The 144,179-nt window shown below is 50.0% G+C and overlaps 3 protein-coding genes across 24 annotated transcripts; 2 read left to right on the forward strand and 1 right to left on the reverse strand.

Annotated features, from left to right (window-relative positions):
• The first annotated feature begins 35,112 nt into the window (after positions 1 to 35,112).
• LOC123733097 (uncharacterized) lies at positions 35,113 to 37,457 on the forward strand. Of its 20 annotated transcripts, none has more exons than XM_045712436.1 (4): positions 35,126 to 35,915; positions 36,018 to 36,632; positions 36,830 to 37,056; positions 37,155 to 37,457. In XM_045712436.1, the coding sequence occupies exons 1-4, from the start codon at positions 35,892 to 35,894 to the stop codon at positions 37,267 to 37,269; spliced, it is 981 nt and encodes a 326-aa protein (XP_045568392.1). In that variant the 5' UTR covers positions 35,126 to 35,891; the 3' UTR covers positions 37,270 to 37,457. The 20 variants fall into 20 exon arrangements, 1 of the variants encoding a protein (XP_045568392.1); XR_006763586.1 differs by lacking the exon at positions 35,126 to 35,915 and adding an exon at positions 36,667 to 36,717 and having other exon boundaries at positions 35,968 to 36,632; positions 36,762 to 37,056; positions 37,106 to 37,457; XR_006763593.1 differs by having other exon boundaries at positions 35,113 to 35,915; positions 36,594 to 37,056; positions 37,106 to 37,457.
• A 3,058-nt stretch (positions 37,458 to 40,515) lies between these two features.
• On the reverse strand, positions 40,516 to 91,403 carry LOC106595188 (heat shock 70 kDa protein 14). Its single transcript, XM_045712443.1, is given in 14 exon segments — positions 40,516 to 40,660; positions 41,049 to 41,116; positions 41,834 to 41,995; positions 42,077 to 42,289; positions 59,095 to 59,197; positions 59,513 to 59,668; positions 78,043 to 78,204; positions 80,935 to 80,969; positions 80,971 to 81,131; positions 83,982 to 84,084; positions 85,268 to 85,316; positions 87,901 to 87,983; positions 90,482 to 90,562; positions 91,277 to 91,403. Coding segments are annotated over 14 exon segments (1,545 nt in total). The 5' UTR covers positions 91,367 to 91,403; the 3' UTR covers positions 40,516 to 40,581.
• Positions 91,404 to 108,595: 17,192 nt separating this feature from the next.
• On the forward strand, positions 108,596 to 133,125 carry LOC106593782 (uncharacterized). 3 transcript variants are annotated; one of them, XM_045712442.1, is made up of 5 exons: positions 108,596 to 108,867; positions 127,246 to 127,408; positions 127,545 to 127,649; positions 132,681 to 132,806; positions 132,886 to 133,125. In XM_045712442.1, exons 2-5 carry the CDS (start codon positions 127,253 to 127,255, stop codon positions 133,018 to 133,020), a joined length of 522 nt encoding a protein of 173 aa, XP_045568398.1. In that variant the 5' UTR covers positions 108,596 to 108,867; positions 127,246 to 127,252; the 3' UTR covers positions 133,021 to 133,125. The 3 variants fall into 3 exon arrangements, with proteins under 3 accessions (XP_045568398.1, XP_045568396.1, XP_045568397.1); XM_045712440.1 differs by lacking the exon at positions 108,596 to 108,867 and adding an exon at positions 115,586 to 115,736; XM_045712441.1 differs by lacking the exon at positions 108,596 to 108,867 and adding an exon at positions 115,592 to 115,736 and having other exon boundaries at positions 127,548 to 127,649.
• The last annotated feature ends 11,054 nt before the right edge of the window (positions 133,126 to 144,179 follow it).

The following is a 144,179-nucleotide window of genomic DNA, read 5'->3' on the forward strand; positions in this document are numbered from 1 at the left end:
CCTGAACAAGGAAGTTAACCCCACTGTTCCCTGATAGGCCGTCATTGTAAATAAGTTGTTCTTAACTGACTTGCCTCGTTAAATAAAAGTGAGAAAAAAAAGAAAAATAATCACGTAGTCTTGCAGTCTCCTCTGAACAGTTGATGTTGAGATGTGTCTGTTACTTGAACTCTGTGAAGCATTTATTTGGGCTGCAATCTGAGGTGCAGTTAACTACAATGAACTTGTTCTCTGCAGCAGAGGTAACTCTGGGTCTTCCTTTCCTGTGGCGGTCCTCATGAGAGCCAGTTTCATCATAGCGCTTGAGGGTTTTTTGCGACTGCACTTGAAAAATGTTCAAAGTTCTTTACATTTTTTGGATTGACTGACCTTCATGTCTTAAAGTAATGTTGATCGTTTCTCTTTGCTCATTTGAAATGTCCTTGCCATAATATGGACTTGATCTTTTACCAAATAGGGCTATCTTCTGTATACCACCCCTACCTTTTCACAACACAACTGGTTGGCTCAAATGCATTAATTCACTTTTAACAAGGCACACCTGTTAATTGAAATGGATTCCAGGTGACTACCTCATGAAGCTGGTTGAGAGAATACCAAGAGTGTGCAATGCTGTCATCAAGGCAAAGGGTGGCTACTTTTTGAAGAATCTCAAATATAATTTAACACATTTTTGGTTACTACATGATTCCATATGTGTTATTTCATAGTTTTGATGTCTTCACTATTATTCTACAATGTATAAAATAGTAAAAATTAAGAAAAAGCCTTGAATGAGTAGGTGTCCAAACTTTTTCCTGGGACTGAGATATATATATATATATTCATACCGTATACCCCGTTATGGTACAGGAACGATATGAAGGAAACCTGGATATCTCCCAACCCTAGTGTGTGTGTGTGTGTGTGTGTAGGTTCTTGGTAGAGGGGGCCCAGGGTGCGGTGTTGTACACAGGAGACTTCCGACTGGCGAAGGGGAGACGCCTCCAGGATAGAACTCCTCCACTCTGGGAGCAGGTAAACACACACACACACACACACTAAAACACACACACACACACATACACACACACACACACACACACACACACACACACACACACACCCTCCACTCTGGGAGCAGGTACACACACACACACACACCCTCCACTCTGGGAGCAGGTACACACACACACACACCCTCCACTCTGGGAGCAGGTACACACACACACACACACACTACACACACACACACACACACACACACACACACACACCCCTCCACTCTGGGAGCAGGTACACACACACACACACACACACACACACCCTCAACTCTGGGAGCAGGTAAACACACACACACACACACACACACACCCTCAACTCTGGGAGCAGGTAAACACACACACACACCCTCCACTCTGGGAGCAGGTACACACACACACACACACACACACACACACACACACACCCTCCACTCTGGGAGCAGGTACACACACACACACACACACACACTACCTACAGTATATACAGACAGAATGACTACCAAATACTAGCTAGAAGTTGATCATATCAGAGCTGTGAAGCAGAGCATGCTGGGTGATCTCCAGCTGAGAGGAGTCTAGTGACAGTTCCATCCATCCTGTGTTTCCCCTCCAGTTAGCTCTCGTTGTGTTAGCCAAGGCCAGTGTTTCCCCTCCAGTTAGCTCTCGTTGTGTTAGCCAAGGCCAGTGTTTCCCCTCCAGTTAGCTCTCGTTGTGTTAGCCAAGGCCAGTGTTTCCCCTCCAGTTAGCTCTCGTTGTGTTAGCCAAGGCCAGTGTTTCCCCTCCAGTTAGCTCTCGTTGTGTTAGCCAAGGCCAGTGTTTCCCCTCCAGTTAGCTCTCGTTGTGTTAGCCAAGGCCAGTGTTTCCCTCCAGTTAGCTCTCGGTAGCCAAGGCCAGCGTTTCCCCTCCAGTTAGCTCTCGTTGTGTTAGCCAAGGCCAGTGTTTCCCCTCCAGTTAGCTCTCGTTGTGTTAGCCAAGGCCAGTGTTTCCCCTCCAGTTAGCTCTCGTTGTGTTAGCCAAGGCCAGTGTGCGTCCTTGCTGATGTGGAAGTGTTTATGCGCTTGCCTACCTTATTGTCATGTTTTGTGGTTCTGCTAATGAAGTGTTTAGCGTGAGCTACCGTGAGCTAGCTACTGCGGGCTTGCTAGATCAGTTTTCACTGTCATGTTATTTTGACATTTAGCCCTGTGTTTGTATAGGATAATGTCCCTCACTACTTTGTTTATATACCCTGTAATTATATAGATGTACTTTATATGGATATTTCATTCCAAACTGTTTAGAAGTTTACATTTCAAGATCATTCAGTTGTGTGAGGCTCCCCTTTAATTAGTCACGTTGTTTAGCCTAGCGCTGCTGTTTAGCCTAGCGCTGCTGTTTAGCCTAGCGCTGCTGTTTAGCCTAGCGCTGCTGTTTAGCCTAGCGCTGCTGTTTAGCCTAGCGCTGCTGTTTAGCCTAGCGGTTGTTTTAGCCAGCGCCGGTGTTAGCCTAGCGGTTGTTTAGCCTAGCGCTGCTGTTTAGCCTTGTAGAGCATTAAGCCATTACAGCCATGCTATTGAAGTCACGCTGTAGAGCATTAAGCCATTACAGCCATGCTATTGAAGTCACGCTGTAGAGCATTAAGCCATTACAGCCATGCTATTGAAGTCACATTGTAGAGCATTAAGCCATTACAGCCATGCTATTGAAGTCGAATAGCATCAAATAGCCAACACGATATTCAACTTTTCAGGGAAGTTAGGAACCAGTATTAACAGGCAGTTAGGAAAGCTAAGGCTAGCTTTTTCAAACAGAAATTTGCATCCTGTAGCACAAACTCCAAAAAGTTCTGGGACACTGTAAAGTCCATGGAGAATAAGAGCACCTCCTCCCAGCTGCCCACTGCACTGAGGCTAGGAAACACTGTCACCACCGATAATTGAGAATTTCTAGAAGCATTTATCTGCGGCTGGCCATGCTTTCCACCTGGCTACCCTGACCCCGGTCAACAGCCCTGCACCCCCCCACAGCAACTTGCCCAAACCTCCCCCATTTCTCCTTCACCCAAATCCAGATAGCTGATGTTCTTAAAGAGTTGCAAAATCTGGACCCCTACAAATCATCTAGATCCTCTCTTTCTAAAATTATTCGCTGCAATTGTTGCAACCCCTATTACTAGCCTGTTCAACCTCTCTCTCGTATCGTCTGAGATCCCCAAAGATTGGAAAGCAGCTGCTGTCATCCCCCTCTTCAAAGGGGGAGACACTAGACCCAAACTGTTACATACCTATATCCATCCTACCCTGCCTTTCTAAGGTCTTCGAAAAGCCAAGTTAACAAACAGATCACCGACCATTTCGAATCCCACCGTACCTTCTCCGCTATGCAATCTGGTTTCAGAGCTGGTCATGGGTGCACCTCAGCCACGCTCAAGGTCCTAAACGATATCATAACCGCCATCGATAAGAGACATTACTGTGCAGCCGTATTCATCGACCTGGCCAAGGCTTTCAACTCTGTCAATCACCACATTCTTATCGGCAGACTCAACAGCCTTGGTTTCTCTAATGACTGCCTCGCCTGGTTCACCAACTACTTCTCAGACTGAGTTCAGTGTGTCAAATCGGAGGGCCTGTTGTCCGGACCTCTGGCAGTCTCTATGGGGGTGCCACAGGGTTCAATTCTCGGGCCGAATCTTTTCTCTTTATACATCAATGATGTCGCTCTTGCTGCTGGTGATTCTCTGATCCACCTCTACGCAGACGACACCATTCTGTATACTTCTGGCCCTTCTTTGGACACTGTGTTAACTAACCTCCAGACGAGCTTCAATGCCATACAACTCTCCTTCCGTGGCCTTCAACTGCTCTTAAACGCTAGTAAAACTAAATGCATGCTCTTCAACCGATCGCTGCCCGCACCTGCCCGCCCGTCCAGCATCACTACTCTGGACGGTTCTGACTTAGAATATGTGGACAACTACAAATACCTAGGTGTCTGGTTAGACTGTAAACTCTCCTTCCAGACTCACATTAAACATCTCCAATCCAAAATTAAATCTAGAATTGGCTTCCTATTTCACAACAAGCATCCTTCCCTCATGCTGCCAAACATACCCTCGTAAAACTGACTATCCTACTGATCCTTGACTTCAGCGATGTCATTTACAAAATAGCCTCCAACACTCTACTCAACAAGCTGGATGCAGTCTATCACAGTGCCATCCGTTTTGTCACCAAAGCCCCATATACTACCCACCACTGCGACCTGTACGCTCTCGTTGGCTGGCCCTCGCTTCATAATCGTCGCCAGACCCACTGGCTCCAGGTCATCTATAAGTCTCTGCTAGGTAAAGCCCCGCCTTATCTCAGCTCACTGGTCACCATAGCAACACCCACCTGTATCACGCTCTCCAGCAGGTATATCTCACTGGTCACCCCCAAAGCCTATTCCTCCTTTGGCCGCCTTTCCTTCCAGTTCTCTGCTGCCAATGACTGGAACGAACTGCAAAAATCATTGAAGCTGGAGACTCATATCTCCCTCACTAGCTTTAAGCACCAGCTGTCAGAGCAGCTCACAGATTACTGCACCTGTACATAGCCCATCAGTAAACAGCCCATCCAACTACCTCATCCCCATATTGTTATTTATTTTGCTCCTTTGCCCCCCAGTATCTCTACTTGCACATCTATCACTCCAGTGTTTAATTGCTAAATTGTAATTACTTCGCCACTATGGCCTATTTATTGCCTTACCTCCCTAATCTTACCCCATTTGCACACACTGTATATAGATTTTTTTTCTATTGTGTTATTGACTGTATGTTTGTTTATTCCATGTGTAACTCTGTGTTGTTGTATGTTGTCGAACTGCTTTGCTTTATCTTGGCCAGGTCACAGTTGTAAATGAGAACTTGTTCTCGCCACAAGGACTTGTTCTCAACTAGCCTAACCTGGTTAAATAAAGGACTTGTTCTCAACTAGCCTAACCTGGTTAAATAAAGGACTTGTTCTCAACTAGCCTAACCTGGTTAAATAAAGGACTTGTTCTCAACTGGCCTACCTGGTTAAATAAAGGACTTGTTCTCAACTAGCCTACCTGGTTAAATAAAGGACTTGTTCACTACTACCTTGGCATGGACCAACACAGTGCCTGAGGAAAGTATTCAGACCTCTTCACTTTTTCCACATTTTGTTACATTATTCTAAAATGGATTAGATACATTTTTCCTCTCATTAATCGATACACAATACCCCGTGACGACATCACAATACCCCGTGACGACATCACAATACCCCATAACGACCAACCCTAACGACATCACAATACCCGTAACAATACCCCGTGACGACATCACAATACCCCGTACGATACCCGTGCGACATCACAATACCCCGTGACGACATCACAATACCCCGCCAACACAAGTAACGACATCACAATACCCCATGACGACATCACAATACCCGTAACGACATCACAATACCCCGTAACGACAAAGCGAAAAGTTTTGTTAATTATAGCAAATGTATTAAAAGTAAAGAAATACCTTATTTACGTAAGTATTCAGACGCTTTGCTCTGAGACTCAAAAATACTGTAGAGCTCAGGTGCATCCTGTTTCCATTGATCATCCTTGATGTTTATACAACTTGATTGGAGTCCACCGGTGGTAAATTCAATTGATAGGACATGATTTGGAAAGGCACACACCTGTTTATATAAGGTCCCACAGTTGACAGGTAGAGCAGAAACCAAGCCATGAGGTCGAAGGAATCCTCCGTGAGAGCTCCGAGACAGGATTGTGTCAAGGCACAGATCTGGGGAAGGGTACCAAAACATTTCTGCAGTATTGAAGATCCCCAAGAACACAGTGGTCTCAATCATTCTCCAATAGAAGAAGTTTGGAACCACTAAGTCTCTGCCTAGAGCTGGCCGCCCGGCCAAACTGAGCAATCGGGGGAGAAGGGCCTTGGTCAGAGAGGTGACCAAGAACCCGATGGTCACTCTAACAGAGCTCCAGAGTTCCTCTGTGGAGATGGGAGAACCTTTCAGAAGGACAACCATCTCTGCAGCACTCCACCAATCAGGCCTTTATGGTAGAGTGGCCAGACGGAAGCCACTCCTCAGTAAAAGGCACATGACAGCCCGCTTGGAGTTTACCTAAAGGACTCTCAGACCATGAGAAACAAGATTGATCTCTTTGGCCTGAATGCCAAGCGTTACGTCTGGAGGAAACCTGCCACCATCCCTACGGTGAAGCATGGTGGCGGCGTCACGTCTGGAGGAAACCTGTCACCATCCCTACGGTGAGGCATGGTGGTGGCAGCGTCAAGTCTGGAGGAAACCTGCCACCATCCCTACGGTGAGGCGTGGTGGTGGCAGCGTCACGTCTGGAGGAGACCTGCCACCATCCCTACGGTGAGGCATGGTGGTGGCAGCGTCACGTCTGGAGGAAACCTGCCACCTTCCCTACGGTGAGGCATGGTGGTGGCAGCGTCACGTCTGGAGGTGACCTGCCACCATCCCTACGGTGAGGCTGGTGGTGGTAGCGTCACGTCTGGAGGTGAGGCATGGTGGTGGCAGCGTCACGTCTGGAGGAGACCTGCCACCATCCCTACGGTGAGGCATGGTGGTGGCAGCGTCACGTCTGGAGGAAACCTGCCACCTTCCCTACGGTGAGGCATGGTGGTGGCAGCGTCACGTCTGGAGGAGACCTGCCACCATCACTACGGTGATGGGCGGTGGTAGCGTCACGTCTGGAGGTGAGGCATGGTGGTGGCAGCGTCACGTCTGGAGGAGACCTGCCACCATCCCCTACGGTGAGGCATGGTGGTGGCAGCGTCACGTCTGGAGGAGACCTGCCACCATCCCTACGGTGAGGCATGGTGGTGGCAGCGTCACGTCTGGAGGAGACCTGCCACCATCCCTACGGTGAGGCTTGGTGGTGGCAGCGTCACGTCTGGAGGAGACCTGCCACCATCCCTACGGTGAGGCTTGGTGGTGGCAGCGTCACGTCTGGAGGAGACCTGCCACCATCCCTACGGTGAGGCTTGGTGGTGGCAGCGTCACGTCTGGAGGAGACCTGCCACCATCCCTACGGTGATGCATGGTGGTGGCAGCGTCACGTCTGGAGGAGACCTGCCACCATCCCTACGGTGAGGCATGGTGGTGGCAGCGTCACGTCTGGAGGAAACCTGCCACCATCCCTACGGTGAGGCTTGGTGGTGGCAGCGTCACGTCTGGAGGAGACCTGCCACCATCCCTACGGTGAGGCTTGGTGGTGGCAGCGTCACGTCTGGAGGAGACCTGCCACCATCCCTACGGTGAGGCTTGGTGGTGGCAGCGTCACGTCTGGAGGAAACCTGCCACCATCCCTACGGTGAGGCATGGTGGTGGCAGCGTCACGTCTGGAGGAAACCTGCCACCATCCCTACGGTGAGGCATGGTGGTGGCAGCGTCACGTCTGGAGGAAACCTGCCACCATCCCTACGGTGAAGCATGGTGGTGGCAGCATCATGCTGTGGGGATGTTTTTCAGTAGCAGGGAGTCAGGAGAAAAGGGAAAAAAGAGCAAAGACAGAGATCCTTGATGAAAACCTGCTTCAGAGCACTCAGGACCTCAGACTGGGGTGAAGGTTCACCTTCTAACAGGACAACGACCCTAAGCACAGAGCCAAGACAACCCAGGAGTGGCTTCGGGACAAGTCTCTGGATGTCCTTGAGTGGCCCAGGCAGAGCACGGGAATTTAACCCGATTGAACATCTCTGGAGAGACCTGAAAATAGCTGTGCAGCAACGCTCCCCATCCAACCTGACAGAGCTTGAGAGGATCTGCAGAGAAGAATGGGAGATCCTTCCCAAATACAGGTGTGCCAAGCTTGTAGCGTCATACCCAAGAAGACTCAAGGCTGTAATCTCTGACAAAGGTGCTTCAACAAAGTACTAAGTAAAGGGTCTGAATTCTTATGTAAACATATTTTTAAAAAGTAAAAAAATGTTTTTGATTTGTCATTATGGGGTATTGTGATGTCATTATGGGGTATTGTGATGTCATTGTGATGTCATTATGGGGTATTGTGATGTCATTATGGGGTATTGTGATGTCATTATGGGGTATTGTGATGTCATTGTGATGTCATTATGGGGTATTGTGATGTCATTATGGGGTATTGTGATGTCATTATGGGGTATTGGGTGTAGACTGATGAGGGGAAAAAACAACTTCCTCAATTTTAGAATGAGGCTGTAACAAAACAAAATGTCAAATTCAAGGGGTCTTAATACTCTGAACGCACTGTAGGAGCTCAAACCAGGAAAAACATTAATGATGGAGCTGTTATACAATACACAGCCAACCACATATTACACATGGCAGAAAAACAAACAGATTTAAGATGTTTTTGGTACATAACTGGTAATAGTCTAAATTAAACAAATTCAGATTTAGACTACAATTATAGTGAATTTGTATTTGATTCTGAATAGTTTAGTGTATTATGGTCGAGATGGTTTAATGATGCTGGAGATTCCCAGTACGGGCCGGAGATTCCCAGTACGGGCCGGAGATTCCCAGTACGGGCCGGAGGTTCCCAGTACGGGCCGGAGGTTCCCAGTACGGGCCGGAGGTTCCCAGTACGGGCCGGAGGTTCCCAGTACGGGCCGGAGATTCAGTGTACGGGCCGGAGATTCCCAGTACGGGCCCAGATGGGATTGGAGCATCTACATTTAGAAAAGTTGACCATAATCCACTGTGATGTTCTGTGCCCATATTGTGAATCAGCATCATTAAACCTCCTCGACCCTAAAAACTGTCTTGGTAAAACCTGGACAATATACAGTCACCCTAACCAGCACACACCAGGTAAAACCTGGACAATATACAGTCACCCTAACCAGCACACACCAGGTAAAACCTGGACAATATACAGTCACCTAACCAGCACACACCAGGTAAAACCTGGACAATATACAGTCACCCTAACCAGCACACACCAGGTAAAACCTGGACAATATACAGTCACCCTAACCAGCACACACCAGGTAAAACCTGGACAATATACAGTCACCCTAACCAGCACACACCAGGTAAAACCTGGACAATATACAGTCACCCTAACCAGCACACACCAGGTAAAACCTGGACAATATACAGTCACCCTAACCAGCACACACCAGGTAAAACCTGGACAATATACAGTCACCCTAACCAGCACACACCAGGTAAAACCTGGACAATATACAGTCACCCTAACCCAGAACACACCAGGTAAAACCTGGACAATATACAGTCACCCTAACCAGCACACACCAGGTAAAACCTGGACAATATACAGTCACCTAACCAGCACACACCAGGTAAAACCTGGACAATATACAGTCACCCTAACCAGCACACACCAGGTAAAACCTGGACAATATACAGTCACCCTAACCAGCACACACCAGGTAAAACCTGGACAATATACAGTCACCCTAACCAGCACACACCAGGTAAAACCTGGACAATATACAGTCACCCTAACCAGCACACACCAGGTAAAACCTGGACAATATACAGTCACCCTAACCAGCACACACCAGGTAAAACCTGGACAATATACAGTCACCCTAACCAGCACACACCAGGTAAAACCTGGACAATATACAGTCACCCTAACCAGCACACAGTAAAACCTGGACAATATACCCGTAGTAACCCTAACCAGCACACACCAGGTAAAACCTGGCAATATACAGTCACCCTAACCAGCACACCCCAGGTAAAACCTGGACAATATACAGTCACCCTAACCAGCACACACCAGGTAAAACCTGGACAAGTATACAGTCACCCTAACCTAACATAGTAACCCTATAATAACCCTGTAGTAACCCCTATAATAACCCTATAGTAACCCTATAATAACCCTATAGTAACCCTATAGTAACCCTATAATAACCCTATAGTAACCCTATAGTAACCCTATAGTAACCCTATAGTAACCCTATAGTAACCCTATAGTAACCCCTATAGTAACTGCCTATAGTAACCCCTATAGTAACCCTATAGTAACCCCTATAGTAACCCTGTAGTAACCCCTATAGTAACCCTATAGTAACCCTATAATAACCCCTATAGTAACCCCTATAGTAACCCTATAATAACCCTATAGTAACCCCTATAATAACCCTATAGTAACCCTATAATAACCCTATAGTAACCCCTATAGTAACCCTATAATAACCCTATAGTAACCCTATAGCGAACCCTATAATGAACCCTATAGTAACCCTATAGTAACCCTATAGTAAACCCTATAGTAAGACCTATAATAACCCTATAGTAACCCTATAATAACCCCTGTAGTAACCCTATAGTAACCCTATAATAACCCTATAGTAACCCTGTAGTAACCCTGTAATAACCCTGTAGTAACCCTATAGTAACCCTGTAGTGACCCTATAGTAACCCCGTAGTAACCCTATAATAACCCTGTAGTAACCCTATAGTAACCCTATATGGTAACCCTATAGTAACCCCATAGTAACCCTATAGTAACCCTATAATAACCCCTGTAGTAACCCTATAATAACCCTATAGTAACCCTATAGTAACCCTATAATAACCCTGTAGTAACCCTATAGTAACCCTATAATAACCCTATAATAACCCTATAGTAACCCTATAGTAACCCTGTAGTAACCCTATAGTAACCCCTATAATAACCCTGTAGTAACCCTATAATAACCCTATAGTAACCCCATAGTAACCCTATAATAACCCTATAGTAACCCTATAGTAACCCTATAGTAACCCTATAATAACCCTATAGTAACCCTATAATAACCCTATAGTAACCCTATAATAACCCTATAGTAACCCTATAGTAACCCTGTGCTGTGTTGTTTCAGGGTGAAAGACATCAAGAGTGTGTATCTGGACTCCACCTTTTACGACCCTCGCTTCTACCAGATCCCCAGCAGGGTGAGTGTGTGGGATTCTGAGAGAGCTACAGAGAGAGAGAGAGAGAGAGAGAGAGAGAGAGAGAGGGGGGAGAGAGAGCTACAGCGAGAGAGAGAGAGAGGGGGAGAGCTAGAGAGAGGGGAGGAGAGAGAGCTACAGAGAGAGAGAGAGGGGGAGAGAGAGAGGAGAGGGGGAGAGAGAGAGAGCTACAGAGAGACAGAGCGAGAGCTAGAGAGAGAGAGGGGGAGGGGGAGAGCTTGAGAGAGAGCTACAGAGAGAGAGAGAGAGGGGGGAGAGAGAGCTAGAGAGAGAGAGAGAGAGAGTGTGTGTGTGTAGGAGACGTGTCTACATGCTATCCAGGGCCTGGTACAGGACTGAGTCATTAGGAGTGTGTGTGTGTGTGTGTGTGTGTGTGTGTGTGTGTGTGTGTGTGTGTGTGTGTGTGTGTGTGTGTGTGTGTGTGTGTGTGTGTGTGTGTGTGTGGAGACCTGTCTACATGCTATCCAGGACCTGGTACAGGACTGGATCAGTAGGAGTGTGCGCCACACAGTGTGGCTGAACTGTAAGGCTGCGTATGGATATGAATACCTCTTCACTAACCTGGCGAACGAGTTTCACACACAGGTCGGTGACCAACACTTAATAAGGATCGGACCCTTTTTTTCCATTTCTGCCTAAAATGACAAATCCAAATCTAACTGCCTGAAGCGAGGATATGCATATTATTGGTACCATTTGAAAGGAAACACTTTGAAGTTTGTGGAAATGTGAAAGGAATGTAGGAGAATATAACACAATAGATCTGGTAAATGAAAAAACAAACCGTTTTTTTGTTCCGTCATCTTTGAAATGCAAGAGAAAGGCCATAATGTATTATTCCAGCCCAGGTGCCACTAGATGGCAGCAGTACAACGTTTTAGACTGATCCAATGAACCATTGCATTTTGTTCAAAATGTATCAAGACTGCCCAATTGGTTTATTAATAACTTTAAGTTCATAACTGTGCACTCTCCTCAAACAATAGCATGGTATTCTTTCACTGTAATAGCTACTGGTAATTGGACAGTGCAGTTAGATTAACAAGAATTTAAGCTTTCTGCCAATATCAGATATGTCTATGTCCTGGGAAATGTTCCTGTTACTTACAACCTCATGCTAATCCCATTAGCCTACGTTAGCTTAACCGACCCGTGGATGGGACACCGATCCCGATGAAGTTTTAAACACACACTTTGTTAAGCAGGAGAAATAATGCCACATGGTGTGTTGTAGATTCATGTCAACAACCTGGACATGTTTAAGAAGATGCCAGAGATTCTGAGTCATGTGACCACGGATCGAGCCACTCAGATCCATGCCTGCCGTCACCCCAAGGTAACGCTGCTACACGCCCACTTTCTCTTAGCAACCCCTAACCAATAGGAACATGGTGTGGTGAGGAGTCCTAACCAATAGGAACATGGTGTGTAGGGGGAGGAGTCCTAACCAATAGAAACATGGTGTTTAGGGGGAGGAGTCCTAACCAATAGAAACATGGTGTGTAGGGGAGGGAGTCCTAACCAATAGAAACATGGTGTGTTTAGGGGGAGGAGTCCTAACCAATAGGAACATGGTGTTTAGGGGGAGGAGTCCTAACCAATAGGAACATGGTGTTTAGGGGGAGGAATCCTAACCAATAGGAACATGGTGTGTGTAGGGGGAGGAGTCCTAACCAATAGGAACATGGTGTTTAGGGGGGGAGGGAGTCCTAACCAATAGAAACATGGTGTTTAGGGGGAGGAGTCCTAACCAATAGGAACATGGTGTTTAGGGGGAGGAGTCCTAACCAATAGGAACATGGTGTGGTGAGGAGTCCTAACCAATAGGAACATGGTGTGGTGAGGACTCCTAACCAATAGGAACATGGTGTTTAGGGGGAGGAGTCCTAACCAATAGGAACATGGTGTTTAGGGGAGGAGTCCTAACCAATAGGAACATGGTGTTTAGGGGGAGGAGTCCTAACCAATAGGAACATGGTGTGGTGAGGAGTCCTAACCAATAGAAACATGGTGTTTAGGGGGGAGGAGTCCTAACCAATAGGAACATGGTGTTTAGGGGAGGAGTCCTAACCAATAGGAACATGGTGTGGTGAGGAGTCCTAACCAATAGAAACATGGTGTTTAGGGGAGGAGTCCTAACCAATAGGAACATGGTGTTTAGGGGGAGGAGTCCTAACCAATAGGAACATGGTGTTTAGGGGGAGGAGTCCTAACCAATAGGAACATGGTGTTTAGGGGGAGGAGTCCTAACCAATAGGAACATGGTGTTTAGGGGGGAGGAGTCCTAACCAATAGGAACTTGGTGTGGTGAGGAGTCCTAACCAATAGGAACATGGTGTTTAGGGGGAGGAGTCCCAACCAATAGGAACATGATGTGGTGAGGAGTCCTAACCAATAGGAACATGGTGTGTGTAGGGGGAGGAGTCCTAACCAATAGGAACATGGTGTTTAGGGGGAGGAGTCCTAACCAATAGGAACATGGTGTGGTGAGGAGTCCTAACCAATAGGAACATGGTGTTTAGGGGGAGGAGTCCTAACCAATAGGAACATGGTGTTTAGGGGGAGGAGTCCTAACCAATAGGAACTTGGTGTGGTGAGGAGTCCTAACCAATAGGAACATGATGTTTAGGGGGAGGAGTCCTAACCAATAGGAACATGGTGTTTAGGGGAGGAGTCCTAACCAATAGGAACATGGTGTGGTGAGGAGTCCTAACCAATAGGAACATGGTGTTTAGGGGGAGGAGTCCTAACCAATAGGAACATGGTGTTTAGGGGAGGAGTCCTAACCAATAGGAACATGGTGTTTAGGGGGAGGAGTCCTAACCAATAGGAACATGGTGTTTAGGGGGAGGAGTCCTAACCAATAGGAACATGGTGTTTAGGGGGAGGAGTCCTAACCAATAGGAACATGGTGTTTAGGGGGAGGAGTCCTAACCAATAGGAACATGATGTTTAGGGGGAGGAGTCCTAACCAATAGGAACATGGTGTTTAGGGGGAGGAGTCCTAACCAATAGGAACATGGTGTGGTGAGGAGTCCTAACCAATAGGAACATGGTGTTTAGGGGAGGAGTCCTAACCAATAGGAACATGGTGTTTAGGGGGAAGAGTCCTAACCAATAGGAACATGATGGGGTGAGGAGTCCTAACCAATAGGAACATGGTGTGTGTAGGGGGAGGAGTCCTAACCAATAGGAACATGGTGTTTAGGGGGAGGAGTCCTAACCAATAGGAACTTGGTGTGGTGAGGAGTCCTAACCAATAGGAACATGGTGTTTAGGGGGAGGAGTCCTAACCAATAGGAACATGATGTGGTGAGGAGTCCTAACCAATAGGAACATGGTGTGTGTAGGGGGAGGAGTCCTAACCAATAGGAACATGGTGTTTAGGGGGAGGAGTCCTAACCAATAGGAACATGGTGTTTAGGGGGAGGAGTCCTAACCAATAGGAACTTGGTGTGGTGAGGAGTCCTAACCAATAGGAACATGGTGTTTAGGGGGAGGAGTCCTAACCAATAGGAACATGGTGTTGAGGGGGAGGAGTCCTAACCAATAGGAACATGGTGTTGAGGGGGAGGAGTCCTAACCAATAGGAACATGGTGTTTAGGGGGAGGAGTCCTAACCAATAGGAACATGGTGTTTAGGGGGAGGAGTCCTAACCAATAGGAACATGGTGTTTAGGGGGAGGAGTCCTAACCAATAGGAACATGGTGTTTAGGGGAGGAGTCCTAACCAATAGAAACATGGTGTTTAGGGGGAGGAGTCCTAACCAATAGGAACATGGTGTTTAGGGGGAGGAGTCCTAACCAATAGGAACATGGTGTTTAGGGGGAGGAGTCCTAACCAATAGGAACATGGTGTTTAGGGGGGAGGAGTCCTAACCAATAGGAACATGGTGTTTAGGGGGAGGAGTCCTAACCAATAGGAACATGGTGTTTAGGGGAGGAGTCCTAACCAATAGGAACATGGTGTTTAGGGGGAGGAGTCCTAACCAATAGGAACATGGTGTTTAGGGGGAGGAGTCCTAACCAATAGGAACATGGTGTTTAGGGGGAGGAGTCCTAACCAATAGAAACATGGTGTTTAGGGGGAGGAGTCCTAACCAATAGGAACATGGTGTTTAGGGGGAGGAGTCCTAACCAATAGGAACATGGTGTTTAGGGGGAGGAGTCCTAACCAATAGGAACATGGTGTTTAGGGGGAGGAGTCCTAACCAATAGGAACATGGTGTTTAGGGGGAGGAGTCCTAACCAATAGGAACATGGTGTTTAGGGGGAGGAGTCCTAACCAATAGGAACATGGTGTTTAGGGGAGGAGTCCTAACCAATAGGAACATGGTGTTTAGGGGGAGGAGTCCTAACCAATAGGAACATGGTGTTTAGGGGAGGAGTCCTAACCAATAGAAACATGGTGTGGTGAGGAGTCCTAACCAATAGGAACATGGTGTTTAGGGGGAGGAGTCCTAACCAATAGGAACATGGTGTTTAGGGGGAGGAGTCCTAACCAATAGGAACATGGTGTGGTGAGGAGTCCTAACCAATAGAAACATGGTGTTTAGGGGGAGGAGTCCTAACCAATAGGAACATGGTGTTTAGGGGGAGGAGTCCTAACCAATAGGAACATGGTGTTTAGGGGGAGGAGTCCTAACCAATAGGAACATGGTGTTTAGGGGGAGGAGTCCTAACCAATAGGAACATGGTGTTTAGGGGGAGGAGTCCTAACCAATAGGAACTTGGTGTGGTGAGGAGTCCTAACCAATAGGAACATGGTGTTTAGGGGGAGGAGTCCTAACCAATAGGAACATGATGTGGTGAGGAGTCCTAACCAATAGGAACATGGTGTGTGTAGGGGGAGGAGTCCTAACCAATAGGAACATGGTGTTTAGGGGGAGGAGTCCTAACCAATAGGAACATGGTGTGGTGAGGAGTCCTAACCAATAGGAACATGGTGTTTAGGGGAGGAGTCCTAACCAATAGGAACATGGTGTTTAGGGGAGGAGTCCTAACCAATAGGAACTTGGTGTGGTGAGGAGTCCTAACCAATAGGAACATGATGTTTAGGGGGAGGAGTCCTAACCAATAGGAACATGGTGTTTAGGGGGAGGAGTCCTAACCAATAGGAACATGGTGTGGTGAGGAGTCCTAACCAATAGGAACATGGTGTTTAGGGGGAGGAGTCCTAACCAATAGGAACATGGTGTTTAGGGGGGAGGAGTCCTAACCAATAGGAACATGGTGTTTAGGGGAGGAGTCCTAACCAATAGGAACATGGTGTTTAGGGGGAGGAGTCCTAACCAATAGGAACATGGTGTTTAGGGGAGGAGTCCTAACCAATAGGAACATGGTGTTTAGGGGAGGAGTCCTAACCAATAGGAACATGATGTTTAGGGGGAGGAGTCCTAACCAATAGGAACATGGTGTTTAGGGGGAGGAGTCCTAACCAATAGGAACATGGTGTGGTGAGGAGTCCTAACCAATAGGAACATGGTGTTTAGGGGGAGGAGTCCTAACCAATAGGAACATGGTGTTTAGGGGGAAGAGTCCTAACCAATAGGAACATGATGGGGTGAGGAGTCCTAACCAATAGGAACATGGTGTGTGTAGGGGGAGGAGTCCTAACCAATAGGAACATGGTGTTTAGGGGGAGGAGTCCTAACCAATAGGAACTTGGTGTGGTGAGGAGTCCTAACCAATAGGAACATGGTGTTTAGGGGAGGAGTCCTAACCAATAGGAACATGATGTGGTGAGGAGTCCTAACCAATAGGAACATGGTGTGTGTAGGGGAGGAGTCCTAACCAATAGGAACATGGTGTTTAGGGGAGGAGTCCTAACCAATAGGAACATGGTGTTTAGGGGAGGAGTCCTAACCAATAGGAACTTGGTGTGGTGAGGAGTCCTAACCAATAGGAACATGGTGTTTAGGGGAGGAGTCCTAACCAATAGGAACATGGTGTTGAGGGGGAGGAGTCCTAACCAATAGGAACATGGTGTTTAGGGGAGGAGTCCTAACCAATAGGAACATGGTGTTTAGGGGAGGAGTCCTAACCAATAGGAACATGGTGTTTAGGGGGAGGAGTCCTAACCAATAGGAACATGGTGTTTAGGGGGAGGAGTCCTAACCAATAGGAACATGGTGTTTAGGGGGAGGAGTCCTAACCAATAGGAACATGGTGTTTAGGGGGAGGAGTCCTAACCAATAGAAACATGGTGTTTAGGGGGAGGGAGTCCTAACCAATAGGAACATGGTGTTTAGGGGGAGGAGTCCTAACCAATAGGAACATGGTGTTTAGGGGAGGAGTCCCAACCAATAGGAACATGGTGTTTAGGGGAGGAGTCCTAACCAATAGGAACATGGTGTTTAGGGGGAGGAGTCCTAACCAATAGGAACATGGTGTTTAGGGGAGGAGTCCTAACCAATAGGAACATGGTGTTTAGGGGGAGGAGTCCTAACCAATAGGAACATGGTGTTTAGGGGGAGGAGTCCTAACCAATAGGAACATGGTGTTTAGGGGAGGAGTCCTAACCAATAGGAACATGGTGTTTAGGGGGAGGAGTCCTAACCAATAGGAACATGGTGTTTAGGGGGGAGGAGTCCTAACCAATAGGAACATGGTGTTTAGGGGGAGGAGTCCTAACCAATAGGAACATGGTGTTTAGGGGGAGGAGTCCTAACCAATAGGAACATGGTGTTTAGGGGGAGGAGTCCTAACCAATAGGAACATGGTGTTTAGGGGAGGAGTCCTAACCAATAGGAACATGGTGTTTAGGGGGAGGAGTCCTAACCAATAGGAACATGGTGTTTAGGGGAGGAGTCCTAACCAATAGAAACATGGTGTGGTGAGGAGTCCTAACCAATAGGAACATGGTGTTTAGGGGAGGAGTCCTAACCAATAGGAACATGGTGTGGTGAGGAGTCCTAACCAATAGGAACATGGTGTTTAGGGGAGGAGTCCTAACCAATAGAAACATGGTGTTTAGGGGAGGAGTCCTAACCAATAGGAACATGGTGTTTAGGGGGAGGAGTCCTAACCAATAGGAACATGGTGTTTAGGGGGAGGAGTCCTAACCAATAGGAACATGGTGTTTAGGGGAGGAGTCCTAACCAATAGGAACTTGGTGTGGTGAGGAGTCCTAACCAATAGGAACATGGTGTTTAGGGGGAGGAGTCCTAACCAATAGGAACATGGTGTTTAGGGGGAGGAGTCCTAACCAATAGGAACATGGTGTTTAGGGGGAGGAGTCCTAACCAATAGGAACATGGTGTTTAGGGGGAGGAGTCCTAACCAATAGGAACATGGTGTTTAGGGGGAGGAGTCCTAAGCAATAGGAACATGGTGTTTAGGGGAGGAGTCCTAACCAATAGGAACATGGTGTTTAGGGTGAGGAGTCCTAACCAATAGAAACATGGTTTTTAGGGGGAGGAGTCCTAACCAATAGGAACATGGTGTGGTGAGGAGTCCTAACCAATAGGAACATGGTGTTTAGGGGGAGGAGTCCTAACCAATAGGAACATGGTGTGGTGAGGAGTCCTAACCAATAGGAACATGGTGTTTAGGGGGAGGAGTCCTAACCAATAGGAACATGGTGTTTAGGGGGAGGAGTCCTAACCAATAGGAACATGGTGTGGTGAGGAGTCCTAACCAATAGGAACATGGTGTTTAGGGGGAGGAGTCCTAACCAATAGGAACATGGTGTTTAGGGGAGGAGTCCTAACCAATAGGAACATGGTGTTTAGGGGAGGAGTCCTAACCAATAGGAACTTGGTGTGGTGAGGAGTCCTAACCAATAGGAACATGGTGTGGTGAGGAGTCCTAACCAATAGGAACATGATGTTTAGGGGAGGAGTCCTAACCAATAGGAACATGGTGTTTAGGGGGAGGAGTCCTAACCAATAGGAACATGGTGTTTAGGGGGAGGAGTCCTAACCAATAGAAACATGGTGTTTAGGGGAGGAGTCCTAACCAATAGGAACATGGTGTGGTGAGGAGTCCTAACCAATAGGAACATGGTGTTTAGGGGAGGAGTCCTAACCAATAGGAACATGGTGTGGTGAGGAGTCCTAACCAATAGGAACATGGTGTTTAGGGGGAGGAGTCCTAACCAATAGGAACATGGTGTGGTGAGGAGTCCTAACCAATAGGAACATGGTGTTTAGGGGGAGGAGTCCTAACCAATAGGAACATGGTGTTTAGGGGGAGGAGTCCTAACCAATAGGAACATGGTGTTTAGGGGAGGAGTCCTAACCAATAGGAACATGGTGTGGTGAGGAGTCCTAACCAATAGGAACATGGTGTTTAGGGGGGAAGAGTCCTAACCAATAGAAACATGGTGTGTGTAGGGGAGGAGTCCTAACCAATAGGAACATGGTGTTTAGGGGGAGGAGTCCTAACCAATAGGAACATGGTGTTTAGGGGAGGAGTCCTAACCAATAGGAACATGGTGTGGTGAGGAGTCCTAACCAATAGGAACATGGTGTTTAGGGGGAGGAGTCCTAACCAATAGGAACATGGTGTTTAGGGGAGGAGTCCTAACCAATAGGAACATGGTGTTTAGGGGGAGGAGTCCTAACCAATAGGAACATGGTGTTTAGGGGGAGGAGTCCTAACCAATAGAAACATGGTGTTTAGGGGAGGAGTCCTAACCAATAGGAACATGGTGTTTAGGGGAGGAGTCCTAACCAATAGGAACATGGTGTTTAGGGGGAGGAGTCCTAACCAATAGGAACATGGTGTTTAGGGGGAGGAGTCCTAACCAATAGGAACATGGTGTTTAGGGGGAGGAGTCCTAACCAATAGGAACATGGTGTTTAGGGGAGGAGTCCTAACCAATAGGAACATGGTGTGGTGAGGAGTCCTAACCAATAGGAACATGGTGTTTAGGGGGAGGAGTCCTAACCAATAGGAACATGGTGTTTAGGGGAGGAGTCCTAACCAATAGGAACATGGTGTTTAGGGGGAGGAGTCCTAACCAATAGGAACATGGTGTGGTGAGGAGTCCAAACCAATAGGAACATGGTGTTTAGGGGGAAGAGTCCTAACCAATAGAAACATGGTGTGTGTAGGGGGAGGAGTCCTAACCAATAGGAACATGGTGTTTAGGGGGAGGAGTCCTAACCAATAGGAACATGGTGTTTAGGGGGAGGAGTCCTAACCAATAGGAACATGGTGTGGTGAGGAGTCCTAACCAATAGGAACATGGTGTTTAGGGGAGGAGTCCTAACCAATAGGAACATGGTGTTTAGGGGGAGGAGTCCCAACCAATAGGAACATGGTGTTTAGGGGGGAGGAGTCCTAACCAATAGGAACATGGTGTTTAGGGGGAGGAGTCCTAACCAATAGAAACATGGTGTTTAGGGGAGGAGTCCTAACCAATAGGAACATGGTGTTTAGGGGAGGAGTCCTAACCAATAGGAACATGGTGTTTAGGGGGAGGAGTCCTAACCAATAGGAACATGGTGTTTAGGGGAGGAGTCCTAACCAATAGGAACATGGTGTTTAGGGGAGGAGTCCTAACCAATAGGAACATGGTGTTTAGGGGGAGGAGTCCTAACCAATAGGAACATGGTGTTTAGGGGGAGGAGTCCTAACCAATAGGAACATGGTGTTTAGGGGAGGAGTCCTAACCAATAGGAACATGGTGTTTAGGGGGAGGAGTCCTAACCAATAGAAACATGGTGTGGTGAGGAGTCCTAACCAATAGGAACATGGTGTTTAGGGGAGGAGTCCTAACCAATAGGAACATGGTGTGGTGAGGAGTCCTAACCAATAGGAACATGGTGTTTAGGGGGAGGAGTCCTAACCAATAGAAACATGGTGTTTAGGGGGGAGGAGTCCTAACCAATAGGAACATGGTGTTTAGGGGGAGGAGTCCTAACCAATAGGAACATGGTGTTTAGGGGGGAGGAGTCCTAACCAATAGGAACATGGTGTTTAGGGGAGGAGTCCTAACCAATAGGAACTTGGTGTGGTGAGGAGTCCTAACCAATAGGAACATGGTGTTTAGGGGGAGGAGTCCTAACCAATAGGAACATGGTGTTTAGGGGGAGGAGTCCTAACCAATAGGAACATGGTGTTTAGGGGAGGAGTCCTAACCAATAGGAACATGGTGTTTAGGGGGAGGAGTCCTAACCAATAGGAACATGGTGTTTAGGGGGAGGAGTCCTAACCAATAGGAACATGGTGTTTAGGGGGAGGAGTCCTAACCAATAGGAACATGGTGTTTAGGGTGAGGAGTCCTAACCAATAGAAACATGGTTTTTAGGGGGAGGAGTCCTAACCAATAGGAACATGGTGTGGTGAGGAGTCCTAACCAATAGGAACATGGTGTTTAGGGGGAGGAGTCCTAACCAATAGGAACATGGTGTGGTGAGGAGTCCTAACCAATAGGAACATGGTGTTTAGGGGGAGGAGTCCTAACCAATAGGAACATGGTGTTTAGGGGGAGGAGTCCTAACCAATAGGAACATGGTGTGGTGAGGAGTCCTAACCAATAGGAACATGGTGTTTAGGGGGAGGAGTCCTAACCAATAGGAACATGGTGTTTAGGGGGAGGAGTCCTAACCAATAGGAACATGGTGTTTAGGGGGAGGAGTCCTAACCAATAGGAACTTGGTGTGGTGAGGAGTCCTAACCAATAGGAACATGGTGTGGTGAGGAGTCCTAACCAATAGGAACATGATGTTTAGGGGGAGGAGTCCTAACCAATAGGAACATGGTGTTTAGGGGGAGGAGTCCTAACCAATAGGAACATGGTGTTTAGGGGGAGGAGTCCTAACCAATAGAAACATGGTGTTTAGGGGGAGGAGTCCTAACCAATAGGAACATGGTGTGGTGAGGAGTCCTAACCAATAGGAACATGGTGTTTAGGGGGAGGAGTCCTAACCAATAGGAACATGGTGTGGTGAGGAGTCCTAACCAATAGGAACATGGTGTTTAGGGGGAGGAGTCCTAACCAATAGGAACATGGTGTGGTGAGGAGTCCTAACCAATAGGAACATGGTGTTTAGGGGGAGGAGTCCTAACCAATAGGAACATGGTGTTTAGGGGGAGGAGTCCTAACCAATAGGAACATGGTGTTTAGGGGGAGGAGTCCTAACCAATAGGAACATGGTGTGGTGAGGAGTCCTAACCAATAGGAACATGGTGTTTAGGGGGAAGAGTCCTAACCAATAGAAACATGGTGTGTGTAGGGGGAGGAGTCCTAACCAATAGGAACATGGTGTTTAGGGGGAGGAGTCCTAACCAATAGGAACATGGTGTTTAGGGGGAGGAGTCCTAACCAATAGGAACATGGTGTGGTGAGGAGTCCTAACCAATAGGAACATGGTGTTTAGGGGGAGGAGTCCTAACCAATAGGAACATGGTGTTTAGGGGGAGGAGTCCTAACCAATAGAAACATGGTGTTTAGGGGGGAGGAGTCCTAACCAATAGGAACATGGTGTTTAGGGGGAGGAGTCCTAACCAATAGGAACATGGTGTTTAGGGGGAGGAGTCCTAACCAATAGGAACATGGTGTTTAGGGGGAGGAGTCCTAACCAATAGGAACATGGTGTTTAGGGGGAGGAGTCCTAACCAATAGGAACATGGTGTTTAGGGGGAGGAGTCCTAACCAATAGGAACATGGTGTTTAGGGGGAGGAGTCCTAACCAATAGGAACATGGTGTTTAGGGGGAGGAGTCCTAACCAATAGGAACATGGTGTTTAGGGGGAGGAGTCCTAACCAATAGGAACATGGTGTTTAGGGGGAGGAGTCCTAACCAATAGGAACATGGTGTTTAGGGGGAGGAGTCCTAACCAATAGGAACATGGTGTTTAGGGGGGAGGAGTCCTAACCAATAGGAACATGGTGTGGTGAGGAGTCCTAACCAATAGGAACATGGTGTGGTGAGGAGTCCTAACCAATAGGAACATGGTGTTTAGGGGAGGAGTCCTAACCAATAGGAACATGGTGTTTAGGGGGAGGAGTCCTAACCAATAGGAACATGGTGTTTAGGGGGAGGAGTCCTAACCAATAGGAACATGGTGTTTAGGGGGAGGAGTCCTAACCAATAGGAACATGGTGTGGTGAGGAGTCCTAACCAATAGGAACATGGTGTGGTGAGGAGTCCTAACCAATAGGAACATGGTGTTTAGGGGGAGGAGTCCTAACCAATAGGAACTTGGTGTGGTGAGGAGTCCTAACCAATAGGAACATGGTGTTTAGGGGGAGGAGTCCTAACCAATAGGAACATGGTGTTTAGGGGGAGGAGTCCTAACCAATAGGAACATGGTGTGGTGAGGAGTCCTAACCAATAGGAACATGGTTTTTAGGGGGAGGAGTCCTAACCAATAGGAACATGGTGTTTAGGGGGAGGAGTCCTAACCAATAGGAACATGGTGTTTAGGGGGAGGAGTCCTAACCAATAGGAACATGGTGTTTAGGGGGAGGAGTCCTAACCAATAGGAACATGGTGTGGTGAGGAGTCCTAACCAATAGGAACGTGGTGTTTAGGGGGAGGACTTCCTGGCTACCAGGTTGCCATGCGGCGGCTCCTCTACTCCTCTCAACATCATCAGCATCAAACCCTCCACCATGTGGTTTGGAGAGAGAACACAGAGGACCAAGGTTATCGTCAGGTACACACACACACACACACACACAGACACACAGACACACACACACACACACACACACACACACACACACACACACACACACACACACACACACACACACACACACACACACACACACACACACACAGAGAAACACACACACACACTCAGAGAAACACACACACACACACACACACACACACACACACACACACACACACACACACACACACACACACACAGAGAAACAATCTTACCCAGATGTGGAATGTTTCCAGGACAGGTGCCAGTTCCTACAGAGCCTGCTTTTCCTTCCACTCCTCCTACTCTGAGGTGAGACACCTGTCTGTCTGTCTGCCTGTCTGTCTGCCTGTCTGTCTGTCTGTCTGTCTGCCTGTCTGTCTGTCCAGAGCCTGCTTTTCCTTCCACTCCTCCTACTCTGAGGTGAGACACCTGTCTGTCTGTCTGTCTGTCTGCCTGCCTGCCTGTCTGTCTGTCTGCCTGCCTGCCTGCCTGTCTGCCTGTCTGTCTGTCTGTCTGTCCAGAGCCTGCTTTTCCTTCCACTCCTCCTACTCTGAGGTGAGACGTCTGTCTGTCTGCCTGTCTGCCTGTCTGTCTGTCTGCCTGCCTGTCTGTCTGTCTCTGTGTGTGATACTCTTCTCTTCTTCCTGTTTTCAGATCAAAGACTTCCTGTCTTATCTCCAGCCCATCAACATCTACCCCAGTGTCGTTCCTATTGGCCGAACCCACGCTGATGTCACAGAGCTGTGAGCCAGTCATCCTCTATACACTGAATGTCTTCTCTACACCCCAAATCCCCCTACACCCCTAATACCCCTACACCCTAATACCCCAACCCCCTAATACCCCTACACCCTAATACCCCAACCCCCTAATACCCCAACCCCCTAATACCCCAACCCCCCCTACACCCTAATACCCCTACACCCCCTAATACCCCTACACCCTAATACCCCAACCCCCCAATACCCCAACCCCCCCTACACCCTAATACCCCAACCCCCCTACACCCTAATACCCCAACCCCTTATACCCCACCCCTAATACCCTAATACCCCAACCCCCCTACACCCTAATACCCCAACCCCTTATACCCCACCCCCTAATACCCTAATACCCCAACCCCTAATACCCCAACCCCTAATACCCTAATACCCCAACCCCCTAATACCCCAACCCCTTACACCCTAATACCCCAACCCCTAACACCCAACCCCTAATACCCCAACCCCTTACACCCTTATACCCAACCCCTAATACCCCAACCCCTAATACCCTAATACCCCAACCCCTTACACCCCCTAATACCCCAACCCCTAATACCCCAACCCCCTTACCCCCTTACACCCCAACACCCTTATACCCCAACCCCCTTACACCCCCTAATACCCCAACCCCCTTACACCCCCCTTACACCCCAACACCCTTACACCCCAACACCCTTATACCCTAATACCCCAACCCCCTAATACCCCAACACCCTAATACCCCAACACCCTTACACCCTAAAGGTGTCGGCATGCTTCAGTTCGTTTTAGCTGAACAACACGTGCTCCATAAATCCCTTAAAAGACCTTCGCTTGAAAGATGAGAAAAAACATCAATAGTACGGTTTGTCCATTGAGATGCCGTAGCCATTATACACTTCCTCAAAATAATCACAATTAACCCGGCTAGCTGAACCCTGGCTAGCTGAACCCCGGCTCGCTGAACCCCGGCTAGCTGAACCCCGGCTGGCTGAACCCCGGCTAGCTGAACCCCGGCTAGCTGAACCCCGGCTCGCTGAACCCCGGCTGGCTGAACCCCGGCTAGCTGAACCCCGGCTGGCTGAACCCCGGCTGGCTGAACCCCGGCTAGCTGAACCCCGGCTAGCTGAACCCCGGCTAGCTGAACCCCGGCTAGCTGAACCCCGGCTAGCTGAACCCCGGCTAGCTGAACCCCGGCTAGCTGAACCGTAGCCATTATACACTTCCTCAAAATAATCACAATTAACCCGGCTAGCTGAACCCCGGCTGGCTGAACCCCGGCTAGCTGAACCCCGGCTAGCTGAACCCCGGCTAGCTGAACCCCGGCTAGCTGAACCGTAGCCATTATACACTTCCTCAAAATAATCACAATTAACCCGGCTAGCTGAACCCCGGCTAGCTGAACCCAGCTAGCTGAACCCCGGCTAGCTGAACCCCGGCTAGCTGAACCCCGGCTAGCTGAACCGTAGCCATTATACACTTCCTCAAAATAATCACAATTAATTAACCCGGCTAGGTGAACCCGGCTAGCTGAACCCCGGCTAGCTGAACCCCGGCTAGCTGAACCCCGGCTAGCTGAACCGTAGCCATTATACACTTCCTCAAAATAATCACAATTAATTAACCCGGCTAGGTGAACCCAGCTAGCTGAACCCCGGCTAGCTGAACCCTGGCTAGCTGAACCCCGGCTAGCTGAACCCCGGCCATTATACACTTCCTCAAAATAATCACAATTAATTAACCCGGCTAGCTGAACCCCGGCTAGCTGAACCCCGGCTAGCTGAACTGTAGCCATTATACACTTCCTCAAAATAATCACAATTAATTAACCCGGCTAGCTGAACCCAGCTAGCTGAACCCCGGCTAGCTGAACCCCGGCTAGTTGAACCCCGGCTAGCTGAACCGTAGCCATTATACACTTCCTCAAAATAATCACAATTAATTAACCCGGCTAGGTGAACCCAGCTAGCTGAACCCCGGCTAGCTGAACCCCGGCTAGCTGAACTGTAGCCATTATACACTTCCTCAAAATAATCACAATTAATTAACCCGGCTAGCTGAACCCAGCTAGCTGAACCCCGGCTAGCTGAACCCCGGCTAGCTGAACCCCGGCTAGTTGAACCCCGGCTAGCTGAACCGTAGCCATTATACACTTCCTCAAAATAATCACAATTAATTAACCCGGCTAGGTGAACCCAGCTAGCTGAACCCCGGCTAGCTGAACCCCGGCTAGCTGAACCCCGGCTAGCTGAACCCCGGCTAGCTGAACCGTAGCCATTATACACTTCCTCAAAATAATCACAATTAATTAACCCGGCTAGCTGAACCCCGGCTAGCTGAACCGTAGCCATTATACACCTCAAAATAATCACAATGAATTGAAGACAACTCAACATTCAAGTTTTTGTCAAAATTAGTCGCACAATTTCACATCTAACTAAGATGTTTGGTGCAGTATTTCTCTATGGAAAAAAATGTGCATGAAAACGAGTTCTCTCGTTGAATGACAACAAAGACTTTATTGAAGAATCCCAGCTGTTGACGTAGGGGCTGAGACTTCGGCTCAGAACTTCGACTTGCCTCCAGAAAGACATTTAGTACCTGAGCAGCCCGGAAAACCCCTCTCCGAAGTCCAAAACGAACAAAAATGTCCCAAAATGTCAACATAACACACCGAACAACAATATAAACACAACCATTAGTTCATATGAGGAAACCAGTCAATGGAAATGCATTCATTAGGCCCTAATCTATGGAGGTCACATGACTGGGAATATAGATATCGGTTGGTCACAGGTACCTTTTAAAAGAACAGGTAGTGGGTCTGGATCAGAACCAGTCAGTATCTGGTGTCTCCACCATTTACCTCAAGCAGCGCGACACATCTCCTTCACATAGAGTTGATCAGGCTGTTGATTGTGGAATGTCGTCCCCACTCCTCTCCAATGGCTCTGAGAAGTTACTGGATATTGGTGGGAACTGGAACACGCCGTCGTACACCTCGATCCAGAGCATCCCAAACATGCTCAATAGCTGACATGTCGGGTGTGTATGCAGGCCATGGAAGAACTGGGAGATTTTCAACTTCCAGGAAATGTGTACAGATCCTAGCAACATGGGGCTGTGCATTATCATGCTGAAACATGGGGTGATGGAGACTGATGAATGGCCTCAGGATCTCCCCCACCTCCACCATGGGGCCCATACCATAACCCCACCTCCACCATGGGGCCCATACCATAACCCCACCTCCACCATGGGGCCCATACCATAACCCCACCATGGGGCCCATACCATAACCCCATCTCCACCATGGGGCCCATACCATAACCCCACCTCCACCATGGGGCCCATACCATAACCCCATCTCCACCATGGGGCCCATACCATAACCCCACCTCCACCATGGGGCCCATACCATAACCCCACCTCCACCATGGGGCCCATACCATAACCCCACCTCCACCATGGGGCCCATACCATAACCCCACCATGGGGCCCATACCATAACCCCACCTCCACCATGGGGCCCATACCATAACCCCACCTCCAACATGGGGCCCATACCATAACCCCACCTCCAACATGGGGCCCATACCATAACCCCACCTCCAACATGGGGCCCATACTATAACCCCACCTCCACCATGGGGCCCATACCATAACCCCACCTCCACCATGGGGCCCATACCATAACCCCACCTCCACCATGGGGCCCATACCATAACCCCACCATGGGGCCCATACCATAACCCCACCTCCACCATGGGGCCCATACCATAACCCCACCTCCACCATGGGGCCCATACCATAACCCCACACCTCCACCATGGGGCCCATACCATAACCCCACACCTCCACCATGGGGCCCATACCATAACCCCACCTCCACCATGGGGCCCATACCATAACCCCACCTCCACCATGGGGCCCATACCATAACCCCACACCTCCACCATGGGGCCCATACCATAACCCCACACCTCCACCATGGGGCCCATACCATAACCCCACCTCCACCATGGGGCCCATACCATAACCCCACCTCCACCATGGGGCCCATACCATAACCCCACCTCCACCATGGGGCCCTCTGTTCACAACATTAACATCAGTAAACCGCTCGCCAACACAACGCCATAAAAGCTGTCTGCCATCTACCAGGTACAGTTGAAATCGCGATTCACCCGTGAAAGCACATTTCTCCAGCGTGCCGAACTGCCGTCAGGTCAAGACCCTGCTGAGGACGACGAGCAGACGAGCTTCCCCAAGACGGTTTCTTATAGTTTGTGCAGAAATTCTACAGTTTCATCAGCTGTCCGGGTGGCTGGTCTCAGACGATCCCGCAGGTGAAGAAGCCGGATGTGGAGGTCCTTGGTTGGCATGGTAACACGTGGTCTGCAGGTTGTGAGGCCGGTTGGACGTACTGCCAAGTTCTCTAAAACGACGTTGGAGGCGGCTTATGGTAGAGAAATTAACATTAAATGATCTGGCAACAGCTCTGGTGGATATTCCTGCAGTCAGCCAATCGAATGCTCCCTCAATGTGAGAGCTCTGTGGTAGTGTTGTAAAAAAAAACTGCACATTTTAGAAAGGCCTTTTATTGTCCCCAGCACAAGGTGCACCTGTGTAATGATCATTCTGTTTAATCAGCTTGTTGATATGCCACACCTGTCAGGTGGATGGATTATCTTGGCAAAGGAGAAATGCTCACTAACAGGAATGTAAGCAAATCTATTCGCAACATTTTAGAGAAATTCGCTTTTTTGATGCATATGGAACTTTTCTGGGATCTTTTATTTCAGCTCCTGAAACACGGGACCAACAGTATACATGTTGAGATGAACTCTACCGTACTGTTATATTGTAGATGAACTCTACCGTACTGTTATATTGTAGATGAACTCTACCGTACTGTTATATTGTAGATGAACTCTACCGTACTGTTATATTGTAGTTCAGTGTAGATGAACTCTACTGTAATGTTATATTGTAGTTCAGTGTAGATGAACTCTACTGTACTGTTATATTGTAGTTCAGTGTAGATGAACTCTACCATAATGTTATATTGTAGTTCAGTGTAGATGAACTCTACTGTACTGTTATATTGTAGTTCAGTGTAGATGAACTCTACTGTAATGTTATATTGCAGTTCAGTGTAGATGAACTCTACCATAATGTTATATTGTAGTTCAGTGTAGATGAACTCTACCATAATGTTATATTGTAGTTCAGTGTAGATGAACTCTACCATAATGTTATATTGTAGTTCAGTGTAGATGAACTCTACCATAATGTTATATTGTAGTTCAGTGTAGATGAACTCTACCATAATGTTATATTGTAGATCAGTGTAGATGAACTCTACTGTAATGTTATATTGCAGTTCAGTGTAGATGAACTCTACCATAATGTTATATTGTAGTTCAGTGTAGATGAACTCTACTGTACTGTTATATTGTAGTTCAGTGTAGATGAACGAACTCTACCGTAATGTTATATTGTAGTTCAGTGTAGATGTATGAACTCTACTGTACTGTTATATTGTAGTTCAGTGTAGATGAACTCTACCGTAATGTTATATTGTAGTTTAGTGTAGATGTATGAACTCTACTGTAATGTTATATTGTAGTTCAGTGTAGATGTATGAACTCTACTGTAATGTTATATTGTAGTTCAGTGTAGATGAACTCTACCGTAATGTTATATTGTAGTTCAGTGTAGATGAACTCTACCATAATGTTATATTGTAGTTCAGTGTAGATGAACTCTACCGTAATGTTATATTGTAGTTCAGTGTAGATGAACTCTACTGTAATGTTATATTGTAGTTCAGTGTAGATGAACTCTACTGTACTGTTATATTGTAGTTCAGTGTAGATGAACTCTACTGTAATGTTATATTGTAGTTCAGTGTAGATGAACTCTACCGTAATGTTATATTGTAGTTCAGTGTAGATGAACTCTACTGTAATGTTATATTGTAGTTCAGTGTAGATGAACTCTACTGTACTGTTATATTGTAGTTCAGTGTAGATGAACTCTACTGTACTGTTATATTGTAGTTCAGTGTAGATGAACTCTACCATAATGTTATATTGTAGTTCAGTGTAGATGTATGAACTCTACTGTAATGTTATATTGTAGTTCAGTGTAGATGAACTCTACCGTAATGTTATATTGTAGTTCAGTGTAGATGTATGAACTCTACTGTACTGTTATATTGTAGTTCAGTGTAGATGAACTCTACCGTAATGTTATATTGTAGTTTAGTGTAGATGTATGAACTCTACTGTAATGTTATATTGTAGTTCAGTGTAGATGTATGAACTCTACTGTAATGTTATATTGTAGTTCAGTGTAGATGAACTCTACCGTAATGTTATATTGTAGTTCAGTGTAGATGAACTCTACCATAATGTTATATTGTAGTTCAGTGTAGATGAACTCTACCATAATGTTATATTGTAGTTCAGTGTAGATGAACTCTACCGTAATGTTATATTGTAGTTCAGTGTAGATGAACTCTACTGTAATGTTATATTGTAGTTCAGTGTAGATGAACTCTACTGTACTGTTATATTGTAGTTCAGTGTAGATGAACTCTACTGTAATGTTATATTGTAGTTCAGTGTAGATGAACTCTACTGTAATGTTATATTGTAGTTCAGTGTAGATGAACTCTACCGTAATGTTATATTGTAGTTCAGTGTAGATGAACTCTACTGTACTGTTATATTGTAGTTCAGTGTAGATGAACTCTACTGTACTGTTATATTGTAGTTCAGTGTAGATGAACTCTACCGTAATGTTATATTGCAGTTCAGTGTAGATGAACTCTACCATAATGTTATATTGTAGTTCAGTGTAGATGAACTCTACCGTAATGTTATATTGTAGTTCAGTGTAGATGAACTCTACTGTACTGTTATATTGTAGTTCAGTGTAGATGTATGAACTCTACCATAATGTTATATTGTAGTTCAGTGTAGATGTATGAACTCTACTGTAATGTTATATTGTAGTTCAGTGTAGATGAACTCTACTGTACTGTTATATTGTAGTTCAGTGTAGATGTATGAACTCTACCATAATGTTATATTGTAGTTCAGTGTAGATGAACTCTACCATAATGTTATATTGTAGTTCAGTGTAGATGAACTCTACTGTACTGTTATATTGTAGTTCAGTGTAGATGAACTCTACTGTACTGTTATATTGTAGATCAGTGTAGATGAACTCTACTGTAATGTTATATTGTAGTTCAGTGTAGATGAACTCTACTGTACTGTTATATTGTAGTTCAGTGTAGATGTATGAACTCTACTGTACTGTTATATTGTAGTTCAGTGTAGATGAACTCTACTATATTGTAGTTCAGTGTAGATGAACTCTACTGTACTGTTATATTGTAGTTCAGTGTAGATGAACTCTACCATAATGTTATATTGTAGTTCAGTGTAGATGTATGAACTCTACTGTAATGTTATATTGTAGTTCAGTGTAGATGTATGAACTCTACTGTACTGTTATATTGTAGTTCAGTGTAGATGAACTCTACCATAATGTTATATTGTAGTTCAGTGTAGATGAACTCTACCATAATGTTATATTGTAGTTCAGTGTAGATGAACTCTACCATAATGTTATATTGTAGTTCAGTGTAGATGAACTCTACTATATTGTAGTTCAGTGTAGATGAACTCTACTGTAATGTTATATTGTAGTTCAGTGTAGATGAACTCTACCGTACTGTTATATTGTAGTTCAGTGTAGATGAACTCTACCATAATGTTATATTGTAGTTCAGTGTAGATGAACTCTACCATAATGTTATATTGTAGTTCAGTGTAGATGAACTCTACTGTACTGTTATATTGTAGTTCAGTGTAGATGAACTCTACTGTAATGTTATATTGTAGTTCAGTGTAGATGTATGAACTCTACTGTAATGTTATATTGTAGTTCAGTGTAGATGAACTCTACCGTACTGTTATATTGTAGTTCAGTGTAGATGAACTCTACTGTACTGTTATATTGTAGTTCAGTGTAGATGAACTCTACCGTAATGTTATATTGTAGTTCAGTGTAGATGAACTCTACTGTAATGTTTAGTCTGGGAAGCATGCAGATGTCTTAACCCAATGCTGTTGAATCCATGACAGGACTGTGGAGGATTAGGCCTGTGTGTGTTCAGTGCATTGGGAAAGTATTCAGACCCCTTCACTTTTTCCACAGCCTTATTCTAAAATTGATAAAAAAACCCATAATAAAAGCAAAAACAGGTTAAGACATTTTTGCAAATGTATCAAATATTAAAAAATCATCACATTTATATAAGTATTCAGACCCTTTACTCAATACTTTGAAGCACCTTTGGCAGCGATTACAGCCTCGAGTCTTCTTGGGTTTGACGCTACAAGTTTGGCACACCTGTATTTGGGGAGTTCCTTCCATTCTTCTCTGTAGATCCTCTCAAGCTCTGTCAGGTTGGATGGGGAGCGTTGCTGCACAGCTATTTTCAGGTCTCTCCAGAGCTGTTCGATCAGGTTCAAGTCCGGGCTCTGGCTGGGCCACTCAAGGACATTCAGAGACTTGTCCTGAAGCCACTCCAGTGTTGTCTTGGCTGTGTGCTTAGGGTCGTTGTCCTGTTGGAAGGTGAACCTTCACCCCAGTCTGAGGTCCTGAGCGTTCTAGAGCAGGTTTTCATCAAGGATCTCTCTGTACTTTGCTCCGTTCATCTCTCCCTCGATCCTGACTAGTCTCCCAGTCCCTGCTGCTGAAAAACATCCTCACAGCATGATGCTGCCACCACCATGCTTCACTGTAGGGATGGTATTGGCCAGATGATGAGCGGCGCCTGGTTTTCTCCAGACATAACGCTTGGCATTCAGGCCAAAGAGTTCAATCTTGTTTCTCATGGTCTGAGAGTCTTTTCGTCGTGCCTTTTACTGAGGAGTGGCTTCCGTCTGGCCACTCTACTATAAAGGCCTGATTGGTGGAGTGCTGGGTTAACCTTCCAGAAGGACAACCAATTCCACAGAGGAGCTCTGTCAGAGTGACCATCGGGTTCTTGGTCACCTCCCTGACCGGGTGGTCCAGCTCTAGGAGGAGTCTTGGTGGTTCCAAACTTCTTCCATTGAAGAATGATGGAGGCCACTGTGTTCTTAGACCTTCAATGCTGCAGAAATGTTTTGGTACCCTTCCCCCAGATCTGTGCCTCGACACAATCCTGTCTCGGAGCTCTACGGACAGTTCCTTCGACCTCATGGCTTGGTTTCTGCTCTACCTGTCAACTGTGGGACCTTATATAGACAGGTGTGAGCCTTTCCAAATCATGTCCTATCAATTTAATTTACCACAGGTGGACTTCAATCAAGTTGTAGAAACATCTCAAGGATGATCAATGGAAACAGGAAGCACCTGAACTCCATTTGGAGCCTCATAGCAAAGGGTCTGAATACTGATCAGGTCTGTCACTGATGTGAATCAGCTTTCTGTAGATGGATTAAACAACTGTTTTCCTCCATTGTAGAATAAGGCTGTAACGTAACAGATGGATTAAACAACTGTTTTCCTCCATTGTAGAATAAGGCTGTAACGTAACAGATGGATTAAACAACTGTTTTCCTCCATTGTAGAATAAGGCTGTAACGTAACAGATGGATTAAACAACTGTTTTCCTCCATTGTAGAATAAGGCTGTAACGTAACAGATGGATTAAACAACTGTTTTCCTCCATTGTAGAATAAGGCTGTAACGTAACAGATGGATTAAATAACTGTTTTCCTCCATTGTAGAATAAGGCTGTAACGTAACAGATGGATTAAATAACTGTTTTCCTCCATTGTAGAATAAGGCTGTAACGTAACAGATGGATTAAACAACTGTTTTCCTCCATTGTAGAATAAGGCTGTAACGTAACAGATGGATTAAACAACTGTTTTCCTCCATTGTAGAATAAGGCTGTAACGTAACAGATGGATTAAACAACTGTTTTCCTCCATTGTAGAATAAGGCTGTAACGTAACAAAATGTGTAACAAGGGAAGGGGTCTGAATCCTTTCCGAATGCACTGTATTTGTTAGCGTACGTGTGACCGTCTGTCTCCAGGTTGAAGTCCATGTGTAGAGACGTGTCCTCTTCAGCTGTGGTCTACAGACCTCTGGGAACACTGAAACGCACCAGACCAGAGCAGCAAACCCACGGTGAGTCTCTCTCCTGACCACAGCCAGCTGTCCCTTCCAACCAGCCTTTCTACATTATTTCACCGCTTTGTGATTGGCTCTGTTTTTTTTTTTTTATATCAGATGTGGACCGTGCTGATTGGCTGTTTGAGGGGGCGGACCTGGCCCCTGTCAGGAAGAGGGTGATGATGCAGGAGGCCACACCCACAACGCTCACTAACCCTCCCGACGATCCTCTTCCCTTCACACCTCTCGTCACGGGAGACTACATGGACTGTACCGAATCTAATGACGATGAGGAGGGGGAGGAGGGAGAGAGAGGTGGGGAGGAGAGGGACCTGGAGGAAGGAGAGAGAGGTGGGGAGGAGAGAGACCTGGAGGAAGGAGAGAGAGGTGGGGAGGAGAGAGACCTGGAGGAAGGAGAGAGAGGTGGGGAGGAGAGAGACCTGGAGGAAGGAGAGAGAGGTGGGGAGGAGAGAGACCTGGAGGAAGGAGAGAGAGGTGGGGAGGAGAGAGACCTGGAGGAAGGAGAGAGAGGTGGGGAGGAGAGAGACCTGGAGGAAGGAGAGAGAGGTGGGGAGGAGAGAGACCTGGAGGAAGGAGAGAGAGGTGGGGAGGAGAGAGACCTGGAGGAAGGAGAGAGAGGTGGGGAGGAGAGAGACCTGGAGGAAGGAGAGAGAGGTGGGGAGGAGAGAGATGAGGGGTCTGTATCTAATTCTGGCCCCCCTCCTCGCTGGGAGGAGTTTTTCACCACGGAGATACTGACGGACAGCCAGACCAGCCAACCAAACTCCTGCTCTCACACAAGCCCCTCCCACTCTCCACTGACAGGCTCCCAGACCCCAGAGCTGTTTGTTGATGACTTCGTCACACTCCCCTCGCCGTCAATTCCTCTCGGCTGGGCGAGGCCCGAGTCAGGCTGACAGCATGCTCATCCAATCAGAAGACCGGTGTCAGGGAGATGCATTGACCAATCTGGAGGCTTGGGGGGAGGAGTGTGGCAGCCACACTAACCAATCAGAGCCAACGGAGTCTCAGATGTCTTCGGACTTTGACATCCCGTCTACGCCGGATTCACACCGACCCGGACCAGACGAGCTCAGCGATCTGTACAGGAGACTGGCCGCTGGAGAGGAAGTGGTCACCAGGACAGGAAGTCAGTCCCTCTGACCAACTCTTTGTATAGAGGGAAGAGGAAGCGATTCATAGACAGTCAATGACCAAAGCCAGCTGCTAATGCAGTGGTGCCTATGAGAGAGCAGTCACCTGCAGCAGTCTGGAACATTGTGGCCATGATATACAGTAGCTTAGTCATTTCCCAACCTTAGCACCCAATGATCGTTCCATCCAGGTGACTACTTTAAAATGGTGGAAGCCCTCAATATCCAGGTTAAATGTGGGAGAGGGGTCCAGGATATATGGGAGAGGAGTCCAGGTTATAGAGGAGTCCAGGTTATATGGGAGAGGGGTCCAGGTTATAGAGGGGTCCAGGATATATGGGAGAGGAGTCCAGGTTATAGAGGGGTCCAGGATATATGGGAGAGGAGTCCAGGTTATAGAGGAGTCCAGGATATAGAGGGGTCCAGGTTATATGGGAGAGGAGTCCAGGTTATAGAGGGGTCCAGGTTATATGGGAGAGGAGTCCAGGATATATGGGAGAGGAGTCCAGGTTATATGGGAGAGGAGTCCAGGTTATATGGGAGAGGAGTCCAGGATATATGGGAGAGGAGTCCAGGTTATAGAGGAGTCCAGGATATAGAGGGGTCCAGGTTATATGGGAGAGGAGTCCAGGTTATAGAGGGGTCCAGGTTATATGGGAGAGGAGTCCAGGATATATGGGAGAGGAGTCCAGGATATATGGGAGAGGAGTCCAGGATATATGGGAGAGGAGTCCAGGATATATGGGAGAGGAGTCCAGGATATATGGGAGAGGAGTCCAGGTTATATGGGAGAGGAGTCCAGGTTATATGGGAGAGGAGTCCAGGTTATAGAGGGGTCCAGGTTATATGGGAGAGGAGTCCAGGATATATGGGAGAGGAGTCCAGGATATATGGGAGAGGAGTCCAGGATATATGGGAGAGGGGTCCAGGTTATAGAGGGGTCCAGGTTATAGAGGGGTCCAGGTTATAGAGGAGTCCAGGTTATAGAGGGGTCCAGGTTATAGAGGAGTCCAGGTTATAGAGGGGTCCAGGTTGTGTGTGAAAGGGGTCCAGGTTATGTGTGAAAGGGGTCCAGGTTATAGAGGAGTCCAGGTTATAGAGGGGTCCAGGTTATAGAGGGGTCCAGGTTATAGAGGAGTCCAGGATATATGGGAGAGGAGTCCAGGTTATATGGGAGAGGAGTCCAGGTTATATGGGAGAGGGGTCCAGGTTATAGAGAGGTCCAGGATATATGGGAGAGGAGTCCAGGTTATAGAGGGGTCCAGGATATATGGGAGAGGAGTCCAGGTTATAGAGGGGTCCAGGTTAAATGGGAGAGGAGTCCAGGATATATGGGAGAGGAGTCCAGGATATATGGGAGAGGAGTCCAGGTTATAGAGGGGTCCAGGTTATATGGGTCCAGGTTATAGAGGGGTCCAGGTTATAGAGGGGTCCAGGTTATATGGGTCCAGGTTATAGAGGGGTCCAGGTTATATGGGTCCATCTCTGTTATAGAGTCAATGGATGATTGTGTGTTCTTGACAATGTCTTCCTCACCTGAAAATAGTTGTCTGTTTTTGTCCAACTTCAAGTCAATTGATTAATGCAGATATACGATTTCATGTGGCGCCTAGGAATTATCTACACAGACCTTCCCCATGATACCTTACCCACGCCCTACTGTTATAGAGACACCTTACCCACGCCCTACTGTTATAGAGACACCTTACCCACGCCCTACTGTTATAGAGACACCTTACCCACGCCCTACTGTTATAGAGACACCTTACCCACGCCCTACTGTTATAGAGACACCTTACCCACACCCTACTGTTATAGAGACACCTTACCCACGCCCTACTGTTATAGAGACACCTTACCCACGCCCTACTGTTATAGAGACACCTTACCCACGCCCTACTGTTATAGAGATACCTTACCCACGCCCTACTGTTATAGAGACACCTTACCCACGCCCTACTGTTATAGAGACACCTTACCCACGCCCTACTGTTATAGAGACACCTTACCCACGCCCTACTGTTATAGAGACACCTTACCCACGCCCTACTGTTATAGACACCTTACCCACGCCCTACTGTTATAGAGACACCTTACCCACACCCTACTGTTATAGAGACACCTTACCCACGCCCTACTGTTATAGAGATACCTTACCCACGCCCTACTGTTATAGACACCTTACCCACACCCTACTGTTGAGACACCTTACCCACGCCCTACTGTTATAGAGACACCTTACCCACGCCCTACTGTTATAGAGACACCTTACCCACGCCCTACTGTTATAGACACCTTACCCACGCCCTACTGTTATAGAGATACCTTACCCACGCCCTACTGTTATAGACACCTTACCCACACCCTACTGTTAGACACCTTACCCACACCCTACTGTTATAGAGACACCTTACCCACGCCCTACTGTTATAGAGACACCTTACCCACGCCCTACTGTTATAGAGACACCTTACCCACGCCCTACTGTTATAGAGACACCTTACCCACGCCCTACTGTTATAGAGACACCTTACCCACGCCCTACTGTTATAGAGACACCTTACCCACGCCCTACTGTTATAGAGACACCTTACCCACGCCCTACTGTTATAGAGACACCTTACCCACGCCCTACTGTTATAGAGACACCTTACCCACGCCCTACTGTTATAGAGACACCTTACCCACACCCTACTGTTATAGAGACACCTTACCCACGCCCTACTGTTATAGAGACACCTTACCCACGCCCTACTGTTATAGACACCTTACCCACGCCCTACTGTTATAGAGACACCTTACCCACGCCCTACTGTTATAGAGACACCTTACCCACGCCCTACTGTTATAGAGACCTTACCCACGCCCTACTGTTATAGAGACACCTTACCCACGCCCTACTGTTATAGAGACACCTTACCCACACCCTACTGTTATAGAGACACCTTACCCACGCCCTACTGTTATAGAGACCTTACCCACGCCCTACTGTTATAGAGACACCTTACCCACGCCCTACTGTTATAGAGATACCTTACCCACGCCCTACTGTTATAGACACCTTACCCACGCCCTACTGTTATAGAGACACCTTACCCACGCCCTACTGTTATAGAGACACCTTACCCACGCCCTACTGTTATAGAGACACCTTACCCACGCCCTACTGTTATAGAGACACCTTACCCACGCCCTACTGTTAGACACCTTACCCACGCCCTACTGTTATAGAGACACCTTACCCACGCCCTACTGTTATAGACACCTTACCCACGCCCTACTGTTATAGACACCTTACCCACGCCCTACTGTTATAGAGACACCTTACCCACGCCCTACTGTTATAGAGACACCTTACCCACGCCCTACTGTTATAGAGACACCTTACCCACGCCCTACTGTTATAGAGACACCTTACCCACGCCCTACTGTTATAGACACCTTACCCACGCCCTACTGTTATAGAGACACCTTACCCACGCCCTACTGTTATAGACACCTTACCCACGCCCTACTGTTATAGAGACACCTTACCCACGCCCTACTGTTATAGACACCTTACCCACGCCCTACTGTTATAGAGACACCTTACCCACGCCCTACTGTTATAGACACCTTACCCACGCCCTACTGTTATAGAGACACCTTACCCACGCCCTACTGTTATAGAGACACCTTACCCACGCCCTACTGTTATAGACACCTTACCCACGCCCTACTGTTATAGACACCTTACCCACGCCCTACTGTTATAGACACCTTACCCACGCCCTACTGTTATAGACACCTTACCCACGCCCTACTGTTATAGACACCTTACCCACGCCCTACTGTTATAGACACCTTACCCACGCCCTACTGTTATAGAGACACCTTACCCACGCCCTACTGTTATAGACACCTTACCCACGCCCTACTGTTATAGAGACCTTACCCACGCCCTACTGTTATAGAGATACCTTACCCACGCCCTACTGTTATAGACACCTTACCCACGCCCTACTGTTATAGAGACACCTTACCCACGCCCTACTGTTATAGAGACACCTTACCCACGCCCTACTGTTATAGAGACACCTTACCCACGCCCTACTGTTATAGAGACACCTTACCCACGCCCTACTGTTATAGAGACACCTTACCCACGCCCTACTGTTATAGACACCTTACCCACGCCCTACTGTTATAGACACCTTACCCACGCCCTACTGTTATAGAGACACCTTACCCACGCCCTACTGTTATAGAGACACCTTACCCACGCCCTACTGTTATAGAGACACCTTACCCACGCCCTACTGTTATAGAGATACCTTACCCACGCCCTACTGTTATAGACACCTTACCCACGCCCTACTGTTATAGACACCTTACCCACGCCCTACTGTTATAGACACCTTACCCACGCCCTACTGTTATAGAGACACCTTACCCACGCCCTACTGTTATAGACACCTTACCCACGCCCTACTGTTATAGAGACACCTTACCCACGCCCTACTGTTATAGAGAGACCTTACCCACGCCCTACTGTTATAGACACCTTACCCACGCCCTACTGTTATAGAGACACCTTACCCACGCCCTACTGTTATAGACACCTTACCCACGCCCTACTGTTATAGAGATGCCCTATATACACATGTACCCTACCAGCGCCTGCTGCACACCTGGCCTATCAGGGCCAAGAGAACCCACAGCGACGCCCCTGTGAATGTTCAGCAGGGAACACAGACCTGCAGTCTCTTCCTGCCAGGCTGAGAGACCACGGAGAGAATAAAGGAAGTCTGTTGCAGCTGTTCGTAACTGAAGAGAATAAAGGAACTAAGTTAAACCAGAATGTCTTTATTTAAACTTTAAAAAGGAACTTTAATGACATTAACTTGGTGGTGAAATCAGGAGGCTGCTGATATGCTGATGGCTTCAGTCTTCCCACTGTTCTGCTCCACACAGCTCACATGGAGAGACCCGTCCCTGAAACACACACAGGTTACACACGGTCCGAATACACGGTCCACACACACACAGTCCAGTCCACACAGCTCACATGGAGAGACCCGTCCCTGAAACACACACAGGTTACACACGGTCCGAATACACGGTCCACACACACACGGTCCAGTCCACACAGCTCACATGGAGAGACCCGTCCCTGAAACACACACAGGTTACACACGGTCCGAATACACGGTCCGGTCCACACACACACGGTCCAGTCCACACAGCTCACATGGAGAGACCCGTCCCTGAAACACACACACGGCCCGGTCCACACACACGGTCCGGTCCCCACACACACACACGGTCCGGTCCAGTCCACCACCACGGCCCACAGCTGAAACAGAGTGCTGCTGGGAGTTACCTCTTCATGGTTACCACGGCATCAATGTCATGGTTGTCCTCTTTGGTCTCCAGGTCTCTCAGAACAATCTGCAGACAAGAGACATGTTGGTTCTCTGGTGGAGGGGGAGGAGGGGGAGAGGAGGGGGGAGGAGGGGAGGAGGGGGAGGGGAGGGGGAGGGGAGGGAGGGGAGGGGGAGGTCTCTCAGAACAATCTGCAGACAAGAGACATGTTGGTTCTCTGGTGGAGGGGGAGGAGGGGGAGGAGGAGGGGAGGGAGGGGAGGGGGAGGTCTCTCAGAACAATCTGCAGACAAGAGACATGTTGGTTCTCTGGTGGAGGGGGAGGAGGGGGAGGAGGGGAGGGAGGGAGGGGAGGGGGAGGTCTCTCAGAACAATCTGCAGACAAGAGACATGTTGGTTCTCTGGTGGAGGGGGGAGGAGGGGGAGAGGAGGGGAGGAGGGAGGGAGGGGAGAGGAGGGGAGGGGGAGGTCTCTCAGAACAATCTGCAGATAAGAGACATGTTGGTTCTCTGGTGGAGGGGGGGAGGAGGGGGGGAGAGGAGGGGGAGGGGGAGGGAGGGGAGGGGGAGGTCTCTCAGAACAATCTGCAGATAAGAGACATGTTGGTGTGTGTGTGTGTACCTTGGCCAGTCTCTCTGCTGCTCTGTGTGTGTGTGTGTGTGTGTGTGTGTGTGTGTGTACCTTGGCCAGTCTCTCTGGCTGCTCTGTGTGTGTGTGTGTGTGTGTGTGTGTGTGTGTGTGTGTGTGTGTGTGTGTGTGTGTGTGTGTGTGTGTGTGTGTGTACCTTGGCCAGTCTCTCTGGCTGCTCTGTGGTTTTCTGGTAAAGCTCCAGACAGAGAGATGCCAAGCGGCCAGGACCAGACAGGATGTGATGTCGCCGAGCAGGAAGGGGCGTGCCCGAGGGGAGGAGCACAGAGAACACCTCAGCCCCTGTTTCATCCACCTCCTGTCAATCACACAGATTAGCCAATCAGAAGCTGCTCTATTAGTCGTGTGTGTGTGTGTGTGTGTGTGTGTGTGTGTGTACCTTGAGCAGAATGTCTGAGACACAGGCTTCCACGGTAACAGACTCTGGGGAGGAGCCAATCTCCCGGCCGACTAGAAGGCCCGCCTCCATCGCTGCGCCGACCGCAATGACCTCATCAGGAGGGGCGGAGCTTAGCAGCTCCACGTCAGCGAACAGATCTCTGATCATCTGCTGCAGCCGAGGAATCCTGGCAGACCCCCCACAGAGAACTACCTGGAACACACACACACCTTTAACCCCCCACAGAGAACTACCTGGAACACACACACACCGTTAACCCCCCACAGAGAACCACCTGGAACACACACACACCGTTAACCCCCCACAGAGAACCACCTGGAACACACACACACCGTTAACCCCACAGAGAACCACCTGGAACACACACACACCGTTAACCCCCACAGAGAACCACCTGGAACACACACACACCGTTAACCCCCACAGAGAACCACCTGGAACACACACACACCGTTAACCCCCACAGAGAACCACCTGGAACACACACACACCGTTAACCCCCACAGAGAACCACCTGGAACACACACACACCGTTAACCCCCCACAGAGAACCACCTGGAACACACACACACCGTTAACCCCCCACAGAGAACCACCTGGAACACACACACACCGTTAACCCCCCACAGAGAACCACCTGGAACACACACACACACCGTTAACCCCCCACAGAGAACCACCTGGAACACACACACACCGTTAACCCCCCACAGAGAACCACCTGGAACACACACACACCGTTAACCCCCACAGAGAACTACCTGGAACACACACACACACACCGTTAACCCCCACAGAGAACCACCTGGAACACACACACACCGTTAACCCCCCACAGAGAACCACCTGGAACACACACACACACCGTTAACCCCCCACAGAGAACCACCTGGAACACACACACACCTTTAACCCCCCACAGAGAACCACCTGGAACACACACACACCGTTAACCCCCACAGAGAACCACCTGGAACACACACACACACCGTTAACCCCCACAGAGAACTACCTGGAACACACACACACACACCGTTAACCCCCACAGAGAACCACCTGGAACACACACACACACCGTTAACCCCCACAGAGAACTACCTGGAACACACACACACACACACCGTTAACCCCCACAGAGAACCACCTGGAACACACACACACCGTTAACCCCCACAGAGAACCACCTGGAACACACACACACCGTTAACCCCCCACAGAGAACCACCTGGAACACACACACACACACACCGTTAACCCCCACAGAGAACTACCTGGAACACACACACACACACACACACCGTTAACCCCCCACAGAGAACCACCTGGAACACACACACGTAATGATGTCTCAGTGTTGGAGCGCGCCCCTGGCTATCTATCTGTAATGACGTCTCAGTGTTGGAGCGCGCCCCTGGCTATCTATCTGTAATGACGTCTCAGTGTTGGAGCGCCCCTGGCTATCTATCTGTAATGACGTCTCAGTGTTGGAGCGCGCCCCTGGCTATCTATCTGTAATGACGTCTCAGTGTTGGAGCGCCCCTGGCTATCTATCTGTAATGACGTCTCAGTGTTGGAGCGCCCCTGGCTATCTATCTGTAATGACGTCTCAGTGTTGGAGCGCGCCCCTGGCTATCTATCTGTAATGACGTCTCAGTGTTGGAGCGCGCCCCTGGCTATCTATCTGTAATGACGTCTCAGTGTTGGAGCGCGCCCCTGGCTATCTATCTGTAATGACGTCTCAGTGTTGGAGCGCGCCCCTGGCTATCTATCTGTAATGACGTCTCAGTGTTGGAGCGCGCCCCTGGCTATCTATCTGTAATGACGTCTCAGTGTTGGAGCGCGCCCCTGGCTATCTATCTGTAATGACGTCTCAGTGTTGGAGCGCCCTGGCTATCTATCTGTAATGACGTCTCAGTGTTGGAGCGCGCCCCTGGCTATCTATCTGTAATGACGTCTCAGTGTTGGAGCGCGCCCCTGGCTATCTATCTGTAATGACGTCTCAGTGTTGGAGCGCGCCCCTGGCTATCTATCTGTAATGACGTCTCAGTGTTGGAGCGCGCCCCTGGCTATCTATCTGTAATGACGTCTCAGTGTTGGAGCGCCCCTGGCTATCTATCTGTAATGACGTCTCAGTGTTGGAGCGCGCCCCTGGCTATCTATCTGTAATGACGTCTCAGTGTTGGAGCGCGCCCCTGGCTATCTATCTGTAATGACGTCTCAGTGTTGGAGCGCGCCCCTGGCTATCTATCTGTAATGACGTCTCAGTGTTGGAGCGCGCCCCTGGCTATCTATCTGTAATGACGTCTCAGTGTTGGAGCGCGCCCCTGGCTATCTATCTGTAATGACGTCTCAGTGTTGGAGCGCCCCCTGGCTATCTATCTGTAATGACGTCTCAGTGTTGGAGCGCGCCCCTGGCTATCTATCTGTAATGACGTCTCAGTGTTGGAGCGCGCCCCTGGCTATCTATCTGTAATGACGTCTCAGTGTTGGAGCGCGCCCCTGGCTATCTATCTGTAATGACGTCTCAGTGTTGGAGCGCGCCCCTGGCTATCTATCTGTAATGACGTCTCAGTGTTGGAGCGCGCCCCTGGCTATCTATCTGTAATGACGTCTCAGTGTTGGAGCGCGCCCCTGGCTATCTATCTGTAATGACGTCTCAGTGTTGGAGCGCGCCCTGGCTATCTATCTGTAATGACGTCTCAGTGTTGGAGCGCGCCCTGGCTATCTATCTGTAATGACGTCTCAGTGTTGGAGCGCCCCCTGGCTATCTATCTGTAATGACGTCTCAGTGTTGGAGCGCGCCCCTGGCTATCTATCTGTAATGACGTCTCAGTGTTGGAGCGCGCCCCTGGCTATCTATCTGTAATGACGTCTCAGTGTTGGAGCGCGCCCCTGGCTATCTATCTGTAATGACGTCTCAGTGTTGGAGGCGCCCCTGGCTATCTATCTGTAATGACGTCTCAGTGTTGGAGCGCCCCTGGCTATCTATCTGTAATGACGTCTCAGTGTTGGAGCGCCCCTGGCTATCTATCTGTAATGACGTCTCAGTGTTGGAGCGCGCCCCTGGCTATCTATCTGTAATGACGTCTCAGTGTTGGAGCGCGCCCCTGGCTATCTATCTGTAATGACGTCTCAGTGTTGGAGCGCGCCCCTGGCTATCTATCTGTAATGACGTCTCAGTGTTGGAGCGCCCTGGCTATCTATCTGTAATGACGTCTCAGTGTTGGAGCGCGCCCCTGGCTATCTATCTGTAATGACGTCTCAGTGTTGGAGCGCGCCCCTGGCTATCTATCTGTAATGACGTCTCAGTGTTGGAGCGCGCGCCCCTGGCTATCTATCTGTAATGACGTCTCAGTGTTGGAGCGCGCCCCTGGCTATCTATCTGTAATGACGTCTCAGTGTTGGAGCGCGCCCCTGGCTATCTATCTGTAATGACGTCTCAGTGTTGGAGCGCGCCCCTGGCTATCTATCTGTAATGACGTCTCAGTGTTGGAGCGCGCCCCTGGCTATCTATCTGTAATGACGTCTCAGTGTTGGAGCGCGCCCTGGCTATCTATCTGTAATGACGTCTCAGTGTTGGAGCGCGCCCCTGGCTATCTATCTGTAATGACGTCTCAGTGTTGGAGCGCCCCCTGGCTATCTATCTGTAATGACGTCTCAGTGTTGGAGCGCGCCCCTGGCTATCTATCTGTAATGACGTCTCAGTGTTGGAGCGCCCCCTGGCTATCTATCTGTAATGACGTCTCAGTGTTGGAGCGCGCCCCTGGCTATCTATCTGTAATGACGTCTCAGTGTTGGAGCGCGCCCCTGGCTATCTATCTGTAATGACGTCTCAGTGTTGGAGCGCGCCCCTGGCTATCTATCTGTAATGACGTCTCAGTGTTGGACGCGCCCCTGGCTATCTATCTGTAATGACGTCTCAGTGTTGGAGCGCGCCCCTGGCTATCTATCTGTAATGACGTCTCAGTGTTGGAGCGCGCCCCTGGCTATCTATCTGTAATGACGTCTCAGTGTTGGAGCGCGCCCCTGGCTATCTATCTGTAATGACGTCTCAGTGTTGGAGCGCGCCCCTGGCTATCTATCTGTAATGACGTCTCAGTGTTGGAGCGCGCCCCTGGCTATCTATCTGTAATGACGTCTCAGTGTTGGAGCGCGCCCCTGGCTATCTATCTGTAATGACGTCTCAGTGTTGGAGCGCGCCCTGGCTATCTATCTGTAATGACGTCTCAGTGTTGGAGCGCGCCCCTGGCTATCTATCTGTAATGACGTCTCAGTGTTGGAGCGCCCCTGGCTATCTATCTGTAATGACGTCTCAGTGTTGGAGCGCGCCCCTGGCTATCTATCTGTAATGACGTCTCAGTGTTGGAGCGCGCCCCTGGCTATCTATCTGTAATGACGTCTCAGTGTTGGAGCGCGCCCTGGCTATCTATCTGTAATGACGTCTCAGTGTTGGAGCGCCCCTGGCTATCTATCTGTAATGACGTCTCAGTGTTGGAGCGCCCCTGGCTATCTATCTGTAATGACGTCTCAGTGTTGGAGCGCGCCCCTGGCTATCTATCTGTAATGACGTCTCAGTGTTGGAGCGCGCCCCTGGCTATCTATCTGTAATGACGTCTCAGTGTTGGAGCGCGCCCCTGGCTATCTATCTGTAATGACGTCTCAGTGTTGGAGCGCCCTGGCTATCTATCTGTAATGACGTCTCAGTGTTGGAGCGCGCCCCTGGCTATCTATCTGTAATGACGTCTCAGTGTTGGAGCGCGCCCCTGGCTATCTATCTGTAATGACGTCTCAGTGTTGGAGCGCGCCCCTGGCTATCTATCTGTAATGACGTCTCAGTGTTGGAGCGCCCCTGGCTATCTATCTGTAATGACGTCTCAGTGTTGGAGCGCGCCCCTGGCTATCTATCTGTAATGACGTCTCAGTGTTGGAGCGCGCCCCTGGCTATCTATCTGTAATGACGTCTCAGTGTTGGAGCGCCCCTGGCTATCTATCTGTAATGACGTCTCAGTGTTGGAGCGCGCCCCTGGCTATCTATCTGTAATGACGTCTCAGTGTTGGAGCGCGCCCCTGGCTATCTATCTGTAATGACGTCTCAGTGTTGGAGCGCCCTGGCTATCTATCTGTAATGACGTCTCAGTGTTGGAGCGCGCCCCTGGCTATCTATCTGTAATGACGTCTCAGTGTTGGAGCGCGCCCCTGGCTATCTATCTGTAATGACGTCTCAGTGTTGGAGCGCGCCCTGGCTATCTATCTGTAATGACGTCTCAGTGTTGGAGCGCGCCCCTGGCTATCTATCTGTAATGACGTCTCAGTGTTGGAGCGCGCCCCTGGCTATCTATCTGTAATGACGTCTCAGTGTTGGAGCGCGCCCCTGGCTATCTATCTGTAATGACGTCTCAGTGTTGGAGCGCCCCTGGCTATCTATCTGTAATGACGTCTCAGTGTTGGAGCGCCCCCTGGCTATCTATCTGTAATGACGTCTCAGTGTTGGAGCGCGCCCCTGGCTATCTATCTGTAATGACGTCTCAGTGTTGGAGCGCGCCCCTGGCTATCTATCTGTAATGACGTCTCAGTGTTGGAGCGCGCCCTGGCTATCTATCTGTAATGACGTCTCAGTGTTGGAGCGCGCCCCTGGCTATCTATCTGTAATGACGTCTCAGTGTTGGAGCGCCCCCTGGCTATCTATCTGTAATGACGTCTCAGTGTTGGAGCGCGCCCTGGCTATCTATCTGTAATGACGTCTCAGTGTTGGAGCGCGCCCCTGGCTATCTATCTGTAATGACGTCTCAGTGTTGGAGCGCGCCCCTGGCTATCTATCTGTAATGACGTCTCAGTGTTGGAGCGCGCCCCTGGCTATCTATCTGTAATGACGTCTCAGTGTTGGAGCGCCCCTGGCTATCTATCTGTAATGACGTCTCAGTGTTGGAGCGCGCCCTGGCTATCTATCTGTAATGACGTCTCAGTGTTGGAGCGCGCCCCTGGCTATCTATCTGTAATGACGTCTCAGTGTTGGAGCGCCCCTGGCTATCTATCTGTAATGACGTCTCAGTGTTGGAGCGCCCCTGGCTATCTATCTGTAATGACGTCTCAGTGTTGGAGCGCGCCCCTGGCTATCTATCTGTAATGACGTCTCAGTGTTGGAGCGCCCCTGGCTATCTATCTGTAATGACGTCTCAGTGTTGGAGCGCGCCCCTGGCTATCTATCTGTAATGACGTCTCAGTGTTGGAGCGCCCCTGGCTATCTATCTGTAATGACGTCTCAGTGTTGGAGCGCGCCCTGGCTATCTATCTGTAATGACGTCTCAGTGTTGGAGCGCGCCCCTGGCTATCTATCTGTAATGACGTCTCAGTGTTGGAGCGCCCCCCTGGCTATCTATCTGTAATGACGTCTCAGTGTTGGAGCGCGCCCCTGGCTATCTATCTGTAATGACGTCTCAGTGTTGGAGGCGCCCCTGGCTATCTATCTGTAATGACGTCTCAGTGTTGGAGCGCCCCCTGGCTATCTATCTGTAATGACGTCTCAGTGTTGGAGCGCGCCCCTGGCTATCTATCTGTAATGACGTCTCAGTGTTGGAGCGCCCCCCTGGCTATCTATCTGTAATGACGTCTCAGTGTTGGAGCGCCCCTGGCTATCTATCTGTAATGACGTCTCAGTGTTGGAGCGCGCCCCTGGCTATCTATCTGTAATGACGTCTCAGTGTTGGAGGCGCGCCCTGGCTATCTATCTGTAATGACGTCTCAGTGTTGGAGCGCCCCTGGCTATCTATCTGTAATGACGTCTCAGTGTTGGAGCGCCCCTGGCTATCTATCTGTAATGACGTCTCAGTGTTGGAGCGCGCCTGGCTATCTATCTGTAATGACGTCTCAGTGTTGGAGCGCGCCCCTGGCTATCTATCTGTAATGACGTCTCAGTGTTGGAGCGCGCCCCCTGGCTATCTATCTGTAATGACGTCTCAGTGTTGGAGCGCGCCCCTGGCTATCTATCTGTAATGACGTCTCAGTGTTGGAGCGCGCCCTGGCTATCTATCTGTAATGACGTCTCAGTGTTGGAGCGCCCCTGGCTATCTATCTGTAATGACGTCTCAGTGTTGGAGCGCCCCCTGGCTATCTATCTGTAATGACGTCTCAGTGTTGGAGCGCGCCCCTGGCTATCTATCTGTAATGACGTCTCAGTGTTGGAGCGCGCCCCTGGCTATCTATCTGTAATGACGTCTCAGTGTTGGAGCGCGCCCCTGGCTATCTATCTGTAATGACGTCTCAGTGTTGGAGCGCGCCCCTGGCTATCTATCTGTAATGACGTCTCAGTGTTGGAGCGCCCCTGGCTATCTATCTGTAATGACGTCTCAGTGTTGGAGCGCGCCCCTGGCTATCTATCTGTAATGACGTCTCAGTGTTGGAGCGCGCCCCTGGCTATCTATCTGTAATGACGTCTCAGTGTTGGAGCGCGCCCTGGCTATCTATCTGTAATGACGTCTCAGTGTTGGACGCGCCCCTGGCTATCTATCTGTAATGACGTCTCAGTGTTGGAGCGCGCCCCTGGCTATCTATCTGTAATGACGTCTCAGTGTTGGAGCGCGCCCCTGGCTATCTATCTGTAATGACGTCTCAGTGTTGGAGCGCGCCCCTGGCTATCTATCTGTAATGACGTCTCAGTGTTGGAGCGCCCCTGGCTATCTATCTGTAATGACGTCTCAGTGTTGGAGCGCGCCCCTGGCTATCTATCTGTAATGACGTCTCAGTGTTGGAGCGCGCCCTGGCTATCTATCTGTAATGACGTCTCAGTGTTGGAGCGCGCCCCTGGCTATCTATCTGTAATGACGTCTCAGTGTTGGAGCGCGCCCTGGCTATCTATCTGTAATGACGTCTCAGTGTTGGAGCGCGCCCCTGGCTATCTATCTGTAATGACGTCTCAGTGTTGGAGCGCGCCCCTGGCTATCTATCTGTAATGACGTCTCAGTGTTGGAGCGCGCCCCTGGCTATCTATCTGTAATGACGTCTCAGTGTTGGAGCGCGCCCTGGCTATCTATCTGTAATGACGTCTCAGTGTTGGAGCGCGCCCTGGCTATCTATCTGTAATGACGTCTCAGTGTTGGAGCGCGCCCTGGCTATCTATCTGTAATGACGTCTCAGTGTTGGAGCGCGCCCCCTGGCTATCTATCTGTAATGACGTCTCAGTGTTGGAGCGCGCCCCTGGCTATCTATCTGTAATGACGTCTCAGTGTTGGAGCGCGCCCCTGGCTATCTATCTGTAATGACGTCTCAGTGTTGGAGCGCGCCCCTGGCTATCTATCTGTAATGACGTCTCAGTGTTGGAGCGCCCCCTGGCTATCTATCTGTAATGACGTCTCAGTGTTGGAGCGCGCCCCTGGCTATCTATCTGTAATGACGTCTCAGTGTTGGAGCGCCCTGGCTATCTATCTGTAATGACGTCTCAGTGTTGGAGCGCGCCCTGGCTATCTATCTGTAATGACGTCTCAGTGTTGGAGCGCGCCCCTGGCTATCTATCTGTAATGACGTCTCAGTGTTGGAGCGCCCCTGGCTATCTATCTGTAATGACGTCTCAGTGTTGGAGCGCGCCCCTGGCTATCTATCTGTAATGACGTCTCAGTGTTGGAGCGCGCCCCCTGGCTATCTATCTGTAATGACGTCTCAGTGTTGGAGCGCGCCCCTGGCTATCTATCTGTAATGACGTCTCAGTGTTGGAGCGCGCCCCTGGCTATCTATCTGTAATGACGTCTCAGTGTTGGAGCGCGCCCCTGGCTATCTATCTGTAATGACGTCTCAGTGTTGGAGCGCCCCCTGGCTATCTATCTGTAATGACGTCTCAGTGTTGGAGCGCGCCCTGGCTATCTATCTGTAATGACGTCTCAGTGTTGGAGCGCCCCTGGCTATCTATCTGTAATGACGTCTCAGTGTTGGAGCGCGCCCCTGGCTATCTATCTGTAATGACGTCTCAGTGTTGGAGCGCGCCCCTGGCTATCTATCTGTAATGACGTCTCAGTGTTGGAGCGCCCCCTGGCTATCTATCTGTAATGACGTCTCAGTGTTGGAGCGCGCCCCTGGCTATCTATCTGTAATGACGTCTCAGTGTTGGAGCGCGCCCCTGGCTATCTATCTGTAATGACGTCTCAGTGTTGGAGCGCCCCTGGCTATCTATCTGTAATGACGTCTCAGTGTTGGAGCGCCCCCTGGCTATCTATCTGTAATGACGTCTCAGTGTTGGAGCGCGCCCCTGGCTATCTATCTGTAATGACGTCTCAGTGTTGGAGCGCCCCTGGCTATCTATCTGTAATGACGTCTCAGTGTTGGAGGCGCCCCTGGCTATCTATCTGTAATGACGTCTCAGTGTTGGAGCGCGCCCCTGGCTATCTATCTGTAATGACGTCTCAGTGTTGGAGCGCGCCCCTGGCTATCTATCTGTAATGACGTCTCAGTGTTGGAGCGCGCCCCTGGCTATCTATCTGTAATGACGTCTCAGTGTTGGAGCGCCCCTGGCTATCTATCTGTAATGACGTCTCAGTGTTGGAGCGCGCCCCTGGCTATCTATCTGTAATGACGTCTCAGTGTTGGAGCGCGCCCCTGGCTATCTATCTGTAATGACGTCTCAGTGTTGGAGCGCGCCCCTGGCTATCTATCTGTAATGACGTCTCAGTGTTGGAGCGCGCCCCTGGCTATCTATCTGTAATGACGTCTCAGTGTTGGAGCGCGCCCTGGCTATCTATCTGTAATGACGTCTCAGTGTTGGAGCGCGCCCCTGGCTATCTATCTGTAATGACGTCTCAGTGTTGGAGCGCCCTGGCTATCTATCTGTAATGACGTCTCAGTGTTGGAGCGCCCCTGGCTATCTATCTGTAATGACGTCTCAGTGTTGGAGCGCCCCTGGCTATCTATCTGTAATGACGTCTCAGTGTTGGAGCGCGCCTGGCTATCTATCTGTAATGACGTCTCAGTGTTGGAGCGCCCTGGCTATCTATCTGTAATGACGTCTCAGTGTTGGAGCGCGCCCTGGCTATCTATCTGTAATGACGTCTCAGTGTTGGAGCGCCCCTGGCTATCTATCTGTAATGACGTCTCAGTGTTGGAGCGCCCCCTGGCTATCTATCTGTAATGACGTCTCAGTGTTGGAGCGCGCCCCTGGCTATCTATCTGTAATGACGTCTCAGTGTTGGAGCGCGCCCTGGCTATCTATCTGTAATGACGTCTCAGTGTTGGAGCGCGCCCCTGGCTATCTATCTGTAATGACGTCTCAGTGTTGGAGCGCGCCCCTGGCTATCTATCTGTAATGACGTCTCAGTGTTGGAGCGCGCCCCTGGCTATCTATCTGTAATGACGTCTCAGTGTTGGAGCGCCCCTGGCTATCTATCTGTAATGACGTCTCAGTGTTGGAGCGCGCCCCTGGCTATCTATCTGTAATGACGTCTCAGTGTTGGAGCGCGCCCTGGCTATCTATCTGTAATGACGTCTCAGTGTTGGAGCGCCCCTGGCTATCTATCTGTAATGACGTCTCAGTGTTGGAGCGCGCCCCTGGCTATCTATCTGTAATGACGTCTCAGTGTTGGAGCGCGCCCCTGGCTATCTATCTGTAATGACGTCTCAGTGTTGGAGCGCCCCCTGGCTATCTATCTGTAATGACGTCTCAGTGTTGGAGCGCGCCCCTGGCTATCTATCTGTAATGACGTCTCAGTGTTGGAGCGCGCCCCTGGCTATCTATCTGTAATGACGTCTCAGTGTTGGAGCGCGCCCCTGGCTATCTATCTGTAATGACGTCTCAGTGTTGGAGCGCCCCTGGCTATCTATCTGTAATGACGTCTCAGTGTTGGAGCGCGCCCCTGGCTATCTATCTGTAATGACGTCTCAGTGTTGGAGCGCGCCCCTGGCTATCTATCTGTAATGACGTCTCAGTGTTGGAGCGCGCCCCTGGCTATCTATCTGTAATGACGTCTCAGTGTTGGAGCGCCCCTGGCTATCTATCTGTAATGACGTCTCAGTGTTGGAGCGCCCCTGGCTATCTATCTGTAATGACGTCTCAGTGTTGGAGCGCCCCTGGCTATCTATCTGTAATGACGTCTCAGTGTTGGAGCGCGCCCCTGGCTATCTATCTGTAATGACGTCTCAGTGTTGGAGCGCGCCCCTGGCTATCTATCTGTAATGACGTCTCAGTGTTGGAGCGCGCCCCTGGCTATCTATCTGTAATGACGTCTCAGTGTTGGAGCGCCCCTGGCTATCTATCTGTAATGACGTCTCAGTGTTGGAGCGCGCCCCTGGCTATCTATCTGTAATGACGTCTCAGTGTTGGAGCGCGCCCTGGCTATCTATCTGTAATGACGTCTCAGTGTTGGAGCGCGCCCTGGCTATCTATCTGTAATGACGTCTCAGTGTTGGAGCGCGCCCCTGGCTATCTATCTGTAATGACGTCTCAGTGTTGGAGCGCGCCCCTGGCTATCTATCTGTAATGACGTCTCAGTGTTGGAGCGCGCCCCTGGCTATCTATCTGTAATGACGTCTCAGTGTTGGAGCGCGCCCCCTGGCTATCTATCTGTAATGACGTCTCAGTGTTGGAGCGCCCCTGGCTATCTATCTGTAATGACGTCTCAGTGTTGGAGCGCCCCTGGCTATCTATCTGTAATGACGTCTCAGTGTTGGAGCGCGCCCCTGGCTATCTATCTGTAATGACGTCTCAGTGTTGGAGCGCGCCCCTGGCTATCTATCTGTAATGACGTCTCAGTGTTGGAGCGCGCCCCCTGGCTATCTATCTGTAATGACGTCTCAGTGTTGGAGCGCCCCTGGCTATCTATCTGTAATGATGTCTCAGTGTTGGAGCGCGCCCTGGCTATCTATCTGTAAAGACCTCAGTGTTGGAGCGTGCCCCCAGTGAGATATACCTGCTGGAGCGCGTGCTACGGGTGGGTGTTGCTATGGTGACCAGTGAGATATACCTGCTGGAGCGCGTGCTGCTATGGTGACCAGTGAGCTGAGAAAGTATTTTCTAGGTAAAGCCCCACCTTATATGTTTACTTATAGATGACCTGGCGCCAGTGGAGGACAACAAGGTCAAGGTATTGGAGTGGCCATCACAAAGCCCTGACATAAATCCTGGATGAAAATAATCATGGCCTCCAAACCCTCAAGCTGCATACTGGACCCTATTCCAACTAAACTACTGAAAGAGCTGCTTCCTGTGCTTGGCCCTCCTATGTTGAACATAATAAACGGCTCTCTATCCACCGGATGTGTACCAAGCTCACTAAAAGTGGCAGTAATAAAGCCTCTCTTGAAAAAGCCAAACCTTGACCCAGAAAATATAAAAATCAAATTGGCCGATATCGAATCTTCCATTCCTCTCAAAAACAAATTTAAAAAGCTGTTGCGCAGCAACTCACTGCCTTCCTGAAGACCAACAATGTATACGAAACGCTTCAGTCTGGTTTTAGACCCCATCATAGCACTGAGACTGCACTCGTGAAGGTACATGACCTTTAATGGCGTCAGACCGAGGCTCTGCATCTGTCCTCGTGCTCCTAGACCTTAGTGCTGCTTTTGATACCATCGATCACCACATTCTTTTGGAGAGATTGGAAACCCAAATTGGTCTACATGGACAAGTTCTGGCCTGGTTTAGATCTTATCTGTCGGAAAGATATCAGTTTGTCTCTGTGGATGGTTTGTCCTCTGACAAATCAACTGTACATTTCGGTGTTCCTCAAGGTTCCGTTTTAGGACCACTATTGTTTTCACTATATATTTTACCTCTTGGGGATGTTATTCGAAAACATAATGTTAAATTTCACTGCTATGCGGACGACACACAGCTGTACATTTCGATGAAACATGGTGAAGCCCCAAAATTGCCCTCCCTGGAAGCCTGTGTTTCAGACACAAGGAAGTGGATGGCTGCAAACTTTCTACTTTTAAACTCGGACAACACAGAGATGCTTGTTCTAGGTCTCAAGAAACAAAGAGATCTTCTGTTGAATCTGACAATCTGGATGGTTGTACAGTCGTCTCAAATAAAACTGTGAAGGACCTCGGCGTTACTCTGGACCCTGATCTCTCTTTTGAAGAACATATCAAGACTGTTTCAAGGACAGCTTTTTTCCATCTACGTAACATTGCAAAAATCTGAAACTTTCTGTTAAAAAATGATGCAGAAAAATTCATCCATGCTTTTGTCACTTCTAGGTTAGACTACTGCAATGCTCTACTTTCCGGCTACCCGGATAAAGCATTAAATAAACTTCAGTTAGTGCTAAACACGGCTGCTAGAATCTTGACTAGAACCAAAGAATTTGATCATATTACTCCAGTGTTAGCCTCCCTACACTGGCTTCCTGTTAAGGCAAGGGCTGATTTCAAGGTTTTACTGCTAACCTACAAAGCATTACATGGGCTTGCTCCTACCCATCTTTCCGATTTGGTCCTGCTGTACATACCTACACGTACGCTACGGTCACAAGACGCAGGCCTCCTAATTGTCCCTAGAATTTCTAAGCAAACAGCTGGAGGCAGGGCTTTCTCCTATAGAGCTAAATTTTTAACCTTTAAGTCTTTATTGAAGACTTATCTCTTCAGTAGGTCCTATGATTAAGTGTAGTCTGGCCCAGGAGTGTGAAGGTGAACGGAAAGGCACTCGAGCAACGAACCGCCCTTGCTGTCTCTGCCTGGCCGGTTCCCCTCTCTCCACTGGGATTCTCTGCCTCTAACCCTTTTACAGGGGCTGAGTCACTGGCTTACTGGTGTTCTTCCATGCCGTCCATGGGAGGGGTGCGTCACTTGAGTGGGTTGAGTCTGACGTGGTCTTCCTGTCTGGGTTGGCGCCCCCCCTTGGGTTGTGCGGTGGCGGAGATCTTTGTGGGCTATACTCAGCCTTGTCTCAGGATGGTAAGTTGGTAGTTGAAGATATCCCTCTAGTGGTGTGGAGGCTGTGCTTCGGCAAAGTGGGTGGGGTTATATCCTGCCTGTTTGGCCCTGTCCGGGGGTATCGTCGGACAGGGCCAGTGTCTCCCGACCCCTCCTGTCTCAGCCTCCAGTATTTATGCTGCAGTAGTTTGTGTGTCGGGGGGCTAGGGTCAGTCTGTTACATCTGGAGTATTTCTCCTGTCTTATCTGGTGTCTTGTGTGAATTTAAGTACGCTCTCTCTAATTCTCTCTTTCTCTCTCTCTCGGAGGACCTGAGCCCTAGGACCATGCCTCAGGACTACCTGACATGACTCCTTCCTGTCCCCAGTCCACCTGGCCGTGCTGCTGCTCCAGTTTCAACTGTTCTGCCTGCAGCTATGGAACCCTGACCTGTTCACCGGACGTGCTACCTGTCCCAGACCTGCTGTTTTCAACTCTCTAGAGACAGCAGGAGCGGTAGAGATACTCTCAATGATCGGCTATGAAAAGCCAACTGACATTTACTCCTGAGGTGCTGACCTGTTGCACCCTCTACAACCACTGTGATTATTATTATTTGACCATGCTGGTCATCTATGAACATTTGAACATCTTGGCCATGTTCTGTTATAATCTCCACCCGGCACAGCCAGAAGAGGACTGGCCACCCCTCAGAGCCTGGTTCCTCTCTAGGTTTCTTCCTAGGTTCTGGCCTTTCTAGGGAGTTTTTCCTAGCCACCGTGCTTCTACACCTGCATTGCTTGCTGTTTGGGGTTTTAGGCTGGGTTTCTGTTCAGCACTTTGAGATATCAGCTGATGTAAGAAGGGCTATATAAATACATTTGATTGATTGATTGATTTCTGGGTTCCTGTAAGGATCCTGGCAACGCTGTTCTGCACAAGCTGCAGCCTGTGGATGCTTTAGGTAGGGTTAGGGTAGGTAGGGTAGGGTTAGGGGTAGGTAGGGGTTAGGTAGGGGTAGGGTTAGCTGCAGCCTGTGGATGCTTTAGGTAGGGTTAGGGTAGGTAGGGTAGGGTTAGGGGTAGGTAGGGGTAGGGGTTAGGTAGGGTAGGTAGGGGTAGGGTTAGCTGCAGCCTGAGGATGCTTTAGGTAGGGTTAGGGTAGGTAGGGTAGGGTTAGGGCAGGTAGGGGTAGGGGTTAGGTAGGGTAGGTAGGGGTAGGGTTAGGGGTAGGTAGGGTAGGGTTAGGGTAGGTAGGGTAGGGTTAGGGGTAGGTAGGGGTAGGGTAGGTAGGGGTAGGGGGTTAGGTAGGGGTAGGGTAGGTAGGGGTAGGGTAGGTAGGGGTAGGGTTAGCTGCAGCCTGAGGATGCTTTAGGTAGGGTTAGGGGTAGGGTAGGTAGGGGTAGGGTAGGTAGGGGTAGGGGTTAGGTAGGGTAGGTAGGGGTTAGGTAGGGGTATGGTTAGCTGCAGCCTGAGGATGCTTTTTGAGGGGAGACCACCAAGGAGAGCATTGCAGTTGTCATGACGTTGGCCTGTGGGTAAGGTTTATGACCCCCCCCCATAAATACCTTTCTCCCTTCCCCTCTCTGACCCAACTGAAGGACTTGAATAGCCTTTGTTAAGCATAGAGAGTCTGGGAGCATCAAACAAATGGGGAAAGGAACCATATTTTGGTAATAAAACCAGTTGAAAATATGCTTTGGAACGTAATGAGTATGTATGTCAGTTCGGTTGTCATCTGAGACATTATGACTGATGACAGGACGACATAAACTGTACCTGGGAAAGTCTACACCCTCTAGTTATCAGAGTCACATGGAATTGTTATGCAATTGAAATGTTTGATATTGAAATAGTTTGTTAGGAGATTAAATGTAATTTTAGCTTCCAAATGAGAGAATTGGGTTTTCATAAGGAAAGTGCCCTGCTTGACCAGTGGCCCACCCCTGTGAAGAGACAGGGGTTATAAACGATGAAACACACCCTCCTCCCCTCGCCACTATATAAGACAATGACCAATGTTCTTCAGGAGTTCCACTACGTGAGGTCTGCAGCCTCTGCGTTACAAGGACACACACGTCAAGTACAGAACTGAGCCAACCTCGGCGTGAGCTTTGGTTGCGAATGGTATGAACTTTGAGCTTATTCACTACAGAAGTGATACTTCCTAGCCGTTGAGTTAGCAGCGGCCGCTGTAGACGTGGGCTAGGAAAGGACGGACGACGGATCCAGTCTAACAGACAGACGAAGATACTACCACGTATCCAATGTACCACCAGAGACATTCTTCCGAGGGCAGGGAGATCTGTTGGCCAACCCGGCCAGCATCTACGACCAACCTACCGAAGCGCAGCTCAGAGTAAATATTTATTGCATTTTCCTTTTCTAAATGGGCGGTAATTTAGAATGCATAAGATAATGTATTTACGACGGCAGAGCTGCTGTTTCTTTATTCCCAAGTCTTCCCGCTCTTTCATTTCAAGCCCAACCCCCTTTCCTTTGTGTAACAAGCAGCCATGTCGGCTCCGTCCACCAGGGACGTTTTCTGTATGACATCATTTGCATTCTGTGTATATGTAATTCTGTGTGATTAGTTAGGCATTTAGTAAATAAATAATTAAACCCAATTTTGTATTGCTGATTCAACTTGTTAGCCAGGGTTCGTGAAGATAGCCAAGAATTTACAACTTTCATTATGAGACTGAAAATAAAATGAGGATTAATATTGACGGCTATCGATGTAAAATATTAAAGTCTTTAAGAGTTTATTCGGAAGATAACGGCTCTATAAAAAAACACTCTTCCGTGGTGCCCCGACTTTCTATTTAATTACATTTACATGATTAGCGAATCAGGTGATATTAATTACAGAGAAAGGATTTTATAGAATAGCATGTTATATCACTTAATCACGACACAGTAATCTAGTGGGATGGTGACGCGGGAGGTGACCAGCCTCTCAGGTTGAGAGAAAACAGGACTGAGTCGGGTGATGTTTCTCAGGTGAAATAATGCATTTTTTTTGGCAGACATTTTATGTTGGTCGGAGAAAGCCAAACTAGCTAGCTATCAAGTTGACACTTCATCCCCCCCCCCAAAATAAATCCAGAGCACCGTTGCCATGGCAACTCCCAACCCCATGTTAGGTAGGCTGAGGGTTACCTTGTTGATGTCGCTAGTAGAGAGCCCAGTCGTCTCCAGCAGGCTTCTGATTGGTTGGACACTCTTGTTGAACAGGGAAGAACACAGCAGCTCAAAACGGGCCCTGAGAAAAGAAACACAGCGTGACTTTCCTGTGGCGGTGTACGAAGAGGGGGATGGTGAGGGGAACAGCGGTCTAAGGCCCTGCATCGCAGCACTACAGGCGTCACTACAGACCCGGGTTCCATTCAGGGCTGTATCACAACCGGCCGTGATCGGAAGTCCCATTGGGCGGCGCATAATTGGCCCAGAGTCGTTCGGGGGGGAGGCAGTCATTGTAAATAATAATTTGTTCTTAACCGACTTGCCTATTTAAATAAATAAATAAATACACATTGTGGTGGGTAAGAGAGCAGAGGTTTGTGGGTAGTGTAGTCACCTGGAGATGTTGCAGTCGAAGTCCATGCCGTCGTGTAGAGAGTCAACAAAGCAGTTAGCAGAACCCAGCGAGGAGAGGGAATGTTTGGCCACGTCTGCTCCGTTCATCAGCTTCAACATGGCCCTCGCGTTACCGCTAACATCCTGTTTACACCACCTGCAGACAGACAGACACCGATGGGATGTAGGGGAATACCCGCTCCCATGGTAACAGGCCGAGTGGAGGGGGGGGGAATACCCTCTCCCATGGCTAACAGGCCGAGTGGAGGGGGGGGAATACCCGCTCCCATGGCTAACAGGCCGAGTGGAGGGGGGGGAATACCCTCTCCCATGGCTAACAGGCCGAGTGGAGGGGGGAATACCCTCTCCCATGGCTAACAGGCCGAGTGGGGGGGGGGAATACCCTCTCCCATGGCTAACAGGCTGAGTGGAGGGGGGGGAATACCCTCTCCCATGGCTAACAGGCTGAGTGGAGGGGGGGAATACCCTCTCCCATGGCTAACAGGCTGAGTGGAGGGGGGGAATACCCTCTCCCATGGCTAACAGGCTGAGTGGAGGGGGGGAATACCCTCTCCCATGGCTAACAGGCCGAGTGGAGGGGGGGGAATACCCTCTCCCATGGCTAACAGGCCGAGTGGAGGGGGGGAATACCCTCTCCCATGGCTAACAGGCCGAGGGGGGGGAATACCCTCTCCCATGGCTAACAGGCCGAGTGGAGGGGGGGAATACCCTCTCCCATGGCTAACAGGCCGAGTGGAGGGGGGGAATACCCTCTCCCATGGCTAACAGGCCGAGTGGAGGGGGGGTGAATACCCTCTCCCATGGCTAACAGGCCGAGTGGAGGGGGGGAATACCCTCTCCCATGGCTAACAGGCCGAGTGGAGGGGGGGGAATACCCTCTCCCATGGCTAACAGGCCGAGTGGAGGGGGGGAATACCCTCTCCCATGGCTAACAGGCCGAGTGGAGGGGGGGAATACCCTCTCCCATGGCTAACAGGCCGAGTGGAGGGGGGGGGAATACCCTCTCCCATGGCTAACAGGCCGAGTGGAGGGGGGGGAATACCCTCTCCATGGCTAACAGGCCGAGTGGAGGGGGGGGAATACCCTCTCCCATGGCTAACAGGCCGAGTGGAGGGGGGGGAATACCCTCTCCCATGGCTAACAGGCCGAGTGGAGGGGGGGGAATACCCTCTCCCATGGCTAACAGGCCGAGTGGAGGGGGGGAATACCCTCTCCCATGGCTAACAGGCCGAGTGGAGGGGGGGAATACCCTCTCCCATGGCTAACAGGCCGAGTGGAGGGGGGGGAATACCCTCTCCCATGGCTAACAGGCCGAGTGGAGGGGGGGGAATACCCTCTCCATGGCTAACAGGCCGAGTGGAGGGGGGGAATACCCTCTCCCATGGCTAACAGGCCGAGTGGAGGGGGGGGAATACCCTCTCCCATGGCTAACAGGCCGAGTGGAGGGGGGGAATACCCTCTCCCATGGCTAACAGGCCGAGTGGAGGGGGGGAATACCCTCTCCCATGGCTAACAGGCCGAGTGGAGGGGGGGAATACCCTCTCCCATGGCTAACAGGCCGAGTGGAGGGGGGGGGGAATACCCTCTCCCATGGCTAACAGGCCGAGTGGAGGGGGGGGAATACCCTCTCCCATGGCTAACAGGCCGAGTGGAGGGGGGGAATACCCTCTCCCATGGCTAACAGGCCGAGTGGAGGGGGGGAATACCCTCTCCCATGGCTAACAGGCCGAGTGGAGGGGGGGGAATACCCTCTCCCATGGCTAACAGGCCGAGTGGAGGGGGGGAATACCCTCTCCCATGGCTAACAGGCCGAGTGGAGGGGGGGAATACCCTCTCCCATGGCTAACAGGCCGAGTGGAGGGGGGGAATACCCTCTCCATGGCTAACAGGCCGAGTGGAGGGGGGAATACCCTCTCCCATGGCTAACAGGCCGAGTGGAGGGGGGGAATACCCTCTCCCATGGCTAACAGGCCGAGTGGAGGGGGGGAATACCCTCTCCCATGGCTAACAGGCCGAGTGGAGGGGGGGAATACCCTCTCCCATGGCTAACAGGCCGAGTGGAGGGGGGGGAATACCCTCTCCCATGGCTAACAGGCCGAGTGGAGGGGGGGGGAATACCCTCTCCCATGGCTAACAGGCCGAGTGGAGGGGGGGAATACCCCTCCCATGGCTAACAGGCCGAGTGGAGGGGGGAATACCCTCTCCCATGGCTAACAGGCCGAGTGGAGGGGGGGGAATACCCTCTCCCATGGCTAACAGGCCGAGTGGAGGGGGGGAATACCCTCCCATGGCTAACAGGCTGAGTGGAGGGGGGGAATACCCTCTCCCATGGCTAACAGGCCGAGTGGAGGGGGGGGAATACCCTCTCCCATGGCTAACAGGCCGAGTGGAGGGGGGGGAATACCCTCTCCCATGGCTAACAGGCCGAGTGGAGGGGGGGGAATACCCTCTCCCATGGCTAACAGGCCGAGTGGAGGGGGGGGAATACCCTCTCCCATGGCTAACAGGCCGAGTGGAGGGGGGGGAATACCCTCTCCCATGGCTAACAGGCCGAGTGGAGGGGGGAATACCCTCTCCCATGGCTAACAGGCCGAGTGGAGGGGGGGGGAATACCCTCTCCCATGGCTAACAGGCCGAGTGGAGGGGGGGAATACCCTCTCCCATGGCTAACAGGCCGAGTGGAGGGGGGGGGAATACCTTCTCCCATGGCTAACAGGCCGAGTGGAGGGGGGGAATACCCTCTCCCATGGCTAACAGGCCGAGTGGAGGGGGGGAATACCCTCTCCCATGGCTAACAGGCCGAGTGGAGGGGGGGGAATACCCTCTCCCATGGCTAACAGGCCGAGTGGAGGGGGGGAATACCCTCTCCCATGGCTAACAGGCCGAGTGGAGGGGGGAATACCCTCTCCCATGGCTAACAGGCGAGGAGGGGGGAATACCCTCTCCCATGGCTAACAGGCCGAGTGGAGGGGGGGGGAATACCCTCTCCCATGGCTAACAGGCCGAGTGGAGGGGGGGGAATACCCTCTCCCATGGCTAACAGGCCGAGTGGAGGGGGGGAATACCCTCTCCCATGGCTAACAGGCCGAGTGGAGGGGGGGAATACCCTCTCCCATGGCTAACAGGCCGAGTGGAGGGGGGGGAATACCCTCTCCCATGGCTAACAGGCCGAGTGGAGGGGGGGAATACCCTCTCCCATGGCTAACAGGCCGAGTGGAGGGGGGAATACCCTCTCCCATGGCTAACAGGCCGAGTGGAGGGGGGGGAATACCCTCTCCCATGGCTAACAGGCCGAGTGGAGGGGGGGGAATACCCTCTCCCATGGCTAACAGGCCGAGTGGAGGGGGGGAATACCCTCTCCCATGGCTAACAGGCCGAGTGGAGGGGGGGAATACCCTCCCATGGCTAACAGGCCGAGTGGAGGGGGGGGAATACCCTCTCCCATGGCTAACAGGCCGAGTGGAGGGGGGGAATACCCTCTCCCATGGCTAACAGGCCGAGTGGAGGGGGGGAATACCCTCTCCCATGGCTAACAGGCCGAGTGGAGGGGGGGGAATACCCTCTCCCATGGCTAACAGGCCGAGTGGAGGGGGGGGAATACCCTCCCATGGCTAACAGGCCGAGTGGAGGGGGGGAATACCCTCTCCCATGGCTAACAGGCCGAGTGGAGGGGGGGAATACCTCTCCCATGGCTAACAGGCCGAGTGGAGGGGGGGGAATACCCTCTCCCATGGCTAACAGGCCGAGTGGAGGGGGGGGGGGAATACCCTCTCCCATGGCTAACAGGCCGAGTGGAGGGGGGAATACCCTCTCCCATGGCTAACAGGCCGAGTGGAGGGGGGGGGAATACCCTCTCCCATGGCTAACAGGCCGAGTGGAGGGGGGGGAATACCCTCTCCCATGGCTAACAGGCCGAGTGGAGGGGGGGGAATACCCTCTCCCATGGCTAACAGGCCGAGTGGAGGGGGGGGAATACCCTCTCCCATGGCTAACAGGCCGAGTGGAGGGGGGGGAATACCCTCTCCCATGGCTAACAGGCCGAGTGGAGGGGGGGGGAATACCCTCTCCCATGGCTAACAGGCCGAGTGGAGGGGGGGGGAATACCCTCTCCCATGGCTAACAGGCCGAGTGGAGGGGGGGGAATACCCTCTCCCATGGCTAACAGGCCGAGTGGAGGGGGGGAATACCCTCTCCCATGGCTAACAGGCCGAGTGGAGGGGGGGAATACCCTCTCCCATGGCTAACAGGCCGAGTGGAGGGGGGGAATACCCTCTCCCATGGCTAACAGGCCGAGTGGAGGGGGGAATACCTCTCCCATGGCTAACAGGCCGAGTGGAGGGGGGGAATACCCTCTCCCATGGCTAACAGGCCGAGTGGAGGGGGGGAATACCCTCTCCCATGGCTAACAGGCCGAGTGGAGGGGGGGGAATACCCTCTCCCATGGCTAACAGGCCGAGTGGAGGGGGGGGGAATACCCTCTCCCATGGCTAACAGGCCGAGTGGAGGGGGGGAATACCCTCTCCCATGGCTAACAGGCCGAGTGGAGGGGGGGAATACCCTCTCCCATGGCTAACAGGCCGAGTGGAGGGGGGGGAATACCCTCTCCCATGGCTAACAGGCCGAGTGGAGGGGGGGAATACCCTCTCCCATGGCTAACAGGCCGAGTGGAGGGGGGGAATACCCTCTCCATGGCTAACAGGCCGAGTGGAGGGGGGAATACCCTCTCCCATGGCTAACAGGCCGAGTGGAGGGGGGGGGAATACCCTCTCCCATGGCTAACAGGCCGAGTGGAGGGGGGGGGAATACCCTCTCCCATGGCTAACAGGCCGAGTGGAGGGGGGGAATACCCTCTCCCATGGCTAACAGGCCGAGTGGAGGGGGGGAATACCCTCTCCCATGGCTAACAGGCCGAGTGGAGGGGGGGAATACCCTCTCCCATGGCTAACAGGCCGAGTGGAGGGGGGAATACCCTCTCCCATGGCTAACAGGCGAGTGGAGGGGGGAATACCCTCTCCCATGGCTAACAGGCCGAGTGGAGGGGGGGAATACCCTCTCCCATGGCTAACAGGCCGAGTGGAGGGGGGGGGAATACCCTCTCCCATGGCTAACAGGCCGAGTGGAGGGGGGGAATACCCTCTCCCATGGCTAACAGGCCGAGTGGAGGGGGGGAATACCCTCTCCCATGGCTAACAGGCCGAGTGGAGGGGGGGGAATACCCTCTCCCATGGCTAACAGGCCGAGTGGAGGGGGGGAATACCCTCTCCCATGGCTAACAGGCCGAGTGGAGGGGGGGAATACCCTCTCCCATGGCTAACAGGCCGAGTGGAGGGGGGGAATACCCTCTCCCATGGCTAACAGGCCGAGTGGAGGGGGGGAATACCCTCTCCCATGGCTAACAGGCCGAGTGGAGGGGGGGAATACCCTCTCCCATGGCTAACAGGCCGAGTGGAGGGGGGGAATACCCTCTCCCATGGCTAACAGGCCGAGTGGAGGGGGGGGGAATACCCTCTCCCATGGCTAACAGGCCGAGTGGAGGGGGGGAATACCCTCTCCCATGGCTAACAGGCCGAGTGGAGGGGGGGGAATACCCTCTCCATGGCTAACAGGCCGAGTGGAGGGGGGGGGAATACCCTCTCCCATGGCTAACAGGCCGAGTGGAGGGGGGGGAATACCCTCCCATGGCTAACAGGCCGAGTGGAGGGGGGGAATACCCTCTCCCATGGCTAACAGGCCGAGTGGAGGGGGGAATACCCTCTCCCATGGCTAACAGGCCGAGTGGAGGGGGGGAATACCCTCTCCCATGGCTAACAGGCCGAGTGGAGGGGGGGGGAATACCCTCTCCCATGGCTAACAGGCCGAGTGGAGGGGGGGAATACCCTCTCCCATGGCTAACAGGCCGAGTGGAGGGGGGGAATACCCTCTCCCATGGCTAACAGGCCGAGTGGAGGGGGGGAATACCCTCTCCCATGGCTAACAGGCCGAGTGGAGGGGGGGAATACCCTCCCATGGCTAACAGGCCGAGTGGAGGGGTGGGGGAATACCCTCTCCCATGGCTAACAGGCCGAGTGGAGGGGGGGAATACCCCTCCCATGGCTAACAGGCCGAGTGGAGGGGGGGAATACCCTCTCCCATGGCTAACAGGCCGAGTGGAGGGGGGGAATACCCTCCCATGGCTAACAGGCCGAGTGGAGGGGGGGGGGAATACCCTCTCCCATGGCTAACAGGCCGAGTGGAGGGGGGGAATACCCTCTCCCATGGCTAACAGGCCGAGTGGAGGGGGGGAATACCCTCTCCCATGGCTAACAGGCCGAGTGGAGGGGGGGGGAATACCCTCTCCCATGGCTAACAGGCCGAGTGGAGGGGGGGAACACCCTCTCCCATGGCTAACAGGCCGAGTGGAGGGGGGGAATACCCTCTCCCATGGCTAACAGGCCGAGTGGAGGGGGGGAATACCCTCTCCCATGGCTAACAGGCCGAGTGGAGGGGGGGAATACCCCTCCCATGGCTAACAGGCCGAGTGGAGGGGGGGGAATACCCTCTCCCATGGCTAACAGGCCGAGTGGAGGGGGGGGGAATACCCTCTCCCATGGCTAACAGGCCGAGTGGAGGGGGGGAATACCCTCTCCCATGGCTAACAGGCCGAGTGGAGGGGGGGGAATACCCTCTCCATGGCTAACAGGCCGAGTGGAGGGGGGGAATACCCTCTCCCATGGCTAACAGGCCGAGTGGAGGGGGGGAATACCCTCTCCCATGGCTAACAGGCCGAGTGGAGGGGGGGGGAATACCCTCCCCATGGCTAACAGGCCGAGTGGAGGGGGGGAATACCCTCTCCCATGGCTAACAGGCCGAGTGGAGGGGGGGGAATACCCTCTCCCATGGCTAACAGGCCGAGTGGAGGGGGGGAATACCCTCTCCCATGGCTAACAGGCCGAGTGGAGGGGGGGGAATACCCTCTCCCATGGCTAACAGGCCGAGTGGAGGGGGGGGAATACCCTCTCCCATGGCTAACAGGCCGAGTGGAGGGGGGAATACCCTCTCCCATGGCTAACAGGCCGAGTGGAGGGGGGGAATACCCTCTCCCATGGCTAACAGGCCGAGTGGAGGGGGGGAATACCCTCTCCCATGGCTAACAGGCCGAGTGGAGGGGGGGAATACCCTCCCATGGCTAACAGGCCGAGTGGAGGGGGGGGGAATACCCTCTCCCATGGCTAACAGGCCGAGTGGAGGGGGGGAATACCCTCTCCCATGGCTAACAGGCCGAGTGGAGGGGGGGAATACCCTCTCCCATGGCTAACAGGCCGAGTGGAGGGGGGGAATACCCTCTCCCATGGCTAACAGGCCGAGTGGAGGGGGGGGGAATACCCTCTCCCATGGCTAACAGGCCGAGTGGAGGGGGGGAATACCCTCTCCCATGGCTAACAGGCCGAGTGGAGGGGGGGGGGGAATACCCTCTCCCATGGCTAACAGGCCGAGTGGAGGGGGGGGGAATACCCTCTCCCATGGCTAACAGGCCGAGTGGAGGGGGGGAATACCCTCTCCCATGGCTAACAGGCCGAGTGGAGGGGGGGGAATACCCTCTCCCATGGCTAACAGGCCGAGTGGAGGGGGGGAATACCCTCTCCCATGGCTAACAGGCCGAGTGGAGGGGGGGAATACCCTCTCCCATGGCTAACAGGCCGAGTGGAGGGGGGGGGAATACCCTCTCCCATGGCTAACAGGCCGAGTGGAGGGGGGAATACCCTCTCCCATGGCTAACAGGCCGAGTGGAGGGGGGGGGGGGAATACCCTCTCCCATGGCTAACAGGCCGAGTGGAGGGGGGGGGAATACCCTCTCCCATGGCTAACAGGCCGAGTGGAGGGGGGGGGAATACCCTCCCATGGCTAACAGGCCGAGTGGAGGGGGGGAATACCCTCTCCCATGGCTAACAGGCCGAGTGGAGGGGGGGAATACCCTCTCCCATGGCTAACAGGCCGAGTGGAGGGGGGGGGAATACCCTCTCCCATGGCTAACAGGCCGAGTGGAGGGGGGAATACCCTCTCCCATGGCTAACAGGCCGAGTGGAGGGGGGGGGGAATACCCTCTCCCATGGCTAACAGGCCGAGTGGAGGGGGGGGGAATACCCTCTCCCATGGCTAACAGGCCGAGTGGAGGGGGGGGAATACCCTCTCCCATGGCTAACAGGCCGAGTGGAGGGGGGGGGAATACCCTCTCCCATGGCTAACAGGCCGAGTGGAGGGGGGGGAATACCCTCTCCATGGCTAACAGGCCGAGTGGAGGGGGGGGGGAATACCCTCCCATGGCTAACAGGCCGAGTGGAGGGGGGAATACCCTCTCCCATGGCTAACAGGCCGAGTGGAGGGGGGGGAATACCCTCTCCCATGGCTAACAGGCCGAGTGGAGGGGGGGGGAATACCCTCTCCCATGGCTAACAGGCCGAGTGGAGGGGGGGGGGAATACCCTCTCCCATGGCTAACAGGCCGAGTGGAGGGGGGAATACCCTCTCCCATGGCTAACAGGCCGAGTGGAGGGGGGGAATACCCTCTCCCATGGCTAACAGGCCGAGTGGAGGGGGGGGGAATACCCTCTCCCATGGCTAACAGGCCGAGTGGAGGGGGGGAATACCCTCTCCCATGGCTAACAGGCCGAGTGGAGGGGGGGGAATACCCTCTCCCATGGCTAACAGGCCGAGTGGAGGGGGGGGAATACCCTCTCCATGGCTAACAGGCCGAGTGGAGGGGGGGGAATACCCTCTCCCATGGCTAACAGGCCGAGTGGAGGGGGGGAATACCCTCTCCCATGGCTAACAGGCCGAGTGGAGGGGGGAATACCCTCTCCCATGGCTAACAGGCCGAGTGGAGGGGGGGAATACCCTCTCCCATGGCTAACAGGCCGAGTGGAGGGGGGGAATACCCTCTCCCATGGCTAACAGGCCGAGTGGAGGGGGGGGAATACCCTCTCCCATGGCTAACAGGCCGAGTGGAGGGGGGAATACCCTCTCCCATGGCTAACAGGCCGAGTGGAGGGGGGGGGAATACCCTCTCCCATGGCTAACAGGCCGAGTGGAGGGGGGGGGAATACCCTCCCATGGCTAACAGGCCGAGTGGAGGGGGGGGGGAATACCCTCTCCATGGCTAACAGGCCGAGTGGAGGGGGGGAATACCCTCTCCCATGGCTAACAGGCCGAGTGGAGGGGGGGGAATACCCTCTCCATGGCTAACAGGCCGAGTGGAGGGGGGGGGGAATACCCTCTCCCATGGCTAACAGGCCGAGTGGAGGGGGGGGAACACCCTCTCCCATGGCTAACAGGCCGAGTGGAGGGGGGGAATACCCTCTCCATGGCTAACAGGCCGAGTGGAGGGGGGGAATACCCTCTCCCATGGCTAACAGGCCGAGTGGAGGGGGGAATACCCTCTCCATGGCTAACAGGCCGAGTGGAGGGGGGGGAATACCCTCTCCCATGGCTAACAGGCCGAGTGGAGGGGGGGGGAATACCCTCTCCCATGGCTAACAGGCCGAGTGGAGGGGGGGAATACCCTCTCCCATGGCTAACAGGCCGAGTGGAGGGGGGGGAATACCCTCTCCCATGGCTAACAGGCCGAGTGGAGGGGGGAATACCCTCTCCCATGGCTAACAGGCCGAGTGGAGGGGGGGAATACCCTCTCCCATGGCTAACAGGCCGAGTGGAGGGGGGGGGAATACCCTCTCCCATGGCTAACAGGCCGAGTGGAGGGGGGAATACCCTCTCCCATGGCTAACAGGCCGAGTGGAGGGGGGGAATACCCTCTCCCATGGCTAACAGGCCGAGTGGAGGGGGGGGGAATACCCTCTCCCATGGCTAACAGGCCGAGTGGAGGGGGGGGGAATACCCTCCCATGGCTAACAGGCCGAGTGGAGGGGGGGGAATACCCTCTCCCATGGCTAACAGGCCGAGTGGAGGGGGGGGAATACCCTCTCCCATGGCTAACAGGCCGAGTGGAGGGGGGGAATACCCTCTCCCATGGCTAACAGGCCGAGTGGAGGGGGGGAATACCCTCTCCCATGGCTAACAGGCCGAGTGGAGGGGGGGAATACCCTCTCCCATGGCTAACAGGCCGAGTGGAGGGGGGGAATACCCTCTCCCATGGCTAACAGGCCGAGTGGAGGGGGGGAATACCCTCTCCCATGGCTAACAGGCCGAGTGGAGGGGGGGGGGAATACCCTCTCCCATGGCTAACAGGCCGAGTGGAGGGGGGGGAATACCCTCTCCCATGGCTAACAGGCCGAGTGGAGGGGGGGAATACCCTCCCATGGCTAACAGGCAGTGGAGGGGGGGAATACCCTCTCCCATGGCTAACAGGCCGAGTGGAGGGGGGAATACCCTCTCCCATGGCTAACAGGCCGAGTGGAGGGGGGGAATACCCTCTCCCATGGCTAACAGGCCGAGTGGAGGGGGGAATACCCTCTCCCATGGCTAACAGGCCGAGTGGAGGGGGGGAATACCCTCCCATGGCTAACAGGCCGAGTGGAGGGGGGGAATACCCTCTCCCATGGCTAACAGGCCGAGTGGAGGGGGGGAATACCCTCTCCCATGGCTAACAGGCCGAGTGGAGGGGGGGAATACCCTCTCCCATGGCTAACAGGCCGAGTGGAGGGGGGGGAATACCCTCTCCCATGGCTAACAGGCCGAGTGGAGGGGGGGAATACCCTCTCCCATGGCTAACAGGCCGAGTGGAGGGGGGGGGAATACCCTCTCCCATGGCTAACAGGCCGAGTGGAGGGGGGGGAATACCCTCTCCCATGGCTAACAGGCCGAGTGGAGGGGGGGAATACCCTCTCCCATGGCTAACAGGCCGAGTGGAGGGGGGGGGGGAATACCCTCTCCCATGGCTAACAGGCCGAGTGGAGGGGGGGGGGAATACCCTCTCCCATGGCTAACAGGCCGAGTGGAGGGGGGGAATACCCTCTCCCATGGCTAACAGGCCGAGTGGAGGGGGGGGAATACCCTCTCCCATGGCTAACAGGCCGAGTGGAGGGGGGGGGAATACCCTCCCATGGCTAACAGGCCGAGTGGAGGGGGGGGGGAATACCCTCTCCCATGGCTAACAGGCCGAGTGGAGGGGGGGGGAATACCCTCTCCCATGGCTAACAGGCCGAGTGGAGGGGGGAATACCCTCTCCATGGCTAACAGGCCGAGTGGAGGGGGGGGAATACCCTCTCCCATGGCTAACAGGCCGAGTGGAGGGGGGGGAATACCCCTCCCATGGCTAACAGGCCGAGTGGAGGGGGGGGGAATACCCTCTCCCATGGCTAACAGGCCGAGTGGAGGGGGGGGGAATACCCTCTCCCATGGCTAACAGGCCGAGTGGAGGGGGGGAATACCCTCTCCCATGGCTAACAGGCCGAGTGGAGGGGGGGAATACCCTCTCCCATGGCTAACAGGCCGAGTGGAGGGGGGAATACCCTCTCCCATGGCTAACAGGCCGAGTGGAGGGGGGGGGGAATACCCTCTCCCATGGCTAACAGGCCGAGTGGAGGGGGGGGAATACCCTCTCCCATGGCTAACAGGCCGAGTGGAGGGGGGGGAATACCCTCCCATGGCTAACAGGCCGAGTGGAGGGGGGGGAATACCCTCTCCCATGGCTAACAGGCCGAGTGGAGGGGGGGAATACCCTCTCCATGGCTAACAGGCCGAGTGGAGGGGGGGAATACCCTCCCATGGCTAACAGGCCGAGTGGAGGGGGGGGAATACCCCTCCCATGGCTAACAGGCCGAGTGGAGGGGGGGAATACCCTCTCCCATGGCTAACAGGCCGAGTGGAGGGGGGAATACCCTCTCCCATGGCTAACAGGCCGAGTGGAGGGGGGGAATACCCTCTCCCATGGCTAACAGGCCGAGTGGAGGGGGGGAATACCCTCTCCCATGGCTAACAGGCCGAGTGGAGGGGGGGAATACCCTCTCCCATGGCTAACAGGCCGAGTGGAGGGGGGGAATACCCTCTCCCATGGCTAACAGGCCGAGTGGAGGGGGGGGGAATACCCTCTCCCATGGCTAACAGGCCGAGTGGAGGGGGGGAATACCCTCTCCCATGGCTAACAGGCCGAGTGGAGGGGGGGGAATACCCTCTCCCATGGCTAACAGGCCGAGTGGAGGGGGGAATACCCTCTCCCATGGCTAACAGGCCGAGTGGAGGGGGGGAATACCCTCTCCCATGGCTAACAGGCCGAGTGGAGGGGGGGAATACCCTCTCCCATGGCTAACAGGCCGAGTGGAGGGGGGGGGAATACCCTCTCCCATGGCTAACAGGCCGAGTGGAGGGGGGGGAATACCCTCTCCCATGGCTAACAGGCCGAGTGGAGGGGGGGAATACCCTCCCATGGCTAACAGGCCGAGTGGAGGGGGGGAATACCCTCTCCATGGCTAACAGGCCGAGTGGAGGGGGGGAATACCCTCTCCCATGGCTAACAGGCCGAGTGGAGGGGGGAATACCTCTCCCATGGCTAACAGGCCGAGTGGAGGGGGGGAATACCCTCTCCCATGGCTAACAGGCCGAGTGGAGGGGGGGAATACCCTCTCCCATGGCTAACAGGCCGAGTGGAGGGGGGGAATACCCTCTCCCATGGCTAACAGGCCGAGTGGAGGGGGGGAATACCCTCTCCCATGGCTAACAGGCCGAGTGGAGGGGGGGAATACCCTCTCCCATGGCTAACAGGCCGAGTGGAGGGGGGGAATACCCTCTCCCATGGCTAACAGGCCGAGTGGAGGGGGGGAATACCCCTCCCATGGCTAACAGGCTGAGTGGAGGGGGGGAATACCCTCTCCCATGGCTAACAGGCCGAGTGGAGGGGGGGGAATACCCTCTCCATGGCTAACAGGCCGAGTGGAGGGGGGAATACCTCTCCCATGGCTAACAGGCCGAGTGGAGGGGGGAATACCCTCTCCCATGGCTAACAGGCCGAGTGGAGGGGGGGGAATACCCTCTCCCATGGCTAACAGGCCGAGTGGAGGGGGGGAATACCTCTCCCATGGCTAACAGGCCGAGTGGAGGGGGGGAATACCCCTCCCATGGCTAACAGGCCGAGTGGAGGGGGGGGAATACCCTCTCCCATGGCTAACAGGCCGAGTGGAGGGGGGGGAATACCCTCTCCCATGGCTAACAGGCCGAGTGGAGGGGGGAATACCCTCTCCCATGGCTAACAGGCCGAGTGGAGGGGGGAATACCCTCTCCCATGGCTAACAGGCCGAGTGGAGGGGGGGAATACCCTCTCCCATGGCTAACAGGCCGAGTGGAGGGGGGGGGGGAATACCCTCTCCCATGGCTAACAGGCCGAGTGGAGGGGGGGGAATACCCTCTCCCATGGCTAACAGGCCGAGTGGAGGGGGGGAATACCCTCTCCCATGGCTAACAGGCCGAGTGGAGGGGGGGAATACCCTCTCCCATGGCTAACAGGCCGAGTGGAGGGGGGAATACCTCTCCCATGGCTAACAGGCCGAGTGGAGGGGGGGAACCCTCTCCCATGGCTAACAGGCGAGTGGGGAACACCCCTCCATGGCTAACAGGCCGAGTGGAGGGGGGGAATACCCTCTCCCATGGCTAACAGGCCGAGTGGAGGGGGGGAATACCCTCCCATGGCTAACAGGCCGAGTGGAGGGGAATACCTCTCCCATGGCTAACAGGCCCGAGAGGGGGGAATACCCTCTCCCATGGCTAACAGGCCGAGTGGAGGGGGGGGAATACCCTCTCCCATGGCCAACAGGCCGAGTGGAGGAGGGGGGGAATACCCTCTCCCATGGCTAACAGGCCGAGTGGAGGGGGGGAATACCCTCTCCATGGCTAACAGGCCGAGTGGAGGGGGGGAATACCCTCCCATGGCTAACAGGCCGAGTGGAGGGGGGGAATACCCTCTCCCATGGCTAACAGGCCGAGTGGAGGGGGGAATACCCTCTCCCATGGCTAACAGGCCGAGTGGAGGGGGGGAATACCCTCTCCCATGGCTAACAGGCCGAGTGGAGGGGGGGGGGGAATACCCCTCCCATGGCTAACAGGCCGAGTGGAGGGGGGGAATACCCTCTCCCATGGCTAACAGGCCGAGTGGAGGGGGGGGGAATACCCTCTCCCATGGCTAACAGGCCGAGTGGAGGGGGGGAATACCCTCTCCCATGGCTAACAGGCCGAGTGGAGGGGGGAATACCCTCTCCCATGGCTAACAGGCCGAGTGGAGGGGGGGGGAATACCCTCTCCCATGGCTAACAGGCCGAGTGGAGGGGGGGAATACCCTCTCCCATGGCTAACAGGCCGAGTGGAGGGGGGGAATACCTTCTCCCATGGCTAACAGGCCGAGTGGAGGGGGGAATACCCTCTCCCATGGCTAACAGGCCGAGTGGAGGGGGGGAATACCCTCTCCCATGGCTAACAGGCCGAGTGGAGGGGGGGGAATACCCTCTCCCATGGCTAACAGGCCGAGTGGAGGGGGGGAATACCCTCTCCCATGGCTAACAGGCCGAGTGGAGGGGGGGAATACCCTCTCCCATGGCTAACAGGCCGAGTGGAGGGGGGAATACCCTCTCCCATGGCTAACAGGCCGAGTGGAGGGGGGGAATACCCTCTCCCATGGCTAACAGGCCGAGTGGAGGGGGGGGAATACCCTCTCCCATGGCTAACAGGCCGAGTGGAGGGGGGGAATACCCTCTCCCATGGCTAACAGGCCGAGTGGAGGGGGGAATACCCTCTCCCATGGCTAACAGGCCGAGTGGAGGGGGGAATACCCTCTCCCATGGCTAACAGGCCGAGTGGAGGGGGGGAATACCCTCTCCCATGGCTAACAGGCCGAGTGGAGGGGGGAATACCCTCTCCCATGGCTAACAGGCCGAGTGGAGGGGGGGGGGGGAATACCCTCTCCCATGGCTAACAGGCCGAGTGGAGGGGGGGAATACCCTCTCCCATGGCTAACAGGCCGAGTGGAGGGGGGGGGAATACCCTCTCCCATGGCTAACAGGCCGAGTGGAGGGGGGGGAATACCCTCTCCCATGGCTAACAGGCCGAGTGGAGGGGGGGAATACCCTCTCCCATGGCTAACAGGCCGAGTGGAGGGGGGGAATACCCTCTCCCATGGCTAACAGGCCGAGTGGAGGGGGGGGAATACCCTCTCCCATGGCTAACAGGCCGAGTGGAGGGGGGGAATACCTCTCCCATGGCTAACAGGCCGAGTGGAGGGGGGGGAATACCCTCTCCCATGGCTAACAGGCCGAGTGGAGGGGGGGAATACCCTCCCATGGCTAACAGGCCGAGTGGAGGGGGGGAATACCCTCTCCATGGCTAACAGGCCGAGTGGAGGGGGGGAATACCCTCTCCCATGGCTAACAGGCCGAGTGGAGGGGGGGAATACCCTCTCCCATGGCTAACAGGCCGAGTGGAGGGGGGGGAATACCCTCTCCCATGGCTAACAGGCCGAGTGGAGGGGGGGGAATACCCCTCCCATGGCTAACAGGCCGAGTGGAGGGGGGGGAATACCCTCTCCCATGGCTAACAGGCCGAGTGGAGGGGGGGAATACCTCTCTCCATGGCTAACAGGCCGAGTGGAGGGGGGGGAATACCCTCTCCCATGGCTAACAGGCCGAGTGGAGGGGGGGAATACCCTCTCCCATGGCTAACAGGCCGAGTGGAGGGGGGGGAATACCCTCCCATGGCTAACAGGCCGAGTGGAGGGGGGAATACCCTCTCCCATGGCTAACAGGCCGAGTGGAGGGGGGGAATACCCTCTCCCATGGCTAACAGGCCGAGTGGAGGGGGGGAATACCCTCTCCATGGCTAACAGGCCGAGTGGAGGGGGGAATACCCTCTCCCATGGCTAACAGGCCGAGTGGAGGGGGGGAATACCCCTCTCCCATGGCTAACAGGCCGAGTGGAGGGGGGGAATACCCTCCCATGGCTAACAGGCCGAGTGGAGGGGGGAATACCCTCTCCCATGGCTAACAGGCCGAGTGGAGGGGGGAATACCCTCTCCCATGGCTAACAGGCCGAGTGGAGGGGGGGGGAATACCCTCTCCATGGCTAACAGGCCGAGTGGAGGGGGGGGGGAATACCCTCTCCCATGGCTAACAGGCCGAGTGGAGGGGGGGAATACCCTCTCCCATGGCTAACAGGCCGAGTGGAGGGGGGGAATACCCTCTCCCATGGCTAACAGGCCGAGTGGAGGGGGGGGAATACCCTCTCCCATGGCTAACAGGCCGAGTGGAGGGGGGGAATACCCTCTCCCATGGCTAACAGGCCGAGTGGAGGGGGGGGAATACCCTCTCCCATGGCTAACAGGCCGAGTGGAGGGGGGAATACCCTCTCCCATGGCTAACAGGCCGAGTGGAGGGGGGGGAATACCCTCTCCCATGGCTAACAGGCCGAGTGGAGGGGGGAATACCCTCTCCCATGGCTAACAGGCCGAGTGGAGGGGGGAATACCCTCTCCCATGGCTAACAGGCCGAGTGGAGGGGGGGAATACCCTCTCCCATGGCTAACAGGCCGAGTGGAGGGGGGGGAATACCCTCTCCCATGGCTAACAGGCCGAGTGGAGGGGGGGGAATACCCTCTCCCATGGCTAACAGGCCGAGTGGAGGGGGGGGAATACCCTCTCCCATGGCTAACAGGCCGAGTGGAGGGGGGGGAATACCCTCTCCCATGGCTAACAGGCCGAGTGGAGGGGGGGGGGAATACCCTCTCCCATGGCTAACAGGCCGAGTGGAGGGGGGGAATACCCTCTCCCATGGCTAACAGGCCGAGTGGAGGGGGGGAATACCCTCTCCCATGGCTAACAGGCCGAGTGGAGGGGGGGAATACCCTCTCCATGGCTAACAGGCCGAGTGGAGGGGGGAAATACCCTCTCCCATGGCTAACAGGCCGAGTGGAGGGGGGAATACCCTCTCCCATGGCTAACAGGCCGAGTGGAGGGGGGAATACCCTCTCCCATGGCTAACAGGCCGAGTGGAGGGGGGGGGAATACCCTCTCCATGGCTAACAGGCCGAGTGGAGGGGGGGAATACCCTCTCCCATGGCTAACAGGCCGAGTGGAGGGGGGAATACCCTCTCCCATGGCTAACAGGCCGAGTAGGGAGGGGGGAATACCCTCTCCCATGGCTAACAGGCCGAGTGGAGGGGGGGAATACCCTCTCCCATGGCTAACAGGCCGAGTGGAGGGGGGGAATACCCTCTCCCATGGCTAACAGGCCGAGTGGAGGGGGGAATACCCTCTCCCATGGCTAACAGGCCGAGTGGAGGGGGGAATACCCTCTCCCATGGCTAACAGGCCGAGTGGAGGGGGGGGAATACCCTCTCCCATGGCTAACAGGCCGAGTGGAGGGGGGAATACCCTCCCATGGCTAACAGGCCGAGTGGAGGGGGGGAATACCCTCTCCCATGGCTAACAGGCCGAGTGGAGGGGGGGAATACCCTCTCCCATGGCTAACAGGCCGAGTGGAGGGGGGAATACCTCTCCCATGGCTAACAGGCCGAGTGGAGGGGGGGAATACCCTCTCCCATGGCTAACAGGCCGAGTGGGAGGGGGGGGAATACCCTCTCCCATGGCTAACAGGCCGAGTGGAGGGGGGGGGGGGGAATACCCTCTCCCATGGCTAACAGGCCGAGTGGAGGGGGGAGGGGGGGAATACCCTCTCCCATGGCTAACAGGCCGAGTGGAGGGGGGAATACCCTCTCCCATGGCTAACAGGCCGAGTGGAGGGGGGGATACCCTCTCCCATGGCTAACAGGCCGAGTGGAGGGGGGGGAATACCCTCTCCATGGCTAACAGGCCGAGTGGAGGGGGGGAATACCCTCTCCCATGGCTAACAGGCCGAGTGGAGGGGGGGAATACCTCTCCCATGGCTAACAGGCCGAGTGGGTGTGTGTGTGTGTGTGTGTGTGTGTGTGTGTGTGTGTGTGTGTGTATATATTACCGTTTGAACTCTGCGGCCAGGTGTGTGTGTGTGTGTGTGTGTGTGTGTGTGTGTGTGTGTGTATATATTACCGTTTGAACTCTGCGGCCAGGTGTGTGTGTGTGTGTGTATATATTACCGTTTGAACTCTGCGGCCAGGTGTGTGTGTGTGTGTGTGTGTATATATTACCGTTTGAACTCTGCGGCCAGGTGCTGTGTTGTGTGTGTGTGTGTGTGTGTGTGTGTGTGTGTGTGTGTGTGTGTGTGTGTGTATATTACCGTTTGAACTCTGCGGCCAGGTGTGTGTGTGTATATATTACCGTTTGAACTCTGCGGCCAGGTGTGGTGTGTGTGTGTGTGTGTGTGTGTGTGTGTGTGTGTGTGTGTGTGTGTGTATATATTACCGTTTGAACTCTGCGGCCAGGTGTGTGTGTGTGTGTGTATATATTACCGTTTGAACTCTGCGGCCAGGTGTGTGTGTGTGTGTGTGTGTGTGTGTGTGTGTGTGTGTGTGTGTGTATATTACCGTTTGAACTCTGCGGCCAGGTGTGGTGTGTGTGTGTGTGTGTGTGTGTGTGTGTGTGTGTGTGTGTGTGTGTGTGTGTGTATATTACCGTTTGAACTCTGCGGCCAGGTGCCCTGCCAGGGCGCTGGTGAAGCTCTCTCCTCCGATGCTGTGGTCTGTCTGGGTGTTCAGAACCCGGAACATTCCACCGTTCACCTGCAGCACCGTCACACTCAGAGACGTCCCGCCCAGTTTATACACCAGGACATGGCTCCACACACACACACACACACACACACACACACACACACACACACACACACACACACACACACACACACACACAGACCAGTTTATACACCAGGACATGGCTACACACAGACCAGTTCATACTAGAGGTTAAGTACACACGGCTGATGATATTACCAGGTTAACTAGCTTGTCCTGCGTTGCATATAATCAATGCCTGTTAATTTATCATCGAATCACAGCCGACTTCGACTTCACCAGACGGGTGATGAGTTAAGAAAAGCGCATTGCCGAAAAAAAGCAATCTTTGCACAAATGTATCCAACCATAAACATCAATTCCGTCCTTAAAATCAAGACACAGAAGTATTTTTTAAACCTGCATATTTAGTTAATAAATCCATGTTAGCAGGCAATATTAACTAGGGAAATGGTGTCACTTCTCTTGCCCTCAGTGCAACCAGAGTCAGGGTTTATGCAGCAGTTTGGGCCGCCTGGCTCGTTGTGAACTAATTTGCCAGAATTTTACATAATTACAACATTGAAGGTTGTGCAATATTTAGACTTAGGGATGCCACCCGTTTCGATAAAATACGGAACGGTTCCGTATTTCACTGAAAGAATAAACGTTTTGTTTCCGAAATGATAGTTTCCGGATTCGACCATATTAATGACCAAAGGCTCGTATTTCTGTGTGTTTATTATAATTAAGTCTATGATTTGATAGAGCAGTCTGACTGAGCGGTGGTCGGCAGCAGCAGCTCGTAAGCGTTCATTCAAACAGCACTTTCCTGCGTTTGCCAGCAGCTCTTCGCAACGCTTGAAGCACCGCTCTGTTTATGACTTCAAGCCTATCAACTCCCGAGATTAGGCTGGCAATACTATAGTGCCTATAAGAACATCCAATAGTCAAAAAGGTATATGAAATACAAAACGGTAGAGAGAGAAATACTTGACGCGTCATAATTCATATAATAACTGCAACCTAAAACTTCTTAACTGGGAATATCGAACCACCAGCTTTCATATGTTCTCATGTTCTGAGCGAGGAACTTAAACGTTAGCTTTCTACCATGGCTCATATTGCACCTAACAACTGTTCTGCCATTATTTAAACATGTTTCATTATTTATGAGACTAAATAGATGTATTAAATTAAAATAAAAAAGTGTTCATTCAGTATTGTTGTAATTGTCATTATTACAAACATGGGCCGATTAATTCTGTATGGGCTATATTTGGTCCTCCAATAACTGGGTGTGGGTGGACCAGGAGGAGGAGTGGTGTGGGTGGACCAGGAGGAGGAGTGGTGTGGGTGGACCAGGAGGAGGAGTGGTGTGGGTGGACCAGGAGGAGGAGTGGTGTGGGTGGACCAGGAGGAGGAGTGGTGTGGGTGGACCAGGAGGAGGAGTGGTGTGGGTGGACCAGGAGGAGGAGTGGTGTGGGTGGACCAGGAGGAGGAGTGGTGTGGGTGGACCAGGAGGAGGAGTGGTGTGGGTGGACCAGGAGGAGGAGTGGTGTGGGTGGACCAGGAGGAGGAGTGGTGTGGGTGGACCAGGAGGAGGAGTGGTGTGGGTGGACCAGGAGGAGGAGTGGTGTGGGTGGACCAGGAGGAGGAGTGGTGTGGGTGGACCAGGAGGAGGAGTGGTGTGGGTGGACCAGGAGGAGGAGTGGTGTGGGTGGACCAGGAGGAGGAGTGGTGTGGGTGGACCAGGAGGAGGAGTGGTGTGGGTGGACCAGGAGGAGGAGTGGTGTGGGTGGACCAGGAGGAGGAGTGGTGTGGGTGGACCAGGAGGAGGAGGGGTGTGGGTGGACCAGGAGGAGGAGGAGGAGTGGTGTGGGTGGACCAGGAGGAGTGGTGTGGGTGGACCAGGAGGAGTGGTGTGGGTGGACCAGGAGGAGTGGTGTGGGTGGACCAGGAGGAGTGGTGTGGGTGGATCAGGAGGAGTGGTGTGGGTGGATCAGGAGGAGTGGTGTGGGTGGATCAGGAGGAGGAGGAGTGGGTGGATCAGGAGGAGGAGGAGTGGTGTGGGTGGACCAGGAGGAGGAGGAGTGGTGTGGGTGGACCAGGAGGAGGAGGAGGAGGAGGAGTGGTGTGGGTGGACCAGGAGGAGGAGGAGGAGGAGGAGTGGTGTGGGTGGACCAGGAGGAGGAGGAGGAGGAGGAGTGGTGTGGGTGGACCAGGAGGAGTGGTGTGGGTGGACCAGGAGGAGGAGGAGTGGTGTGGGTGGACCAGGAGGAGGAGGAGTGGTGTGGGTGGACCAGGAGGAGTGGTGTGGGTGGACCAGGAGGAGGAGTGGTGTGGGTGGACCAGGAGGAGGAGGAGTGGTGTGGGTGGACCAGGAGGAGGAGGAGTGGTGTGGGTGGACCAGGAGGAGGAGGAGTGGTGTGGGTGGACCAGGAGGAGTGGTGTGGGTGGACCAGGAGGAGTGGTGTGGGTGGACCAGGAGGAGTGGTGTGGGTGGACCAGGAGGAGGAGGAGTGGTGTGGGTGGACCAGGAGGAGGAGGAGTGGTGTGGGTGGACCAGGAGGAGGAGGAGTGGTGTGGGTGGACCAGGAGGAGGAGGAGTGGTGTGGGTGGACCAGGAGGAGTGGTGTGGGTGGACCAGGAGGAGGAGGAGTGGTGTGGGTGGACCAGGAGGAGGAGGAGTGGTGTGGGTGGACCAGGAGGAGTGGTGTGGGTGGACCAGGAGGAGGAGTGGTGTGGGTGGACCAGGAGGAGTGGTGTGGGTGGACCAGGAGGAGGAGTGTACCTCTTCCCAGAGGGGCAGTCCTGCCCGATGCCGTGAGGCCAGTAGAGCAGCAGCTGGCTCGTGGATCAGCCTCAACACGCGGAAACCCGCCGCCTCCGCAGACGCCCTCAACGCCGCCTTCTGGGCATGTGCGAACTCAAAGGGGACGGTGATGACAGCCTCTGTGACATCAGCACCCAAGGCCGACTGAGCCGTCTCTATGGAAACAACAACAGATGGGAGGGCGGCCCAGTCCCAAGTGGAGCTCTAGAAGGGCACCCTGCCCGCTGGAGATCTACACGCTCTCACAGAGGGAAGGAGTTTGACCATAGTTTTAACTTGTTCCCTGATAGGCTACCATATGTAGCTACCATATGGTAGCCTATCAGGGAACAAGTTAAAACTATGGTCAAACTACTTCCACCTGGCACATACATCAAAAAAAATAAAGGGAACACTTAAACAACACAATGTAACTCCAAGTCAATCACACTTCTGTGAAATCAAACTGTCCACTTAGGAAGCAACACTGATTGACAATACATTTCACATGCTGTTGTGCAAATGGAATAGACAACAGGTGGAAATTATAGGCAATTAGCAAGACACCCTCAATAAAGGAGTGGTTCTGCAGGTGGGGACCACAGACCGCTTCTCAGTTCTTATGCTTCCTGGCTGATGTTTTGGTCACTTTTGAATGCTGGCGGTGCTTTCACTCTAGTGGTAGCATGAGACGGAGTCTACAACCCACACAAGTGGCTCAGGTAGTGCAGCTCATCCAGGATGGCACATCAATGCGAGCTGTGGCAAGAAGGTTTGCTGTGTCTGTCAGCGTAGTGTCCAGAGCATGGAGGCGCTACCAGGAGACAGGCCAGTACATCAGGAGACGTGGAGGAGGCCGTAGGAGGGCAACAACCCAGCAGCAGGACCGCTACCTCCGCCTTTGTGCAAGGAGGAGCAGGAGAAGCACTGCCAGAGCCCTGCAAAATGACCTCCAGCAGGCCACAAATGTGCATGTGTCTGCTCAAACGGTCAGAAACAGACTCCCTGAGGGTGGTATGAGGGCCCGGCGTCCACAGGTGGGGGTTGTGCTTACAGCCCAGCACCATGCAGGACGTTTGGCATTTGCCACAGAACAGCAAGATTGGCAAATTCGCCACTGGCGCCCTGTGCTCTTCACAGATGAAAGCAGGCTCACACTGAGCACATGTGACAGACGTGACAGAGTCTGGAGACGCCGTGGAGAACGTTCTGCTGCCTGCAACATCCTCCAGCATGACCGGTTTGGCGGTGGGTCAGTCATGGTGTGGGGTGGCATTTCTTTGGGGGGCCGCACAGCCCTCCATGTGCTCGCCAGAGGTAGCCTGACTGCCATTAGGTACCGAGATGAGATCCTCAGACCCCTTGTGAGACCATATGCTGGTGCGGTTGGCCCTGGGTTCCTCCTAATGCAAGACAATGCTAGACCTCATGTGGCTGGAGTGTGTCAGCAGTTCCTGCAAGAGGAAGGCATTGATGCTATGGCCTGGCCCGCCCGTTCCCCAGACCTGAATCCAATTGAGCACATCTGGGACATCATGTCTCGCTCCATCCACCAACGCCACGTTGCACCACAGACTGTCCAGGAGTTGGCGGATGCTTTAGTCCAGGTCTGGGAGGAGATCCCTCAGGAGACCATCCGCCACCTCATCAGGAGCATGCCCAGGCGTTGTAGGGAGGTCATACAGGCACGTGGAGGCCACACACACTACTGAGCCTCATTTTGACTTGTTTTAAGGACATTACATCAAAGTTGGATCAGCCTGTAGTGTGGTTTTCCACTTTAGTTTTGAGTGTGACTCCAAATCCAGACCTCCATGGGTTGATAAATTGGATTTCCATTGATTATTTTGTTGTCAGCACATTGAACTATGTAAAGAAAAAAGTATTTAATAAGATTATTTCATTCAGATCTAGGATGTGTTATTTTAGTGTTCCCTTTATTTTTTTGGAGCAGTGTATATTGGCCAGGTGGAAGTTCCACCATATTCCCTCATCCCTCATCCTCCATCCAATCATCTGGGATCTCCACTAGTGTCTGGGGGAGGGGCATCTTGTGTAGGATGGGGGATGAGGGATGGGGGGGGGGCAGTGTGATCTAACCTTTCATCTTGTGTAGGATGGGGGATGAGGGGGGCAGTGTGTAGGATGAGGGATGGGGATGAGGGATGAGGGATGGGGGATGGGGGATGAGGGGGGCAGTGTGATCTAACCTTTCATCTTGTGGGGGATGAGGGGGGCAGTGTGTAGGATGAGGGATGGGGGATGAGGGATGGGGGGGCAGTGTGATCTAACCTTTCATCTTGTGTAGGATGAGGGATGAGGGATGGGGGGGCAGTGTGTAGGATGAGGGATGGGGGATGAGGGATGGGGGGCAGTGTGTAGGATGAGGGATGGGGGATGAGGGATGGGGGGCAGTGTGTAGGATGGGGGATGAGGGATGGGGGGGATAGTGTGATCTAACCTTTCATCTTGTGTAGGATGAGGGATGAGGGATGGGGGGGGGCAGTGTGATCTAACCTTTCATCTTGTGTAGGATGGGGGATGGGGGGGCAGTGTGTAGGATGAGGGATGGGGGATGAGGGATGGGGGGCAGTGTGTAGGATGAGGGATGGGGGATGAGGGATGGGGGGGCAGTGTGTAGGATGAGGGATGGGGGATGGGGGGCAGTGTGATCTAACCTTTCATCTTGTGTAGGATGGGGGATGGGGGGGCAGTGTGTAGGATGAGGGATGGGGGATGAGGGATGGGGGGGCAGTGTGTAGGATGAGGGATGGGGGATGAGGGATGGGGGGGATAGTGTGATCTAACCTTTCATCTTGTGTAGGATGAGGGATGAGGGATGAGGGATGGGGCAGTGTGATCTAACCTTTCATCTTGTGTAGGATGAGGGATGAGGGATGGGGGGGGGGCAGTGTGATCTAACCTTTCATCTTGTGTAGGATGAGGGATGAGGGATGAGGGATGGGGGGGCAGTGTGTAGGATGGGGGATGGGGGATGAGGGATGGGGGGAGATAGTGTGATCTACCTTTCATCTTGTGTAGGATGAGTTTGGCGACATCTTGTGGAGCCACATGTCTGGTCGTCTCTCCAGTCATCTCATACACTGGCTTCTCTCCCTTGTTGACCAACTGAAACACATTAACGAGTTAATCCCCGATAGCGTAGCGTTGGGTAGCCCGAGGCGTGTTAATCCCCGATAGCGTAGCGTTGGGTAGCCCGAGGCGCGTTAATCCCCGATAGCGTAGCGTTGGGTAGCCCGGGGCGCGTTAATCCCCGATAGCGTAGCGTTGGGTAGCCCGGGGCGCGTTAATCCCCGATAGCGTAGCGTTGGGTAGCCCGGGGCGCGTTAATCCCCGATAGCGTAGCGTTGGGTAGCCCGGGGCGCGTTAATCCCCGATAGCGTAGCGTTGGGTAGCCCGGGGCGCGTTAATCCCCGATAGCGTAGCGTTGGGTAGCCCGGGGCGCGTTAATCCCCGATAGCGTAGCGTTGGGTAGCCCGGGCGCGTTAATCCCCGATAGCGTAGCGTTAGGTAGCCCGGGCGCGTTAATCCCCGATAGCGTAGCGTTGGGTAGCCCGGGGCGCGTTAATCCCCGATAGCGTAGCGTTGGGTAGCCCGGGGCGCGTTAATCCCCGATAGCGTAGCGTTGGGTAGCCCGGGGCGCGTTAATCCCCGATAGCGTAGCGTTGGGTAGCCCGGGCGCGTTAATCCCCGATAGCGTAGCGTTGGGTAGCCCGGGCGCGTTAATCCCCGATAGCGTGGCGTTGGGTAGCCGGGCGCGTTAATCCCCGATAGCGTAGCGTTGGGTAGCCCGGGCGCGTTAATCCCCGATAGCGTAGCGTTGGGTAGCCCGGGCGCGTTAATCCCCGATAGCGTGGCGTTGGGTAGCCGGGGCGCGTTAATCCCCGATAGCGTAGCGTTGGGTAGCCCGAGGCGCGTTAATCCCCGATAGCGTGGCGTTGGGTAGCCCGGGCGCGTTAATCCCCGATAGCGTAGCGTTGGGTAGCCCGAGGCGCGTTAATCCCCGATAGCGTGGCGTTGGTAGCCCGAGGCGCGTTAATCCCCGATAGCGTAGCGTTGGGTAGCCCGAGGCGCGTTAATCCCCGATAGCGTAGCGTTGGGTAGCCCGAGGCGCGTTAATCCCCGATAGCGTAGCGTTGGGTAGCCCGAGGCGCGTTAATCCCCGATAGCGTAGCGTTGGGTAGCCCGAGGCGCGTTAATCCCCGATAGCGTAGCGTTAGGTAGCCCGAGGCGTGTTAATCCCTGATAAGTGTTATGTCGTCTAATCGGCGGTAGAGGATTATATACTCACAGGACATTTACTCTCAGCTTTATGCGTCTGAACCTCCGGATCCTCGAAGCTGCCGACAGGAAGAGGAAAAGGGGGAGAAGCAACAACGTGAGTTGAGTTCATTCTGCCGAAGATTAGCGGCTACGCTGCCTTTCCCAACCGCTAGGCTACGCTGCCTTTCCCAACCGCTAGGCTACGCTGCCTTTCCCAACCGCTAGGCTACGCTGCCTTTCCCAACCGCTAGGCTACGCTGCCTTTCCCAACCGCTAGGCTACGCTGCCTTTCCCAACCGCTAGGCTACGCTGCCTTTCCCAACCGCTAGGCTACGCTGCCGCCCCCAACCGCTAGGCTACGCTGCCTTTCCCAACCGCTAGGCTACGCTGCCTTTCCCAACCGCTAGGCTACGCTGCCTTTCCCAACCGCTAGGCTACGCTGCCGCCCAACATTAGGAACATAGTGTAAGTCAGAAGTTAACATACACCTTAGCCAAATACATTTAAACTCAGTTTCACAATTCCTGACATTTAATCCAAGTAAAAATTCACTGTCTTAGGATCACCACTATTTCAAGAATGTGAAATGTCAGAATAATAGTAGAGAGAATAATTTATTTCAGCTTTAATTTCTTTCATCACATTCCCAGTGGGTCAGAAGTTTACAACTCAATTAGTATTTGGTAGCATTGTCTTTAAATAGTTTAACTTGGGTCAAACGTTTCAGGTAGCCTTCCACAAGCTTCCCACAATAAGTTGGGTGAATTTTGGCCCATTCCTCCTGACAGAGCTGGTGTAACTGAGTCAGGTTTGTAGGCCTCCTTGCTCGCACACACTTTTTTTCAGTTCTGCCCACAAATTTTCTATAAGATTGAGGTCAGGGCTTTGTGATGGCCACTCCAATTCCTTGACTTTGTTGTCCTTAAGCCATTTTGCCATAACTTTGGAAGTATGCTTGGGGTCATTGTCCATTTGGAAGTCGCATTTGCGACCAAGCTTTAACTTCCTGACTGATGTCTTAAGATGTTGCTGCAATATCCACATAATTTTCCTTCTCATGACACCATCTATTTTGTGAAGTGCACCAGTCCCTCCTGCAGCAAAGCACCCCCACAACATGATGCTGCCACCCCCGTGCTTCACGGTTGGGATGGTGTTCTTCGGCTTGCAAGCCTCCCCCTTTTTCCTCCAAACACAACGATGGTCATTATGGCCAAACAGTTCTATTTTTGTTTCATCAGACCTGACGACATTTCTCCAAAAAGTACGATCTTTGTCCCCATATGCAGTTGCAAACCAGTCTGTCTTTTTTATGGCGGTTTTGGAGCAGTGGCTTCTTCCTTGCTGAGCGGCCTTTCAGGTTATGTCGATATAGGACTCGTTTTACTGTGGATGTAGATACTTTTGTACCCGTTTCCTCCAGCATCTTCACAAGGTCCTTTGCTGTTGTTCTGGGATTGATTTGCACATTTCGCACCAAAGTACGTTCATCTCTAGGAGACAGAACGCGTCTCCTTCCTGAGCGGTATGACGGCTGCGTGGTCCCATGGTGTTTATACTTGCGTACTATTGTTTGTACAGATGAACGTGGTACTTTCAGGCGTTTGGAAATTGCTCCCAAGGATGAACCAGACTTGTGGAGGTCTACATTTTTTTCTGAGGTCTTGGCTGATTTCTTTTGATTTTCCCATGATGTCAAGTAAAGAGGCACTGAGTTTGAAGGTAGGCCTTGAAATGCATCCACAGGTACACCTCCAATTGACTCAAATGATGTCAATTAGTCTATCAGAAGCTTCTAAAGCCATGACATTTTCTGGAATTTTCCAGCTGTTTAAAGGCACAGTCAACTTAGTGTATGTAAACTTCTGACCCACTGGAATTGTGATCCAGTGAATTATAAGTGAAATAATCTGTCTGTAAACAATTGTTGGAAAAATTACTTGTGTCATGCACAAAGTAGATGTCCTAACCGACTTGCCAAAACTATAGTTTGTTTAACAAGACATTTGTGGAGTGGATGAAAAACGAGTTTTAATGACTCCAACCTAAGTGGATGTAAACTTCTGACTTCAACTGTAATACAGACCCTCACCTCCTCCCCGGCACCTGTAATACAGACCCTCACCTCCTCCCGGCACCTGTAATACAGACCCTCACCTCCTCCCCCCCGGCACCTGTAATACAGACCCTCACCTCCTCCCCGGCACCTGTAATACAGACCCTCACCTCCTCCCCGGCACCTGTAATACAGACCCTCACCTCCTCCCCGGCACCTGTAATACAGACCCTCACCTCCTCCCCGGCACCTGTAATACAGACCCTCACCTCCTCCCCGGCACCTGTAATACAGACCCTCACCTCCTCCTCCCCGGCACCTGTAATACAGACCCTCACCTCCTCCCCCGGCACCTGTAATACAGACCCTCACCTCCTCCCCCGGCACCTGTAACACAGACCCTCACCTCCTCCCGGCACCTGTAATACAGACCCTCACCTCCTCCCCGGCACCTGTAATACAGACCCTCACCTCCTCCCCGGCACCTGTAATACAGACCCTCACCTCCTCCTCCCGGCACCTGTAATACAGACCCTCACCTCCTCCCCGGCACCTGTAATACAGACCCTCACCTCCTCCCCGGCACCTGTAATACAGACACTCACCTCCTCCCCAGCACCTGTTTGACTTTAACCACCGTGTTGGCTGCATTCCGGACACGACCCTGCTTAGCAGCAATCCCCACTATCTACAGGGAGAGAGAGAGATGAGAGGAGAGGGAAGGACAGAGGCAGGAGGGACAGAGGCGGGACAGGCGGGACGGAGATGACAGAGGCAGGGACGGGACAGAGGCAGGGACGGACAAGCGAGGGACAGAGGCAGGGACAGAAGATGAAGCAGGAGGGACAGAGGCAGGGACGGGACAGAGGCAAGACAGAACGACAGAGAAGGGACAGAGGCAGGGACAGGACAGAGGCAGGACATCATGACCAGAGATATGATCCTACATGCTCTGCACACCACCACAGTAATAACAGGTTCCTCTATCGTTTGAGGTCAGTAATATTAATTATACTTCAAAATATAAAATGTAACATGTAACAATTTTACTGAGATATGGTTCATACAAGGAAATGAGTCGACTGAAATAACTTCATCTATGGATTTCACATGACTGGGCAGGGGTGCAGACATGGGTGGGCACAGGCCCACCCACTGGGGAGCCAGGCCCAGCCAATCAGAATGAGTTTTTCCCCACAGAGAGGCTTTATTACAGACTGAAAAAAGCTCACTAACAGGGACGTAAACATCAGGTGTTGCGTTGTATTGGAGGAGCATCTTGGTGAATTATGTGAGGTGTTGTTGGGGGATAGGTGTTGTTGAGGTGCATCTTGGTGAATTATGTGAGGTGTTGCGTTGTATTGGAGGTGCATCTTGGTGAATTATGTGAGGTGTTGCGTTGTATTGGAGTGGCATCTTGGTGAATTATGTGAGGTGTTGTATTGTTGGAGGTGCATCTTGGTGAATTATGTGAGGTGTTGTATTGTTGGAGGTGCATCTTGGTGAATTATGTGAGGTGTTGTATTGTTGGAGGTGCATCTTGGTGAATTATGTGAGGTGTTGTATTGTTGGAGGTGCATCTTGGTGAATTATGTGAGGTGTTGTATTGTTGGAGGTGCATCTTGGTGAATTATGTGAGGTGTTGTATTGTTGGAGGTGCATCTTGGTGAATTATGTGAGGTGTTGTGTTGTTGGAGGTGCATCTTGGTGAATTATGTGAGGTGTTGTATTGTTGGAGGAGCATCTTGGTGAATTATGTGAGGTGTTGTATTGTTGGAGGTGCATCTTGGTGAATTATGTGAGGTGTTGTATTGTTGGAGGTGCATCTTGGTGAATTATGTGAGGTGTTGTATTGTTGGAGGTGCATCTTGGTGAATTATGTGAGGTGTTGGAGGTGCATCTTGGTCAGTTTAGCTCAGAAAATGCAACCCTTGTCTATCTGCCGCCACAGGCGGGGCCTAATGAGCGGGCCGGCCGATCCTGAGGCCCGTTGTCGTGCCGTTCATCTGCCGCCATCACCTCATGTTTTAGCATGATCCTGCACAGCCCCATGTGGCAAGGATCTGTTAGCAAGCTGACAGCTGAAAACATCCCAGTTCTCCAATGGCCAGCATTCTCAGACATGTCACCCTAGATGAGCATGTTTGGGATGCTCTGGATCGAGGTGTACGACGGCGTGTTCCAGTTCCCACCAATATCCAGTAACTTCTCAGAGCCATTGGAGAGGAGTGGGGACGACATTCCACAATCAACAGCCTGATCAACTCTATGTGAAGGAGATGTGTCGCGCTGCTTGAGGTAAATGGTGGAGACACCAGATACTGACTGGTTCTGATCCACACCCACTACCTTTTTAAAACAAGGTAACTTAACAGATGCATATCTGTATTCCCAGTCATGTGAAATCCATAGATTAGGGCCTAATGAATTGATTTCCTTATATGAACTGTAACTCAGTAAAATCTTTGAAATTGTTGCATTTATGTTTCTGAAAAGCTAGTCTGGTAAAGAGGTGCTTTTGTCTTAAAGGGGCAGTGTCCTATTTCTAAAAACAGGCTTGAAGGCATAAGGTAGCGGACATGCTAGTATGGTTCTCTGTATGGTAATAACAACACTGCATTTCATTTGTAAAGTGGTTTCTCGCATTATATAATACAATTTCAGTTACCTATTTGGCCAATTATGTTAGATAAATGTCATAAGTGATTTGAGCTTTCAGACAAGTAAAACACCAGTCCTGAAATGGTTAACGTCAGTCAAGCCATGCATGAACCATTTTAATTGAAAACAATCACAGTAAGGTAGTTAACTGTTACCCAGATATGATATTGAGATAAACGGCTGCATTGGAACTTTAAAGCGGGTACAGCCTCAGCGTTCAGAGTGATTTAAAGGAAAGTCTTCGCTAGGAAGACCTGGAATCTGCACACTGGAGAAAGACATCAGGGACTGTACACAGGTGTTCGGCGCAGGCTCGATAGCTAATTAGCAACAGGTGGTCGCCTCTAGTCTTCCATCTGTTTCCACCCCGCCAGTGAAGCACTTTAATGTTCAGACCGAGCATAAAGTTTATTTTGTCCATCCCCACCACATTATATTGGTCATATACACATATTTAACAGATGTAACAGATGTAACAGATGAGGGAAGTAAAATGAAACGTTATGTTAACTAGTTGTATGTTACCTGTTCCGTGTCCCGGTAAGCCACCACGGCAGGAGTGACTCGGTCCCCGGCGTCATTGGCGACCACCTCCGCTCGGCCATCCTGCACAAAACACAACATTACTGTGACAACCCTTCACCACCCTGGCTTCAACCCCCCCCGGCTTCAACACCCCCGGCTTCATCACCCCCAGCTTCACCACCCTGCCTTCACCCCCCCGGCTTCACCCCCCCCCGGCTTCACCCCCCTGCCTTCACCACCTCCGCTCGGCCATCCTGCACAAAACACAACATTACTGTGACAACCCTTCACCACCCTGGCTTCACACCCCCCCGGCTTCACCCACCCCGGCTTCACCACCCTGCCTTCACCACCCCGGCTTCACCACCCTGCCTTCACCACCCTGGCTTCAACCCCCCCGGCTTCACCACCCCCGGCTTCATCCCCCCAGCTTCACCACCCTGCCTTCACCACCCTGGCTTCACCACCTCCGCTCGGCCATCCTGCACAAAACACAACATTACTGTGAAGACCCTTCACCCCCCGGCTTCACCCCCCGGCTTCACCCCCCCCGGCTTCATTCACCCGGCTTCACCGATAACAACATCTCAAACACCAAGCCGGTTATTTTATCGTTAGCTTGCTAGATGGCTAACACCGGTAACCATCTCATTCACCATGCTAACATTGGCTAGCTACCGGTAACGTTGTCATGTTTAACCGGATCTTAGCGGACCTCCTAAATAAATCGCTTCATAACTGAATAAAAGGAGACTAGTCCCACCACTAAAAACGTTAATACAGGCAACACAATACCTTAAAAATAGCTACACAGGCACATGTGTAGCCGAAATGTACTCCTATAGCCGCCATGCTTGTTGAGAAACCACTGCGAAGCTGAACCATGAAGGTTAAAGTTCATTTGACTTTAAACCAATCAGAGTAACACGGTGCAGAAACTGACTCAATATTCAGCCAATCCGAGATGTTTCCTGAAACCAATCAGAAGAGGTCCTTGTGTCTGGCGTCAGCTGCAGTAGTCTGCATCCGGTTCCGGAGAGTCGCTGCCGTTTCTTATTTAAACGTTTATTTAACTCGGCAACTCAGTTAACACATTGTTATTTACAATGACGGCCTCCAAAAGGCCTCCTGGGGGGACTGGGGCTGGGATTAACAATACATTAAATACACATATAGGAATCTAGTCTAGTAGAGATCCTCTATAGCTGGTTCTGTTGTGTAGTGGAGATCCTCTATAGCTGGTTCTGTTGTGTAGTGGAGATCCTCTATATTATAATAATAATAATAATGGATTAAAAATACATTAAATACACATATAGGAATCTAGTCTAGTAGAGATCCACTATAGCTGGTTCTGTTGTGTAGTGGAGATCCTCTATATTATAATAATAATAATGGATTAACAATACATTAAATACACATATAGGAATCTAGTCTAGTGGAGATCCACTATAGCTGGTTCTGTTGGTTCTGTTGTGTAGTAGAGATCCTCTATAGCTGGTTCTGTTGTGTAGTGGAGATCCTCTATAGCTGGTTCTGATGGTTCTGTTGTGTAGTGGAGATCCTCTATAGCTGGTTCTGTTGTGTAGTGGAGATCCTCTATAGCTGGTTCTGTTGTGTAGTGGAGATCCTCTATAGCTGGTTCTGATGGTTCTGTTGTGTAGTGGAGATCCTCTATAGCTGGTTCTGTTGTGTAGTGGAGATCCTCTATAGCTGGTTCTGTTGTGTAGTGGAGATCCTCTATAGCTGGTTCTGTTGTGTAGTGGAGATCCACTATAGCTGGTTCTGTTGGTTCTGTTGTGTAGTGGAGATCCTCTATAGCTGGTTCTGTTGTGTAGTGGAGATCCTCTATAGCTGGTTCTGTTGTGTAGTGGAGATCCACTATAGCTGGTTCTGTTGGTTCTGTTGTGTAGTGGAGATCCTCTATAGCTGGTTCTGTTGTGTAGTGGAGATCCTCTATAGCTGGTTCTGTTGTGTAGTGGAGATCCTCTATAGCTGGTTCTGTTGTGTAGTGGAGATCCTCTATAGCTGGTTCTGTTGTGTAGTGGAGATCCTCTATAGCTGGTTCTGTTGTGTAGTGGAGATCCTCTATAGCTGGTTCTGTTGTGTAGTGGAGATCCTCTATAGCTGGTTCTGTTGTGTAGTGGAGATCCTCTATAGCTGGTTCTGTTGTGTAGTGGAGATCCTCTATAGCTGGTTCTGTTGTGTAGTGGAGATCCTCTATAGCTGGTTCTGTTGTGTAGTGGAGATCCTCTATAGCTGGTTCTGTTGTGTAGTGGAGATCCTCTATAGTTGGTTCTGTTGTGTAGTGGAGATCCTCTATAGCTGGTTCTGTTGTGTAGTGGAGATCCTCTATAGCTGGTTCTGTTGTGTAGTGGAGATCCTCTATAGCTGGTTCTGTTGTGTAGTGGAGATCCACTATAGCTGGTTCTGTTGGTTCTGTTGTGTAGTGGAGATCCTCTATAGCTGGTTCTGTTGTGTAGTGGAGATCCTCTATAGCTGGTTCTGTTGTGTAGTGGAGATCCTCTATAGCTGGTTCTGTTGTGTAGTGGAGATCCTCTATAGCTGGTTCTGTTGTGTAGTGGAGATCCTCTATAGCTGGTTCTGTTGTGTAGTGGAGATCCTCTATAGCTGGTTCTGTTGTGTAGTGGAGATCCTCTATAGCTGGTTCTGTTGTGTAGTGGAGATCCTCTATAGCTGGTTCTGTTGTGTAGTGGAGATCCTCTATAGCTGGTTCTGTTGTGTAGTGGAGATCCTCTATAGCTGGTTCTGTTGTGTAGTGGAGATCCTCTATAGCTGGTTCTGTTGTGTAGTAGAGATCCTCTATAGCTGGTTCTGTTGTGTAGTGGAGATCCTCTATAGCTGGTTCTGTTGTGTAGTGGAGATCCTCTATAGCTGGTTCTGTTGTGTAGTGGAGATCCTCTATAGCTGGTTCTGTTGTGTAGTGGAGATCCTCTATAGCTGGTTCTGTTGTGTAGTGGAGATCCTCTATAGCTGGTTCTGTTGTGTAGTGGAGATCCTCTATAGCTGGTTCTGTTGTGTAGTGGAGATCCTCTATAGCTGGTTCTGTTGTGTAGTGGAGATCCTCTATAGCTGGTTCTGTTGTGTAGTGGAGATCCTCTATAGCTGGTTCTGTTGTGTAGTGGAGATCCTCTATAGCTGGTTCTGTTGTGTAGTGGAGATCCTCTATAGCTGGTTCTGTTGTGTAGTGGAGATCCTCTATAGCTGGTTCTGTTGTGTAGTGGAGATCCTCTATAGCTGGTTCTGTTGTGTAGTGGAGATCCTCTATAGCTGGTTCTGTTGGTTCTGTTGTGTAGTGGAGATCCTCTATAGCTGGTTCTGTTGTGTAGTGGAGATCCTCTATAGCTGGTTCTGTTGGTTCTGTTGTGTAGTGGAGATCCTCTATAGCTGGTTCTGTTGTGTAGTGGAGATCCTCTATAGCTGGTTCTGTTGGTTCTGTTGTGTAGTGGAGATCCTCTATAGCTGGTTCTGTTGTGTAGTGGAGATCCTCTATAGCTGGTTCTGTTGTGTAGTGGAGATCCTCTATAGCTGGTTCTGTTGTGTAGTGGAGATCCTCTATAGCTGGTTCTGTTGTGTAGTGGAGATCCACTATAGCTGGTTCTGTTGGTTCTGTTGTGTAGTGGAGATCCTCTATAGCTGGTTCTGTTGTGTAGTGGAGATCCTCTATAGCTGGTTCTGTTGTGTAGTGGAGATCCTCTATAGCTGGTTCTGTTGTGTAGTGGAGATCCTCTATAGCTGGTTCTGTTGTGTAGTGGAGATCCTCTATAGCTGGTTCTGTTGTGTAGTGGAGATCCTCTATAGCTGGTTCTGTTGTGTAGTGGAGATCCTCTATAGCTGGTTCTGTTGTGTAGTGGAGATCCTCTATAGCTGGTTCTGTTGGTTCTGTTGTGTAGTGGAGATCCACTATAGCTGGTTCTGTTGTGTAGTGGAGATCCTCTATAGCTGGTTCTGATGGTTCTGTTGTGTAGTGGAGATCCTCTATAGCTGGTTCTGTTGTGTAGTGGAGATCCTCTATAGCTGGTTCTGTTGTGTAGTGGAGATTCTCTATAGCTGGTTCTGTTGTGTAGTGGAGATCCTCTATAGCTGGTTCTGTTGTGTAGTGGAGAACCTCTATAGCTGGTTCTGTTGTGTAGTGGAGATCCTCTATAGCTGGTTCTGTTGTGTAGTGGAGATCCTCTATAGCTGGTTCTGTTGTGTAGTGGAGATCCTCTATAGCTGGTTCTGTTGTGTAGTGGAGATCCTCTATAGCTGGTTCTGTTGTGTAGTGGAGATCCTCTATAGCTGGTTCTGTTGTGTAGTGGAGATCCTCTATAGCTGGTTCTGTTGTGTAGTGGAGATCCTCTATAGCTGGTTCTGTTGTGTAGTGGAGATCCTCTATAGCTGGTTCTGTTGTGTAGTGGAGATCCTCTATAGCTGGTTCTGTTGTGTAGTGGAGATCCTCTATAGCTGGTTCTGATGGTTCTGTTGTGTAGTGGAGATCCTCTATAGCTGGTTCTGTTGTGTAGTGGAGATCCTCTATAGCTGGTTCTGTTGTGTAGTGGAGATCCTCTATAGTTGGTTCTGTTGTGTAGTGGAGATCCTCTATAGCTGGTTCTGATGGTTCTGTTGTGTAGTGGAGATCCTCTATAGCTGGTTCTGTTGTGTAGTAGAGATCCTCTATAGCTGGTTCTGTTGTGTAGTGGAGATCCTCTATAGCTGGTTCTGTTGTGTAGTGGAGATCCTCTATAGTTGGTTCTGTTGGTTCTGTTGTGTAGTGGAGATCCTCTATAGCTGGTTCTGTTGTGTAGTGGAGATCCTCTATAGCTGGTTCTGTTGTGTAGTAGAGATCCTCTATAGCTGGTTCTGATGGTTCTGTTGTGTAGTGGAGATCCTCTATAGCTGGTTCTGTTGTGTAGTGGAGATCCTCTATAGCTGGTTCTGTTGTGTAGTGGAGATCCTCTATAGCTGGTTCTGTTGTGTAGTGGAGATCCTCTATAGCTGGTTCTGATGTGTAGTGGAGATCCTCTATAGCTGGTTCTGTTGTGTAGTGGAGATCCTCTATAGCTGGTTCTGTTGTGTAGTGGAGATCCTCTATAGCTGGTTCTGTTGTGTAGTGGAGATCCTCTATAGCTGGTTCTGTTGTGTAGTGGAGATCCTCTATAGCTGGTTCTGTTGTGTAGTGGAGATCCTCTATAGCTGGTTCTGTTGTGTAGTGGAGATCCTCTATAGCTGGTTCTGTTGTGTAGTGGAGATCCTCTATAGCTGGTTCTGTTGTGTAGTGGAGATCCTCTATAGCTGGTTCTGTTGTGTAGTGGAGATCCTCTATAGCTGGTTCTGTTGTGTAGTGGAGATCCTCTATAGCTGGTTCTGTTGTGTAGTGGAGATCCACTATAGCTGGTTCTGTTGTGTAGTGGAGATCCTCTATAGCTGGTTCTGATGGTTCTGTTGTGTAGTGGAGATCCTCTATAGCTGGTTCTGTTGTGTAGTGGAGATCCTCTATAGCTGGTTCTGTTGTGTAGTGGAGATCCTCTATAGCTGGTTCTGTTGTGTAGTGGAGATCCTCTATAGCTGGTTCTGTTGTGTAGTGGAGATCCTCTATAGCTGGTTCTGATGTGTAGTGGAGATCCTCTATAGCTGGTTCTGTTGTGTAGTGGAGATCCTCTATAGCTGGTTCTGTTGTGTAGTGGAGATCCTCTATAGCTGGTTCTGTTGTGTAGTGGAGATCCTCTATAGCTGGTTCTGTTGTGTAGTGGAGATCCTCTATAGCTGGTTCTGTTGTGTAGTGGAGATCCTCTATAGCTGGTTCTGTTGTGTAGTGGAGATCCTCTATAGCTGGTTCTGTTGTGTAGTGGAGATCCTCTATAGCTGGTTCTGTTGTGTAGTGGAGATCCTCTATAGCTGGTTCTGTTGTGTAGTGGAGATCCTCTATAGCTGGTTCTGTTGTGTAGTGGAGATCCTCTATAGCTGGTTCTGTTGTGTAGTGGAGATCCACTATAGCTGGTTCTGTTGTGTAGTAGAGATCCTCTATAGCTGGTTCTGTTGTGTAGTGGAGATCCTCTATAGCTGGTTCTGTTGTGTAGTGGAGATCCTCTATAGCTGGTTCTGTTGTGTAGTGGAGATCCTCTATAGCTGGTTCTGTTGTGTAGTGGAGATCCTCTATAGCTGGTTCTGTTGTGTAGTGGAGATCCTCTATAGCTGGTTCTGTTGTGTAGTGGAGATCCTCTATAGCTGGTTCTGTTGTGTAGTGGAGATCCTCTATAGCTGGTTCTGTTGTGTAGTGGAGATCCTCTATAGCTGGTTCTGTTGTGTAGTGGAGATCCTCTATAGCTGGTTCTGTTGTGTAGTGGAGATCCTCTATATTATAATAATAATAATAATGGATTAACAATACATTAAATACACATATAGGAATCTAGTCTAGTAGAGATCCACTATAGCTGGTTCTGTTGTGTAGTGGAGATCCTCTATAGCTGGTTCTGATGGTTCTGTTGTGTAGTGGAGATCCTCTATAGCTGGTTCTGTTGTGTAGTGGAGATCCACTATAGCTGGTTCTGTTGTGTAGTGGAGATCCTCTATAGCTGGTTCTGTTGGTTCTGTTGTGTAGTGGAGATCCTCTATAGCTGGTTCTGTTGTGTAGTGGAGATCCTCTATAGCTGGTTCTGATGGTTCTGTTGTGTAGTGGAGATCCTCTATAGCTGGTTCTGTTGTGTAGTGGAGATCCTCTATAGCTGGTTCTGTTGTGTAGTGGAGATCCTCTATAGCTGGTTCTGTTGTGTAGTGGAGATCCTCTATAGCTGGTTCTGTTGTGTAGTGGAGATCCTCTATAGCTGGTTCTGTTGTGTAGTGGAGATCCACTATAGCTGGTTCTGTTGGTTCTGTTGTGTAGTGGAGATCCTCTATAGCTGGTTCTGTTGTGTAGTGGAGATCCTCTATAGCTGGTTCTGTTGTGTAGTGGAGATCCTCTATAGCTGGTTCTGTTGTGTAGTGGAGATCCTCTATAGCTGGTTCTGTTGTGTAGTGGAGATCCTCTATAGCTGGTTCTGTTGTGTAGTGGAGATCCTCTATAGCTGGTTCTGTTGTGTAGTGGAGATCCTCTATAGCTGGTTCTGATGGTTCTGTTGTGTAGTGGAGATCCTCTATAGCTGGTTCTGTTGTGTAGTAGAGATCCACTATAGCTGGTTCTGTTGGTTCTGTTGTGTAGTGGAGATCCTCTATAGCTGGTTCTGTTGTGTAGTAGAGATCCTCTATAGCTGGTTCTGTTGTGTAGTGGAGATCCTCTATAGCTGGTTCTGTTGTGTAGTGGAGATCCTCTATAGCTGGTTCTGTTGTGTAGTGGAGATCCTCTATAGCTGGTTCTGTTGTGTAGTGGAGATCCTCTATAGCTGGTTCTGTTGTGTAGTGGAGATCCTCTATAGCTGGTTCTGTTGTGTATTGGAGATCCTCTATAGCTGGTTCTGTTGTGTAGTGGAGATCCTCTATAGCTGGTTCTGTTGTGTAGTGGAGATCCTCTATAGCTGGTTCTGTTGTGTAGTGGAGATCCTCTATAGCTGGTTCTGTTGTGTAGTGGAGATCCTCTATAGCTGGTTCTGTTGTGTAGTGGAGATCCTCTATAGCTGGTTCTGTTGTGTAGTAGAGATCCTCTATAGCTGGTTCTGTTGTGTAGTGGAGATCCTCTATAGCTGGTTCTGTTGTGTAGTGGAGATCCTCTATAGCTGGTTCTGTTGTGTAGTGGAGATCCTCTATAGCTGGTTCTGTTGTGTAGTGGAGATCCTCTATAGCTGGTTCTGTTGTGTAGTGGAGATCCTCTATAGTTGGTTCTGTTGGTTCTGTTGTGTAGTGGAGATCCTCTATAGCTGGTTCTGTTGTGTAGTGGAGATCCTCTATAGCTGGTTCTGTTGTGTAGTGGAGATCCTCTATAGCTGGTTCTGTTGGTTCTGTTGTGTAGTAGAGATCCTCTATAGCTGGTTCTGTTGTGTAGTGGAGATCCTCTATAGCTGGTTCTGTTGTGTAGTGGAGATCCACTATAGCTGGTTCTGATGGTTCTGTTGTGTAGTGGAGATCCTCTATAGCTGGTTCTGTTGTGTAGTGGAGATCCTCTATAGCTGGTTCTGTTGTGTAGTGGAGATCCTCTATAGCTGGTTCTGTTGTGTAGTGGAGATCCTCTATAGCTGGTTCTGTTGTGTAGTGGAGATCCACTATAGCTGGTTCTGATGGTTCTGTTGTGTAGTGGAGATCCTCTATAGCTGGTTCTGTTGTGTAGTGGAGATCCTCTATAGCTGGTTCTGTTGTGTAGTGGAGATCCTCTATAGCTGGTTCTGTTGTGTAGTGGAGATCCTCTATAGCTGGTTCTGTTGTGTAGTGGAGATCCTCTATAGCTGGTTCTGTTGTGTAGTGGAGATCCTCTATAGCTGGTTCTGTTGTGTAGTGGAGATCCTCTATAGCTGGTTCTGTTGTGTAGTGGAGATCCTCTATAGCTGGTTCTGTTGTGTAGTGGAGATCCTCTATAGCTGGTTCTGTTGTGTAGTGGAGATCCTCTATAGCTGGTTCTGTTGTGTAGTGGAGATCCTCTATAGCTGGTTCTGTTGTGTAGTGGAGATCCACTATAGCTGGTTCTGATGGTTCTGTTGTGTAGTGGAGATCCTCTATAGCTGGTTCTGTTGTGTAGTGGAGATCCTCTATAGCTGGTTCTGTTGTGTAGTGGAGATCCTCTATAGCTGGTTCTGTTGTGTAGTGGAGATCCTCTATAGCTGGTTCTGTTGTGTAGTGGAGATCCTCTATAGCTGGTTCTGTTGTGTAGTGGAGATCCTCTATAGCTGGTTCTGATGGTTCTGTTGTGTAGTGGAGATCCACTATAGCTGGTTCTGATGGTTCTGTTGTGTAGTGGAGATCCTCTATAGCTGGTTCTGTTGTGTAGTGGAGATCCTCTATAGCTGGTTCTGTTGTGTAGTGGAGATCCTCTATAGCTGGTTCTGTTGTGTAGTGGAGATCCTCTATAGTTGGTTCTGTTGTGTAGTGGAGATCCTCTATAGCTGGTTCTGTTGTGTAGTGGAGATCCTCTATAGCTGGTTCTGTTGTGTAGTGGAGATCCTCTATAGCTGGTTCTGTTGTGTAGTGGAGATCCTCTATAGCTGGTTCTGTTGTGTAGTGGAGATCCTCTATAGCTGGTTCTGTTGTGTAGTGGAGAACCTCTATAGCTGGTTCTGTTGTGTAGTGGAGATCCTCTATAGCTGGTTCTGTTGTGTAGTGGAGATCCTCTATAGCTGGTTCTGTTGTGTAGTGGAGATCCTCTATAGCTGGTTCTGTTGTGTAGTGGAGATCCTCTATAGCTGGTTCTGTTGTGTAGTGGAGATCCTCTATAGCTGGTTCTGTTGTGTAGTGGAGATCCTCTATAGCTGGTTCTGTTGTGTAGTGGAGATCCTCTATAGCTGGTTCTGTTGTGTAGTGGAGATCCTCTATAGCTGGTTCTGTTGTGTAGTGGAGATCCTCTATAGCTGGTTCTGTTGTGTAGTGGAGATCCTCTATAGCTGGTTCTGTTGTGTAGTGGAGATCCTCTATAGCTGGTTCTGTTGTGTAGTGGAGATCCTCTATAGTTGGTTCTGTTGTGTAGTGGAGATCCTCTATAGCTGGTTCTGTTGTGTAGTGGAGATCCTCTATAGCTGGTTCTGTTGTGTAGTGGAGATCCTCTATAGCTGGTTCTGTTGTGTAGTGGAGATCCTCTATAATTAATTTAATAAGTCATTTTTCCAACAATTGTTTAGACCTGCAGGTCCCCCTCTTGGTTCTAGAAGACCAGAGGATTCAGTGGAATTACAACATGTTGCTGTAGATGTACTACAATAACTTACTGTTTATAAATAACAGCAATTTGCTGTATTTTTAGAGTACATGTACACCTTCCTGATTGCACTATATTGTGCATCTATTTTACAGTAATTACTTGTATGTACGAAATTTACAGGATTTACATGGCAACTCGAATTGCCGATTATTTCACTTATAATTCACTGTATCACTATTCCAGTGGGTCAGAAGTTGACTGGGCCTTTAAACAGCTTGGAAAATTCCAGAAAATGATATCATGGCTTTAGAAGCTTCTGATAGGAAAATGGACATAATTTGAGTCAATTGGAGGTGTACCTGTGGATGCATTTCAAGGCCTACCTTCAAACTCAGTGCCTCTTTACTTGACATCATGGGAAAATCAAAAGAAATCAGCCAAGACCTCAGAAAAAAAATGTAGACCTCCACAAGTCTGGTTCATCCTTGGGAGCAATTTCCAAACGCCTGAAGGTACCACGTTCATCTGTACAAACAATAGTACGCAAGTATTAACACCATGGGACCACGCAGCCGTCACACCGCTCAGGAAGGAGACGCGTTCTGTCTCCTAGAGATGAACGTACTTTGGTGCGAAAAGTGCAAATCAATCCCAGAACAACAGCAAATGACCTTGTGAAGATGCTAGAGGAAACAGGTACAAAAGTATCTATATCCACAGTAAAACATGTCCTATATCGACATAACCTGAAAGGCCACTCAGCAAGGAAGATGCCACTGCTGCAAACTGCACATGGCGACAAAGATCGTACTTTTTGGAGAAATGTCGTCAGGTCTGATGAAACAAAATTAGAACTGTTTGGCCATAATGACCCTAGTTATGTTTGGAGGAAAAAGGGGGAGGCTTGCAAGCCGAAGAACACCATCCCAACCATGAAGCACAGGGGTTGCAGCATCATGTTGTGGGGGTGCTTTGCTGCAGGAGGGACTGGTGCACTTCACAAAATAGATGGTGTCATGAGAAAGGAAAATTATGTGGCTATTGCAGCAACATCTCAAGACATCAGTCAGGAAGTTAAAGCTTGGTCACAAATGGGTCTTCCAAATGGACAATGACCCCAAGCATACTTCCAAAGTTATGGCAAAATGGCTTAAGGACAACAAAGTCAAGGTATTGGAGTGGCCATCACAAAGCCCTGACCTCAATCTTATAGAAAATTTGTGGGCAGAACTGAAAAAAGTGTGTGCGAGCAAGGAGGCCTACAAACCTGACTCAGTTACACCAGCTCTGTCAGGAGGAATGGGCCAAAATTCACCCAACTGATTGTGGGAAGCTTGTGGAAGGCTACCCAAAACGTTTGACCCAAGTTAAACTATTTAAAGACAATGCTACCAAATACTAATTGAGTGTATGTAAATTTCTGACCCACTGGGAATGTGATGAAAGAAATAAAAGCTGAAATAAATAATTCTCTCTACTATTATTCTGACATTTCACATTCTTGAAATAGTGGTGATCCTAAGACAGTGAATTTTTACTAGGATTAAATGTCAGGAATTGTGAAACGGAGTTTAAATGTATTTGGCGAAGGTGGATGTAAACTTCTGACTTCAACTGTATGTAAATTATGTTTCCAGTTTTTTGTTTTTTATACATTTTCAAAAAATTCTAAAAAACAGTTTTGCTTTGTTATTCTGGGGTGTTGTGTGTAGATTGAGGGGGGGAAAACAATTGTGTTAATTTTAGAATAAGGCTGTAACGTCACCAAATGTGGAAAAAGTCAAGGGGTCTGAATACTTGTTGAATGCACTGTAGGTGCACTGCACTCCTATATGCTTAATTTAGAGTTATTAATTAATCATTCACAATTTGACAAGCACTCGATTTTCCCAGCGGCATCCCCTTAGTGTGGCCGTAATGCAACCTAAAGAATTCCATGTCTTTTGTGGCCGTTGTGCCCTTGGGCTGAATATAATAACTATAGTTCTCTTCTACCTCAAATATGAACGCTGCCCATATCCACTCGTGCAGAGAAAAGATGTAGCTTGGTTTTGGTAAACTTTCCAAAGCCTTGCACTTCCTTTGTCTGACTTTTGTTTCTCACTATCTGTGAATGTTTGAGTGCTGAGAACACTTGTTCCTCTTGGTCTCCCTACATTTGGATGAACGGAGAGCATAGAAAGGATTTCAGGTGATCTCTGCTTCCATCAACATAAAAGTAGCAACGTCCAGGAAACTGGGGAGTTCTTGACTGTTGTTCAAGGTTTAGGTAACTTGTCTGTTCTACTGAGACACTGCCCAGTCAGGGAGTTTTTTAACTAGCTTCTGGTTCTCTTCAGTCATTTAACATCTGAAGACCTTTAACATGAGCTACAGCATCCTGACAGGCATTCCAAAAATCTGAAAGTCTGAGTCCTACAGCGTCCTTAGGTTGATGTTTCCAAGCCTTTCTCTAAATCCCCTCTGTATGACAAATGGCTGGCCATATCTATGGTTGAGTTTGTTCCACGCATCTTTGTAGGCCTCGTCATCATTTCTGTAGAAAGTACCATCCAGGGTCTTACGAGCCGGGCCGAAGCTTTCCACTCAAATAATTGAATCCCCATTGAATACAAATGGCTCTGGCATTGGAAGTCAGGGCTATGCTATCTTGGAAGGCTTGAGCCAGAGAAGTCCCCATGAGGTGATGATGCTGGGGCATTGGAAGTCAGGGCTATGCTATCTTGGAAGGCTTGAGCCAGAGAAGTCCCCATGAGGTGATGATGCTGGGGCATTGGAAGTCAGGGCTATGCTATCTTGGAAGGCTTGAGCCAGAGAAGTCCCCATGAGGTGATGATGCTGGGGCATTGGAAGTCAGGGCTATGCTATCTTGGGAGGCTTGAGCCAGAGAAGTCCCCATGAGGTGATGATGCTGGGGCATTGGAAGTCAGGGCTATGCTATCTTGGAAGGCTTGAGCCAGAGAAGTCCCCATGAGGTGATGATGCTGGGGCATTGGAAGTCAGGGCTATGCTATCTTGGAAGGCTTGAGCCAGAGAAGTCCCCATGAGGTGATGATGCTGGGGCATTGGAAGTCAGGGCTATGCTATCTTGGAAGGCTTGAGCCAGAGAAGTCCCCATGAGGTGATGATGCTGGGGCATTGGAAGTCAGGGCTATGCTATCTTGGAAGGCTTGAGCCAGAGAAGTCCCCATGAGGTGATGATGCTGGGGCATTGGAAGTCAGGGCTATGCTATCTTGGAAGGCTTGAGCCAGAGAAGTCCCCATGAGGTGATGATGCTGGGGCATTGGAAGTCAGGGCTATGCTATCTTGGAAGGCTTGAGCCAGAGAAGTCCCCATGAGGTGATGATGCTGGGGCATTGGAAGTCAGGGCTATGCTATCTTGGAAGGCTTGAGCCAGAGAAGTCCCCATGAGGTGATGATGCTGGGGCATTGAAAGTCAGGGCTATGCTATCTTGGAAGGCTTGAGCCAGAGAAGTCCCCATGAGGTGATGATGCTGGGGCATTGAAAGTCAGGGCTATGCTATCTTGGAAGGCTTGAGCCAGAGAAGTCCCCATGAGGTGATGATGCTGGGGCATTGTAGGGTTGTTGGGTAGTAGTTGGAGATGTATGTTGTTCTTCAGTAATGTTGTCGGCAGTTTGGAAGCTAGTTTCCCGTACTACCTCCTGGTTGTAAACCTCCAAAACCCCAGTTTGGAAGCTAGTTTCCCGTACTACCTCCTGGTTGTAGGCCTCCAAAACCCCAGTTTGGAAGCTAGTTTCCCGTACTACCTCCTGGTTGTAGGCCTCCAAAACCCCAGTTTGGAAGCTAGTTTCCCGTACTACCTCCTGGTTGTAGGCCTCCAAAACCCCAGTTTGGAAGCTAGTTTCCCGTACTACCTCCTGGTTGTAGGCCTCCAAAACCCCAGTTTGGAAGCTAGTTTCCCGTACTACATCCTGGTTGTAGGCCTCCAAAACCCCAGTTTGGAAGCTAGTTTCCCGTACTACATCCTGGTTGTAGGCCTCCAAAACCCCAGTTTGGAAGCTAGTTTCCCGTACTACCTCCTGGTTGTAGGCCTCCAAAACCCCAGTTTGGAAGCTAGTTTCCCGTACTATCTCCTGGTTGTAGGCCTCCAAAACCCCAGTTTGGAAGCTAGTTTCCCGTACTACCTCCTGGTTGTAGGCCTCCAAAACCCCAGTTTGGAAGCTAGTTTCCCGTACTACCTCCTGGTTGTAGGCCTCCAAAACCCCAGTTTGGAAGCTAGTTTCCCGTACTACCTCCTGGTTGTAGGCCTCCAAAACCCCAGTTTGGAAGCTAGTTTCCCGTACTACATCCTGGTTGTAGGCCTCCAAAACCCCAGTTTGGAAGCTAGTTTCCCGTACTACCTCCTGGTTGTAGGCCTCCAAAACCCCAGTTTGGAAGCTAGTTTCCCGTACTACCTCCTGGTTGTAGGCCTCCAAAACCCCAGTTTGGAAGCTAGTTTCCCGTACTACCTCCTGGTTGTAGGCCTCCAAAACCCCAGTTTGGAAGCTAGTTTCCCGTACTACATCCTGGTTGTAGGCCTCCAAAACCCCAGTTTGGAAGCTAGTTTCCCGTACTACATCCTGGTTGTAGGCCTCCAAAACCCCAGTTTGGAAGCTAGTTTCCCGTACTACCTCCTGGTTGTAGGCCTCCAAAACCCCAGCTGCCCTTACGTCTCTCTGTCTCCAACTCACATTTCTGAGCTTCAAGATCCTTCCATTGTTTCCTTTTTGTTTATTTTCCTCCAGCAACACTTCCTCCTCAACTTCCTGGCAGCTCCGCTGCTGCGTCTGCACGTTTGGCTGCCATATATAAGGCCATGGAGTGATGGCTGGACTGAACTCTGGGCTTGTGATTCATTTGTGAGACAGTAGATCTGTAAATGGAGCGAGCGTAGTCGGATCAAGTAAATCTGCTGTAACTGCCTCACATGGGTCAACAAGACGCCTTAACTCAGTTGACGGTGTGATGTGATCTCGAATTTCAAGATAGACGCTCATGACATCATCCTTTTCCTTTCTCCAATTCCGTGGATCAGAAATGCCAGCTGGTGCTCTAACGTCTGACTTTAGCTGCTCTCTTGCTTTGCGGGCTTGGATCTTCCATTGGTCATACATGGAGATGAGTCTTTTTATTCATTTTTCTGTGCCTCTTCTCTTTGCAATGCATTTTGTATGTCGGGATCTTTGGTCGGACAGAGCTTTGAAGGCCTTGAGGTTCCTCGTAGACATCTTGAAGTTGATCTTGGTCATTTACAGCTTGAATTTGTTCCTCTAGGCGATGTCTCTCTGTAGTCTCCATTTAATTTCCTTAAGCTCTTGAATTTCGTGTTGAAAACATTTAATCTGCTTCTCTAACTCTCCTAAAATTGAAGGAGAGGTGACTGACTGCCATTTTAAATTTAATTTACAGTGAACTTGTGATAGAATAATTTGTATGTTTAAGATAATGACTAAAGTATCCACCCTGAAACCATATAATTGTATGAAATGTGTTAAGAGTCATAATTCAATAATGTGTGTGACTAGGCCATTGTTTTACTATTTCGCAATATGAGCTGGGTATAGTTGCGACATTCAAGGACAACTGAACTGTCGACTTGTGATAACGTTGAAACTAATAACTGGAAAGAGGCCTCCCCACCCTAGGGAGGAGAAAAACTGTTAGAAATGGCTAGGCTTGCAGAAGATGATGAAACGTGTTGCAGAAGGGTGATAAACAATATATGTGAACTTTGGAAAAATACAGCCCACCTAAAGAGAGGTGGAGTTTCTACTGATGTGAGTTCGTGTGTGTGTGTGTGTGTGTGTGTGTGTGTGTGTGTGCTATAAAAAGATTGTGTTCTCATTTTGAAGTCAGAGCGCTCTCTGAATAAAGGACTGATCTATTGCAGAATCTGAGACTTTGTCTAATTCTTTATTAACCGGAGATTTCCGACCTCTGGGAAATAGACAAAGCTTGAGTGATAGTTGAGTTCAACCATTGAGATAGCAAAATTCTCGTGACAACTTGGGAGAAAGGCACATTAGCACATATGCCAATTGAAATATCCAAATATCAATATAACGCTGTATCAACACAGCTGAATTCACTCTACTATGCAGTATATGGGTATCAAATCCTTACAAACATGCTTGAATCAACCGTAAATCAGACAGCCGTCCTTAATACTTTTAGACGATGGGAAAGTACCTTTAGTTATGTCCATAGGTGTTTTAATGTCACATGCACAAGTACAGTGAAATGCCTTTCTTGCAAACTCAAAACCCAGCAATGGAGTAAGAAATCTGAAATACACAGTAAGCATACTATAATATTTAAAAAATCGGTTCCATTTAGAGGTCAACCGATTAATCGGAATGGCCGATTTTTTTAGGGCCGATTTCAAGTTTTCATAACAATCGGTAATCTGTATTTTTGGACACCGATTTGCCAATATATATATATATAGTGTGTATATATATTTTTACACCTTTATTTAAGTAGGCAAGTCAGATTAAGAACACATTCTTATTTTCAATGACAGCCTAGAAATGGGGGTCCAATATTGAAACACAGTAAATATCTTGTTCTCTTTCCAGCTAGGGGCTGATGTTGTTGATTGGACGCTTCAACTTAACAAAAAAGTTATTTTTTCTTTTTTCTCTCGCTCCCGTTTCCCATAAGCCCCTTTGCTGGTAAAAACAGAGAAGGAAACAAAAAAACTCAAAATAAAAAAAAATCACAATAAACTGTCAAATATACAGTGAGGTTTGAAAGCTTGTAAAATAAAAGTCAAATATAGAGCACAGGGTGATACACTCGCTTCAAGGGGTTCGTTACAGTACAGAGTTAGGCAGCATAATGTAGGTAGGATAATGTAGGTAGGATAATGTAGGTAGGATAATGTAGGTAGGATAATGTAGGTTGGATAATGTAGGCAGGATAATGTAGGTAGGATAATGTAGGTAGGATAATGTAGGTAGGATAATGTAGGTAGGATAATGAAGGTTGGATAATGTAGGCAGGAGAATGTAGGTAGGATAATGTAGGCAGGATAATGTAGGTTGGATAATGTAGGTAGGATAATGTAGGTTGGATAATGTAGCTAGGAGAATGTAGGTTGGATAATGTAGGTAGGATAATGTAGGTTGGATAATGTAGGTAGGAGAATGTAGGTTGGATAATGTAGGTAGGATAATGTAGGTTGGATAATGTAGGTAGGAGAATGTAGGTTGGATAATGTAGGTAGGAGAATGTAGGTTGGATAATGTAGGTAGGAGAATGTAGGTTGGATAATGTAGGTAGGATAATGTAGGCAGGAGAATGTAGGCAGGAGAATGTAGGTTGGATAATGTAGGTAGGAGAATGTAGGTAGGATAATGTAGGTAGGATAATGTAGGTAGGAGAATGTAGGTTGCATAATGTAGGTTGGATAATGTAGGTAGGAGAATGTAGGTTGGATAATGTAGGTTGGATAATGTAGGTAGTAGAATGTAGGTAGGAGAATGTAGGTAGGAGAATGTAGGTAGGATAATGTAGGCAGGAGAATGTAGATTGGATAATGTAGGTTGGATAATGTAGGTAGGATAATGTAGGTAGGAGAATGTAGGTTGGATAATGTAGGCAGGAGAATGTAGGTTGGATAATGTAGGTTGGATAATGTAGGCAGGATAATGTAGGTAGGAGAATGTAGGTTGGATAATGTAGGCAGGAGAATGTAGGTTGGATAATGTAGGTAGGAGAATGTAGGTTGGATAATGTAGGTTGGAGAATGTAGATTGGATAATGTAGGTAGGAGAATGTAGGCAGGAGAATGTAGGTTGGATAATGTAGGTTGGATAATGTAGGCAGGAGAATGTAGGCAGGAGAATGTAGGTTGGATAATGTAGGTAGGAGAATGTAGGTTGGATAATGTAGGTAGGAGAATGTAGGTTGGATAATGTAGGTAGGAGAATGTAGGTAGGAGAATGTAGGTTGGATAATGTAGGTAGGAGAATGTAGGTTGGATAATGTAGGTTGGATAATGTAGGTAGGAGCATGTAGGTTGGATAATGTAGGTAGGAGAATGTAGGTTGGATAATGTAGGTTGGAGAATGTCGGTAGGAGAATGTAGGCAGGATAATGTAGGTAGGAGAATGTAGGCAGGAGAATGTAGGCAGGAGAATGTAGGCAGGAGAATGTAGGCAGGAGAATGTAGGTAGTAGAATGTAGGCAGGAGAATGTAGGTAGGAGAATGTAGGCAGTTGAAGGAAGGTGTATGTTTGTATTTTCTATATCTATGTAGAGCTAATGGAAACCGTGATTGACCACACACTCCAGCACGGTAGGTGGCGACATGCACCTAAAAGCAGCATTCAGCAGTAGAGACAATAATATCGGTCCTCCCCACCCCTGGGTCGGTAAAAAGCTGAGGGATGGGGATGGAGTAATGGAAGCACTATGTAATTCAGAGGCATAGCGAGGAGTAATATTGTCTTGTGTATTACCACCTAAATCCTTTCATTAGTTAGAGTTATTTTTCCATATCCGTAGAGTGTGAGTATCGATTGCTCTGTGGTGTATTGCTCTCGCCTGGCTGCAGTACCTTCAGGTCAGCAGCGGGAGTTTTCCCTCAGTCTGTTTTCAGGTATGTGTTCACCGGTGGCCGAATGCTCATATGGTATAAACGTTTACAACAAGTAAAACTTCATGTACTTTTGATAGTGTATTCAAACACCGTGTTGCTAGCGAACCTTTTTGATGGAAATATTATTCAGCTGAAAGAGTTTTCTACCGAGTGGTGCAGTGTTAGGGTTAGTTAGCTAGCTACAGTACATTAGGGTTAGGCTAGCTAGCTACAGTACATTAGGGTTAGGCTAGCTAGCTACAGTACATTAGGGTTAGGCTAGCTAGCTACAGTACATTAGGGTTAGCTAGCTACAGTACATTAGGGCTAGTTAGCTACAGTACATTAGGGTTAGGCTAGCTAGCTACAGTACATTAGGGTCAGGGCTAGCTAGCTACAGTACATTAGGGTCAGGGCTAGCTAGCTACAGTACATTAGGGTCAGGGCTAGCTAGCTCCAGTACATTAGGGTTAGCTAGCTAGCTACAGTACATTAGGGTTAGGCTAGCTAGCTACAGTACATTAGGGTTAGGCTAGCTAGCTACAGTACATTAGGGTTAGGGCTAGCTAGCTACAGTACATTAGGGTTAGGGCTAGCTAGCTACAGTACATTAGGGTTAGGCTAGCTAGCTACAGTACATTAGGGTTAGGGCTAGCTAGCTACAGTACATTAGGGTTAGGCTAGCAAGCTACAGTACATTAGGGTTAGGCTAGCTACAGTACATTAGGGCTAGTTAGCTACAGTACATTAGGGTTAGGCTAGCTAGCTACAGTACATTAGGGTCAGGGCTAGCTAGCTACAGTACATTAGGGTCAGGGCTAGCTAGCTACAGTACATTAGGGTCAGGGCTAGCTAGCTCCAGTACATTAGGGTTAGCTAGCTAGCTACAGTACATTAGGGTTAGGCTAGCTAGCTACAGTACATTAGGGTTAGGCTAGCTAGCTACAGTACATTAGGGTTAGGGCTAGCTAGCTACAGTACATTAGGGTTAGGGCTAGCTAGCTACAGTACATTAGGGTTAGGCTAGCTAGCTACAGTACATTAGGGTTAGGGCTAGCTAGCTACAGTACATTAGGGTTAGGCTAGCAAGCTACAGTACATTAGGGTTAGGCTAGCTACAGTACATTAGGGTTAGCTAGCTACAGTACATTAGGGTCAGGGTTAGGCTAGCTACCTATAGTACATTAGGGTTAGGGCTAGCTAGCTACAGTACATTAGGGTTAGGCTAGCTACAGTACATTAGGGTTAGCTAGCTACAGTACATTAGGGTTAGGCTAGCTACAGTACATTAGGGTTAGGCTAGCTAGCTACAGTACATTAGGGTTAGGCTAGCTAGCTACAGTACATTAGGGTTAGGGCTAGCTAGCTACAGTACATTAGGGTTAGGGCTAGCTAGCTACAGTACATTAGGGTTAGGGCTAGCTAGCTACAGTACATTAGGGTTAGGCTAGCTAGCTACAGTACATTAGGGTCAGGGTTAGGCTAGCTAGCTACAGTACATTAGGGTTAGGCTAGCTAGCTACAGTACATTAGGGTTAGGGCTAGCTAGCTACAGTACATTAGGGTTAGGCTAGCAAGCTACAGTACATTAGGGTTAGGCTAGCTACAGTACATTAGGGTTAGCTAGCTACAGTACATTAGGGTCAGGGTTAGGCTAGCTACCTATAGTACATTAGGGTTAGGGCTAGCTAGCTACAGTACATTAGGGTTTGGCTAGCTACAGTACATTAGGGTTAGCTAGCTACAGTACATTAGGGTTAGGCTAGCTACAGTACATTAGGGTTAGGCTAGCTAGCTACAGTACATTAGGGTTAGGCTAGCTAGCTACAGTACATTAGGGTTAGGGCTAGCTAGCTACAGTACATTAGGGTTAGGGCTAGCTAGCTACAGTACATTAGGGTTAGGGCTAGCTAGCTACAGTACATTAGGGTTAGGCTAGCTAGCTACAGTACATTAGGGTCAGGGTTAGGCTAGCTAGCTACAGTACATTAGGGTTAGGGCTAGCTAGCTACAGTACATTAGGGTTAGAGCTAGCTAGCTACAGTACATTAGGGTTAGGGCTAGCTAGCTACAGTACATTAGGGTTAGGGCTAGCTAGCTACAGTACATTAGGGTTAGGGTTAGCTAGCTACAGTACATTAGGGTTAGGCTAGCTAGCTACAGTACATTAGGGTCAGGGTTAGGCTAGCTAGCTACAGTACATTAGGGTTAGGGCTAGCTAGCTACAGTACATTAGGGTTAGAGCTAGCTAGCTACAGTACATTAGGGTTAGGGCTAGCTAGCTACAGTACATTAGGGTTAGGGCTAGCTAGCTACAGTACATTAGGGTTAGCTTGCTACAGTACATTAGGGTCAGGGTTAGGCTAGCTAGCTACAGTACATTAGGGCTAGCTAGCTACAGTACATTAGGGTCAGGGTTAGGCTAGCTAGCTACAGTACATTAGGGTTAGGCTAGCTAGCTACAGTACATTAGGGTCAGGGTTAGCTAGCTACAGTACGTTAGGGCTAGCTAGCTACAGTACATTAGGGTTAGGGTTAGCTAGCTACAGTACATTAGGGTTAGCTAGCTACAGTACATTAGGGTTAGGGCTAGCTAGCTACAGTACATTAGGGTTAGGGCTAGCTAGCTACAGTACATTAGGGTTAGGGCTAGCTAGCTACAGTTCATTAGGGTTAGCTAGCTACAGTACATTAGGGCTAGCTAGCTACAGTACATTAGGGTCAGGGTTAGCTAGCTACAGTACATTAGGGTTAGGGCTAGCTAGCTACAGAACATTAGGGTTAGGGTTAGCTAGCTACAGTACATTAGGGTTAGGGTTAGCTAGCTACAGTACATTAGGGCTAGCTAGCTACAGTACATTAGGGTCAGGGTTAGCTAGCTACAGTACATTAGGGTTAGCTAGCTACAGTACATTAGGGTTAGGGCTAGCTAGCTACAGTACATTAGGGTTAGGCTAGCTAGCTACAGTACATTAGAGAAGCTCACCATTCATTGTATTCACGGCGGCATTTTCTGAGCTTAACTGACCAAGACGCACCTCCAAATGCCCGAAACCAGTGACAGTTTCATTCAACCAGTGGCAGGCACATTGGCTTTTTAGGTGAGCGTTGATACCGCTTTGTGATAATAATGTCCACTCCTCTCCAGAGTATTGTTCTAGACGTAACGCTGCCGCGCTCCTCTCGAGAGTATTGTTCTAGACGTAACGCTGCCGTGCTCCTCTCCAGAGTATTGTTCTAGACGTAACGCTGCAGCGCTCCTCTCCAGAGTATTGTTCTAGACGTATCGCTGCCGCGCTCCTCTCCAGAGTATTGTTCTAGACGTAACGCTGCAGCGCTCCTCTCCAGAGTATTGTTCTAGACGTAACGCTGCAGCGCTCCTCTCCAGAGTATTGTTCTAGACGTATCGCTGCCGCGCTCCTCTCCAGAGTATTGTTGGAGGCGTAACGCTGCCGCGCTCCTCTCCAGAGTATTGTTGGAGGCGTAACGCTGCCGCGCTCCTCTCCAGAGTATTGTTGGAGGCGTAACGCTGCAGCGCTCCTCTCCAGAGTATTGTTCTAGACGAACGCTGCCGCGCTCCTCTCCAGAGTATTGTTCTAGACGTAACGCTGCCGCGCTCCTCTCCAGAGTATTGTTGGAGACGTAACGCTGCAGCGCTCCTCTCCAGAGTATTGTTCTAGACGTAAAGCTGCTGCGCTCCTCTCCAGAGTATTGTTCTAGATGTAACGCTGCAGCGCTCCTCTCCAGAGTATTGTTCTAGACGTAACGCTGCCGCGCTCCTCTCCAGAGTATTGTTGGAGACGTAACGCTGCCGCGCTCCTCTCCAGAGTATTGTTGGAGACGTAACGCTGCAGCGCTCCTCTCCAGAGTATTGTTGGAGGCGTAACGCTGCCGCGCTCCTCTCCAGAGTATTGTTGGAGGCGTAACGCCGCCGCGCTCCTCTCCAGAGTATTGTTCTAGACTTAACGCTGCCGCGCTCCTCTCCAGAGTATTGTTCTAGACGTAACGCTGCCGCGCTCCTCTCCAGAGTATTGTTGGAGGCGTAACGCCGCCGCGCTCCTCTCCAGAGTATTGTTCTAGACGTAACGCTGCCGCGCTCCTCTCCAGAGTATTGTTCTAGACGTAACCCCGCCGCGCTCCTCTCCAGAGTATTGTTGGAGGCGTAACGCTGCCGCGCTCCTCTCCAGAGTATTGTAGGAGGCGTAACGCTGCCGCGCTCCTCTCCAGAGTATTGTTGGAGACGTAACGCTGCAGCGCTCCTCTCCAGAGTATTGTTCTAGACGTAACGCCGCCGCGCTCCTCTCCAGAGTATTGTTCTAGGCGTAACGCTGCTGCGCTCCTCTCCAGAGTATTGTTCTAGACGTAACGCTGCCGCGCTCCTCTCCAGAGTATTGTTCTAGACGTAACGCTGCCGCGCTCCTCTCCAGAGTACTGTTCTAGACGTAACGCTGCTGCGCTCCTCTCCAGAGTATTGTTGGAGGCGTAACGCTGCCGCGCTCCTCTCCAGAGTATTGTTCTAGACGTAACGCTGCCGCGCTCCTCTCCAGAGTATTGTTGGAGGCGTAACGCTGCCGCGCTCCTCTCCAGAGTATTGTTGGAGGCGTAACGCTGCCGCGCTCCTCTCCAGAGTATTGTTCTAGACGTAACGCTGCCGCGCTCCTCTCCAGAGTATTGTTCTAGACGTAACGCTGCAGCGCTCCTCTCCAGAGTATTGTTGGAGACGTAACGCTGCAGCGCTCCTCTCCAGAGTATTGTTCTAGACGTAACGCTGCTGCGCTCCTCTCCAGAGTATTGTTGGAGGCGTAACGCTGCCGCGCTCCTCTCCAGAGTATTGTTCTAGACGTAACGCTGCCGCGCTCCTCTCCAGAGTATTGTTCTAGACGTAACGCTGCAGCGCTCCTCTCCAGAGTATTGTTGGAGACGTAACGCTGCAGCGCTCCTCTCCAGAGTATTGTTCTAGACGTAACGCTGCTGCGCTCCTCTCCAGAGTATTGTTGGAGGCGTAACGCTGCCGCGCTCCTCTCCAGAGTATTGTTCTAGACGTAACGCTGCCGCGCTCCTCTCCAGAGTATTGTTGGAGGCGTAACGCCGCCGCGCTCCTCTCCAGAGTATTGTAGGAGGCGTAACGCTGCCGCGCTCCTCTCCAGAGTATTGTTCTAGACGTAACGCTGCCGCGCTCCTCTCCAGAGTATTGTTCTAGACGTAACGCTGCAGCGCTCCTCTCCAGAGTATTGTTGGAGACGTAACGCTGCAGCGCTCCTCTCCAGAGTATTGTTCTAGACGTAACGCTGCTGCGCTCCTCTCCAGAGTATTGTTGGAGGCGTAACGCTGCCGCGCTCCTCTCCAGAGTATTGTTGGAGGCGTAACGCTGCAGCGCTCCTCTCCAGAGTATTGTTCTAGACGTAACGCTGCCGCGCTCCTCTCCAGAGTATTGTTCTAGACGTAACGCTGCCGCGCTCCTCTCCAGAGTATTGTTGGAGACGTAACGCTGCAGCGCTCCTCTCCAGAGTATTGTTGGAGACGTAACGCTGCAGCGCTCCTCTCCAGAGTATTGTTGGAGACGTAACGCTGCTGCGCTCCTCTCCAGAGTATTGTTCTAGACGTAACGCTGCCGCGCTCCTCTCCAGAGTATTGTTCTAGACGTAACGCTGCCGCGCTCCTCTCCAGAGTATTGTTCTAGACGTAACGCTGCAGCGCTCCTCTCCAGAGTATTGTTCTAGACGTAACGCTGCCGCGCTCCTCTCCAGAGTATTGTTGGAGGCGTAACGCCTCACCTCATTGTAGACAATCACAACTGTTGTCTTGGAGTTTCACCTCATTGATCAGTGGTTTCAGTTTGTATCCTTCAATTTGACAAGCTGATCATGGCGAAATGGAAAATACTATTTCCCGCTGTGTAAACATTACAAATCGGCTGAAGAGCTCCTGATAAAGTTGGGTAGCTGATATTCAGAGCTTAAATAGCCAAGTTGATTAGTCCTGTTTTCCAAATGGTGGCCTACCACATGGATGGGCGTTCATAAAGTTCCATTGAGGGCGACATGGTAGGCTGCACCCCAGTAAGCACGAGGGAAAGTCTTTTATTGGTCCTGGCCAGACCTCGTTGTTGTTGTTGGTGTTTTACAGGTGGTAGGCTTAGCACAGATAGGCATTCATACAATTACATTTAGGCTACGCTATAGGCTACGCTATAGGCTACGCTATATAGGCTCCGCTATAGGCAACGCTATAGGCTACGCTGTAGGCAACGCTATAGGCTACGCTATATAGGCTACGCTATAGGCTACGCTATAGGCTACAATATAGGCTACGCTATAGGCTACGCTATAGGCTCCGCAATGGGCTACGCTATAGGCTACGCTATAGGCAACGCTATAGGCTCCGCTATAGGCTCCGCTATAGGCTACGCTATAGGCAACGCTATAGGCTACGCTATAGGCTACGCTATAGGCAACGCTATAGGCAACGCTATAGGCTACGCTATAGGCTACGCTATAGGCAACGCTATAGGCTCCGCTATAGGCTCCGCTATAGGCTACGCTATAGGCAACGCTATAGGCTCCGCTATAGGCTACGCTATAGGCTACGCTATAGGCTACGCTATATAGGCTCCACTATAGGCTACGCTATAGGCTCCACCTCAGTTAGCAGGGACAGATGCCTGTGTTTGGTTCAGGTCTGGATCATCCCTGATTTGGCACAAACAGATGTTAAAAATATTTAATTCATAGACTTTCAGAACTGAAAATCAGCCTGATTTCAACTGTCCCGGTGGTCGTTGGGAAAGGAGGACCAAAATGCAGCAGGATTGTGGATGTTGACGTTTTATTTACTCCAAATATGAACACCAAAATAACAAACAACGAACTCACGATCAACACAACAGTCTTGTAAGGCTCACTCACGCTAGACGAGAAACAGGCAAAACAAGAAACAATCCCCCACAAATGACAAACACCCCCTAATATATAGGACTCTCAATCAAAGGCAAATAGACAACACCTGTCTTCAATTGAGAGTCCCCACCCCAACTAACCAAACATAGAACCAGACTCACCAGACCAAACATAGAAATACATGAATACAAAAACAGTGCCCAAAACCCCCCCGGAAATACACAAATCAAATGCCCCACTAAACAAACCACCACCCCGAACCACATAAAACAAATACCCATCTGCCACGTCCTGACCAAACTACAATAACAATTAACCCCTTATACTGGTCAGGACGTGACATCAACATCCGGAAAAGACTCCTTTTCAATGTCCTGTAAATTATGTCTTCACTTTTCATTCAGAGCCTAAACTTTAACGGCTGGAAGATATGTATTTTCTGTCATTTCAATGTCATTTGCTTCCTGGGACTATTGTAGTTTTGCAGTGAGCACATTCGGTTGCCAGTTTAGTCTCTCCTAGGTCGGCAGAACGGCCCTGATTGGATTGTATGTATTTCATCCACTCCAGTTATGGACACTGAACCAAAATATACATGCTACATGGAATGTTTCGGTCCCATGTTTCACGAGCTGAAATAAAATATCCCAACTTTTATCCATTCGCACAAAAAAAACGGATGTTTCTAATTTTGTGCAGAAATGTGTTTACATCTCTGTTTGCGAGCATTTCTCCTTTGCCAAGATAATCCATCCATCTGAAAGGTGTGGCATATCAAGAAGCATTATCCTAACACAGGTGCACCTTGTGCTGGGGACAATAAAACGCCACTTTAAAATTTGCAGATGTCTCAAGTGACGAGATCCTGAGGCCCATTGTGGTGCCGTTCATCTGCCGCCATCTCCTCATGTGTCAGCGTGATAACACACAGCCTCATACCGCAAGGATCTGTAAACAATTCCTGGAAGCTGAATGTCTCAGTTCTTCCATGGCTGCATACTCACCGGACATGTCGCCCTTTCAACAAATCAAATGTAATCTGTCACATGCGCCGAATACAACAGGTGTAGACCTTACCGTGAAATGCTTACTTTACAAGCCCTTAACCAACAATGCAGTTAAGAGTGTTAAAGTATTTACTAAATAAACTGAAGTAAACAAATAAATGAAAATAGAAAAATAACAAATAATTAAAGAGCATCAGTAAAATAACAGTAGCGAGGCTTTATATAGGGGGTACCGGTACAGAGTCAATGTGGAGGCTATATACAGGGGGTACCGGTACAGAGTCAATGTGGAGGCTATATACAGGGGGTACCGGTACAGAGTCAATGTGGAGGCTATATACAGGGGGTACCGGTACAGAGTCAATGTGGAGGCTATATACAGGGGGTACCGGTACAGAGTCAATGTGGAGGCTATATACAGGGGGTACCGGTACAGAGTCAATGTGGAGGCTATATACAGGGGGTACCGGTACAGAGTCAATGTGGAGGCTATATACAGGGGGTACCGGTACAGAGTCAATGTGGAGGCTATATACAGGGGGTACCGGTACAGAGTCAATGTGGAGGCTATATACAAGGGGTACCGGTACAGAGTCAATGTGGAGGCTATATACAGGGGGTACCGGTACAGAGTCAATGTGGAGGCTATATACAGGGGGTACCGGACAGAGTCAGTGTGGAGGCTATATACAGGGGGTACCGGTACAGAGTCAATGTGGAGGCTATATACAGGGGGGTACCGGTACAGAGTCAATGTGGAGGCTATATACAGGGGGTACCGGTACAGAGTCAATGTGGAGGCTATATACAGGGGGTACCGGTACAGAGTCAATGTGGAGGCTATATACAGGGGGTACCGGTACAGAGTCAATGTGGAGGCTATATACAGGGGGTACCGGTACAGAGTCAATGTGGAGGCTATATACAGGGGGGTACCGGTACAGAGTCAATGTGGAGACTATATACAGGGGGTACCGGTACAGAGTCAATGTGGAGGCTATATACAGGGGGGTACCGGTACAGAATCAATGTGGAGGCTATATACAGGGGGAACCGGTACAGAGTCAATGTGGAGGCTATATACAGGGGGAACCGGTACAGAGTCAATGTGGAGGCTATATACAGGGGGTACCGGTACAGAGTCAATGTGGAGGCTATATACAGGGGGTACCGGTACAGAGTCAATGTGGAGGCTATATACAGGGGGGTACCGGTACAGAGTCAATGTGGAGGCTATATACAGGGGGTACCGGTACAGAGTCAATGTGGAGGCTATATACAGGGTATTACGGTACAGAGTCAATGTGGAGGCTATATACAGGGGGTACCGGTACAGAGTCAATGTGGAGGCTATATACAGGGTATTACGGTACTGAGTCAATGTGGAGGCTATATACAGGGGGTACCGGTACAGAGTCAATGTGGAGGCTATATACAGGGTATTACGGTACTGAGTCAATGTGGAGGCTATATACAGGGGGTACCGGTACAGAGTCAATGTGGAGGCTATATACAGGGGGTACCGGTACAGAGTCAATGTGGAGGCTATATACAGGGGGTACCGGTACAGAGTCAATGTGGAGGCTATATACAGGGGGTACCGGTACAGAGTCAATGTGGAGGCTATATACCGGGGTACCGGTACAGAGTCAATGTGGAGGCTATATACAGGGGGTACCGGTACAGAGTCAATGTGGAGGCTATATACAGGGGGGTACCGGTACAGAGTCAATGTGGAGGCTATATACAGGGGGTACCGGTACAGAGTCAATGTGGAGGCTATATACAAGGGGTACCGGTACAGAGTCAATGTGGAGGCTATATACAGGGGGTACCGGTACAGAGTCAATGTGGAGGCTATATACAGGGGGTACCGGTACAGAGTCAATGTGGAGGCTATATACAGGGTGTACCGGTACAGAGTCAATGTGGGGGCTATATACAGGGTGTACCGGTACAGAGTCAATGTGGGGGCTATATACAGGGGGAACCGGTACAGAGTCAATGTGGAGGCTATATACAGGGGGTACCGGTACAGAGTCAATGTGGAGGCTATATACAGGGGGTACCGGTACAGAGTCAATGTGGAGGCTATATACAGGGGGTACCGGTACAGAGTCAATGTGGAGGCTATATACAGGGGGTCCCGGTACAGGGTCAATGTGGAGGCTATATACAGGGGGTACCGGTACAGAGTCAATGTGGAGGCTATATACAGGGGGGTACCGGTACAGAGTCAATGTGGAGGCTATATACAGGGGGTACCGGTACAGAGTCAATGTGGAGGCTATATACAGGGGGTACCGGTACAGAGTCAATGTGGAGGCTATATACAGGGGGTACCGGTACAGAGTCAATGTGGAGGCTATATACAGGGGGTACCGGTACAGAGTCAATGTGGAGGCTATATACAGGGGGTACCGGTACTGAGTCAATGTGGAGGCTATATACAGGGGGTACCGGTACAGAGTCAATGTGGAGGCTATATACAGGGGGTACCGGTACTGAGTCAATGTGGAGGCTATATACAGGGGGTACCGGTACAGAGTCAATGTGGAGGCTATATTCCGGGGGTACCGGTACAGAGTCAATGTGGAGGCTATATACAGGGGGTACCGGTACAGAGTCAATGTGGAGGCTATATACAGGGGGTACCGGTACAGAGTCAATGTGGAGGCTATATACAGGGGGTACCGGTACAGAGTCAATGTGGAGGCTATATACAGGGGGTACCGGTACAGAGTCAATGTGGAGGCTATATACAGGGGGTACCGGTACTGAGTCAATGTGGAGGCTATATACTGGGGGTACCGGTACAGAGTCAATGTGGAGGCTATATACAGGGGGTACCGGTACAGAGTCAATGTGGAGGCTATATACAGGGGGTACCGGTACTGAGTCAATGTGGAGGCTATATACAGGGTGTACCGGTACAGAGTCAATGTGGAGGCTATATACAGGGGGTACCGGTACTGAGTCAATGTGGAGGCTATATACAGGGGGTACCGGTACAGAGTCAATGTGGAGGCTATATTCCGGGGGTACCGGTACAGAGTCAATGTGGAGGCTATATACAGGGGGTACCGGTACAGAGTCAATGTGGAGGCTATATACAGGGGGTACCGGTACAGAGTCAATGTGGAGGCTATATACAGGGGGTACCGGTACAGAGTCAATGTGGAGGCTATATACAGGTTGTTACGGTACAGAGTCAATGTGGAGGCTATATACAGGGGGTACCGGTACAGAGTCAATGTGGAGGCTATATACAGGGGGTACCGGTACAGAGTCAATGTGGAGGCTATATACAGGGGGTACCGGTACAGAGTCAATGTGGAGGCTATATACAGGGGGGTACCGGTACAGAGTCAATGTGGAGGCTATATACAGGGGGTACCGGTACAGAGTCAATGTGGAGGCTATATACAGGGGGTACCGGTACAGAGTCAATGTGGAGGCTATATTCCGGGGTACCGGTACAGAGTCAATGTGGAGGCTATATACAGGGGGTACCGGTACAGAGTCAATGTGGAGGCTATATACAGGGGGTACCGGTACAGAGTCAATGTGGAGGCTATATACAGGGGGTACCGGTACAGAGTCAATGTGGAGGCTATATACAGGGGGTACCGGTACAGAGTCAATGTGGAGGCTATATACAGGGGGTCCCGGTACAGGGTCAATGTGGAGGCTATATACAGGGGGTACCGGTACAGAGTCAATGTGGAGGCTATATACAGGGGGTACCGGTACAGAGTCAATGTGGAGGCTATATACAGGGGGTACCGGTACAGAGTCAATGTGGAGGCTATATACAGGGGGTACCGGTACAGAGTCAATGTGGAGGCTATATACAGGGGGTACCGGTACAGAGTCAATGTGGAGGCTATATACAGGGGGTACCGGTACAGAGTCAATGTGGAGGCTATATACAGGGGGGTACCGGTACTGAGTCAATGTGGAGGCTATATACAGGGGGTACCGGTACAGAGTCAATGTGGAGGCTATATACAGGGGGTACCGGTACTGAGTCAATGTGGAGGCTATATACAGGGGGTACCGGTACAGAGTCAATGTGGAGGCTATATTCCGGGGGTACCGGTACAGAGTCAATGTGGAGGCTATATACAGGGGGTACCGGTACAGAGTCAATGTGGAGGCTATATACAGGGGGTACCGGTACAGAGTCAATGTGGAGGCTATATACAGGGGGTACCGGTACAGAGTCAATGTGGAGGCTATATACAGGGGGTACCGGTACAGAGTCAATGTGGAGGCTATATACAGGGGGTACCGGTACTGAGTCAATGTGGAGGCTATATACTGGGGGTACCGGTACAGAGTCAATGTGGAGGCTATATACAGGGGGTACCGGTACAGAGTCAATGTGGAGGCTATATACAGGGGGTACCGGTACTGAGTCAATGTGGAGGCTATATACAGGGTGTACCGGTACAGAGTCAATGTGGAGGCTATATACAGGGGGTACCGGTACTGAGTCAATGTGGAGGCTATATACAGGGGGTACCGGTACAGAGTCAATGTGGAGGCTATATTCCGGGGTACCGGTACAGAGTCAATGTGGAGGCTATATACAGGGGGTACCGGTACAGAGTCAATGTGGAGGCTATATACAGGGGGTACCGGTACAGAGTCAATGTGGAGGCTATATACAGGGGGTACCGGTACAGAGTCAATGTGGAGGCTATATACAGGTTGTTACGGTACAGAGTCAATGTGGAGGCTATATACAGGGGGTACCGGTACAGAGTCAATGTGGAGGCTATATACAGGGGGTACCGGTACAGAGTCAATGTGGAGGCTATATACAGGGGGTACCGGTACAGAGTCAATGTGGAGGCTATATACAGGGGGTACCGGTACAGAGTCAATGTGGAGGCTATATACAGGGGGTAACGGTACAGAGTCAATGTGGAGGCTATCTACAGGGGGTACCGGTACAGAGTCAATGTGGAGGCTATATTCCGGGGGTACCGGTACAGAGTCAATGTGGAGGCTATATACAGGGGGTACCGGTACAGAGTCAATGTGGAGGCTATATACAGGGGGTACCGGTACAGAGTCAATGTGGAGGCTATATACAGGGGGTACCGGTACAGAGTCTGTGGAGGCTATATACAGGGGGTACCGGTACAGAGTCAATGTGGAGGCTATATACAGGGGGTACCGGTACAGAGTCAATGTGGAGGCTATATACAGGGGGTACCGGTACAGAGTCAATGTGGAGGCTATATACAGGGGGTACCGGTACAGAGTCAATGTGGAGGCTATATACAGGGGGTACCGGTACAGAGTCTGTGGAGGCTATATACAGGGGGTACCGGTACAGAGTCAATGTGGAGGCTATATACAGGGGGTACCGGTACAGAGTCAATGTGGAGGCTATATACAGGGGGTACCGGTACAGAGTCAATGTGGAGGCTATATACAGGGGGTACCGGTACAGAGTCTGTGGAGGCTATATACAGGGGGTACCGGTACAGAGTCAATGTGGAGGCTATATACAGGGGGTACCGGTACAGAGTCAATGTGGAGGCTATATACAGGGGGTACCGGTACAGAGTCAATGTGGAGGCTATATACAGGGGGTACCGGTACAGAGTCAATGTGGAGGCTATATACAGGGGGTACCGGTACAGAGTCAATGTGGAGGCTATATACAGGGGGTACCGGTACAGAGTCAATGTGGAGGCTATATACAGGGGGTACCGGTACAGAGTCTGTGGAGGCTATATACAGGGGGTACCGGTACAGAGTCAATGTGGAGGCTATATACAGGGGGTACCGGTACAGAGTCAATGTGGAGGCTATATACAGGGGGTACCGGTACAGAGTCAATGTGGAGGCTATATACAGGGGGTACCGGTACAGAGTCAATGTGGAGGCTATATACAGGGGGTACCGGTACAGTGTCAATGGGCAGGGGCACAGGCTAGTCAGGCTAATTGAGGTAATTTGTACATGTAGGTAGAGTTAGTGACTATGCATAGATAATAAACAGAGTAACAGCAGCATAAAAATGGGGGTGGGGGGGGGGATCAATGTGAATAGTCCGAGTAGCCATTTGATTAGCTGTTCAGGAGTCTTATGGCTTGGGGGTAGAAGCTGTTAAGAAGTCCTTTGGACCTAGACTTGGCGCTCTGGTACCGCTTGCTGTGTGGCAGCAGAGAGAACAGTCGATGACTGGGGTGGCTGGAGTCTGGCTATTTTTAGGGCCTTCCTCTGACACCGCCTGGTATAGAGGTCCTGGATGTCAGGAAGCTTGGCCCCAGTGATGTATGCTTCAGTGTTGCTTGCCTCAAAGCGAGAATAGAAGTCATTTAGCTCGTCTGGTAGGCTTGAAAGCGGTGGGCGAGGGAGAGCTTTGTTTGCATCTCTGTGTGGAGTAAAGGTGGGCTAGAGGTTTTTTCTCTCCTCTGGTTGCATATGTGACATGCTGATAGAAATGAGGTAAAACTGATTTAAATTTGCCTGCATTAAAGTCCCCGGACACTAGGGGCGCCGCTTTTGGAGGAGCATTTTCTTGTTTGCTTATGGCCTTGTACAGTTGGTTGAGTGGGGTCTTATGGCCTTATAGAGTTGGTTGAGTGGGGTCTTAGTGCCTTATACAGCTGGTTGAGTGGGGTCTTATGGCCTTATACAGTTGGTTGAGTGGGGTCTTATGGCCTTGTAGAGTTGGTTGAGTGGGGTCTTATGGCCTTGTAGAGTTGGTTGAGTGGGGTCTTATGGCCTTGTAGAGTTGGTTGAGTGGGGTCTTATGGCCTTGTAGAGTTGGTTGAGTGGGGTCTTATGGCCTTATAGAGTTGGTTGAGTGGGGTCTTATGGCCTTGTAGAGTTGGTTGAGTGGGGTCTTATGGCCTTATAGAGTTGGTTGAGTGTGGTCTTATGGCCTTGTAGAGTTGGTTGAGTGGGGTCTTATGGCCTTGTAGAGTTGGTTGAGTGGGGTCTTATGGCCTTGTAGAGTTGGTTGAGTGGGGTCTTATGGCCTTGTAGAGTTGGTTGAGTGGGGTCTTATGGCCTTATAGAGTTGGTTGAGTGGGGTCTTATGGCCTTGTAGAGTTGGTTGAGTGGGGTCTTATGGCCTTATAGAGTTGGTTGAGTGTGGTCTTATGGCCTTGTAGAGTTGGTTGAGTGGGGTCTTATGGCCTTATACAGCTGGTTGAGTGGGGTCTTATGGCCTTGTAGAGTTGGTTGAGTGGGGTCTTATGGCCTTGTAGAGTTGGTTGAGTGGGGTCTTAGTGCCTTGTAGAGTTGGTTGAGTGGGGTCTTAGTGCCTTGTAGAGTTGGTTGAGTGGGGTCTTAGTGCCTTGTAGAGTTGGTTGAGTGGGGTCTTATGGCCTTGTAGAGTTGGTTGAGTGGGGTCTTATGGCCTTGTAGAGTTGGTTGAGTGGGGTCTTATGGCCTTGTAGAGTTGGTTGAGTGGGGTCTTATGGCCTTATAGAGTTAGTTGAGCGGGGTTTTAGTGCCTTATAAAGCTGGTTGAGTGCGGTCTTATGGCCTTATAGAGCTACTAATAATATAGATGAGAACTCTCTTGGTAGATAGTGTGGTCTACAGCTTATCATGAGATACTCTACCTCTTGGTAGATAGTGTGGTCTACAGCTTATCATGAGATACTCTACCTCTTGGTAGATAGTGTGGTCTACAGCTTATCATGAGATACTCTACCTCAGGCGAGCAAAACCTCGAGACTTCCTTAATATTAGATTTCGTGCACCAGCTGTTGTTTCCAAATAGACACAGACCGTCAACCCTTGTCTTACCGGAGGCAGCTGTTCTATCTTGCCGATGCAGCGTACACCCAGCTGTATGTTATCCATGTCAGCCACGACTCGGTGAAACATAAGATGTTACAGTTAATATCCCGTTGGTAGGATAGTCTTGATCGGAGCTCATTACATTTATTACCCAATGATTGCACGTTGGCTAATAGGACTGATGGTAGAGGTGGGTTACCCACTCGCCGTCGGATTCTTACAAGGCACCCCGACCTACGACCCCTATATATCTCTGTTACTACTTCATGCGAATGACGGGGATTTGGGCCTTGTCCGGTGTCTGAAGTAAATCTTCGTACAGGGTGAGAAACCACTGTCCTGATATCCAGAAGCTCTTTTCAGTCATAAGAGACGGTGGCAGAAACATTATGGACAAAACAACTTACAAATAACACAAACACACACAATAGCACCATTGGTTAAGAGCCTGTTAAACAGCAGCCATCTCCTCCAGCACCATTGGTTAAGAGCCTGTTAAACAGCAGCCATCTCCTCCAGCACCATTGGTTAAGAGCCTGTTAAACAGCAGCCATCTCCTCCAGCACCATTGGTTAAGAGCCTGTTAAACAGCAGCCATCTCCTCCATTGTGATTAAACATGTTTGGGATGCTCTGGGGATTCTTGTCCTTTTTAAGCAGAACTGAAATGGTCTCCTGGGTAATAAGTGTTTAGGGCCGTTTCTAACTAGAAAGGATGTCATTGTACGTCGAGTTGAGGATAGGGAATAGTTTAGAAGAGAACGCTTTATAAAACTCAACAGGGAAGCCATCAGGCCCAGGATCTTTACCGCTCTGCATGGACTGGATTGTCAGAGTAGCTTCATCATCACTTAGAGGCATCCATGTTAGTTTATTCATCTGAATTGAGGCAGGGGATTTCCAGATTGTCTAGAAACGCAGGCATACGAGATGTGTCAGGAAGAGCCTCTGACGAGTAAAGAGCAGAGTAGAATTGCTTAAATGTATGATTTTTTTGGGGGGGGGGATTGGTAGAAGTTAAATCAGCTATAACACATATTTCAGGTATGGTGCTGCTAGCAGCGGATTGTCGAAGCTGGTGAGATAACAACTTGCTAGCTTTCTCTCCGTGTTCACAAAATGTCTGCCTTCGACTTCAACCGAAGCTGCTCCAGGTTGTCAGATTCCGATTGGTGTAGCAGTCTCTCTCTGTAGAGGTCAGGAGAGGTAGAAGAGGCATCTCTGTTGTCCACATCTAGAATGAGTTCAGATGGCTCCCATAAGCCTTTAGTGCGATGTTTGTTGTCATACGCTGTGTATGAAATCATTTGTGTCCCCCTCAGATATGTTTTTAACGACTCCCACACAGTAGAGTGAGACACGTCAGGGCTGCAGTGGATCTGTAAAAACACATGAATGTGAGTTGATATGTCTTTGTTTTTAAAGGCGTTACAGGATAGTAGTAGTGGGTCAAGTCACCAGGCGCGTTGTGACACAGTGGGGTCCGGAAAGCGGATAGCTAGCTGGTCACGGCTGTGGTCTGAGAGAACAATGCTGTGATATTAGTTACAAAAGGAAGAATTATATTGTCCAGCAGGAACAAGTCAACCCTATATTATGAGCAGTGGACCAACATAACTCAGTACAGATGATATAGGCCTCTAACCCCAACATAACCCTAACATAACCCCAATAGAACCCCAATAGAACCCCAATATAACCCTAATATAACCCCAATATAACCCCAATATAAACCCAATATAACCCCAACATAACCCCAATATAACCCCAATATAACCCTACCATTACTCCAATATAACCCCAATATAACCCCAACATAACCCCACTATAACCCCAATATAACCCCAACATAACCCCAATATAACCCTAACATAACCCCAATATAACCCCAATATAAACCCAACATAACCCCAATATAACCCCAATATAACCCCAATATAACCCCAATATAACCCCAATATAACCCCAACATAACCCCAATATAACTCCAATATAACCCTACCATAACCCCAATATAACCCCAACATAACCCCAATATAACCCCAACATAACCCCAATATAACCCCAATATAACCCCAATATAACCCCAATATAACCCCAATATAACCCCAATATAACCCCAATATAACCCCAACATAACCCCAACATATAACCCCAATATAACCCCAATATAACCCCAATATAACCCCAATATAACCCCAATATAACCCCAATATAACCCCAACATAACCCCAACATAACCCCAATATAACCCCAACATAACCCCAATATAACCCCAATATAACCCCAATATAACCCCAATATAACCCCAATATAACCCCAATATAACCCCAACATAACCCCAACATAACCCCAATATAACCCCAATATAACCCCAATATAACCCCAATATAACCCCAACATAACCCCAATATAACCCTACCATAACCCCAATATAACCCCAATATAACCCCAACATAACCCCAACATAACCCCAATATAACCCCAACATAACCCCAATATAACCCCACTATAACCCTAACATAACCCCAATATAACCCCAATATAACCCCAATATAACCCCAACATAACCCCAACATAACCCCAATATAACCCCAATATAACCCCAATATAACCCTACCATAACCCCAATATAACCCTACCATAACTGCAATATAACCCCAATATAACCCCAATATAACCCTACCATTACTCCAATATAACCCCAACTCTGTACAGATCAGAGATGCCGTCTAACGTGGAGATCAAGGCGAGGGTGAGCAATGCGACACGATTGGCGGAGAGAGCCAGCCAGCTAAGCCAATCAGAGGGAACAGTAATCCGCCAGCAGGACACGTTCTTCAACTGCAGAACCGGACGGCTTAAACTACGCAACCTGATGGTACACACACACACACACACACACACACACCACACACACGTAAACACACCCCACACACACACACACGTTAACACACACACACACACGTTAACACACACACACACACATGCATTGGACTGAAGTTTTCTTTGTCCAGCAGGATGGGAGTGGTCAGCTGATCTTCTATGAGAGACCAGATTGTGACGGGCCCAAGGTGTCCAACTACTCTCTCTCTACTACACAGGACCCAGAGGGGCTCAGGGTGAGTCCCTACTACCACACTACTACCACACTACTCTCTCTCTACTACACAGGACCCAGAGGGGCTCAGAGTGAGTCCCTACTACCACACTACTACCACACTACTCTCTCTCTACTACACAGGACCCACAGAGCTCAGCCATCAAAGCAAGCTATACAGTTACCCGCCAAGTTCTGGAGTGAACTAAACTCAGAAATAGTATTATAAATCTTCACTTACCTTTGCTGATCTTCGTCGGAATGCACTCCCAGGACTCCCACTTCCACAAGAAATGTTTGTTTTGTTCGATAAACTCCATATTTATGTCCAAATACCTCAGTTTTGTTCGCGCGTTCAGATCACTATCCAAAGGCATAACGGCGAGTGTAAATCCAGACACGAAAAGTCAAATAGTTCCATTACCGTTCGTAGAAACATGTCAAACGTTGTTTACAATCAATCCTTAGGGTGTTTTTAACATAAATCTTCGATAATATTCCAACCGGACAATAGCGTATTAATTACAGAGGAAAAAGAAGGAACGGGCGCGCCTGCGTGAGAGCGCAGTAAACAACTCACTGGTCCCAGGCTTGAGACAGCTCTTATTCTCTGCCCAGTAACAGCAGAAGCATGAAACAAGGTTCTAAAGACTGTTGACATCTAGTGGAAGCCTTAGGAAGTGCAAAATGACCCCACAGACACTGTAGTTTGGAAAGACAATCAGCTGAAAAAACTACAAACCACTTCCTGGTTGGATTTTTTTCTCAGGTTTTTGCCTGCCATATGAGTTCTGTTATACTCAGACATCATTCAAACAGTTTTAGAAACTTCAGAGTGTTTTCTATCCAAATCTACTAATAATATGCATATCCTACCTTCTGGGCCTGAGTAGCAGGCAGTTTAATTTGGGCACGTCATTCATCTGAATTTCCGAATACTGCCCCCTGTCACTAAAAAGTTAACTGCCTTGTTCAGGGGCAGAACAACAGATTTTTACCTTGTCACCTCGGGATTCGTTTTTGCAACCTTCCGGTTACTAGTCCAACGCTCTAACCACCTGCCTTACATTGCACTCCACGAGGAGCCTGCGTGGCAGGCTGACTACCTGTTACGCGAGGGCAGCAAGAAGCCAAGGTAAGTTGCTAGCTAGCATTAAACAGATCTTATAAAAAACTATCAATCTTAACATAATCACTAGTTAACTACACATGGTTGATGATATTACTAGTTTATCTAGCTTGTCCTGCGTTGCATATAATCGATGCGGTGCCTGTTAATTTCTCATCGAATCACAGCCGACTTCGACAAACGGGGGATGATTTAACAAGCGCATTTGCGAAAAAAAGCACTGTCGTTGCACCAATGTACCCAACCATAAACATCAATGCCTTTCTTTAAAATCAATACACAAGTATATATTTTTAAACCTGCATATTTAGTTAATATTGCCTGCTAACATGAATGTCTTATAACTAGGGGAGTTGTCACTTCTCTTGCGTTCCGTGTAAGCAGTCAGGGTTTATACAGCAGTTGGGCCGCCTGGCTCATTGTGCAAGCAGTCAGGGTTTATACAGCAGTTTGGGCCGCCTGGCTCATTGTGCAAGCAGTCAGGGTTTATACAGCAGTTGGGCCGCCTGGCTCATTGTGCAAGCAGTCAGGGTTTATACAGCAGTTTGGCCGCCTGGCTCATTGTGCAAGCAGTCAGGGTATATACAGCAGTTTGGGCCGCCTGGCTCATTGTGCAAGCAGTCAGGGTTTATACAGCAGTTTGGGCCGCCTGGCTCATTGTGCAAGCAGTCAGGGTTTATACAGCAGTTTGGGCCGCCTGGCTCATTGTGCAAGCAGTCAGGGTTTATACAGCAGTTTGGCCGCCTGGCTCATTGTGCAAGCAGTCAGGGTTTATACAGCAGTTTGGCCGCCTGGCTCATTGTGCAAGCAGTCAGGGTTTATACAGCAGTTTGGGCCGCCTGGCTCATTGTGCAAGCAGTCAGGGTTTATACAGCAGTTTGGCCGCCTGGCTCATTGCGAACTGTGTGAAGTCCATTTATTCCTAACAAAGGCGTAATTAATTAGCCAGAATTGTACATAATTATGACATAACGTTGAAGATTGTGCAATGTAACAGGAATATTTAGACTTAGGGATGCCACCCGTTAGAGGAAATACGGAACGGTTCCGTATTTCACTGAAATAATAAACGTTTTGTTTTCGAGATGATAGTTTCCGGATTCGACCATATTAATGACCCAAGGCTCGTATTTCTGTGTGTTTATTATATTAAAATGAAGTCTGATTTGATATTTGATAGAGCAGTCTGACTGAGCGGTGGTAGGCAGCAGCAGCTCGTAAGCGTTCATTCAAACAGCACTTTCCTGCGTTTGCCAGCAGCTCTTCGCTGTGCTTCAAGCATTGAGCTGTTTATGACTTCAAGCCTATCAACTCCAGAGATTAGGCTGGTGTAACCAATGTGAAATGGCTAGCTAGTTAGCGGGGTGCGCGCTAATAGCGTTTCAAACGTCACTCGCTCTGAGACTTGGAGTAGTTGTTCCCCTTGCTCTGCATGGGTAACGCTGCTTCGAGGGTGGCTGTTGTCGATGTGTTCCTGGTTCGAGCCCAGGTAGGAGCGAGGAGAGGGACGGAAGCTATACTGTTACACTGGCAATACTAAAGTGCCTATAAGAACATCCAATAGTCAAAGGTATATGAAATACAAATCGTAGAGAGAGAAATAGTCCTATAATTCCTATAATAACTACAACCTAAAACTTCTTACCTGGGAATATTGAAGACTCATGTTAAAAGGAACCACCAGCTTTCATATGTTCTCATGTTCTGAGCGAGGAACTTAAACGTTAGCTTTCTCACATGGCTCATATTGCACTTTTACTTTCTTCTCCAACACTTTGTTTTTGCATTATTTAAACCAAATTGAACATGTTTCATTGTTTATTTGAGGCTAAATTGATTTTATTGATGTATTATATTAACTTAAAATAAGTGTTCATTCAGTATTGTTGTAATTGTCATAATTACAAATAAAGAAATCGGCCGATTAATCGGTATCGGCTTTCCTTGGTCCTCCAATAATCGGTACCGGCGTTGAAAAATCATAAACGGTCGACCTCTACTCTCTACCACACCGCTACTCTCTCTACCACACCGCTACTCTCTCTACCACACCGTTACTCTCTACCACACCGCTACTCTCTCTACCACACCACTACTCTCTACCACACCACTACTCTCTACCACACCACTACTCTCTCTACCACACCACTACTCTCTACCACACCACTACATTTTACATTTTAGTCATTTAGCAGACGCTCTTATCCAGAGCGACTTACAGTAGTGAATGCATACATTTTTTTCCGTACTGGTCCCCCGTGGGAATCGAACCCACAACCCTGGTGTTGCAAACACCATGCTCTACCAACTGAGCCACACGGGAAGGTACTACTCTCTACCACACCGCTACTCTCTCTACCACACCACTACTCTCTACCACACCACTACTCTCTCTACCACACCGCTACTCTCTCTACCACACCACTACTCTCTCTACCACACCACTACTCTCTCTACCACACCGCTACTCTCTACCACACCGCTACTCTCTACCACACCGCTACTCTCTCTACCACACCGCTACTCTCTCTACCACACCGCTACTCTCTCTACCACACCGCTACTCTCTCTACCACACCGCTACTCTCTCTACCACACCGCTACTCTCTCTACCACACCACTACTCTCTACCACACCACTACTCTCTACCACACCACTACTCTCTCTACCACACCACTACTCTCTCTACCACACCACTACTCTCTCTACCACACCACTACTCTCTCTACCACACCACTACTCTCTCTACCACACCACTACTCTCTCTACCACACCGCTACTCTCTCTACCACACCGCTACTCTCTCTACCACACCGCTACTCTCTCTACCACACCGCTACTCTCTACCACACCACTACTCTCTCTACCACACCACTACTCTCTCTACCACACCACTACTCTCTCTACCACACCGCTACTCTCTCTACCACACCGCTACTCTCTCTACCACACCGCTACTCTCTCTACCACACCGCTATTCTCTCTACCCCACCACTACTCTCTCTACCACACCACTACTCTCTCTACCCCACCACTACTCTCTCTACCACACCACTACTCTCTACCACACCACTACTCTCTCTACCACACCACTACTCTCTCTACCCCACCACTACTCTCTCTACCACACCACTACTCTCTCTACCACACCACTACTCTCTCTACCACACCACTACTCTCTACCACACCACTACTCTCTCTACCACACCACTACTCTCTCTACCCCACCACTACTCTCTCTACCACACCACTACTCTCTACCACACCACTACTCTCTCTACCACACCACTACTCTCTCTACCACACCACTACTCTCTCTACCACACCACTACTCTCTCTACCACACCACTACTCTCTACCACACCACTACTCTCTCTACCACACCACTACTCTCTCTACCCCACCACTACTCTCTCTACCACACCACTACTCTCTCTACCACACCACTACTCTCTACCACACCACTACTCTCTCTACCACACCACTACTCTCTCTACCACACCACTACTCTCTCTACCACACCACTACTCTCTCTACCCCACCACTACTCTCTCTACCCCACCACTACTCTCTCTACCACACCACTACTCTCTCTACCACACCACTACTCTCTCTACCACACCACTACTCTCTACTACACCACTACTCTCTCTACCCCACCACTACTCTCTACCACACCACTACTCTCTACCCCACCACTACTCTCTACCACACCACTACTCTCTACTCTCTCTAGTCTCTGAGGGAATAATTCGTTTAAAGGTTCGTCGTGAGGTGGTGTATATTAATCTGTGTGTGTGTGTGGTGTGTGTGTGTGTGTGTGTGTGTGTGTGTGTGTGTGTGTGTGTGTGTGTGTGTGTGTGTGTGTGTGTGTGTGTGTGTGTGTGTGTGTGTGTGTGTGTGTGTGTGTGTGTGTGTGTGTAGACTGTGCTGGCTGATTCTCTAGGGGTAAAGGGCGAGGTGAGGAAGGAGAGGAGGCTGTTCCTGGTTGGTCAGACGAGGGTTCATTTGGACTCAGTGGAGGGTCTGGGCCACTACATGGAACTGGAGGTAGGTTCACCTGGCTGGGAGGAAGGGGTGTGTCTGTGTGGCTAGATCTTGTATTAAAAGCTATTTTTCGTGTGTGTAGGTGGTGCTGAGGGAGGACCAGAGGCCTGAGGAGGGGGAGGCGATTGCTCGCAGCCTGATGAAGGAGCTCGGTGTCGGGGATGACAGCCTGGTGACAGGGGCCTACGTGGACCTCTTGCTGGAAGGCCAGGGATAGCAACTCACAGTACATCTGACCCTCTCATGCAGGACTAAATCATTCCCATAACGGAGTGCGAAAGCAACTGGAAAAATGTTTTGTAATAAAAAGTAAAATAGCAAATATTTGTGTTATGTTTAATATGGTCTCTGGGCCTGAGTTTCTACTGAGATAACAGGGAGCTGGGTTTCTACTGAGATAACAGGGAGCTGGGTTTCTACTGAGATAACAGGGAGCTGGGTTTCTACTGAGATAACAGGGAGCTGGGTTTCTACTGAGATAATGTAGGGAGCTGGGTTTCTACTAAGATAATGTAGGGAGCCGGGTTTCTACTGAGATAACAGGGAGCTGGGTTTCTACTGAGATAACAGGGAGCTGGGTTTCTACTGAGATAACAGGGAGCTGGGTTTCTACTGAGATAACAGGGGGCTGGGTTTCTACTGAGATAACAGGGAGCTGGGTTTCTAATGAGATAACAGGGAGCTGGGTTTCTACTGAGATAATGTAGGGAGCTGGGTTTCTACTGAGATAACAGGGAGCTGGGTTTCTACTGAGATAACAGGGAGCTGGGTTTCTACTGAGATAACAGGGAGCTGGGTTTCTACTGAGATAATGTAGGGAGCTGGGTTTCTACTGAGATAACAGGGAGCTGGGTTTCTGCTGAGATAATGTAGGGAGCTGGGTTTCTACTGAGATAACAGGGAGCTGGGTTTCTACTGAGATAACAGGGAGCTGGGTTTCTACTGAGATAACAGGGAGCTGGGTTTCTACTGAGATAACAGGGAGCTGAGTTTCTACTGAGATAACAGGGAGCTGGGTTTCTACTGAGATAACAGGGAGCTGGGTTTCTACTGAGATAACAGGGAGCTGGGTTTCTACTGAGATAACAGGGAGCTGGATTTCTACTGAGATAACAGGGAGCTGGGTTTCTACTGAGATAACAGGGAGCTGGGTTTCTACTGAGATAACAGGGAGCTGGGTTTCTACTGAGATAACAGGGAGCTGGGTTTCTACTGAGATAACAGGGAGCTGGGTTTCTACTGAGATAACAGGGAGCTGGGTTTCTACTGAGATAATGTAGGGAGTTGGGTTTCTACTGAGATAATGTAGAGAGCTGGGTTTCTACTGAGATAATGTTGGGAGCTGGGTTTCTACTGAGATAACGTAGAGAGCTGGGTTTCTACTGAGATAACGTAGGGAGCTGGGTTTCTACTAAGATAATGTAGGGAGCTGGGTCTCTACTAACATAACGTAGGGAGCTGGGTTTCTACTGAGATAATGTAGGGAGCTGGTTTTCTACTGAGATAATGTAGAGAGCTGGGTTTCTACTGAGATAATGTAGGGAGCTGGGTTTCTACTGAGATAACAGGGAGCTGGGTTTCTGCTGAGATAATGTAGGGAGCTGGGTTTCTACTGAGATAACAGGGAGCTGGGTTTCTACTGAGATAACAGGGAGCTGGGTTTCTACTGAGATAACAGGGAGCTGGGTTTCTACTGAGATAACAGGGAGCTGAGTTTCTACTGAGATAACAGGGAGCTGGGTTTCTACTGAGATAACAGGGAGCTGGGTTTCTACTGAGATAACAGGGAGCTGGGTTTCTACTGAGATAACAGGGAGCTGGATTTCTACTGAGATAACAGGGAGCTGGGTTTCTACTGAGATAACAGGGAGCTGGGTTTCTACTGAGATAACAGGGAGCTGGGTTTCTACTGAGATAACAGGGAGCTGGGTTTCTACTGAGATAACAGGGAGCTGGGTTTCTACTGAGATAACAGGGAGCTGGGTTTCTACTGAGATAACAGGGAGCTGGGTTTCTACTGAGATAATGTAGGGAGTTGGGTTTCTACTGAGATAATGTAGAGAGCTGGGTTTCTACTGAGATAATGTTGGGAGCTGGGTTTCTACTGAGATAACGTAGAGAGCTGGGTTTCTACTGAGATAACGTAGGGAGCTGGGTTTCTACTAAGATAATGTAGGGAGCTGGGTCTCTACTAACATAACGTAGGGAGCTGGGTTTCTACTGAGATAATGTAGGGAGCTGGTTTTCTACTGAGATAATGTAGAGAGCTGGGTTTCTACTGAGATAATGTAGGGAGCTGGGTTTCTACTAAGATAATGTAGGGAGCCGGGTTTCTACTGAGATAATATAGGGAGCTGGGTTTCTACTGAGATAACAGGGAGCTGGGTTTCTACTAAGATAATGTAGGGAGCTGGGTTTCTACTGAGATAACGTAGGGAGCTGGGTTTCTACTGAGATAATGTAGGGAGCTGGGTTTCTACTGAGATAACAGGGAGCTGGGTCTCTACTAACATAACATAGGGAGCTGGGTTTCTACTGAGATAATGTAGGGAGCTGGGTTTCTACTGAGATAACAGGGAGCTGGGTTTCTACTGAGATAACAGGGAGCTGGGTTTCTACTGAGATAACGTTGGTAGCTGGGTTTCTACTGAGATAACAGGGAGCTGGGTTTCTACTGAGATAATGTAGGGAGCTGGGTTTCTACTAAGATAACAGGGAGCTGGGTTTCTACTAAGATAATGTAGGGAGCTGGGTTTCTACTAAGATAATGTAGGGAGCTGGGTTTCTACTGAGATAACGTAGGGAGCTGGGTTTCTACTGAGATAATGTAGGGAGCTGGGTTTCTACTAAGATAATGTAGAGAGCTGGGTTTCTACTGAGATAATGTAGGGAGCTGGGTTTCTACTAAGATAACAGGGAGCTGGGTTTCTACTGAGATAATGTAGGGGGCTGGGTTTCTACTAAGATAATGTAGGGAGCTGGGTCTCTACTAAGATAATGTAGGGAGCTGGGTCTCTACTGAGATAATGTAGGGAGCTGGGTTTCTACTGAGATAATGTAGGGAGCTGGGTTTCTACTGAGATAATGTAGGGAGCTGGGTTTCTACTGAGATAATGTAGGGAGCTGGGTTTCTACTGAGATAACAGGGAGCTGGGTTTCTGCTGAGATAATGTAGGGAGCTGGGTTTCTACTGAGATAACAGGGAGCTGGGTTTCTACTGAGATAACAGGGAGCTGGGTTTCTACTGAGATAACAGGGAGCTGGGTTTCTACTGAGATAACAGGGAGCTGGGTTTCTACTGAGATAACAGGGAGCTGGGTTTCTACTGAGATAACAGGGAGCTCGGTTTCTACTGAGATAACAGGGAGCTGGGTTTCTACTGAGATAACAGGGAGCTGGGTTTCTACTGAGATAACAGGGAGCTGGGTTTCTACTGAGATAACAGGGAGCTGGGTTTCTACTGAGATAACAGGGAGCTCGGTTTCTACTGAGATAACAGGGAGCTGGGTTTCTACTGAGATAACAGGGAGCTGGGTTTCTACTGAGATAACAGGGAGCTGGATTTCTACTGAGATAACAGGGAGCTGGGTTTCTACTGAGATAACAGGGAGCTGGGTTTCTACTGAGATAACAGGGAGCTGGGTTTCTACTGAGATAACAGGGAGCTGGGTTTCTACTGAGATAACAGGGAGCTGGGTTTCTACTGAGATAACAGGGAGCTGGGTTTCTACTGAGATAATGTAGGGAGTTGGGTTTCTACTGAGATAATGTAGAGAGCTGGGTTTCTACTGAGATAATGTTGGGAGCTGGGTTTCTACTGAGATAACGTAGAGAGCTGGGTTTCTACTGAGATAACGTAGGGAGCTGGGTTTCTACTAAGATAATGTAGGGAGCTGGGTCTCTACTAACATAACGTAGGGAGCTGGGTTTCTACTGAGATAATGTAGGGAGCTGGGTTTCTACTGAGATAATGTAGGGAGCTGGGTTTCTACTAAGATAATGTAGGGAGCTGGGTTTCTACTGAGATAACGTAGGGAGCTGGGTTTCTACTGAGATAATGTAGGGAGCTGGGTTTCTACTGAGATAACAGGGAGCTGGGTCTCTACTAACATAACATAGGGAGCTGGGTTTCTACTGAGATAATGTAGGGAGCTGGGTTTCTACTGAGATAATGTAGGGAGCTGGGTTTCTACTGAGATAATGTAGAGAGCTGGGTTTCTACTGAGATAATGTAGGGAGCTGGGTTTCTACTGAGATAACAGGGAGCTGGGTTTCTACTGAGATAACAGGGAGCTGGGTTTCTACTGAGATAACGTTGGTAGCTGGGTTTCTACTGAGATAACAGGGAGCTGGGTTTCTACTGAGATAATGTAGGGAGCTGGGTTTCTACTAAGATAACAGGGAGCTGGGTTTCTACTAAGATAATGTAGGGAGCTGGGTTTCTACTAAGATAATGTAGGGAGCTGGGTTTCTACTGAGATAACGTAGGGAGCTGGGTTTCTACTGAGATAATGTAGGGAGCTGGGTTTCTACTAAGATAATGTAGAGAGCTGGGTTTCTACTGAGATAATGTAGGGAGCTGGGTTTCTACTAAGATAACAGGGAGCTGGGTTTCTACTGAGATAATGTAGGGAGCTGGGTTTCTACTAAGATAATGTAGGGAGCTGGGTCTCTACTAAGATAATGTAGGGAGCTGGGTCTCTACTGAGATAATGTAGGGAGCTGGGTTTCTACTGAGATAATGTAGGGAGCTGGGTTTCTACTGAGATAATGTAGGGAGCTGGGTTTCTACTGAGATAATGTAGGGAGCTGGGTTTCTACTGAGATAACAGGGAGCTGGGTTTCTGCTGAGATAATGTAGGGAGCTGGGTTTCTACTGAGATAACAGGGAGCTGGGTTTCTACTGAGATAACAGGGAGCTGGGTTTCTACTGAGATAACAGGGAGCTGGGTTTCTACTGAGATAACAGGGAGCTGGGTTTCTACTGAGATAACAGGGAGCTGGGTTTCTACTGAGATAACAGGGAGCTGGGTTTCTACTGAGATAACAGGGAGCTGGGTTTCTACTGAGATAACAGGGAGCTGGGTTTCTACTGAGATAACAGGGAGCTGGGTTTCTACTGAGATAACAGGGAGCTCGGTTTCTACTGAGATAACAGGGAGCTGGGTTTCTACTGAGATAACAGGGAGCTGGGTTTCTACTGAGATAACAGGGAGCTGGATTTCTACTGAGATAACAGGGAGCTGGGTTTCTACTGAGATAACAGGGAGCTGGGTTTCTACTGAGATAACAGGGAGCTGGGTTTCTACTGAGATAACAGGGAGCTGGGTTTCTACTGAGATAACAGGGAGCTGGGTTTCTACTGAGATAACAGGGAGCTGGGTTTCTACTGAGATAACAGGGAGCTGGGTTTCTACTGAGATAATGTAGGGAGTTGGGTTTCTACTGAGATAATGTAGAGAGCTGGGTTTCTACTGAGATAATGTTGGGAGCTGGGTTTCTACTGAGATAACGTAGAGAGCTGGGTTTCTACTGAGATAACGTAGGGAGCTGGGTTTCTACTAAGATAATGTAGGGAGCTGGGTCTCTACTAACATAACGTAGGGAGCTGGGTTTCTACTGAGATAATGTAGGGAGCTGGTTTTCTACTGAGATAATGTAGGGAGCTGGGTTTCTACTGAGATAACGTAGGGAGCTGGGTTTCTACTGAGATAATGTAGGGAGCTGGGTTTCTACTGAGATAACAGGGAGCTGGGTCTCTACTAACATAACATAGGGAGCTGGGTTTCTACTGAGATAATGTAGGGAGCTGGGTTTCTACTGAGATAATGTAGAGAGCTGGGTTTCTACTGAGATAATGTAGGGAGCTGGGTTTCTACTGAGATAACAGGGAGCTGGGTTTCTACTGAGATAACGTTGGTAGCTGGGTTTCTACTGAGATAACAGGGAGCTGGGTTTCTACTGAGATAATGTAGGGAGCTGGGTTTCTACTAAGATAACAGGGAGCTGGGTTTCTACTAAGATAATGTAGGGAGCTGGGTTTCTACTAAGATAATGTAGGGAGCTGGGTGTCTACTGAGATAACGTAGGGAGCTGGGTTTCTACTGAGATAATGTAGGGAGCTGGGTTTCTACTAAGATAATGTAGAGAGCTGGGTTTCTACTGAGATAATGTAGGGAGCTGGGTTTCTACTAAGATAACAGGGAGCTGGGTTTCTACTGAGATAATGTAGGGAGCTGGGTTTCTACTAAGATAATGTAGGGAGCTGGGTCTCTACTAAGATAATGTAGGGAGCTGGGTCTCTACTGAGATAATGTAGGGAGCTGGGTTTCTACTGAGATAATGTAGGGAGCTGGGTTTCTACTGAGATAACAGGGAGCTGGGTTTCTACTGAGATAATGTAGGGAGCTGGGTTTCTACTGAGATAACAGGGAGCTGGGTTTCTACTAAGATAATGTAGGGAGCTGGGTTTCTACTGAGATAACAGGGAGCTGGGTTTCTACTGAGATAATGTAGGGAGCTGGGTTTCTACTGAGATAACAGGGAGCTGGGGTTCTACTCAGATAATGTAGGGAGCTGGGTTTCTACTGAGATAACAGGGAGCTGGGTTTCTACTAAGATAATGTAGGGAGCTGGGTTTCTACTGAGATAACAGGGAGTTGGGTTTCTACTGAGATAACAGGGAGCTGGGTTTCTACTAAGATAATGTAGGGAGCTGGGTTTCTACTGAGATAACAGGGAGCTGGGTTTCTACTGAGATAATGTAGAGAGCTGGGTTTCTACTGAGATAACAGGGAGCTGGGTTTCTACTGAGATAACAGGGAGCTGGGTTTCTACTGAGATAATGTAGGGAGCTGGGTTTCTACTGAGATAACAGGGAGCTGGGTTTCTACTGAGATAACAGGGAGCTGGGTTTCTACTGAGATAACAGGGAGCTGGGTTTCTACTGAGATAACAGGGAGCTGGGTTTCTACTGAGATAATGTAGGGAGCTGGGTTTCTACTAAGATAATGTAGGGAGCTGGGTTTCTACTGAGATAATGTAGGGAGCTGGGTTTCTACTGAGATAACAGGGAGCTGGGTTTCTACTGAGATAACAGGGAGCTGGGTTTCTACTGAGATAATGTAGGGAGCTGGGTTTCTACTGAGATAACAGGGAGCTGGGTTTCTACTGAGATAACAGGGAGCTGGGTTTCTACTGAGATAACAGGGAGCTGGGTTTCTACTGAGATAACAGGGAGCTGGGTTTCTACTGAGATAACAGGGAGCTCGGTTTCTACTGAGATAACAGGGAGCTGGGTTTCTACTGAGATAACAGGGAGCTGGGTTTCTACTGAGATAACAGGGAGCTGGATTTCTACTGAGATAACAGGGAGCTGGGTTTCTACTGAGATAACAGGGAGCTGGGTTTCTACTGAGATAACAGGGAGCTGGGTTTCTACTGAGATAACAGGGAGCTGGGTTTCTACTGAGATAACAGGGAGCTGGGTTTCTACTGAGATAACAGGGAGCTGGGTTTCTACTGAGATAACAGGGAGCTGGGTTTCTACTGAGATAATGTAGGGAGTTGGGTTTCTACTGAGATAATGTAGAGAGCTGGGTTTCTACTGAGATAATGTTGGGAGCTGGGTTTCTACTGAGATAACGTAGAGAGCTGGGTTTCTACTGAGATAATGTAGGGAGCTGGTTTTCTACTGAGATAATGTAGGGAGCTGGGTTTCTACTGAGATAACGTAGGGAGCTGGGTTTCTACTGAGATAATGTAGGGAGCTGGGTTTCTACTGAGATAACAGGGAGCTGGGTCTCTACTAACATAACATAGGGAGCTGGGTTTCTACTGAGATAATGTAGGGAGCTGGGTTTCTACTGAGATAATGTAGAGAGCTGGGTTTCTACTGAGATAATGTAGGGAGCTGGGTTTCTACTGAGATAACAGGGAGCTGGGTTTCTACTGAGATAACGTTGGTAGCTGGGTTTCTACTGAGATAACAGGGAGCTGGGTTTCTACTGAGATAATGTAGGGAGCTGGGTTTCTACTAAGATAACAGGGAGCTGGGTTTCTACTAAGATAATGTAGGGAGCTGGGTTTCTACTAAGATAATGTAGGGAGCTGGGTGTCTACTGAGATAACGTAGGGAGCTGGGTTTCTACTGAGATAATGTAGGGAGCTGGGTTTCTACTAAGATAATGTAGAGAGCTGGGTTTCTACTGAGATAATGTAGGGAGCTGGGTTTCTACTAAGATAACAGGGAGCTGGGTTTCTACTGAGATAATGTAGGGAGCTGGGTTTCTACTAAGATAATGTAGGGAGCTGGGTCTCTACTAAGATAATGTAGGGAGCTGGGTCTCTACTGAGATAATGTAGGGAGCTGGGTTTCTACTGAGATAATGTAGGGAGCTGGGTTTCTACTGAGATAACAGGGAGCTGGGTTTCTACTGAGATAATGTAGGGAGCTGGGTTTCTACTGAGATAACAGGGAGCTGGGTTTCTACTAAGATAATGTAGGGAGCTGGGTTTCTACTGAGATAACAGGGAGCTGGGTTTCTACTGAGATAATGTAGGGAGCTGGGTTTCTACTGAGATAACAGGGAGCTGGGGTTCTACTCAGATAATGTAGGGAGCTGGGTTTCTACTGAGATAACAGGGAGCTGGGTTTCTACTAAGATAATGTAGGGAGCTGGGTTTCTACTAAGATAATGTAGGGAGCTGGGTTTCTACTGAGATAACAGGGAGTTGGGTTTCTACTGAGATAACAGGGAGCTGGGTTTCTACTAAGATAATGTAGGGAGCTGGGTTTCTACTGAGATAACAGGGAGCTGGGTTTCTACTGAGATAATGTAGAGAGCTGGGTTTCTACTGAGATAACAGGGAGCTGGGTTTCTACTGAGATAACAGGGAGCTGGGTTTCTACTGAGATAATGTAGGGAGCTGGGTTTCTACTGAGATAACAGGGAGCTGGGTTTCTACTGAGATAACAGGGAGCTGGGTTTCTACTGAGATAACAGGGAGCTGGGTTTCTACTGAGATAACAGGGAGCTGGGTTTCTACTGAGATAATGTAGGGAGCTGGGTTTCTACTGAGATAACAGGGAGCTGGGTTTCTACTGAGATAACAGGGAGCTGGGTTTCTACTGAGATAATGTAGAGAGCTGGGATTCTACTAAGATAATGTAGGGAGCTGGGTTTCTACTGAGATAATGTAGGGAGCTGGGTTTCTACTGAGATAACAGGGAGCTGGGTTTCTACTAAGATAATGTAGGGAGTTGGGTTTCTACTGAGATAATGTAGGGAGCTGGGTTTCTACTGAGATAATGTAGGGGGTTGGGTTTCTACTGAGATAATGTAGAGAGCTGGTTTTCTACTGAGATAATGTTGGGAGCTGGGTTTCTACTGAGATAACGTAGAGAGCTGGGTTTCTACTGAGATAATGTAGGGAGCTGGGTTTCTACTAAGATAATGTAGGGAGCTGGGTCTCTACTAACATAACGTAGGGAGCTGGGTTTCTACTGAGATAATGTAGGGAGCTGGGTTTCTACTGAGATAATGTAGAGAGCTGGGTTTCTACTGATATAATGTAGGGAGCTGGGTTTCTACTAAGATAATGTAGGGAGCTGGGTTTCTACTGAGATAATGTAGGGAGCTGGGTTTCTACTGAGATAACGTTGGTAGCTGGGTTTCTACTGAGATAACAGGGAGCTGGGTTTCTACTAAGATAATGTAGGGAGCTGGGTTTCTACTGAGATAACAGGGAGCTGGGTTTCTACTGAGATAACAGGGAGCTGGGTTTCTACTGAGATAACAGGGAGCTGGGTTTCTACTGAGATAACAGGGAGCTGGGTTTCTACTGAGATAACAGGGAGCTGGGTTTCTACTGAGATAATGTAGGGAGCTGGGTTTCTACTGAGATAACAGGGAGCTGGGTTTCTGCTGAGATAATGTAGGGAGCTGGGTTTCTACTGAGATAACAGGGAGCTGGGTTTCTACTGAGATAACAGGGAGCTGGGTTTCTACTGAGATAATGTAGGGAGCTGGGTTTCTACTAAGATAATGTAGGGAGCTGGGTCTCTACTAAGATAATGTAGGGAGCTGGGTCTCTACTGAGATAATGTAGGGAGCTGGGTTTCTACTGAGATAATGTAGGGAGCTGGGTTTCTACTGAGATAACAGGGAGCTGGGTTTCTACTGAGATAATGTAGGGAGCTGGGTTTCTACTGAGATAACAGGGAGCTGGGTTTCTACTAAGATAATGTAGGGAGCTGGGTTTCTACTGAGATAACAGGGAGCTGGGTTTCTACTGAGATAATGTAGGGAGCTGGGTTTCTACTGAGATAACAGGGAGCTGGGGTTCTACTCAGATAATGTAGGGAGCTGGGTTTCTACTGAGATAACAGGGAGCTGGGTTTCTACTAAGATAATGTAGGGAGCTGGGTTTCTACTAAGATAATGTAGGGAGCTGGGTTTCTACTGAGATAACAGGGAGTTGGGTTTCTACTGAGATAACAGGGAGCTGGGTTTCTACTAAGATAATGTAGGGAGCTGGGTTTCTACTGAGATAACAGGGAGCTGGGTTTCTACTGAGATAATGTAGAGAGCTGGGTTTCTACTGAGATAACAGGGAGCTGGGTTTCTACTGAGATAACAGGGAGCTGGGTTTCTACTGAGATAATGTAGGGAGCTGGGTTTCTACTGAGATAACAGGGAGCTGGGTTTCTACTGAGATAACAGGGAGCTGGGTTTCTACTGAGATAACAGGGAGCTGGGTTTCTACTGAGATAACAGGGAGCTGGGTTTCTACTGAGATAATGTAGGGAGCTGGGTTTCTACTGAGATAACAGGGAGCTGGGTTTCTACTGAGATAACAGGGAGCTGGGTTTCTACTGAGATAATGTAGAGAGCTGGGATTCTACTAAGATAATGTAGGGAGCTGGGTTTCTACTGAGATAATGTAGGGAGCTGGGTTTCTACTGAGATAACAGGGAGCTGGGTTTCTACTAAGATAATGTAGGGAGTTGGGTTTCTACTGAGATAATGTAGGGAGCTGGGTTTCTACTGAGATAATGTAGGGGGTTGGGTTTCTACTGAGATAATGTAGAGAGCTGGTTTTCTACTGAGATAATGTTGGGAGCTGGGTTTCTACTGAGATAACGTAGAGAGCTGGGTTTCTACTGAGATAATGTAGGGAGCTGGGTTTCTACTAAGATAATGTAGGGAGCTGGGTCTCTACTAACATAACGTAGGGAGCTGGGTTTCTACTGAGATAATGTAGGGAGCTGGGTTTCTACTGAGATAATGTAGAGAGCTGGGTTTCTACTGATATAATGTAGGGAGCTGGGTTTCTACTAAGATAATGTAGGGAGCTGGGTTTCTACTGAGATAA

This window comes from Salmo salar, unplaced genomic scaffold, assembly GCF_905237065.1.
Source record: "Salmo salar unplaced genomic scaffold, Ssal_v3.1, whole genome shotgun sequence".
Taxonomy (NCBI): domain Eukaryota; kingdom Metazoa; phylum Chordata; class Actinopteri; order Salmoniformes; family Salmonidae; genus Salmo; species Salmo salar.

Excerpts from the sequence above, each read along its gene's own strand:
- LOC123733097 (XM_045712436.1), top strand. The coding sequence starts at position 35,892 with ATGGTGGAAGCCCTCAATATCCAG. Across the intron at positions 36,633-36,829 it reads CAGGTTATAGAGGGGTCCAG|GATATATGGGAGAGGAGTCC; the intron begins GTTATAGAGGGG and ends AGAGGAGTCCAG. Across the intron at positions 37,057-37,154 it reads TATATGGGAGAGGAGTCCAG|GTTATATGGGTCCATCTCTG; the intron begins GTTATAGAGGGG and ends AGAGGGGTCCAG.
- LOC106593782 (XM_045712440.1), top strand. The coding sequence starts at position 115,687 with ATGAACACCAAAATAACAAACAACGAACTCACGATCAACACAACAGTC. Across the intron at positions 127,409-127,544 it reads TTAAACTACGCAACCTGATG|CAGGATGGGAGTGGTCAGCT; the intron begins GTACACACACAC and ends TTCTTTGTCCAG. Across the intron at positions 127,650-132,680 it reads AGGACCCAGAGGGGCTCAGG|ACTGTGCTGGCTGATTCTCT; the intron begins GTGAGTCCCTAC and ends GTGTGTGTGTAG.